This window comes from Pistacia vera, unplaced genomic scaffold (genome assembly GCF_008641045.1).
Source record: "Pistacia vera cultivar Batoury unplaced genomic scaffold, PisVer_v2 Contig80, whole genome shotgun sequence".
NCBI lineage: Eukaryota > Viridiplantae > Streptophyta > Magnoliopsida > Sapindales > Anacardiaceae > Pistacia > Pistacia vera.
In genome coordinates, this window is record NW_022196668.1 from 276,098 (window position 1) to 391,068 (window position 114,971).

Genomic DNA, 114,971 nt, shown 5'->3' on the forward strand with positions numbered 1-114,971 from the left:
AAGGCCAAAGAGAAAAACGACAATAATTATAAAGAGAAAGAAACACCGATGAAGGTCGTGCAAAATCTTAGGCAAGAAACCTAGAACTTTGATATGATGAACATTCTAGAATAAAATGTTCTGATTTTCTTTCTTCACAAAAATACAATAAGCAATATAAAGAAGACAAAATCAAGATCCTAATAACTATTACCTAAACTAGGAAACTATTTACCATTACTGCCTAAATAGAGTACTTAATGACAATTAATACAACCTAAGTACAGTACTTCCCAACATCAAAGCAATTCTCAGTCATAGAAGGCCATGCATCCAACCAAGATGAGTAACAAAGGGCATAATAACAACAAAGTTAAATATGTCATCTACTTCTCTAACGATTAAACTAAGCGTAATTGAGACAAGAAGTATGAACATGAACAATCTGACCGTTATCAGACATATTTTCAAAATCCACGCATGATAGACGCGAAGGGGGGAGGCCACTAGATTTTTCATGCATACCCAATACAAAGCTAAAATCACCTGTTACAAGCCATGGACCTGAAATATTAACATAAAATTGCATTTGGTTTGGGGTAAAATAGGATTACTCCTGTAATCTTCGTTTAATTTTCAAGATTCTCTTTTTGGGTTTCCAAGTAATAAAATATTTCGGTAATCTTCTGTTGCAAATAGAGTTTACCATTGGTAATAGATGGAGTAATCAGATTACCTTTCGAGGGGGTATTATTAAAAGATTATTGAGGTAATTTGATTTTATACCTATTTTTCCCTTCATTAAATACCATTTTAGACATAATTGTCTTCAAATGTCTACCAAATAACAATTACCCAAACCCCTTACATTTGAGAATTTAGCTAAAACACCCCAAAAAAGTTTAAAAGTTAATAACATGCCTCCAGCCACCCAAGACCACCGCCGATCAACGAGATTTGGTCGGCCAGATCCACAACGATCTGGCTATTTCTGGCCTTCGATATGGCCCGAAACAAACATATCATGGCCAAAGATCTAGCTTTTTCACAACCAAATATAGTCGATTGTGCACAATTCCAGCGATTGACAGCGGTTGTGGCTGGCTACTGGCAGTGGTGGTTGGCTGCTAGCAATGGCTTGGGGTAAATGGGGTTAATTTTGCTACAAATTAAAGTTTTATATGACTGGGGTGTTTTAGCAAAATTTCAAATGTAGGGATTTAAAAAAATGATTCAAATAATCATAATAATAATAATAATATAATATTTTAAAAGAATGACAATTTAGTAATCTATATAACATACTCACTCATTTACCTTCCAACCAAACATATCAATATAGCATAACCACTAATTTATTCCAACCTAACCAAACACATTTCCCTAAACATTTCCAATAATCTTCAAGGTAATCTATCTTTCCATTAATATAACATTCCCAGTAATAAAACATTCTTCGAACCAAATGCACCCAAAAGGTAGAAAGATTATCTCAAATATCACAATAACTAATATGGCTAAAAGAAGCATGAACAAAAGTCATCCAACATGAAACATTATCAAAGGTCCATATAATAATTTGTTGGGAAATAATATAAATAACTGTAGGAACAACAACATTGGTACGGTGGAATAGCCAAGTATTGGGAACAAGAGGTTCCTCATCATTAGTAGCTATCAAAGACAAATTCAAAGAGTGTCAAAACCAAGATGTGATGAGGGAGAATGAAACCATGGGCTCTACAGTACAAATAAAGTCCAAATTTAAAATCAACAAATATTTAAAAATTTCAATTGTATTTGAGGGTTCGCAATGCCCACAAGATTCCAATATGGAACCTTCATTGGGAAGTAGACAGTTCTTGCCCCCTGAGAAGATATGGTTCAACTCTAAAGCTCTATATCTTTTTTCTGATTAGTTTTTTTCTTGGCTGATTTAGAGAGAACAGCCTGAAAAAAGGGACCGTTTACTAACATTTTGTACCCGGATCTTGGTTCTAAGGAACGACCCATGTAGTTTATGTTTTTTTATTTTCCGCTGCGTAACTGGGTCGTTCCCTAACACATTTGGGGCCGTTTGGATTGGATGTAAATAAGATAACGGGGGTAATCTTCGTTTATTTTGCAAAATTCCTGTGTTTGGTTTGCAGGTAATAAAACATTACGTTAATCTTTTTATTGCAAATAGTGTTTACTATTGATAATGTGGGGGGTAATCTTATTACCTTGTTAGAGGGTGTTATTAAAACATTACCGAGGTAATCTGATTTTTCTGCCTGTTTTGCCCTTAATTAAAAATCATTTTGGACACAATTGTCTTCAAATATCTACCAAATAACAATTACCCAGCCCCCCTACATTTGAGAAATTAGCTAAAACACCCTAACCACAAAAAAGTTTAAAAGTTAACAAAATACCCCTAGCCACCCAAGACCGTCGCCGGCAATCGGTGTCAGTCATCGTAATGGTGCATGACTAGCGAGATCTAGCTAGTCGTGTGCTAGTAAGGCATTTTTCGGCCATGGAATCACAAATCCATGGTCGAAAACGGCCAAATCTGGTGTTTCTATGACCATGAAATGGCCATAAATCTGGTCATTTTTCGACCATGGATTTGTGATCCATGGCCATTTTCAGCTTTGTCGGCATACAGTCGGCCATAAACGGCCAATCGTGCGCCATTCCATCGATTGTCGGCAGTGGTGGTTGGTTGCCGGTAGTGGCTTGGGGTGAGTGGAGGTGATTTTACTATAAATTAAAGTTTTATATGACTTGGGTGTTTTAGCAAAATTTCAAATGTATGGGGTTAAAAGAAATTATTCAAAAAATAATAATAAAAAAATTAAAAAAGTACTATTATATTAATATTTAAAAATGGCAATTTAGTAATTTATATAACATACTCACTCATTTATCCTCTCAACCAAACATATTATTCACTAATTTATTCGAACTAACCAAACATATTTTCTAAACATTTCCAGTAATCTTCAAGGTGATCTTTCTTTTCGTTAATATAATATACCTCTATAATAAAACATTATATGATCCAAACGCCCCCTGCTTAGATGAAGTGCTGAATCACAAGCATATATCAGCTAACTTCCCAAGATGTGCTTAATGTTAAGATTGTGGAGCCAAATTCAATCCAAATAAATATTTCATTACGACATGAGTTTTTCTAATATGTTTCTATGTAGGATTGTTTTTCTTTGGGAATACAATTAAGAATATGAATAAAAGCCTTATAAAAAGAGGTCAAATCCTAACATTAGGTAATTAAATATAATAAAAGACAAAGACCACAATTAGAGAATGAGAGCCACTAAAGAAATGTTTAGTGAGAAAGCCCATTTGTGAGGTTTGTGAGAAACTCTTGTAATTTTTCTCTTTTTTTTTTTTCATAGGGAATCCCACAATTGCAAAGTGGACGTTGCTCTCGAAGAGTGAACTACTATAAATCTTATGTTTATAAATGTGATTGATTATCTTTGAAACTGTGGATGCACACAGTGGCAGACCCAGGATTTTTGCTTTGGGGGGGGGGCTATAAATCTTATGTTTATAAATGTGATTGATTATCTTTGAAACTGTGGATGCACACAGTGGCAAACCCAGNATCCGCTAATTTCTGAGTCAAAAATATCCAATTTTGTGCTTATTTGCTCAAAATGTCCATTTTAACCTGAAATACGAAAAGTAACGAATTAAGAACCAATTCAGGTCAAAATGCACCAGAAAGTACCTGAAATCCGACAAAAAGATCTAATAAAAATTGTATAATTTACGGATTATCAGTCTCCCTATCAAATATGCAAACGGGAAGGTCATCAGGCACTAGACTGCTTTAATCGCATGAACTACTTGTTTCAGGGGCGTCATCCTCCAACTGATTTAGCTGCTATGGTTGCTGAGGCTAACACCACTTATCTCAATCAAAATCAATGGTATGCTAACAGTGGTGCAAACATTCATGTTACCTCCGATATTGCCAATCTTGCAACCTCTCAGCCGTATGACGGTGATGACTCAGTGGGTGTAGGTAATGGTACAGGTTTTGTTATTTCTCAGACTGGCACTGCTTCCATTCAAACTTTATCTTCTACTCTCAAATTAAATAACGTTGCTCATTGTCCTCAAGCTTCTGCTCATCTTCTCTCCATTAATAAATTTTGTAAAGATAATAATGTTCTCGTTGAACTCACTGGTTCTTGTTTTTCTGTGAAGGACATCCTGACGGGGGACACAATTCTGACAAGGCCAAGTGATAATGGATTGTATCCGATCAACCTTCGTCAACTTTCTTCACCCAAGTTTCATGCTCTCACCATGACTGTTGGCATCAAGGCTTCTACCTCCACTTGGCATTGTCAATTAGGACATCCTTCCGCAACAACTCTACATCGTGTCATTTCTAAGTTTTCTCTACCAATTAGTAATTCCATAAATAAACAGGTCATTTGTGTGTCTTTTCAACTTGGCAAATCTAAACAGTTGCCATTTTCAGACTCTAAAAGAGAGTCGACTACCCCTTTAGAGATCATTCATTCCGATGTTTGGTCTACTTCTACTCCATCTTTAAGTGGTTGTCGGTATTAAGTAATTTTTATTGACGATGATACTAGTTTTTGTTGGTTGTTTCCCCTTTCTAATAAATGCAATGTTTATTCTACGTTTCATTAAGTTCAAGCTTTTAGTGGAAAAACAATTTCATTACACCATTAAACAACTCCAAAGTGATAATGGTGGCGAATATTGTTCAACCATTTTTAAACAATTTTTAACTTCACATGGCATTTTTCATCGCCTTTCCTGTCCTCATACCTCCCAACAAAATGGCCTCGCCGAAAGAAAACATCGTCATATTATGGAAATGGGTCTCACTCTCCTCGCCCAATCTGGCTCACCTAAGCACTTTTGGGTTGATGCTTTTCTCACATCTATTTTTCTCATTAATCGCTTGCCTGCCAAGGTCCTTGATTATTCATCACCTTATGAACGCCTGTTTCATCTTCCCCCTAACTTTACCTATTTTCGTTCTTTTGGCTGTCAATGCTTTCCCTATCTTCGCCCTTACACACCTAATAAACTGTCTTACCGTAGCACACCTTGTATTTTCATAGGTTATTGCTCTAATCACAAGGGGTTTCGGTGTTTTGATCCATCCTCCAAGCGGGTGTGTATTTCTCGCAATGTTATTTTTGACAAAAGCCTCTTTCCAGCTCGTGACCAATACCTTTTCCCTGAGTCTACTCGTTGCATGGATTCTTTTCCAGCTCGTGACTAATCCCTCTTCTCTGCACCAGCTCATTGCGTGGCCTCCCTTCCAGCTTGTGACCAACCCTCTGACTCTGCTCGTTGTGTGGCTTCCCTTCTAGCTTGTGACCAACCCCCTGACTCTGCTCATTGCGTGACCTCCTCTCCAGCTCATGTAAAATCCATCTTCACTGACTCTGCTCATTGCATGGACCCCCAGGTAATTCTCATACTTTGATCTTCTTTCCTCCCTCACATATTTTTCCTTGTCCTCCTATTTCATCTCCTAGTCCCCTTTTGGTGTCTTCTCTCCCTGATTCAGATACACATGTCCTCTTCTCCAGTCAACCCGAGACTCATTTAGACTCCTCCTATTCTCCTCCTTCTTCACCTAGCCTTGCCCCTGTTACGCACGACAGTGCACCTTTAGCTCCCCAAGACCTAGCCCCCTCTCTGTCTATTCGTCCTTCTCATATGATTACTAGATCTCAGACTGGTCGTTCTAAGCCCCGTAGCTTTCCTAACTTCCATCTTTATTACTCTACTCGTCATCCTCTTCAAGCTTTGCATGCAGGTGTGGTCATATCTGAGCCTCATACCTATGCTCAAGCGGCACCTATACCTGAGTGGCATGCAACAATGGAGAGAGAATTTCAGGCACTCTTGAAGAATGAAACGTGGTCGTTGTGCCCTCGTCCTCCTGGTAAAAATATGGTGCCTTGCAAATGGGTTTTTAAACTCAAACATAGACCCGATGGCAGCATTGACTGTTACAAGGCCAGGTTAGTAGCGGTTGGTTATCTCCAGTGCAATGGGGTTGATTTTCATGACACTTTTAGCCCGGTCATCAAACCTTCTACTGTCTGCATGGTTCTTTCACTTGCAATTTCTTTCAACTAGGATATTCGGCAACTGCATGTCTTTAACGCCTTTCTCCATGGCATTTTAGAAGAAGAGGTCTATATGGCCCAACCGAAAGGTTTTGAGGATTCGGTGCACTCCTAATTTGTTTGTAAGCTTCATAAATCTCTCTATGGCTTGAAGCAAGCTCCTCGGGCGTGGTTTCTTCGCCTCTATACTGCCTTGCTCTCTCTTGGTTTTCACAGTTCACAGGTTGACCCATCGTTATTCACCTATCACCAAGACTCAGTCCATGTGTTTTTGTTGGTGTATGTGGATGATATTCTTGTCACTTCCAATGATCGGGACTTCGTTACATCTCTTATCTCTACCCTGCAACTTGAGTTTGCTATGAAGGATCTCGGCCAGTTGACTTATTTTCTGGGTATTGAAGCCACACGCAATTCTTCTGGTATGCACCTTCGCCAAACAAGGTATATCATTGATTTGTTAGAACGTGTGAAACTCCTGGGAATCTGGCCCTATCGAGCTCCTTGTGTCTCGGGCTCCAAACTGTCTAAGTTTGATGGAGATCCTCTTCTGGATCTGGCTAAATATTGCCAAACTGTAGGTGTTTTACAGTATGTCACCCTTACACGCCCCGATATCGCATATTCTGTAAACCAGCTTTGTCAACACATGCAAGCTCCCACTTCTGCACATTGGACAGCAGCCAAACGAGTGTTAAGGTACTTGAAGCAGACACTTGATTTTGGCTTGCTCTACAAGCCAGGTTCCTTCTCTATTAATGCCTACTGTGATTCTGATTGGGCTGGAGACCCTGATGACAGATGCTCAACGTGTGGTTATGGTGTTTATGTGGGTCCTAACCTTATCTCTTGGTCCGCCAAGAAGCAACCTATTGTCTCTAAATCTAGTACAGAGGCGGAATATCGCTGCTTAGCTCTTGTCACGGCTGAGGTATATTGCCTACGCATGCTCTTGTGTGAGCTGCAAATTTCACTTGACTTGGCTCCCATTGTTTGGTGTGATAATGTCAGTGCTCTAGCTCTTGCCTCCAATCCAATTTTCCATGCCAGATCCAAGCATATTGAAGTGGATTACCACTTTGTCCGAGAAAAGGTGGCAAACCGAGACATAATCCTACACCATGTCCCTTCTTCATCGCAACCTGCAGATATTTTTACCAAGGGTCATACGGCTGATAGGTTCTGTTTCCTCAGAGACAAACTCTCAGTGATGGATCTCCCTGCTAGTTTGTGGGGGAATGATAAGGATAAGGACCACAATGTTCAAACTACACGTTCAAATGTTGAGGATGTTAGGTTGGCATAATCTTCTATTTATATTTTAAATCTTGTGTAAATCTTATCTCTTGAAACTCTTATCTCTTGTAACAATTCTGAATATATATACATGAGTTTACACTCTTCTCTGGTAAGCAAAACCAGATTTATTCCAGTTCTTTCATGTTAGTTTAAAAAAGAAAGGAAAGGCAATGTTTTGAGGAAGAAGTAAAGGCTGTTGGCGTTCAACAAAGAAGCTCTCTGTGTTCAGTTTGTATAGACTTGTTCTTCGATTCTTCCCTACAAAATAATATCAAAGGATACCAAAATATAATCGCACAACTAATTAAAAAATTGGGGGAAAATGATGTAAAGTGTAAACAAAAACACCAATTAAGTTTGAAATTGGGGAATATTAGTATAATCAGTAAGTTTGAAATTGGAGGGAAATGGGCGCAAATTAAAACATAATTGAATTTAATTAAGCAGGGCTTTTTTTTTTTTTTTTTGGTTGGTATCAAATAGGGTTTAAAGAGAATTTTTTAAAATATAATAAAGGCGTATTTTGCAATGGAGATAGTGATCCATATGATATAGGGCTAAAAATCACCGATAATATCATATATATCCATTTCATTTTCTTGGTTTCTATGGAATTAATTAACTAACATTCAATTAGAAAATAGCATTAAGTCAAAATTTTATGTGAAGTAATGTATAACCAGATAAATTTGATTTTTAAGAATAAATTTTGAATATCTACTAAGATACTAAATACTGATTATTCAACTGACTAATGATAAATTAATGGGGTCTTCTTAATTTCAAGGAAATAAAATACCTTCTAATCACTTCAATTGATTACGAAGAAAAATCTGCATGGGAGCTGTATTGAGATGAGATAATTAATAATATTAACTCTCAATTGGTCAAGAGAAAGGAATAAAAGAACAACTATATATAGCAGCTGCATGTCGAACAAATTGGTAATCAAAAAATGTTTTTCTCATTAATCGGATTTTTCATAAAATTCATAGATTGATGCCTCCGAATTTGACTGCATATATACGAACTTAAAATGTTTATCCAATCCAAATTCGTCTATCCAATATATCTTATTATTGTATTTTTGAAAAATACATCCTAAACTTAAGTAAAATAAGTCTTAGATGTCTCTTCTTTTGTAGTCAGATGACAAACTCTTTAGTCATCAGGGTTAGCTATACTCAAGGGGTCTTATGTTCGAGTCGTATAAGATGTACCTACTACATTTGGTTTTAAAGATTAAGCAGACTCTAATATGAGTCTGGATATCTCAGATACCTAAAATAATAATAAGTCTTAGATGAAATGAATATGTTCATACGATGTCTTATAAGATTTAGTAATTCAGTAAAGAAAAAAAATATGATAAGATTTATCAGAAAAAGGGTGCAAGATATTTTTTTCATTCCATAGTAAGCAACAGTGTGGCAGCTGCCACCGACTGCTAGTGGACAAAGAGTCCAGCTAGCATGGATAATTGTTATTTGAATTTTTTTTAAGCCCATTCGGGTATAGACCATTTCCAAAAAAAAATAACAATAAAAAATGGATATAAACAAAATGAAGTACGTACGTAAAGGTGAAATTAATTGAGGGTACAAAAACATGTTAGAAATAGAAAATGATGTCGATTACACATGATTTTATTTTTTCACTAATTGTTATAATAACATATCTTTGATCAATGAGCCTACCTTTCTAATTATATATATTTTCTTGACCCATTTAATTAATTGTGAAATTTTTTCCGTGAATTAGGTGATAAATAGACACCCATTTGACTCGTTATTATCAACTTAACTAATTAGGATTATAAATTTAATTGCATTTTATCAAAATGATGGGACTACTTAGTTGGATACTAAAGAGTAAATATTCAACTAACTAATAATGTTAAAGGAGACATATATTCAAAGAAATTGATGCAGACCTCAACCAAAACAGCAAAACCAGCAACTCAAACACTCACAAAACAGTAATCTCAATAACACAAAATTAATAACAAACAAATTGATAGGAATTATATTAATATGGATTGATAAAGAGTAGAATAAAGAAAGGAAATAAAGAAGAACAAAAATGAAAAAACACAGTTACTAGCAATTTGAGGACTAGTGACCTCCTAGTAATATTCCTTGGAAAGACAAGCTAAATGAATCATGAAATTAGTCTCTCTTCTAAGCACCCTCGACTCTCCACCAATATCCTATAAAATCAGGACACATGTGCCTAATATTCTAACTAATTCCCACTGCCTTTATTCTCACAAGTGGTCATTTTCCCCAGCTTAATATACATGTTAGTAACGGGTGGTCTATCAGAAATTGAATACCATTTTGTCAATTTAATGAAGAAAAATAAATTAAAATCTATTAATGAGGTTGACTTAGCTACACCGTTTTCAACTTTATGAATTAGTCCAATTTTCATTACGAAGACAAGTATGCGTTAGAGTAGTATTCAATCAAGAATCTCAACTATTAATTTGTCAAAGGAAGGTGTTGATGCACGATTTTGACACCAACTAAAAGCACATGTGAAATGTTGGGTTAGCCCCAAAAGACACACGTGAAAGGTTTGTAGAAGAATGGGAGTGAATGTACTGAGAAAGGAGTTTTAAAGTGGTTCGGATGCTAAGGAAGCAAATCCTACGTCCAATGATGTCTTTATTAATGATAAGGGTCAGGTCGCTTTAGACGACTGACTTTACACTGATAATACAAGGTATTGAAGACTGTCTTTTCTAGAAAGTGAGTTCTTATCAAGAGTAAAATGTGCAAATCCCTTTAATGAGAGAGGAACTCCCATTTTATAGTGGGATGCGTTGAGGCAATCATCACTGAATCTGAAAGTTGGTGGGGTGATCCGCGCAAATCCTTCGTTTGGACCAATTCACGTGATTTGCCGCAGGGGTTGGACACGCGAGATCATCACAACTCCTTGCTGACCTGACGTGCACCCATTACTCTGAAGAAAGCAAGTTGTGGGTGCCACCGTGATTACACGAAGCAGCTGCGTCAGGATGGCAGTAGGCTCTTCTCGAGGTCTAACCTTGCGCACTTAACAGGGCGCCAGATCAGCCCTGAGTTCCCAGGCATAATAGAAGTCCCCTAGTTTTTAAGGTTGGAGAACCGAACCTTGAAAACTACAAGTCATGCCGCAATTGGATGATTCCCGGAGATTTTGAAAATTCCAAAAATTCTGAAAACCTCGACCTGCCTGAAAGTAGGTCGGGATGGAACTTTTTCGAGAACGACCTTACATGTCTATTGTTTACAGGGGACGAACGACCTGGTTTCATCAGACGTCACTTGCTATCCTTTCACCGTGAGTGCATTTAATGGAGCAGTCCCTGTGCTGACAGACATGCCCTGTGCGTGATAAGTGCCTGCCAATTGCATTAAATGCGTTGTACACTGACACAGTACTCCTTATCAGGACATTAAATGCGCAGTATGTTGGAACGACGCCCTTTACCAGAGCATTAAATGTGGATTTGAAACGCAATTAATGCTCTGAGAAAGAGAGAATGTCCGTCGTTTAGGCTTTTCAACGGAAGAGATGAAGGTCTAACTTTATCCAGCCATGACGCTCACTCTTCCCCGCTAATGCATGACACGTGGCTGTGATCAATGATGAGAAACCTTTGCCGCCCAAACGTCGTTTCGATTCTAAGAAACCCAAGCACCGATTCATACGCTATAAAAACCTCGAGTCGTTCTCAAGCAATGTTACCAGAGTCTTTTTCCTTAGAGGGTAAAAGATTTGTGCAAACTTGGGATTTCTGCCTTTCAAACCAACATTTTCAAGCATTCGAAGCGGAAATCATTCTCACACTTCGTACGGTAAGAGCTTCTCCCAGTTTCTGTTTCGTTATTTTCCACGGTTGAGTGGCGTCTGTCTTCCGGTAGCCTATCGGAGACGAGATGCTTAGGCCTGGTTCGAGCCATGAATGGCAGCTCGAATCATGCCGTTAGGGTTCCCTTTGGGATTTTGGGAGTTTGTTTTATCCCATATCATCGTACGGAATAGCATACGATGGCTAAATGACCCTTCTGCTTGTCGTTTTTGCAGACCGGCAAAATAGACCCCTCAACAACCGGACCCAAACTGGGAATCAGTTAGTCCCTATTGAGGTCTTCTCGGTGCTCACCGGGGAAGAGCTCGAGAGGGTGATAAAGCAATATGCTATCGAGGTGGATACTTTCCTTGACGTGGCGCACTCATCACGGTACCCGTCAAGTGGTCTGGCCACGGTCTCTGAGGACATCATCAAGGGTAGGGGACTAATCCCCTTCCACCCTTTTATCAGGTCGCTTTTGGAACACTTCGGGGTTGCGCCGATGCAGTTGACCCCGAACGCATACGTCATTGCTGTTGCAATGTATATCGCATGTCAAGAGAACGGACTGGGTGAGCTGACCACTATGGAGGTCGGCTGCTCTTATTATTTGAAGAAGAGTAAGGACATGGACTTTTACTACTTGTCCAGGCGACCTACTATCGCCGATGGGATACATAGCTATCCGAGTAACGTGGGTGCCTAGAAACAAAGTTTTTCTTCTTTCGTTATGATGGTCATTGCCGCTTCCAGCATCCGAGTAGTTCCCTTTTCTTCTTTTTTTTTTTTAAATGTGCTTTTCTAACGACCTGGTTTCTTTTTGACAGTTAACAAGATGACCGACCTAGGGCTGCTCTTTGATAGACGTAAGATCGTGTATTTTGGCTCTCTACCAAAGGATCAGCGTGACGCGAAGAAACTTGTGATGACCGCAAGCTTGCAAAAATACGGTTTCTTTAACGCAAACGCGTCGCTAGAGCCCCCATTGAGTAAGTCTTGCTAACTGACCCGTTTCTGGTTGTGAAATGAGATATTTTTGCTAACGATACTTTGCATGCAGCGACCATGCCTCTGAAGGAATCAGAACAGCCGCGACGAAGGCAGGTCAATTTCCCTCGGACAAAGAAGGCCAAAGCAACCGAAGCTGCTTCGACAGTTTCACTAGTTGAAGGCGCGACGTCGGGCCCACCGGCGCGACCTTCCAAGATTCCTCAAGCGCAGCCGCCAGAGGACGTACCAACATGAAAAACGAAGGCTTCCGAGCCATCTTCTGCTCGACCGAGGTTGAAGACAATGGCCCAGTGAAAGAAGAGGAAGCAGATTCAAGGTCGAAGAATCAGAGACCGAGTCTAAGGGCGACCAATCAAAAAGGTCATGGCCGGACGTGAGTAAGTCAGGCAAGACGCCTATGGACGACACGGCGGCTGCTGAGGCCACGAAGAAGGGTACCCCAGTTTTGGACTCGCTGGGGAATCTGCTGGAGTATCTACAGCCGGTGGTATACGCCCTGCTGGAATGCGGACTCTCGAAATCTTTCGAGCAGTTCGCAAGTTCCAGCGAGGTGGACCTAATATCCACATCGGTCCAACACTTAAGCAAGGTGAGCGAACTGTCCTCGGTGAGGACTTCCCTTAGCTTCTTTTGATTAGCTAACTCTTTCTTTCTTTGTTCGCAGGCCCTTCTTTTCATGCGAATGTCCGTGGAAAAGGTCCAACTGGGAGCCGCGAAAGGAGGCGTTGCTCTGAAGGAAGAGAACGCAGTGCTAAAGCGAAGCCTAGAAGCTGTCGAGATAGAGAGAAACCTATCTTCTGAGTCGGTGAACAGGTATCTGAACGAGAGAGATGCGGCTCTTCGCGCGGTGGATTTCCAGAAGGCGCAGCTCGAGAAGTAGGGAGAGGAAGTAAAAGAGCTACAAAGGACCATAGCTAGACTCTCCAAAGAGGCTGGGGAGAGGGACCAGGAGCTCAAAGTGACCTCCCTGCAGGTCCTACGAGCAGAGAAAGAGAGGGACGCCTCCGAGAGGGAAAGGCAAGCCCTTGCAGTTGAACTTCAGAAAAGTCAAGAAAGAGTTGCCTCCATAACGCAAGAGATGCAGGATCAAGTAGCGGAGGTCGAGGAGAAGGCTGTCGACTGGGCGATTGACTCTATTTATGCCTTGCATCCGAAGAATCCGCTACTTGACATGTCTGACCTCCCAATAGACTGGGAAGACACACTTATGTCCATGGCGTGGGAGGATGATGAAGCAGCGGCCTCCCGAGCAAAAGGTTCGGGACATGCCACGGACAAACCCTCGACTGACCAGTCCTAGGACAAGGAGGCCGGCCCCTTAGGGGCCGGATTAGGTCTTGTAATCGCGTCTTTTTGCCTGTTGTACTTCACAATAATGAAATACATTTTTTGCCTTTACAATTTTCTGTTCGCTTTGTTATACATGTGTACTTCCAGATTGCTTACATCCATTGAAACAAGTGTGATGGCATAATACACTCACATGAGATTACATACGAACAAAATGGCACTTTACAAGAAAGTTATTTACAAAAATCGCAAGTTAATTTTACAAGGAAAGCTAAGTTCAGAATTACTGATAGTATAGTTGAAGGTGCTCAGCATTCCAAGCTCGGGGTAACTTGGAACCGTTCAGCCTTTTGAGATGATAAGTCCTCGGTCTTATCACTTTGTCAATGCGGTATGGACCTTCCCAGTTCGGTCCTAACACTCCCGCACTTGGTTCCCTGGTATCGAGAAGAACTTCCTTTAGCACAAGATCGCCGACCTGGAAGTCTCTTCGCCTGACCTTTGAATCGAAAAACCTCTTCGCGCGTTGCTGATAGGCTGCTATCCTTAGCGATGCCTTGCCGCGATGTTCTTCAACAAGGTCTAGGCTTGCTCTCATAAGTGCTTCATTGTCGGCCTCATTATACAAGTCCCTCCGAAGTGAACCAGTTCCCACCTCTACAGGGATCATCGCTTCGCATCCGTATGCTAGCAAAAAAGGTGTTTCTGAGGTGGAGGTTCTTGGGGTAGTCTTGTATGCCCATAGGACTTCGGGGAGGTCATCAGCCCAATTCCCCTTGGCCGCGCCAAGTTTGGCCTTTAGAGTGTGCTTGATGGTTTTATTGATCACTTCAACTTGGTCATTTACTTGTGGCCTTGCGACCGAAACAAACTTTTTATGGATGCCTAGCTCGTCACAAAACTGTTTGAATTCCTCGTTGTCGAATTGTTTCCCGTTATCTGAGATGAGGGTATGAGGAATTCCATAGCGGCACACTTCTTGAAAACGAAGTCCTTGAGTTTTCTGGTCATGATCGCAGCTAGCGGTTCAGCTTCAACCCATTTGGTGAAGTAATCTACAGCGATCATGGCATATTTGACTCCTCCTTTACCGACTAGCATGGGATCGATGAGATTGATCCCCCACATAGGGAAAAGTCAGGGGCTAGTCATGGTTATCAGCTCGTGGGAGGGAGGGAGCGGTATATTCGTGAACCGCTGGCACTTATCACACCTTTTGACAAAGTTGTAGGCGTTATCTTGGATTCGGGGCCAATAGTACCCCTGACGAACAACCTTGTTTGCAAGAGATCTCGCGGCGGTGTGATTACCACAGATCCCTTCATGTATCTCCCGCATGATATAATCTACTTCTTCATTGGTCGCACATCGGAGGAGAGGGGCACTAAATCCTCGCCCGTACAGCTGGTCTCCGATGAGGGTGTAGCGAGCAGACCTCGTTCGTAGAACCCTTGCTTCAACCTTATCGTCAGGCAAGATTCCATCCTTGAGATACTGGATAATGGGGGTCATCCATGAGTCTGAACTCGTTACATTCACGGCCTATTCGTTTGGGCTGATACTTGGGATTTTGATGAATCGAATTGGAATGCTCTCCGGTGCATCCGAGTCTAATGATGAGGCTATCCTTGCCAAGGCGTCCGCCACATAATTGTTTTCTCTGGGGATCTGAGTGATTGCGAAGTGCTCAAACGGCTCGAGTGCGGCCTTAGCTTTCTTCAGATAATTAATCATGTTATCTTCCTTGGCTTGGTACTCTCCCAAAATCTGGTTAACAACCAGCATGGAGTCACTGTGGACTTTGATCGTGATTGCACCCATTTCCCTGGCCAACCTGAGTCCAGTGAGCAGAGCTTCATACTCGGCCTCATTATTGGTTGCTTTGAAACTGAACCGGAGAATGCCGTGAATGCGGGCCCCTTTGGGACTCAATAAGAGAAGGCCTGCTTCAGCCCTCTTCCTGTTCGATGATCCATCGACGTAGAGGGTCCATGTCAAGAGATTTTGAACAGTTTCCTGGATAACTTCCTTGGGCTGTTCCGACTCGTTCGCATGATGATGCAAGAACTCTGAGATGAAGTCGGCAACGGCTTGCCCTTTTATAGCTGCTCTTGGTTTGTAATAGAGATCAAACTCACTGAGTTCCATGGCCCATTTGAGCAACTTTCCCGACGCCTTCGATTTTTGGAGGACCTGCTTGAGCTGGTAATTAATCAATACATGAACTATATGGGCATAGAAGTAAGGTCGCAGCTTTCGGGAGGCGATCAGCAGAGCATAGGCTAATCGCTCCATTTCTGGATACCGCATCTCGGCATCCAACAGACACTTGCTCCTATAATACACTGGTCATTGGGTTCCGCTCTCTTCCCGAACAAGAGCTGCACTGACCGCGAACTATGAGACGGATAGGTATAAAAAGAGGATCTCTTGCGGGAGAGGTTTAGACAGGAGTAGTGGCTTCCCGAGGTGTTCCTTTATTCTCTGGAAAGCCTGTTCGCACTCGGGAGTCCATTCGAACTTCTTATTGGCCCTAAGTACATTGAAGAATGGCAAGCAGCGATCTGTTAGCCTTGATATGAAGCAACTTAGCACCGCTATACGCCCGTTCAGGCTCATGACCTATTTTTTATTGGTCAGGCTCTTCATATCGAGGAGAGCTTGGATTTTTTCGGGGTTGATCTCAATACCCCGCTGGTTAACTATGTACCCTAGGAACTTTCCTTAGGATACTCCGAATGAACATTTGAGGGGGTTCAACTTCATTCAGTACTGCCGGAGGATGTCGAACATCTTAGCAAGATGTGCTACATGATCTGAAGCGACATGGGATTTCATCAGCATGTCGTCTACGTAGACCTCCATCGATCTGCCTATCTGTTCGGAGAACATCCGGTTAACCAGTCGCTGGTAAGTTGCACCAGTGTTCTTGAGGCCAAAGGGCATAACTTTGTAGTATTACAATCCCCGATCTGTAATAAATTATGTATACTCTTCGTATGTATGCTCTTCGTATAGCCCATACATCAGAATTTGATTGTATCCCAAGTACGCATCCATAAAACTTAGCAGCTCTTACCCCGAGGTAGCGTCCAAGAGCTGGTCAATTCTTAGCAGACGGAAACTGTCCTTACACGCCTTGTTGAGGTCGGTGAAATCGACGCAGGTCTGCCATTTGCTGTTGGGCTTCTTTACTAGAACTGGATTAGCAACCCAAGTCGGGTAGAGTGGTTCTCGGATGGACCCATTCGAAGGAGGTTATCTACCTCAAGCTTCAAGGCAGCATATCGTTCCGGGTCCGTCGCTCACTTTTTTTGGCGAACCGACTTGGCTTCACTGTCGATGTTTAAGGCATGGCAAATAACATTCAGGCTGATCCCGACCATGTCTGCGTGCGACCATACTAACACATCGATGTTCTCCTTGAGGAAGCTGGTTAGCTCGGTGGCGAGCTGGGTATTAAGATTTTTACCGATCCTTAACACCCTGCTTGGTTCCGCGTGGTCGACCAGTAGTTCAGCCAAGTCCTCAACTAGCCCATTGGAAGGGCAGTCCTGAATGCGAGGATCTATATTATCCTCGGCTGGGCTAGGCTGTGGCTCTATCCGGCTTATTGCCATTGTCTGGTTGTGATCGTCGCGCGAAGTGCCTTTGCCTTTGCACGCCATTTGAACTGCTTTCATACAGCAGTCCCAGGCTGCGCGCTGAGACCTGCTAACTTTTCCGATCCCCGTCGGGGTGGGGAACTTCATTTTCAATTGGTATACTGAAGTGACCGCCTTAAAGTGTCTTAGCAGAGGTCGCCCCAGAATTCCATTAAAGGCGGATGGGCAATCCACTACCAGAACTCGATTACTCTAGTCACTTCGTCGAAGTCGCCCAACGTGACTGGGAGTGAGATCATGCCCTTAGGGAGCAGGTGGTCCCCTGTGAAGCCATAAAGGGGGAACGAGGAGGGCTTCAGGTCGGCCTCGTCCAGATTCATTCTCTCGAAAGTCAAAGCGAACAGGATGTTCACAGCACTTCCGTTGTCCACTAACATTCTCTGGACATTATGGCGCCCTATAAGGGGCGTTATCACAAGGGCATCTTCGTGAGGATGATGCAGCTGGGCCACATCTTTTTCGAAGAAGGAAATTTCCTCCTCCCGACGAACCTTTGCTGGTCACCGCACCATGCTTATCGCTCTGATGGGCTCGTGGTGTGCCTCACGAGCATACCTTTCTTGGGCACCTCACAAGTTTCTCGCGAAGTGCGGTCCCCCGAAAATTAAATTGAGGTTGCACACACCTTTCTGGTCACGGCGCTTCTTACTTGACTCTCCCTGATTTTTCTCTTGCAGGGGAATAGAGTCATCAATGTACTTCTTGAAATGTCCCTGCTTGATTAGGTTTTCAATCGCCTGCTTAAGAGCTTGGCATTCATCGGTATGATGTCCATTGTTCCGATGGTAGCGACAATATTTTTTATTATTTCTGGTTGTCGCTGGAGTTTTCATAGGCTCGGGCTCTCCGAGCAGGCTGGTCTCCTCAGATTTATCGAGAATAGCCGATACAGATGCGTTCAGCGGAGTATATTGATTTTTGTCGCGTTCGCGACGAGGGACGGGGGCGTAGGACTTTTTGGGCTTGTAACGAGGTTTCTTCCCTCTTTGGTGATCGTCCACGTCCCCACTCCGATTAGCTCTTCTATTATCCTACCAACCAAGTGTGCTGCCCGAAGTGCCTTGGTTGGGACGGCAGAGTGCCGCCATTGAATTCTCTATTTGGAGGTACTTTTCCGCGAGATTATAGAATCCGGTGAGGGAAACATCGTCCTTAGCCTGTAATTCTTTCCACAGTCGGTCTGTGGACGGACCCCGACTATGATGAGAGTTCGAACAGACTCTTCAAGAGTATGAGCCACCTTGTTGAGCTCTCTGTCGAAACGATCAATGTAGGACTGGAGGGACTCATCCCTTTCTTGCCTTATACTACTAAGGTAGCTCAAAAGCATTGAGAACTTCCGATTTGCCTGAAAATGCCTCAGGAACATTGCGCTCATCTGAGGCCACGAACTGATCGATCCTGTTGGGTGCGACCTGAACCACCGTTTGGCATGGGAGGTCAAGGTCACTGCCAAACAATGGCATTTGGCCAGATCTGAGACCTGGTGAAGTTCCATCAGGTCGTTAAATTCATACAAATGATCCTGCGGATTGGAGTTCCCATCAAACGCCCACATGTCGGGCATCCTAAATCCTGGTGGGAGTGGAGCTGCTAACACTTCGGTAGAGAAGGGGAACGCAGATATGACCTGCCCCTACTCGTTTTGCTGAGCTCGCAGTCTGTCTAGAGCTCACTGCAGCTCCTCAATTTGCTGTAATAGAGCCGCTTGGGGATTGCTTTCACCCATGTGAGTTCGACCCTCGCGATTACGGTTGAGGAATGTCCGAAGGTCAAGTTCCTCTTCGCCTCGGCCAGCTATTCCGGCCACTCTCGACACACGTCGGCTGGAGGCGTGTGATAGCAATGAAGGGAGCGGGATATTTTCACGACCTTCACGGTGGTAGGAACCATCCCACGAAGTGTGGGACCTTCTCACATGGTAACGATCAGAATTGTTTTGCTGGTGGTGATAGGAATCGCCCCGATCAACATTTTTATGGGTGTGCTTTTGCGATGTGGCATGGGACAGCTCAGGTTGCGTCTTTTCACCGAGTCTCAGCGAGACCGATATTCTGCTCGGGACGCGGTCAGAGTTCGCTGGCCCTTTGGAGCCCATGGGCTTACTTTTTGCCACTTGTTTTCCCTTTCGTCTATACGCTGTAGTGCTCGCGGCACGGGCTATTTCCCATTCACACGCTTTCACGCGACCTACAATCGTTTTTAGCGGTTGCACCGCCACGGCTGATGTGGATGGCACGCCTTGGTCCAAACGGTCTAACCTTCGGTTGACCGTCTGGAGAGTATTGTCAAACCTTTCCAGGTAGATTCTAATAGCAGGGTCAAGCTGTGAACTTGACGGGATATCTCCTGCAGCATTTTGCGGGGCTGAAGGTTTTCTGGAAGAGGTGTCTCCTTGAACTTAGGGGAGCCCCTCAGCGCCCTGGCTGGTCTGCTCAGGTTCTGGTTGGCGGGCCATTTGTTGCTGTAGGACCGATAGGTTGGAGATTCTCCTGATGAAGGATGAACACTAAATCAGCCCTCCTTCTAGCGCCAAACTGTTGATGCACGATTTTGACACCAACTAAAAGCACATGTGAAATGTTAGGTTAGCCCCAAAAGACACACGTGAAAGGTTTTTAGAAGAATGGGAGTGAATGTAGTGAGAAAGGAGTTTTAAAGTGGTTCGGATGCTAAGGAAGCAAATCCTACGTCCACTGATGTCTTTATTAATGATAAGGGTTAGGTCGCTTCAGACGACTGACTTTACACTGATAATACAAGGTATTGAAGACTGTCTTTTCTAGAGAGTGAGTTCTTATCAAGAGTAAAATGTGCGAATCCCTTTAATGAGAGAGGAACTCCCATTTTATAGTGGGATGCCTTGAGGCAATCATCACTGAATCTGAAAGTTGGTGGGGTGATCCGCGCAAATCCTTCGTTTGGAGCAATTCACATGATTTGCCGCAGGGGTTGGACACGCGGGATCATCACAACTCCTTGCTGACCTAACGTGCACCCATTACTCTGAAGAAAGCAAGCTGTGGGTGCCACCGTGATTACACGAAGCAGCTGCGTCAGGATGGCAGTAGGCTCTTCCCGAGGTCTGACCTTGCACACTTAACAGGGCGCCATGTCAGCCCTGAGTTCCCAGGCATAACAGAAGGTATAAAAGCTGTGGTGCAAAATTAATTAGTTACATATTAGAGATAAATGTTTTACTAATTAGAGTTTCAGGAGATCAACTTCGGTCTCCCCAAAGTTGAATATTATGCATTTATAATGTATTTTCACTTTAATCATACTCTTTATCTAGAAAACGTATCCTCAACCCTGAGAGAATTTTATATTTGATCAAGTAACATATTAGTTGTAAATCTGTCTGATTAATTTATATATAAATATATACATAGTTTATTTCTTTTAATCAATATTATGTTAGATATTTAATAAATACGAATATGGTAATACTAACGCAATCAAGCTAACATAAGAGAGTGGAAGAAGATTCATCGTCACGTTATTTTCTTCTCACATATAAATTGACAAATATATTGTTTTATATAAGAGATATTAAATCCTAATATTCTCATATATAAACAGAAAAATATATTGCTTTATATTAAGAGTTAAATCCGAATATCGCTTAAAGAAACACTCACATCTATTTACATAATACCAATATAGATAGATATAGCACTTACAATACTTTAAAAGTAAAACTAAACATACTTAGTTTAATTCTTAATATATTCTTAATTTAAATTTCAAGTGTCCTCTTTGTATATATAGCGTGGATAATTACAGGAATTCACTTAAAGTGGGACACATATAAAATGAAGTGTATAGATAGAGTTGAAAATCAATTGATAATGTTCCATTTTCCAATATTCCAAACACATTTTCAATTTTTTGAAAAGGTCTATTATGCAATAACAGAGACTTTTGGTATAGCTAGCTTCGCCAAACTGATAAATTCAAACCATTATTAAATGTTCCTTAGCACCCAAAGGTGGTTACCATTAATTAATGTAATATTGTTATCAAATAAATCACTATCTTGAAATTAAAAGATATCAATTTTATCAACAAACCAATGGAGACTTCAATTTCTTTACTTATTATCAAAGTAATTAATTATTCAACTGAATAATGACAAATGACTAGATGAGTCTCATTAATTTCAAAGGAAGAGTAAAATCTAATAACCGAGGGTTTTAGCTATTTGCGGGTCAAAGGTTCTAACATTTTATATATAAATTCCATCACTTAAATGTTATATTATATATTTGACTCCTATTCTTCAGTATTATATTGTAACTCTTACAAATGAAATTTCTTATATAAATTTTTTTATAATTTAGCCCTTTTTTTTTTTTTTTTTTTTGACTGAAGGTGTTTAGGCTAGTTTGCGGCCACTTTAACTAATCAACTGGGGTCCTGAAATGAACGATTGAGTAAATCCCCTCGATGGCTACTCCTATTAGTGCCTAAGGATATTCAAACTCAAGAACCTAAGTTTGATCATTTTACTCTTTTACTATCAAGCCATTCCTATTTAGCCTTCCTGTTCTTGTGGCAATGAATTCTGCAAGAATACTAATGTTAGAGTGTTCATAAAGAATTGAAATTCTTGTAATAACAATATTTAATTTTTGGTTCACACAATTTAAGTTCTTTTTGTACATTCATTTGTAATTCTTTGATTCTTAGCAGTTGATTTGCTATTAATAATTTTGAAAATCATTTACTAGATTACAAGTTGAATTAGAACGATTCTTTTTTTGGGACTTTGGCCCTCCAAATGATATTTCCTGGCTCCGACCACTGTGTGTAACGAAGTTTCCCTACATTTTTTGTGTCCATAAGGAAGCTTAACTAGTCCAATTTCCATTGCCGAAGACAATTTATGTATGGGAGCTATATTCAAACAAGAATGTCAACTCTCAATTGGTAAAATGGATCTCTAATCCGAAATTTGACTACCCATATGCATTTATAATTGATCAACATATTTCTGGAAGCTAATTCTTTAACTGAATTGAAAATGGTTTTAGATAGGACACCACTATAATTCTGTCATTTCTCGACACATAATATTACGTCCCAACAATTTCAATTTGCTTATAGTACATATCTTTTAAAATTTTATGAAATGATTTTAAAAACTACCAATATTGTCATATATTAATTAGTAATTACGTAAATAAAAGAAAAAAAAATAAGTATATGTTAGGATCCTACATCAGGATCTCACACCCATCAAGTGTAGTACTTAAGGCTATAGGCTTTCTCACTTATCAGGTCGATTTTTTTGGTTGGGTTCTCCCTTGGTCTTGAGTTCTAACATTGATGCTTTCGTTGAGAGTTGGAATGTAGAAAGACCTACCTATAGACTAGATTAAGGCGCAGTGTGCTCTCCTTGGGAGGGGTTTCTATATCGAATACCTAATAGGTGAGTAAAGCCGCCCAATGGGGGAAAGTGCTACCATTAGGTTAGTGTTGATAGAGTGAAAACCGCCGTAGACGTCGGCTCTTGAAAAGGGGTGTAATGTTAGATCCCATATCAAGATATCATATCCACCAAGTGTGATACTTAAGTGTAAGGGCTCTCTCACATATCAAGTCAGTTTTTTGGGTTGGGCTCTCCCTTGAGCTTGAGTTTAATAGTATATCTGCTATAAGATTTGGGAGATTATCATTAGACTGCTCTCAAGGTTTCCAAATTTATCATTTGAATGATGACTTTCAATCTTTCTATCAAATAGACCCTCAAAATGTCAAAATTGTATTATGAATACCCATTTGTCTAACTTCGTTATATTATCATTTGTATTACATAAGTAAAGTGGTAACTTTGATTTTATAAGATAGTGTTAGGGTAAGATGGTAACTTTGACCTTATAAAAAAGTGATTGCAAATGTAACGGCAATGTGACAGGATTAGGGCAAAGGAAATGGCATATATGATAAAGTTTTAAACTTAGGGTCCGTTTGATTACGCAAAAGGGTATCCATGATACAATTTTCAAACTTTCATGGTTCATTTGATAAAAAGTGCAAAAGTTGTAATAAGAATGAAAAATTTGAAAACCTTAAGGATAATTTATAATAATCTCTCTATAAGATTTATTAGATGGATCGCGTAAATTATGGCTCACCAGAGCTATTTTTTAGTGGACTTATCATTGTAAGCAATAGTACCGGAATTTTTTTATTCCAGTATTGTAGCAGATTCCATTGACAAGTACTAGTGGACAAAGAGTCCAGCTAGGCAGCTAGTATGGATTATTGTTACTTTGAAATTTCTTTTACCCACTGTAGATGTAGAAGATAACCGAGGAGTTACGACATCAAAGGAAAGAAGAGGGAAAGAATTAACAGTGTTAAAAGTCTGTTAGTTTAAAAAAGAAAGGAACAGCAGCGTTTTGAGGAAGAAGTAAAGGCTTTCTGCTAGCAAAGAAGCTCTCTGTGTTCAGTTTGTACATACTTTTTCTTCGATTCTTCCCCTACAAAATAATATCAAAGGATACCAGAATATAATCACACAACTAATTAAGAAATTGGGGAAAAAAATGATGTTAAGTGTAAACAAAAACATCAATTAAGTTTGAAATTGGGGAATATTAGTATAATCAGTAAGTTTGAAATTGGAGGGAAATGGGCGCAAATAAAAACATAATTGAATTTAATCAAGCTGGACTTTTTTTTCTTTTTTTTTTTTGTGGTATTAAATAGGGTTTAAAGAGAATTTTTTAAAATATAATAAAGGTGTATTTTGCAATGGAGATAGTGATCCATATGATATAGGGCTAAAAATCACTCCCCACTTAATTATTAATTTATGAACCTGAAGAAGATTAACCGATAATATCATATATATCCATTTCATTTTCTTGGTTTCTATGGAATTAATTAACTAACATTCAATTAGAAAATAGCATTGAGTCAAAATTTTATGTGAAGTAATGTATAACCAGATAAATTTGATTTTTAAGAATAAATTTTGAATATCTACTAAGATACTAAATACTGATTATTCAACTAACTAATGATAAATTAATGGGGTCTTCTTAATTTCAAGGAAATAAAATACCTTCTAATCACTTCAATTAATTACGAAGAAAAATCTGCATGGGAGCTGTATTGAGATGAGATAATTACTAATATCAATTGGTCAAGAGAAAGGAACAAAAGAACAACTATTTATAGCAGCTGTATGTCGAACAAATTGGTTATCAAAAAATGTTTTTCTCATTAATCGGATTTTTCATAAAATTCATAGATTGATGCCTCCGAATTTGACTGCTTATATACGAACTTAAAATGTTTATCCAATCCAAATTCGTCTATCCAATATATCTTATTCTTGTATTTTTGAAAAATACATCCTAAACTTAAGTAAAATAAGCCTGAGATGTCTCTCCTCCTGTAGCCGGGTGACAAACTCTTTAATCATCAGGATTAGTTATATTGAAAGGGTCTTGTGTTCGAGTAATATGAGAGATACTTATCACATTTGGTCTTAAAGATTAAACAGACTTCAATATAAGTCTGGATACCTCAAATACCTAAAATAATAATAATAATAAGTCTTAGATTAAACCAATATATTCATACCATGTCTTATAAGATTTAGTAATTCAGCAAAGAAAAAAAATATGATAAGATTTATCAGATAAAGGGTGCAAGATATTTTTTTCATTCCATAGTAAGCAACAGTGCCGGGATTTTCACCTACCAGTACTGTGGCAGCTACCACTGACTGCTAGTGGACAAAGAGTCCAGCTAGCATGGATAATTGTTACTTTGAATTTTCTTTAACCCAATTCGGATATAAACCATTTCCAAAAAAAAAAAAAAAAAACAATAAAAAATGGATATAAACAAAATGAAGTACGTACGTAAAGGTAAAATTAATTGAGTGTATTGTTCCATCATCAATTAATTGATAACCAGGTCTTGGACACACAATAATTGTTTTAGGAAAAAGTCCTTATTGATCACCATAGACATGGTATAGCTTCACAGAATTGAGAAATTCAAACAAATTCGGATGCATTAAATCCATTGTCCAAGAAAAAGTAAACAAAGAATTTTCTTGCCGGTCAGGCAGCCTTGAGCCCCACTGAGCCTCCAACTCTTATTTATATCTCTATACAAAGAGCTCAACATATGACTTAAGTCATTCACAAAGCAAGTAAAATCTTGAGTTCAATACATTTTTCTTCAAGATATAATAAAAAATGTATCGGTTTCCAATTAAAACATTTTTTCTCTTAATCGCTTTGATGTTTGGAGCAGCTTGTGCTCAATTGAGTCCCACATTTTATGCTACTTCACGCCCCAATGTGACAAGCATTGTTCGTGGTGTGGTTCAACAGGCTAGAAACAAGGATATCCGAATTGGTGCCAAAATCATTCGAGTTCACTTTCACGATTGCTTTGTCGATGTAATTATCTTTTCCTTCATTTGATTTTGTTCTTATTAGTTTGATTGATGAGTTTTTTTTTTTTTTTTTTAAACTGTCATCGATCATGGTCACATTATTGATAAAAAATAAACACTATTAATTATTTGACAAATAACTAAATTTAATTAGACATTTTTTCGTCAAATAGTATGATATGATAAAACTGTCTCATGTAAGTTTTTCACCGACCTGAAACAACCAAAAGAGTTTATAAAGTTCATGTTCAATATTACTAATCAGAATAATTTTGCTCGGTGTTTTTGATGTGAAGGGCTGCGACGCTTCGCTTTTGTTAGACTATGCAGACAGAATAGTTAGCGAGAAAAATGCACGGCCAAACCTATCAACAGATGGTTATGCAGTGATTGATGATGTTAAAACTGCACTTGAAAATGTTTGCCCAGGAGTTGTCTCTTGTGCCGATATCCTCGCTCTTGCCTCTGAAATTTTAGTTGTTTTGGTACTCCATTTTTCTTCTTCCTCTGGCTAGCTGTCTGAGTAATTAATTAACCTTGTGCATGAGCATGAATGTTTAAAATGAATACTAATTTTGTAATTTATTTGCAGGATGGAGGTCAATCATGGCAAGTGCAACTAGGAAGAAGAGATAGCAGAACTGCAAACAGTGCTGGAACTACTGCCATTCCAGGTCCCACTGAAAATCTAGCTAATATTACACGGAAGTTCACAGATCAAGGACTTGACACGACTGACCTGGTCGCTTTATCCGATAATTACTAAGAACCTTTACGCTTAAATATCAACGTTGGACACTTATCTAACAACTTAAGTTTTTAGGTCAATTATAATTTAACATGGTATAACCAGTGACGAACCCAAAAATTTTGTGAGTGGAGGCAACCTGAAAATTAATAAAATCATATTTTGATTAACTTTAATATATTGTATGCATATTTTATTTTAAAAATATTATAATTTCTTTATAACTTTATATCGATAACATATGCATAAAGAACACACATATTTATTTTGATAATTACTCTTTACAATGTTTATATTTTGTGTTAATATTCTTAATAACTAATAAGATTAATAGTATAAATGTTATAAGTTATTTACTTTTATATTTAAAGCTTAAATTCTTTAAAAAAACGTATAAAATAAAAAAGAAAAAGAGATATCAATATTTTATATTTTATAATTGTTAATTTACATTTACAAGTAACTTTAGTTAACCTAAATAATTTCATAAGATTAAACATAAATCATACATGTTAAAATACTTCATAATAGATTAAAAAAAAAAAAAAAAAGACTATATTAGGCTCAATGGGAGCAGCAATCCCCACAAGGCCCCCAATATGGGTCCGTCCCTGGATATAACCGAAGATCTCATCTTCTCAAACTAGTCTCTTATCAGATGCATTAGACTTTAAACTCAACTTATCAATGAACTTTATTAGACTTAAATATTAATGTTGAATCTTTCTCTCAAGTGCACATACAATCGGGCGAGCTCAATGCGATTCTTTTAGTCAACGTTTAGATGCAACAAACCCGAACCCAAACATTGATCCAACATTTTTGCAAACCCTTCAACAAAATTGCCCTAGTGGTTCTCCTACTAATTTAAATGATCTTGATGTAAAAACTCCTGATGAGTTTGACAACAGCCACTTTATTAATCTTCAAAACAATCGCGGTCTTCTCAAAACGGATCAAGATTTATTCTCAACTTTTGGCTCTGATACTGTAGCCATTGTGAACCGTTTTGCCAGTTGCCAAACTAACTTCTTTGATGCTTTTGGGGAGTCCATGATCAAGATGGGAAATATAAATCTGTTGACAGGCAGTAAAGGGGAGATTAGGATCAATTGCAAAAGGATTAATTAATTAATTATTATGTTATGTGAAATTTATGCTCTTTCTCTTGCATTTGTGAGGTATAGTAAAATATCTCTATAGTAATATTCTATATAGGAATAAACTCTACATAGTTACAAAAAATTTTAATCCTAATTTTGGATAGTTATAAACAAGAATAAACTTCTACATTGTAATAAGTTATAATTTTTCCAATTTCTGCCTTAAAGAAAATTGTCTCTACATAGTAATAATTATTTGTATATTACAAAAAAAAAAAAATATGTTATGTTACATTAAAAATTTAAGATGAAATAAAATATTTATCTAAAGTTTTTTGGGACAATGATTTATGCTTTAGAATTGTTACCACATCTTTTACCTTGTAAGTACGTAATAACTCGCTAGCATGAACACCTTCCTTGTTAAAGTCAAAATATTTTTAGTTTCTCAAGCATGTTTGGAGCTTCATGACGCAAAACTTTTTGTATTTTCGTACTATCATCCTCGGTATTATTTCCTTTCTCTTCTTATCTAATTACAACAATGATTTCTTCTTTGGTTAAAGCATACACAATTTGCTATTCATTTGGATGATTAAGGAAGACATTAATATTCATTTAATTAGTATAGTGAAATTGCCAACTCTAATCACTAAATTTTGCAATGGCTCTTTTATTCTACCAATCCACTTCATTTGTAACTTGCAATTCATCGACGTTAAGAGTCCTAATTTTGCAGTGCTTAAAACCATTGACAATTATATGTGACTTCATATCAATTGATTATGCATCATTGCATTTACAGTTCCATTAATAACACTTATCTTTACTGGTTCTAAGACACAATCTTCTATCTGTTTCAAAAGTAGGCAATTAAAGTGTTGAATTGAAATCCTAATACTACTCAAATATGAATTGAAATCCTAATACTGTACTACTAAAATGTGAATTATAAAATAAGAAGTCAAAACAATAATTTTTATAACTATAACTCCATTAAGTTATAACCTCCCCGTAATAATAAAATTAGTTAATCCTACCATGATGACTATAGAGGGGTTTTACTGTAATTAAGTTAGTTTGAAGTCATTAGTCATTCATGTAATACCACAATAAGAAAAGTTTCTAAAATGTGAAGAAGTATTATTCCATGGAATTAATGTAACTTAGAGTTTCATATTTTATTTATTTTGTTAATTTTTTTTATATAATTTTGAACCCTCATCTACGAGTTTAAATTTTTTATGTGAAATGATAACTTTAACACATCAGTAATCAACTAATTTAAAACATTAAAAATTTATAATAAAAAACCTTTCAGGATCTTGGTTATATTATATTAATTGTAGTTATTTAGGATCATATCCTCGTAGTCATACTAATTACTCAACATACATTAAAATAATATATTCGATTAAGTTACCATACCCGACAAAGCATATAAACTTTCACAAGTGCGTATTTATGCTGATTAAGTTAGAAAATGCAAAAAGTTGAAGTTGGGAATTAAAAAATATTGGTGAATGCATGAATCTTAGATCAACTTGTGAAAGCGTATAAACTTTCACAAGTGCATATTTATGCTGATTAAGGAAGTGTTTGTCTAAACTTATAAATTGGTCAAACTAGTTTATAAGCTCTAAAATTAAGTTGACCTGTTTGTTTATAACTTTTTTTAGTTTATAAGTTGAGCTTATAAGCCAAAAAAAACAAGTTAGGGGTTTTTTTTTTTTCTTATAAGCACTCTGCTTATAAGTTAGTTTGACCAAGTATATTACCACATTATCTTTGTTTAATTTTAAAATTCCATAGTATACCCTTATTTAATGTAATACATTTTTTAATCATTTTATAATAAAATGTACTTATAAGCCACATTTTACCAAATACGTCAACTACTTATCAGTCACTTATAAGTACTTTAACCAAACACGTAATTGTTTAAAATTTCAAATGCTTTAGCTTATAAGCAATTGTTTCTTATAAGCTAATTTTCATAAACTCAGACAAATACCCTCTAAATGAGAAAATGCAAAAAGTTGAAGTTGGGAATTAAAAAATACTAGTGAATGCATCAATCTTAGATCAATCGGTGCATGCATGTGATCTATTTGATTCTTTCTAAGTGCTAAAATAGTAGTTTCGACTTTCCAGTTGACTATTAAATTGGAGAATCTTGTTTAATTGTTGGATTTTTTGGCCACTGGATGTGCCTAACTGATGCCTAAATGTCTTTATTTCAAACACGTAGGCTTCCCATTAGCTAGTTACTTTGGTTTTACTCATTAATCAGTCACTTACTTTAGTGAGTTGATCATCTTTTCTTCTTGGTTGGTGATAAAGTGTCTTTTGTAAAGTCAAATAAAGTTAATCACCTGGCTTTAGGATTAATTAGTTTCATCTCATGACACCATTTTCTATGGATTTTAATTAATTAAAGTAATTAACTAATCACAGCCTTCGGTTTTTCTTCGAGTGATAGAACTTGGTCTACATTTTTTATGCGTTTGAAATAAGTAACAAAAATTTAAACTAAATATACTATTAATTTGATAGAAATGGAAAAGGATGTTCAAGTAAATTAATTCTTCTTTTACATTATAGATAAGAAAATATTATCCGCAATTAATATAGATAAACTTTCATATTCATTTGGTAGAAGAACATTACACACTTTAAAAAAGAAAGACCTTAATTAGATTCATATTTCACACGATAATATAAAGTTTCAAATGGAAGAAATAACCTACTTTTTGTGGGTTAGTATATGCATTGAAATATTGAATGTACCATAAAAATTGGTGTAGTGAAAAATGACTTGCCACCAAGTCAACATTTCTATCATTTGTGTTCACACTGTTTTTAGTACTTAAAGAGTCACATGTTTTGGACCACGTGAGGTCCATTATTTTTGCCAATTTTTATGTTCTAAAAACACGTAGTTTTGCACTATTGACTTGTGAGAGAATTTCATGATTATAGAATTCTAATATAGCAGTCGCGAACCAGAACCACCCCACCAAGACGCATGGTTTGGAAATTTAGGAACTTAAACAAATAAAGTCTTGATCAAGAATCAATTAGATTTTAATCATATCAAAAATCTTAGAAAAGCCTTAATTACTAAATTAAAGGAGTCATTTTTTTCTAGTAACCGAATTAGCTTATAAACACTATAATTAATTTATAAAATTTATTAAATATCAAACTCATGGAAACCAACTTAGGTTGTTAAAAGAGCCATTTTCACCGCCTCAAAAGTCAAATACAAATTCTAACTGTTTGCCTCTCAGAAGATAAGATTATATATGTGGCGTACGTGTGGCATCCATACTTCTGCAAAACATTTATATCGAAAATGACAAAAAAAAAAGTTAAAAACTCAATGCGCTATAAATGTCCAAAAGCTTGAAATGAAAGGCTTTAAATATCGCCAGATGTTCACCATTACTGGCTGAAAATGATAGCCAATTTGGATTCTCTTCCAGCAAAAGAAGCCATTTCTGACCAAACCCATTGAAAATTTCAACCAGCCGACATTATATACCATTTTTGACACTGTTTGCACAATAATTTTCTATGATACTGCTTTCTCTTTGATTAATTAATGAGTACTCTAAACGGTACATATAAAACCAATAATGTATCTATTATGTCTTTCCTATGATATTAATATGTGCTCTAGAAGGATTAGAGGGGCCTATTTACATCTATATAAATTTCTTTTCGTACCTAATTTTTAAAAGTTAAAGACTTTTTACTAGTAATTCCAACACGAAATCAAATGATTAAGACTTAATTGATTAAAATTATGATAAAATCTAATCATTTCTTTGAGAGAATTATAGAAAACTAAGAATTTTTTAAAGTTATGATATTGTATATGTATTTAAAGTTATTGTTCGGTGTTTCTTAAAGATTAATTATAAGGTTTAACGGAGACTCTAACTTAGAACTCAAGTTTACAAAGCGAGGTAAAGGAATTTTTTGTTCGAGCTCGAATATACAAAACATAATAGGAAATTTTTAGAATATCAAAATATAAAAATTAAGAAAAATTAAGTTAAAAAAGAAAATTATGAATGAAAATAGACCTCCAAGAGTTCTAAAACCACCTTAATTAATCAATTAATTAGCTTGTATTGTCACATAAGATAATGAAGCTTTTTCGAAATCAACAAAAGACTTTTTGAATTTCTTGAATATTGCATGTGCGACTCCTGTTTGACATGTTTATTGCTTTTGTTTGATTATAAATAAAGAGGGGCATTAGAGATCAATCCCCAACAATTAACTTCCCAATCTGTTTTATCTTTTTCAATATTTTGTTGAAGAAAATGTCTTCTTCTCGCTATCTGCTAGCAGCTATATTCTGTGCGTTTGTGCTTCAAGGATCAGTGACTCAGGCTCAGCTGAGTTCAAACTTTTACGACGAAACATGCCCCAATGCATCGAGCATTATTCAAGGAGTTCTTGTGCAAGCTTTTCAGTCTGATCCCCGAATTGGTGCCAGCCTCATTAGGCTTCATTTCCATGACTGTTTTGTTCAGGTAATCTATATTACAGTTCATTATTTTCCTCTCTTCTTTAGCAAAAAAGAGGCCCCTATTTGACCCACTTCATAAAATATATGTGTAAAATGGGTGTATTTTCGTGTGATTTATTTATTTTCTTCATCTATCGATCCTTATTAAAATTAATTAACTTCAAAATAAATGAATATATGATACTTCTATCGGATGGGTGCTCATATAGATTTAATATAAATGAGATACAAAGACCAGATTTAATATAATAAATATGTCTCACGTAAGATTTTTATAATAACAATACAATTACTTTTACAAAGTAGTGAAGTATTTGAATTTCAAAATAAAATCATATAATTCAAGACCTCATGTCGTCTTACAAGCTAGAAAAGGTACCCATAAGATTAAAGAATTAATTGTTACAATATTTAAAAATATATATTTCCATCTAATTAAACATCATATTTTAATTAATTAAACCACATTGATTATTCCTTAAAAAAAAAAAAAAAAAAAGATTTAGGCAGTTTAAAGCGAAAGAAAAATAATTAATACTCTAGCATCTAATCATCGTTATTATTTCATTTATAAGCTGACAATAAGAATAATATTTTGTGCTTAATTGTTTTCATTTTATTATTATTATTTTTTTATTTTTTTTGGGGGAACCAAAACAATGAAATTCTTGCTATGTCTCTTAACATATTGCCAATATTAACAATTATTCCAGGGTTGTGATGCATCGATTTTGCTGGATTCTACCGATACAATAGTCAGCGAGAAAGGAGCTTTGGGAAACAATAACTCAGCCAGAGGCTTTAATGTTGTTGATCAAATGAAGGCCGCATTGGAGACCGCCTGTCCCGGAATTGTTTCCTGTGCTGATATTCTCACCATTGCTGCTGAGCAATCTGTTGCCTTGGTAACATTTTTAATTATTATCGTGCTCATAAAAAGATATTGTCCGTTTTGATCTCATTTCACTGATTTTTACGTAATGAATTGAATGGTGATCACAGTCAGGAGGTCCTTCATGGACAAATCTATTGGGAAGAAGAGACAGTACAACAGCTAACATAACTCTTGCTAATGAAAATCTTCCAGCACCAACATTAACCCTAGAACAACTCAAACAGAAGTTCATTAACGTTGGCCTCAACGGTGACACAGATTTGGTTTCCCTATCGGGTAATTAATTACGAGAACTAATACGACAACGTCTTTTTAATTAGTCTGTATCTCCAGCAAACGTAGAATTTTCCGTTATTTGATTTACTTGTATGCAAATTTCTTTATCAGGTGGTCACACATTTGGAAGGTCACAGTGTCAATTTTTCATTCAACGATTATACAATTTCAACGGGACAAACCAACCTGATCCAACCCTAGACACAACCTTCCTACAAGCGCTCCAAGCTCTATGCCCACAAGGAGGAAACGGCAGCGTTTTGACGAATCTTGATGTCTCAACACCTGATACTTTTGACAACAATTACTTCACCAATCTTCAAGAGAACAAAGGCCTTCTTCAGACCGATCAAGAGTTGTTCTCAACAGCCGGTGCCGATACCGTCGACATTGTTAACCTTTACGGCTCTAACCAAACGGCTTTCTTTGAAAGATTTGTGGTGTCAATGATCAGGATGGGAAATCTAAGTGTTTTGACAGGGAGTGAAGGAGAAATCAGATTGAATTGCAGCAGGGTTAATGGGATTTCAAGTTTGTCTAGTGGTGATGACTTGGTCAGCTCCTTCTAAATAATTAATGGAGGAAGAAATTATGAATAAATAAAGTTTTCTTTCTTTGATCGCAGAGAGTTTGTGTTTGACAAAAGTTGTGAGATTTCGATAATGAAATAAATTGGCTAATTAAGTGTGGTTTACATGCTGCTTTGTGCTTTAATTTCTTTATCTTATCTTTATATTAGTCAATGATAAGTATGCACATAATGTCCTGCACAATTAATTGATCTCTTTTAATTCCACACGCTAAGAAACATTTGTTAATTAGAAATATTTGAAAATTCATTCTTAAATTTGATGGTGTCAATTTAAATACTAATAAAACTTTAAAAAAATCAAATTGAATAAAAAACTCCAAATACTTTATATTTTTTAATGAAACCATCATAATGCATTTTTAAATATTTAATGAATTTATAATACTTACACAAGGCTGTCTCACTATCTCGTTTTAGTGGTATACATTATACATGATAATTAATGATGAATCACAACGACAATTTGATGAAAAAGAAAATTTAACATATAATAAACAACGCGTGATATTATTTAACTCAAACCACATTATCAAAAAAGCTTTTCTCCTATCAAGGTTAGGAATCAAAGAAATTTAAAGAATAGTAATTTAGAGTTGCTAATGCAAGTTGATGAGAAAAAGTTAATATATTCCAGCTAAAAGTTTATGTAAAGATGCAATAAGTTGTCATTGGAGACCAACTTTACAATTTAAAATAGAAAATAAAAAGGATAAGCTGCAACATATACCATCTAGCTAGGTATCAAAATGACTTTATAGATTGATTTTATTTTCAATTATATATATAAGCAGCCATAACCTACCACCTAGAAAGTAGAAACACACACATGGCTACAGCCTACAAGGGAAAACTCCATCACAATTTCTTTTCTTTTTTTTTTTTAATTTTTTTTTTTGTTTCTTCGTGACAAGCTGTAATTCACTTTTGTTTTGAATTCGCGAAAGCTTATTAAATATAAAGATTAAAAATATGTGAAATAAATCATCAATTACACAAAAGACACTATAGTTAACATGGTTCTGCATAAAGTCTATATCTACATAGGAGAGAAGAATATATTATTATCACAAAGATACAGGAAATAATAAAACACATAATATGAATACCCTAAAGGAGTAACAATATCTCAATACCTTGTAGCAGTCTCTAAAGACTAGACTCTGTAATTTGCCTTCGCATAATTCTCTCTCCCATGAACTAACTATATTCTCAATCTCCTATATTTATAGACTAATAGAGATATACAATTCCTAATAGAAAATACCTTCCTAATCCCTGTATGAATTATATCCTTATTCCTTGTTGTTATGCCCAAAAACANGCGAAAGCTTATTAAATATAAAGATTAAAAATATGTGAAATAAATCATCAATTACACAAAAGACACTATAGTTAACATGGTTCTGCATAAAGTCTATATCTACATAGGAGAGAAGAATATATTATTATCACAAAGATACAGGAAATAATAAAACACATAATATGAATACCCTAAAGGAGTAACAATATCTCAATACCTTGTAGCAGTCTCTAAAGACCTACTCTGTGATTTGCCTTCACATAATTCTCTCTCCCATGAACTAACTATATTCTCAATCTCCTATATTTATAGACTAATAGAGATATACAATTCCTAATAGAAAATACCTTCCTAATCCCTGTATGAATTATATCCTTATTCCTTGTTGTTATGCCCAAAAACCAGGGCTGACGTAAGCTTAAATCAGCAGAAGCCAATCAGAATTCAGGAAGGTTTTCTGCCGTCAGGATGCAGCCACATCCCGCAAGGACGAGAGGGGTAAGGTCATCTCCAGTGAGGCAGGTGAACACCAGACTTATGAGTGGCTAGAAATTGTTCACCTGCTGAAGCCCTACGCGATTTAAGGATATCTCTCGTACAGACAACCAATGGAAAGCGCCAGACTCGAGCCTTTCAAGCACTTCATGGTCACGCAAATCCCGAGAGATAGTAACTCTGTCGTGGACGCCTTGGCAAAGATAGCCTCATCACTAGACTCGGATGTGCCGGACAATATTCCAGTTCGGTACATAGAGATTCCTAGCATTAGCTCACTTGAGCCAACAGTAGCCACAACAAAATCAGTCTCTTGGATGACCCCAATCATTCAGTATCTCCAAGATGGGACCCTGCCCAGTGACAAGACTGAGGCAAAAATCTTACACACCAGAGCTACTCGTTACACACTCGTCGGGGATCAGTTGTACAAGCGAGGGTTTAGGGCCCCTCTCCTCCAATGTGTAACTGACGAGGAAGCAGATTATATTATGAGGGAGATACATGAAGGGATCTATGGTAATCACACTACCGCTCGATCCCTCGCCAATAAGATTATCCGCCAAGGATACTATTGGCCCCTGCTTTAGGAAGACACTTTCAACTTTGTAAAAAAAGTGTGACAAGTGTCAGCGGTTCACGAACGTCCCGCGAGCTCCTTCTCACCAGCTGACTATAATTACCAGTCTCTAGTCATTCTCTATGTGGGGAATTGACCTTATTGGGCCTCTGCCCACCGGGAAGGGGGGTGTCAAGTATGTTGTGGTCGCGGTAGATTATTTGACAAAATGGGTCGAAGCCGAGCCCTTGGTCGCGATCACTACTAAAAAGCTCAAAGAGTTCGTCTTCAAGAACATAGTGTGCCACTACGGGATTCCTCATACCCTCATCTATAATAACGGCAAGCAGTTTGACAACGAGGAATTCAAGCAGTTTTGTGACAAACTGGGGATCCACAAAAAGTTTGCCTCAGTCGCAATACCGCAAGCCAATGGTCAGGTTGAAGTTGTCAACAAAACCATCAAACACACTTTGAAGGCCAAGCTTGGGCGCTACCAAAGGTAATTGGGTCGATGACCTCCCTGAAGTTCTATGGGCATACAGAATGACTCCGAGAACCTCCACTTCGGAAACACCCTTTTTGCTAGCATACGGCTGCTAGGCAATGATCCTGGTGGAAGTGGGGACCAGTTCGCTTTAGAGAGACTTGTTCAATGAAACAGACAACGAAGCACTTCTACGTGCAAGCTTGGACCTAGTCGAGGAACATCGTGACAAGGCTCAGTTAAGAATAGAATCTTACCAGTAACGTGCAAAAAGGTTCTTTAACTCCAAGGTTAGAAGAAGAAACTTCCATGTCCGCGACTTGGTTCTGAAAGAAGTCCTTCTCGGTACAAGGGAACTAAGCGCGAGGGTATTAGGACCCAACTAGGAAGGTCCATACCGCATCGTAAAAAGGATACAACCAGGAACGTATCACCTCAAGAGGCTTAACGATTCTGAGGTACTGTAAGCTTGGAATGCCGAACATTTTTGCCCCTATTATCAGTAATTCCGAGCTCACTCTCAGTTTTCCATCTCTTTTACTTGTAAAGTTTTCCTTGTAACCTTTATGAATGAGATCGCTCTTCTTCACCCTGAATAAATATCTTACATGATCTTGTTCATTGTAATATTTTTACAAGTTTCTTGATGAGATGTGATATTAGTTTTGTAAAGTACTCGAAATTGTTGAAGTCTAAACAAAACAACTCTTTTTATATATGTAATTTACAAAAGTATAGTGGGCAGCCAAAAGGAAAGAGCCAAAAGAAAAAGCAGAAAAAACGATCACTAGCCTCCATCTCCAGGATCTGCGGTGTTAGTGTATATTAGTGTATGCCGTAGAAACCATTCGTGTTGTCGGTTTCAAAGCATTTTGTCTTGTATCAATATATATCATAAATAATAGAAGAAATAGTTCTTCAATTCATACATATAAATTGCTTCCTTTATTTAGTCATGCATTTAAAATAAAGTATGTATATGAATTGTCCAGATGATTCTTTTAATCGGTAAATGAATTATCAAAAGGGTTCCCTACGGAAGCAATATAATTTGGGCAATTATATTGCATAGTAGGCATACTGGATACTTTCAAAAGATATCATGAGTTGATATAAATATGGATGACGATGATAGTCATGTCACTAGGGCATTAGTATGGATTAGCGGTTGGTGAACTGTTTTTCGAACGTGACCGAATAACGACAAATCACTTGGAAAAGTATGTAGTCAATGATTTATCGTTTGGTTATATCAGTGCACAATGTAGTCCTTTGACCTGAGACATTGTGGTCGGATCTTATACGGATGTGTATGGTTCATACGGTGTATAAGTACGAGACTAGTCATGTTTTGTATGATAAAGCCTATTTGGTCATGTGTTGTTCATATGTGAAAACGAACGATGGTCAAAAAGGGATCCATTGACTCGAAAATATAGGATCAGGAGTACCACTGACTCCATCCGGATTTGAGTTCTTGGATGAACATTGATAAATGTCGAAAATCAGAATCTCTGGCCAGAGTCTATTATTAGTCATATGAAAGCAAGTTCGTGATGACGAGTTCCAGATATATTGATCGACGATTCGGTAGAAGATCGAGTTTAGGATTTTGACGTTCCATAAATCCGTACTCGATCGGGATATATCAATGAAAGGACTTTACCTACATGGTACATATGATCTGAAATGGGTTCGATGAAGTATTTCTTCATCGTGGTTTAGGGACTATGGCACATTGCTAAATGTTCATCATAGTCGTTGGGTCTCCGAACAGGTTTCCGAATTCATCCAGAACTGACTCACGGCTAATCAACAGTGGACCTACATGGTCACACCAATAGCCTTGAGAAGTTGGAGAAGAATAAGAGAGAGAAATGATTATCCGAAGAGGGCTAGCATCTTCTGAGGGTAATGACAAGATTTCTATGGTAATAGTTACATAAAAAATTATTTGTGACATTTTAAGGGTTAAAATGGTCAAGCAATAATTAGTTGTATTTAATTATTATATCTTAAAGCGTTAAGATAAATGAGATGAACTAAAATAACCTTTTAATAGTTAAAGGGCAAAAGGGTAAACTTGTGGGTTGTTAATGTAAACTAGTTTAGTTTACATGAGCCCTTGAATAATATTGATTATTCAAAGGGTAAAATAATAAATACTTTGGCTCCTATTAAAATAAGATTTTATTGGGGCATAAAAGTGAAAAACAACTAATTACAAAATGGCCCATATATATATAAATGCAAATGGTTGCATTTTAGGTTAAGGATTCATTTTGTTCACTTAAAAGAAAATCAATCTCTCTCTCTTAGGGTTCGGCCACTCTCTCACTCTGTCAATGTGGTGTTACAGTGTGGAGGATTCATCCCTTTGAATCTGGGCTTCATCAACATTAAGCAAAGGAGAACGTATAATGTTTTCAAGCTTTGTTTGAAAACTTTTTTGAATCCCATTAATCCAACCCTTTCATGCTTTCAATCTACATTTTCTGCTACCTCTTCATGTTATTCTTTCATGCGGGCGTGACCTCGTCGTCCCCTGGTTGGTCGCCGGCTGTCAGGTCTATCGCTGGATCCTCAGGAACATATTCCTCCGGCTGATCATCCTCCGGAGGGGGCTCTTATTCCTCCTCCTTCCCAACCTCATCATCAGCTTGAGCCATGGAAGCAAGGATGTCTTGATAATCAGGCAAGAGGTCAGAGAGATCCATTCCTGGTTTCCTTGGCCGCAAGCTATAAATAGCCTGAATTGCCCAGTCATCGGCTTTCCTTTCAAGCTCAAGGCTCTATCGCTTTATCTGGTCAGTCAATGAAGTGACCCGCCCTCGGGAAAGCTCGAGGTCCATTTCTAGTGCTCTCTTCTACTTCTCAGAGTTCTCCCACAATCAAGTTCTCTCTTCCTCCACCTTCGCGAGACGCTCCAAGTTCGCCTTCAGCTCTTTCCATTTCTCGCCATCCTCTTTGGTGAGTCTGGCTACTATCCTCTAGAGTTGTTTGTTCTCCTTGCCTGTCCTTTCGAGCTCAGCCTTCTGGAAATCCACGGTGCTAAGAGCAAAGTTTTTCTCCGCTAGGTATTGATTCGCCTGGAGGTTGAACAACTTTGCCTCCGCAGCCCGATCTTCGAGGCCCTTCTTTAGCTTGGCATTCTCCTCTTTCAGGTCGTGGATCCCTTCGACATAGTCTAGATTGATCTTCTGTTGGGCCATGTGCAAGGCGAGCAGGGTCTGTATAAGAAAGGAAGCAAGAGTTAGCCCCCATTTTTTCGAAAATTATTAAGGCCAAAAAATCAGTTAAGGCTGAAGTCCTCGATGAGGACGAGCTACCCTACCTGGCTCTGCAGCTGAAGAGCAATGGTCATCAAGTCCGTGGGTTGGAAAGCCACAAACTCCTCGAAGGCCGAAGCTAGTTGGCACTCCAGCTGGGTATACACTACCGGCTGCAAGTGCTCCGAGAGTTGCCCCATAGAATCCAACACTGGCATGCCTACCCTTACAGGAACTGGAAACTCATCAACCAAATATTTGCCTGCTCTCCTACAAGCAACCACAGTTTCCCCCTCTCTTCTGCTCGAGCTATCAAGGATCGCTGAGACTCCCGGTGCGCGCCTCAAACGGAAGGCCTGGTAAAGCTGCGAACTCCCAAGCTATACCCCAACACCCTCTGACTCGGACTCCGATTCCTTGGCCTGCAACTGTTTTCTTTTCTTAGTCTTTTGGCCTGTGGTTTACTACTTGGGGGCACGAGCAGCCGCGGACCAAGGAGTTTCCTCATGTCTCTCTGGGGGTGTTTGCCCTTCGGCACCAATTTGTATCCCTCATGTGGGGATATCACCAAGGATCGCCTCGACTGGTTCAGTCGGAGCAACCCGAGGAAATACAAACTTCCTCGGCACCTTGGGCAGCATGATTACTACGCACCATAGAAGTATGTTACTAAAACATGTCGCCGCAGGAAACCAAAAAGCATTCTAAGTATGGGGATACTCACGGTCTGACTCCAAGGATGCTTCCGGATTAAAAAAGTCGTACTTTCTCAAGTTGGCAATAGTCACGAGCAGTCTCATGTCACGACAATGGTCTGGAAGACAACCGAATGCAATGATTCAGTTGTAATCCATTAGATTTGCCAACCTGGTCGTCTTATTTCCTGCAAAAAGACAAAAAGTTTCATTAGATACAAAAACCGAAGGTGGAAAAGTTTGCAAATGGAAAGGAAAAACCTACGTAGCTCCCTAAACTGGCAGACGCCATCGTATTCAAAAAAGAAAAATTTGGTTTCATAAGCCCTGACATTGCTGGGGTAACCAAATATTCCTCAATCGATCGTAAATCGCTTCGAAAGGTAGAAAGAATCTTCATATTTGCTTTTCTTCAGACAGTAAGAGCATGCGAGCTCCAGTACCGTCAACTCACCAAGGCCGTTTTCACCACATGCGATATATATAGCAATGGCTATCATATACGCATTGGGTGTTAATTGAATTGGTGCGACCTTGAAGTGGTTAAGGATCGACCTAACAAAAGGATGAAAAGGTATCAGCGCCCCACACTTAAAGATCGTCTCCGAGATCGCGACCTTTCCCTCTAGGGGATTCCGAGCCGTACGGGTTCTGTGCTGATAGACACTCACGCTAAGCGCGTACTGGTCCACTGCCTTTTGAATCTCCTCTCGGGTGATCACTGACAAGGTCTCTAGCACGGGACCCGATAGGGCGATTGGCGCCTATGAGCTCATGCCCTCGGCTACCCTAGTCGTTGAGTTGTCCATTGTTCCTAAGGTCTAAAATAGAGGCGACAAAAAAAATAATATATAATAAAAGAAAGAGAAAATCCTAGTCTTCATATAGTGTTCCGTACGATGACGAGAAGGACAAAGGAAACCCTAATGCATCTTTTCTAAAACCCTAGAAAAACCCTCAAAAACCTTTTGGGGGTGAACCCCCAAGGATCTATGCCCTAACTTCTCGTCTTTAAGAAAAATTGAATCTCTCTCCTCACCTCTATCCCAGGATATGCACTCAAGGGCTTACCGGACAGCCCGTACCCGCCATTACCGCGGAGGTTGAACAAACCAGTCAAATAATGAAAGAAAGCGAGAGAGAAAACCTTCTTACCTCTTGACGGCGGAGGAAGAGCTTTCTATCATAACAGATGGTGTGCATCAACGGAAAAAGACGGGTTGACTTTTGCAACAGCTTCGTTTTTCTTTTTGAGAATGTAAGTTCTATGGCAAAAGTCTGAAGCAAATTCGGGGTTTTATAGGGGGAAAGCGACGATTGGTTTCCTGGGTAAGCGACGTTTGGACGAGATAAGTTTCTCGCCATTAATTACGACCACGTGTCGTTAATCTGGGAGAAGAGTAACCCCCACGCTTCGTAAACACCAATCGACGTTTCCCTCCATTGGAATAACCAAACGATGACAGAGTTACCCTCCTCCACATTAAATGCGCCCCTATCCGCATTTAATGCCCTGAAGTAGAATGTCGTTTAGGCATGACTCGCATTAAATGCGCATGGCTGGCACTTATTGCGTAATGGACAAGCCTGTCACAATAAAGGATATTTTATTGGTTAAGTGAACCGTTATGTGCAACAGATAACATGTGAAGAGGTTGTTCGAATAAACACTCTTCGTCACACATCGACTTCAAAACAATGCGACTCCTTGCCTTTGATAAGAGATGTGATGAGTCTTTTCAAGTCACGAGTTAGGGTCAACACTCAGGGCATGTTGAGATGGCACTGATTGTGAGCTGAATCAGGTCACTGAACCTGCCACAAAGAACCACATCAGGTCGCTAATGTAGTTCCCAGGGATCCATACAGCTCGATCAGCTCGATCAAGTGTCACCCAGGACAAGTTGAGTCGCGACATAATAATGAAGTTCTCAAGGTTCAATCCTTAAACCTTAAAAACTGGGGGGCTTCTGTTTTGCCCAAAAACCAGGGCTAATGTAAGCTTAAATCAGCAGAAGACAATCCGAATTCAGGAGATTTTTCTGCCGTCAGGATGCAACCACGTCCCGCAAGGACGAGAGGGGTAAGGTCATCGCCAGTGAGGCAGGTGAACGCCAGACTTTTGAGTGGCTAGGAATTGTTCACATGTTGAAGCCCTATGCGATTTAAGGATATCTCTCGTACAAACAATCAATGGGAAGCAGGTTAGGAATTGTACCACACCTGCCCACACGTAGATTCATGATTACCAACTTGAATCCTCCGACTATAAATAGAGGGCTCTCCTCTATTTTAGAGGATTGGCTCATCCACCGCACAAAACATATACTCTCTCCCTCTCTCTCCGCACAAAACAACCAATGGGAAGCGGGTTAGGAATTGTACCACACCTGCCCGCACACAAATTCATGATTACCAACTTGAATCCTCCTATTAAAAATAGAGGGCTCTCCTCTATTTTAGAGGATTGGCTCATCCACCGCACAAAACATATACTCTCTCCCTCTCTCCCTCTCTCTCTCTCTCTCTACATTTATTTTACTTTCTCTATTTGTAATTCAGCTCGCCGAGTGCGACCTGCTTGTAATCAACCATTAATATAATCACAGTGGACGTAGGATCCACCTTGGAACATCCAAACCTTTAAAAATTGCTACCTGTTCAATCTCTCTTTTTACACTTCCATACCACGTGTAATTTCTAAATCCGCTTAGTACTTCACACGCGTGAATAGTTGGTATTAAAATCAAGCATCAACACTTGTATTAATTATATTCCCATTCTGACAGATTTTCCTAAACAATTACAAATGCAAACTTACAAAGAAATCACAAGAATGAATGAGCTAAAATCCTCAACGACTCCACGGTCTAGCTAGACGGATGATGTTAGCTCTTATGATGATGTGAATAATGTAGATTCAAAATGACGGAAGTTAGTTAAAAGTTGACAAAAGTTTTTAAATTTCAATTAACCTCTTTAATGATCATTGGTTGCTAGTTCTTTTTTTTTTTTAGAGTTAATGAATAATCCCTCTAAGGTATGCGTTAATAACAAAAATCCTCGTGAAGTTTTGAAAATAACATAAACCCCCTATCATTAATAAACTTACATTGTAAAGATTTCCTAAGTATTACTAAATTGCCATTTAACTATTTATTTTAACACTTAAAACTTATTTATTTTGTTATTTCCAAAAGCTCAAGGGGGATTGTCACTTAGTCATATCTGAGGGGATTATTAGAATAAGTTACCATTAGAGACCAACTTTATACTACTAATGTAGAAAGTAAAAGAATAAGAATCAGCATATAGCCATATACCACATTAACTAGGCATTACAATGATTTGATATATTGACTTAATTAAATTTTCAATTATATATATATAAAGCAGTCATAACCTACCACCTAGAAAGTAGACACGCACATGGCTGCAGCCCACAAGGGAAAACTCCATCACATTTTTTTTATTGTTAAAATCTCAATCAACTAGATTTTTATCTATCCACAACCATTGAAAAAAAAAAAAAAAAAAACCTGACTTAATAATTTATAATATCAGATTATATATGTGGCGTGTGCCATTGTTTTTCTGTTCAAGATATTATATCGAAAATGACAAATTAAATTAACAATGAACAAACTATAATAAATTACAACAGTCCAAAAACTTGAAAATGCAACTTTGCCAAACAGGAATTTTAACACTAATAAAAAATTTGAAGACGACTTTATAATATATTCCATTTTGTCAACTTATCCATTATACATGCACCAAAATTTTCCACGATAAATCTACTCCTTCAATTAAAATATTTTATTATTAAAAATTTGAAACTTTCTGTGTTGTTGTTCTCCTTCCAAATCTTTGTGGTTTTGTCAGGTTATAAATAACGAAGCATCAAAGAGATTCATACAACTTCCCTTTGAACAAATTCTTCTTCTTGAGAGAAAATGTCTTCTTTCCGCTATCAATTTGTAGTTGCTCTATTTTGTGGAATTGTGCTTGAAGGATCATTATCTCAGGCTCAGCTGAGTCCAACTTTTTACGCTGCAACATGCCCTTTCGCATCCAACATTATACGTGGAGTTCTCTTCAGAGCCTTTCAGTCTGATCCCAGAATTGGCGCCAGTCTCATTAGACTTCATTTTCACGACTGTTTTGTTCAGGTCGTTAAATTTTACAGTTCTCAATATGAGAAAGTTTATTATAAAACTGGTCAATTTTTTACTAATACCATCGAACAAGATCCACGTTAAAAGAAGAAACAAATTATACTTTCAGTAACACATACAAAGTGATTAGTTCCATATATTAAAAACAATATCCTTTTCACTATAATTAATTTCCTATATCACATAACAGTATGTTCATATTATTTCAGGGCTGTGATGCATCGCTATTGCTCGATGGCACCAGCACAATAGACAGCGAGAAAGGAGCTTTTGGAAATAATAACACAGCCAGAGGTTTTGAAGTTGTTGATCAAATGAAGGCCGCTCTGGAAATGGCCTGTCCTGGAATTGTTTCTTGTGCAGATATTCTTGCTATTGCAGCTGAAGAATCTGTTTTCTTGGTATGACTACTATATACCTTCTGACCTCTAAAATGCCTCAAAAGTCATGAAAATATTGGTTTATTGTTTATAATATTATTCATGTTTTGCTATATATTAATGTTAATCCATAACTGATTTTTTCGAATATGAATTGTGACAGTCAGGAGGACCCTCATGGCCAGTTCCAGTAGGAAGAAGAGATAGCACCACAGCTAACCGAACTCTCGCCAATCAAAATCTTCCAGGACCCACTGAAACCCTTGACGGACTCAAAGCCAAGTTCCAAAATGTTGGCCTCAACGGCAACACTGATCTAGTTGCACTATCTGGTAATTAAAAATTTTATTCAGAAATCAAATGTCCATAAATATTTTCAAGATTATAATTTCACTAATATTTCCCAATTTACAACAATGTCTTTATTCTACTATGGAAGTCCAAGTTTTTCTAAATCCGAATCAGGTTTCCGGATCCGATCAATATATATAAAAACAAAATTTCAGCTAAATTTTGCATATCATGTCAAAAATACTGGTATGAACACGATCGTTGTACTATCTTGAAATTAAAATCAGAAATTAAATGTTTATATTTCTAACTTTTAATTAACATTTTTTATCCATTGAAAAATTCTTAAGTACAGAAATCTAGATTTTCTTTAAATCCGAACCAAGATTCCTGACACTATAAATATATCTAAAGACAAAATTTCAATCAAATCTTTTCATCATGTCAAAAAATACTGGTTTGAACTTTATCTAATATTTGTATATATTCGAACTAGGATTTCTAACATAATAAATATATCAAAAAAACAAAATTTCAATCAAATTTTCGTAGAATTTCCGTTCCATATTCTGACTAAACAATTGATTCTTTATTGTAGGAGCTCACACATTTGGGAGGGCACAGTGTCGTTTTTTCATTCATAGATTATACAATTTTAACAACACAAATCTTCCTGATCCAACCCTAGACACAACCTTGTTACAACAGCTTCAAGCTCTTTGCCCACAAGGAGGAAACGGCAGTGTTTTGACTAATCTTGATGCCTCAACTCCCGATGCTTTTGACAACGATTATTTCACCCTTCTTCAACAAAAGAAAGGACTTCTTCAGACTGATCAAGAGCTCTTCTCAACTCCTGGCGCCGATACCGTTGACATTGTTAACCTCTACAGCTCCAACCAGGGAGTTTTCTTTCAAAGCTTCGCGGTGTCGATGATCCGGATGGGAAACCTGAGCCCTTTGACAGGGAGTCAAGGAGAAGTTAGATTGAACTGCAGAAGGGTTAATGGAAATGGAATTTCAAGTGTGTTTAATGGTGATGATATGGTTAGCTCCATGTAAGTGAAGGGAGGAAGGATAGTGTGAAAATAATTTCGGGTGCTGTTTGTAATATTATAAAAGTTTTTATTTGTTGAAAGAGAGTTTGTGCTTCATAAACTCATGTTGTAATTGTCAATGTTTGGCAGAAATAAAAAAAATATATATATATTAATTTAAATTGTTGAATTAACGTTAATAATGATTCTTTGACCTTAATTTCAAACTGTTAGATCATAATTTATGGATGTTTTCAAAATCAATCTCATGTTAAAAATTTGATATTCAATATCTACACCAATTTTATTATATAATAATATAATGTATGTTTCTTCGCGGTTTTATATATCATTTAAGGTCTTATTTTATAATTTACACAACATAATGCCTTTTTTAATAAAAAGAATTATATTATTTAGAAAATAAAAAATAGTATTACTTATACAATAAAGAAAGTATCCACCTAACTTCATTCACGTTGGAAGCTTTTTCAAAAGCAACTTGTGGTTTCCGCAAGCCAAAGGCGACCATCTCTATCTGCTTTGGACTTTATCACATTGTACCAATTTGTGCCAATCTTTCAAACGTTTTATAAATGAGGAGAGAGAAAAAGGGGAATCTTGAATTTCTTATTGAAATTTTCATCTCTCACTCCTCTTAAGTTCTTTATTTTGTGAAAATAAAAAAGTTTACGAATAGAGAAATAATGAAAAACCGAAAATGAGTTCTTAAACAAACAAGACCTTAGTATCCTGTTATAATCTTTCAATAACATTCTTGATGTAGTTAATTTTGCCAAAAGATATTACATATATTATCAATAAATAATACATTTCTAAAACATTATTACATGTTAATTACAATATTTCATCAATTAACCAAAAAAGAAAGCATTTGCTTTCTTTTTCCTTTCCTTCTATCGTACTTGGACAAATATAGATTTAGTTGAGCTCAGTAATTATCATAATGCTGATAATATATAGCATGAACTCAAGATAAAGAAAAGCCATAAAACTGAATTTTCATGAGCTTCATCTAAAGATTGTAATATCGTCGGACAATATTCACCAACGATTTGAATCAGCAAGATGAAACAAGTACTATTCTCTCTTTCGATGTGTTCAATCTTCAATTCTTAGTTACACGACATGAAACAGATGTGCATAGCGCACAACTGAACATTCAAGCAACAACAGCAGTAGAGAGAGGAGCTCTCACCTGAGTTGTTGCTCTATGAATATTTTTGAGAAAAATACAATCTTAGGAAAGCTTTCACGGAACCTTAAGAAAGTCCAACAACCTTTCCAGTTGTAGTGTTGATATCAATATCATAAAAGCATGGCCTTGTCGGGAGACCTGGCATTGTGCTCATAGTTCCGACTAAAGGATAAATGAATCCAGCCCCAATGCTAGCTCTGACATCCCTTATTGGTAAGATGAATCCAGTTGGGGCTCCCTTCTCGGAAGCAATGTGCGAAAATGAATACTGAGTTTTGGCCATGCAGATAGGGAGAACAGAAAACCCTTGCTTGCTATACATCTCAATTTGTTTCTCAGCCTAGTTGGACAAAAATAAAGAACTCAAGTCAATAAACAAGTACTAAAATAGCAGTTGATGAAGGACGAATTTATAATAATTTGGCTCAGATTGGTGTTTTGGAGACCGAAAATTCTATCATAATGTTCACAACACAAAAATATACACTTTTTGGAGGAAAAAAAATCAGTGACTCTTCATATTATGAAGGGAAATGACTTCCATTATTAACAGCTGCGAAACAGCTTCATCATGCCTAATCAAAAGACAGACTTCCCATCCTGACTATGCTTTTCAAGAAAAGAAAAGCAGTATTTCCTGAACTTCCTCATTTTGTCAGTTTCTAAGAGCATTGAATGAGTCACTTTGAGATCAAATTTTACAACTTGCAGATCCCATACTGATTTCAGTTAAGTAGGATGAATGAGATGATTATGAAAACTGGAACAAGGCATGAGTTGTTTACCTGCTCTGAGTATTCAACACCACTTGCACCATAGGACTTCGCTATTGCCTCTATTTTCTCTTTAATACTAATATCCAGAGGATACAAGAACTGTAGTGGCTGTGCCACATTCTCACACGCTTTTTGAACTGCAATTCCAAGGTCTACCTGAAAATCGTGATACAGAAAAACTTCTAGTTAATGGAAGCAACAAACTAGTTCTTATAGGTTTGGTTTTATCACATAAAAACACACAAAAGGAGCCTAACTCAGAATCACTGCAGGTAGTAAAAGCATGAGCCTTTCATGAAATTTCTAATATATTGAGAATTTTGCTCCTCTTTTGGCTACAATATATCATTTAGTTTGCCCAAGATGTAAGTTCATGAAGTTCTACTGTCAAAGATGAACCAGATACATATATCAGAATAAAGCAACCAGGGTTCATGCACAGTGACAATTGAAACTTTCTGTAAAATTAGGGCTAGTGCACTGAAGTTAGGCTCAGAAAAATAGTGAAGTGCTTGAAAGTAGACCATAAGACATTCACGCTCTAAGAACAGGGAAACTGTGGGAAACAGCAGAATATTTGATATTCTCTGATAAAGGCATGATGTGTGTAGAATGTTAAGAACCAGAGAACTCGGTTGTGTGTCATGGTTGTTAGATTAATGCATTTTGAGCTATCATTAATTTATTTTCAATTATGCAGTTTTAAGAGTAAAGATGAGGTATATTCTTCTTAGTTTTCTGAATCTAATGTTGGTAAGTGACTAACCGCTCCTTTTCCACCATGGGCATGGTGAGTACAAATCACAGCATCATATGCCCCAGCAGCCAATGCCGTATTTTTTACTGCATTTAGTTCTGCTTCGGTATCAGTTGCAAACATGTTCACAGCTACAACAACATTCACACCGTATGCCTTCGTGTTTGAAATATGCCTGGCTAGATTCACACAACCAGCTTCAACCAGAGCAACATTCTCATTTAAGTAGGCACGGTCAAGAGGTTTCCCAGCAACAACTTCAGGCCCACCACCATGCATTTTCAAGGCTCTTATTGTTGCCACAATAACAGCACACTGAGGAGTTAAGCCACTATATCGGCACTTAATATTCATGAACTTCTCAGTTCCAATATCAGCACCAAAACCTGCTTCAGTGACCACAAAACCACCTGGTCCCACCAGCTTCAGTGCAATCCTGTCAGCCACAATAGAAGAATTTCCATGAGCTATATTAGCAAAAGGGCCAGCGTGAACAAGAACAGGAGTTCCTTCGAGGGTCTGCATCAAAGTGGGGTTGATGGCATCCTTCATTAGCACAGTCAAAGCACCTCCGACGCCAAGATCATCAGCAGTTACTGGATCGCCAGCCTTGCTATTTCCAATCACCATTTTACCAAGCCTCTCTCTCATATCAGCTAAAGATGTTGTTAGGGCCAAAACTGCCATTATTTCACTAGCAACTGAAATATCAAATCCTGTTTCCCTCGTCATCCCCTTTTCTTCTGGTCCCTGGCCAACAGTAATCTTTCTCAAGAATCTGTCATTCACATCCATCACTCTCCTCCATGTGACGGAATCCGGGTCAATATCAAGCCTAGCAAATTTTTTAACTTCTTGTGGTGTAAGATCCTCAGGCTTGGTCTTGGAGATACCAAGCTTCTTCAGTCGTCGAAACATTATCTCACTAAAGCTACGCTTCCCTTCTTTGTTTGGTGGGCACAACCGGTTCATGAGAGCCTTATCTGATTGTGTTGACTCATGGAATATCCTGGTGTCGATGGCAGCAGCAAGAAGGTTGTTTGCAGCTGTTATAGCATGAATGTCTCCTGTTAAATGAAGATTGAACTCATCCATTGGGATAACTTGGCTGTAACCTCCACCTGCTGCACCCCCTTTGATTCCAAAGGTCGGTCCTTGTGATGGTTGACGAACACAGGTAACAACCTAACATCAGAATCAGGAAAAACGCTCAGGGTTAAACCTTACAGAATCCCGACAGAAAGTAATAAAAAGCCACTAGTCACAACTCAGTCTGCATTATCACATCACTATATTAAAATTCTTTTACATTACAGAAGGGGTGAAGAAAAGTAGCCAACTGTAAAGACAGCTTCATCTTCTAATTCTGGTGGTAAACCAGTAGGTTAATATAAACTAGAAATTAAATTAAATAAAAAACCAGATCCATGACAATCACTCAATCTACTTTTTTGCTTCTCTATTTTTTTTTTCCCCCTCTTTTGACCTCAGCAGACTCAGTTTTCAGACAACAGAGTATAAAGTGATTCATAAAAAAAGCAATAGATAGATTTAAAATAAAAGTTGACCTTATGAGAAGCACTCCATTTCAAACATGGAAGATTAAAGAGATTAACGTTCCACAAAATAAAAGTCAAACAGCAGCTAATACTCATGCAAGTAAATCTTTTAAACGATCATTTCAATGGAAGAAAGTTTTACTGATTTCCACTCTAAAAGTGATTTAATTCCTTTAGGAAAACTAATTGGTATTAAAAGTGAATTAGTTTGTCCCAGAAGCAAACTCTAGTTTTCCTTGGCATGAACCCCGTATGAGAGAGTTCACCGACATCTGAAATTCAAAACCATTACTCCAGTTTTTATTTCAGCAACAAAGGAAAACAGACACTCTGTTAGTTACACTATCGCAAAAAGCAGGACATGATGAAACAGACAATCAAAGGCCTTTACTATGATAAGAACACATAACATGTTCAGGTACATTAGAAGCACATGCCTTTGTCTCTTAAATTTCCTCAAATAGTAACAGCCAAAAAAGTTTGTATTGGCAGAAATTACACATAAGCAGTAATCTCATTGATCGTCCATGGAACAAAGGAAAATAATGACATGTGCAAAGAAAGAAGTGGACAAAACACAACTTTTTCAAGGAAATGGATTAATTCAATGAAATATCAAGTTTACAGTTTTGCTTTGGCTGGGGAAAAGATTAGAAATATTTCTCCATAACCCATTCAGATACCCAAATAATCTTTGTTTTTCAAGAATTTTTTCATCAATGACATCGTTTTGAAACATGGCTTGCTTACTGTTGCTCTAAGACTGATTAGTGAGTATATCTTTGTTCCGAACAAGTTCTAACTATAATTTAAACTATTCTTCAAGGAATTATGCAGTCAAACAGCAAGACGAGAGCCATATTAGGCTGAAATCCAAAGCCAACAATCTCACAGAGGGATGCTGTATCCATGAATACTACAAAAGAGCTTAGAACATCTAACACAATTTAAAATACCGTTGGAGCCAATAATATTTCAGATTTAGCTTTTGCCTAGCCTACAGCATTAAGCCATAAACAAAGATGAAAATTGAAACTCAGAAAGAAGTTGCGTTAAACAGATTTTGCATATAAACACCAAGCTAGACTTCCTTCCAATACCAGGGAAATGAACCACCACTATGCATTACAATAAAATCACTTGGAAGTTTTACCTTTTTATCAAGAAAAGCACCCAAAGCTTGGCACAGCCCAACAGTTGTAGTAGACTTTCCCTCTCCAAAAGGAGTTGGAGTGATCCCTCCGACCACCACATAGTAACCATCTCTAGATCCTTGAAGCTCATCAAGCACAGATAACAAAACCTTCAAAAAAATCAAGTAACGAATCATTCAAATGCAGATACCCAATCTGATTGCCGAGAAAACACTTAAGGGTAACACAAGAAATCAAATGGGTTGACTTGTTTCCTATGCATTAACAACACGATACAGTTTTAGTAACATACAACTCGTGATTGATAAATGCGATCATTATAGCATCCAGAATTCTGAAACTAACAATAAAAAGCATCCCAATTATGTATCAAAACACAATACCAAAAAAAATATAGTTTTTGTTCACACTCTTATCTTAAAAAACCAATCAAATCACTAAAAAAATTTCAATCTTTAAGCAATAGATTTAACCAAAAACAACATAAGCAAATAAATCTCCTTGGCTTTGAATTTGCAAAACTAGATTGAATCAAAATACAAAACAAACAAAAGGATACTTTTTGTTCCACGCCAATCGAAAAAAAAAAAAAAAATCCTTTAACCACAAGATTGACACAGAAACAACACACGAGTAACAGAAATAAACAAATTGATGATAAACAATGAAAGCAAATGAATAAAAGAATCACCTTGGCTTTGTACTTGCCATAAAGATCATAATGGCTAGGATCAAGATTGAGTTCCTGAGCAATCTCAGAGATGTGAAGTGGCTCAACAGAGTTAGCAATGTCAATGTCAGCAGGTACAGGCGTCACCACCTGGAGTTTCCTCACTGTTCTGGATGAAAAACTCATTTTTCTTCCTCAAAATTCACTAAAAAACCTTGATTGGTAAATTTTTCCCTAAAATAGTGGTGGGTTTGAGTTAGAATTTGGTTAATGAATCCAAGTATTCAAGTGGGTTTGGTTAAGCATGTATTGGACAGCACAAAGAGAGTATAGAATTGTGTGTACTTTGTTCTTTCTTATCCAGTTGAGGTGGGACTGGTGTGGGCTCTGACTAATTTGTGGTTGGGGAATCATTGAGGGATAATATTGTAATTACCCTATTAACATTTCCCCATATCTATGAAATAACAAGTCTCCATAGTCCATCCTACCATANTATATAATGAGTTTTACTGATTATTTTACGAGTATACTAGCTAGAAAGAAAGTATTACAACACTTCTTATAAATCGTTCATTTGTGTAGATCCAACGGTGATAAGATAATAATTGAAGTAGTAACATTTACTGTTGACTTAATATCCCTCATCATGTTGGATCTATATAGATGAATGATTCATAAATAGTTCCAAAAAGTTAAGTGAAAAATTTAAGTAACATATCTTGAGCTATAGATAATTTAAAAAATTTAAAGTAAACAATTTTTTCCCACCCAAATAATGGTCTAATGACACTTTCTTACCCATGGACTTTTAAAATATTGCTTTACTACCTAAAACACAATTTTGTTAGTAAATTTCGTAGTAAAGAGGGGCATGATGGTCAAAAGTTTGTTATAAGTAAGGGTAGTGTGGTCAATTAATAAAACCCTCATCATCCACACCCCTTTGACCGCCAATCACTAGCCCCTCTCACTCCAGCACCTAATTTCTCTTTGGTGAGCATAGGTAATCGGAAAAACAATTATTGGCAGGAGGAAAAGCCTTTGTAGGCGTGCAGCAAGCGTGCGCACAAATCAACTGCACAATGGGGCACATTGAGTGGGGCAATTCGTCGAGCAATTGGTGTATGCCAACGAAAGAGTGCAAAATGGTCATCCTCAACAATGGAAACAACCCAAAAAACCAATATAATCAATCCTTAATCATTCAATAAGCCCAAACAGCCTCAAAGAAACATCAAATTGAAGCCAAATTCACTGGAAAATAAAAATCCAGTCACGATGGTGGTGGCAAGTTTGACCCGTGATCGACGGGCTAACCAGTGATGGAGTTTAGGGGGTTTTGTAATATGGAGTTTGGTGGTTCGAATGGTGGTGTTGGATTGGATTTTGGCCACCGTTAGCCACTGAAATTTGGCTTAGAACAGCGAAACCCTAACAAGATGGTGGCCAACGAATGGTGGGAGGAGAGGCTTGGGAATGTTGGGGCTTTTGGTCTATGGAGGATGGGGAAGCTGGTGGAGGGGTTAAGAAAAGCCAACAATGTCAGATTCTGGCTAAAACAAATTGGAGAAGGGGACGTGCGCGATTGGAAAAAAAATTGCGAACTCCACAATTGTCCCTAACTTCCAGCAATTGAGGAGTTATTGTGGGTGGGGGTGAGAGGAGTTTTAGTGGGGGATGCTGATGAGTTGAATGGTGGTGACGAGGTTGATTTCCGATGCTAGAATCGAACAAAATTTGGGTTGAGGCACGCGAAGCTTTGATTTACAGTGGTTGACAATCAGGGTTGATCTTTGGTGGGGGTATTTTCGTGTTCATAATAAATATCATTGTTTTTTAACATAAATTATTAACTAAATATAATGTTCGGATAGTAAAGTGGTATATTAAAAGTCCATGGGTGGAAAAATGTCATTAGACCATTATTTGGGTGGAAAAATGTCGTTCACTCAAATTTTAATATCAATTATCAATACATAAGAATAAGTCAATTTTTTGTTTTTTACTGTCAATTTACTTAGATCGTATTCATAGTTAACGATCTAGTGCAATTTGAATAGTCTAATTAATCATATTTTTATGATATTAGAACAAATGGAAAAGGAAGTTTACCATAGTATAGTTTGAAGGTGTAAAGGTCTGCCATAATAGCTTTGGCTGCGTTTGGATGAGTATTTTCATCCATATTTTGAGTCAGATTTTCCGAATAGTGTTTGGTTCAATATTTAGATTATAGGATCTTCAAAATTCTATTCCAACACTTTTCTGACAGCTTGACCGTTTGAATTTATTTTTTGCAGCCTTTCCCTTTTTCACGCTTTCTCTTTTGACAGCTTATGACACGTTTGAATTTTTTTTTGCAGCCTTCCTTTTTCACGCGTTCTTTTTTCTTCTTTCACGCTGCTTCACCTGTTTTTTTTTTGCAGTCCTTTTTCACGTGTTCGTCATTTCTTCTTTCACGCTCCTTCACTTCACTTGTTCAGTGTTCACCATTTCAGTTTATGCACGGTTTCACTTTTCTTCTTCACTTCACCATTTTAGTTTACATTAGCAGCTTCTTCACTGTTTCTTCACTTCAACATTTCAGTAAAAAACTCCGACCGTTCACCGTTAAGCCACAATACCGTCAAGCCACAAACACTCCGATCGTTCACCGCAACCACCGATGGACCACCACGTTACCCACCGTCAAGCCACAGACACTTCTATCGTTCACCGTCAAGCCACAGACACTCCGATCGTTCACCGTTAAGCCACAACACTGTTAAGCCACAAACACTCTGATCGTTCACCGCAACCACCGACGGACCACCACGATACCCACCGTCAAGCCACAAACACTCCGATCGTTCACCGTTAAGCTACAACACCGTCAAGCCACAAACACTCCGATTGTTCACCGCAACCACCGACGAACCACCATGATACCCACCGTCAAGCCACAAACACTCCGATCGTTCACCGTTATGCCACAATACCGTCAAACCATCAGATCTGTCATCGGAAATATTTGATTTTAGTGAAGGGAACGTTTTGGATTTTTTTTTTTTGCAGGTTTGTAAATGTATTGTACATGTTGGATGAGCGCGTCAATTTGTTTGGTGTTGGAGTTTGGCGAATGAGTTTAATCTATCGTTTTTTTTTTTTTTTTTTTTTTTTTTTTTTTTTTTTTTTTTGTTGCAAGTTTATAATATGTTGTAGCGTGAATTTATTAGGAAGGGAAGGGCGTTTTGAAAATTTTTTTTTTTTCAGCTTTATAAATATGTTGTAAAGAGAACGTTGGTTTTTGCGAATCCAATTAGCTTATGTGAGACATACAACGTAATTGTACTTATTTCTATTTCAATTGCCATGTAGTACTTTTTTCCTTTTAACACAAGTGTCAAAAAATTGTACAGCTTCATATGTTCTATATGTAACATTTTGTATGTAATGGATGAATTATTGGATAATTAGAATTATTTTTTTCGGATTTCACTAACTGATATATTTGTTCTATAGATTTGACGTCGTTCTTTAATCATAACAACAAATTACGCTCATATGCACAGATGTCAGTATAATTTGCCTCAACGTCGCAGGGTTAATTGCTACTTGAAGCAGAGGCGAAAGTTTCAACGTTTTTCCAGAATTGGAGTTCGTCATACACCCAGTTGGTCGACATTGTCTGTATCTGCCCCTGCATTGACGTCATCAAGCAGTGTCGGATCGAACGAGGTATAAGTTTATCTGTGTTTACTTGATTACCACCACATGTTAGTATTATATTTTTTAATGTGATTGGTGATTCGTATGGTGTCCCAATGTTTGTTGTCCCTTACCATATTGTCCTTAGATGAGTAATTCTGTGGCCTGGTCTGCTGAAATGACCCACAAATTTATGGTCCTGTTATCTGAGCGGGCCAAAAATTTGCATGGTACCGTAATAAAAATAGCAGATTACCAGGCAATGTTGGACGACATATCATCAGCGGCTGGCAGGAGACTCAACGTCACACAATTAGCCTCTAAGTTCTTTCGCCTGCGAAAAACTTATCAAGCATGGCGGAAATTGCTGCAACACACGGGGTTCAGGTGGGATCACGAGTCACAAAGTCCAACGTGTCCCGTTGAGGTTTGGCAAGAATATGTCAAGGTAAATTTTCATATTTTTTAACTAATATTATTCAATGACACCGTAAATGTACGCTTTTTTCGGACTGCTAAACATTAATATATTATTCTTTTAACTTACCAGCAAAACCCACTGGCGCAACAATTTTACCACAAGGGACTTCCTCATAAGGAGCTTTATGAAATAATATTTGAGAAGCAATCTGCCACTGGAAGATATGCGTACACATCTACATCCCAACCAGTGGAGACCTCCAATTATTCCAATCCTGACGCGGTTCCCATGGATGGTAGCGACTTTGAACCTGATCCTGATCAGACGACAGGGGAAAAACGACCAAACACATCTGGCCATGGAAGAGCGAGAAATAGGAGAAACAGAAGTAGCCGAGGACAATCACTTGCGGATGCCATTTTTAGCTTGACGGACGAGCTTGCGGAGAAGCGGACTATGGGATCGAGGGCTAGCAATTGCAGTGCAGATGAGAGGGAAAGAGAGAACACCAGTGCTCCATCTGATCCTTTTTCCATGAGCAATTGTATTGACATCTTGACGGCCATGCAAGTACCGACACAGTTTTACCTGCCGGTTATCGAGTACTTATATGAAAATCCAGGGTGGCGGGAGATATTCGTGAAACTCCCGCTTGAGGAAAAGGCTAACTGGATTCATAACAAATTTTCCAATGAGTAGATGACACTATATTTCCTAAGTGTTTGGCAACAATTTTGTATGCGTCAGTGGGCAGTTGTCATTACAATTACAATTTATAACGCTACTGTATGAACTTATTAATTGTGGTACTGTTTTATGTGATATTACATGTTTAAACACCGTTTTGGATTGTCATTAGAATTAAACATTCACTGTTATATTTTGCTAAGTAGTACAACAACTGTTAATTGTTGATAAATGTTTTAAAAATGTGTAGGTTTAAATGGCGTCGTCTAGCCGTACAGGAAGAAGATGACGTGCTACAGATGAGAGGGACGAAGAAGAAATACTGACAGATATAGCCATTGCACTCTGCGGTGTTGCCGCGTTAGAAGCAAGTAGGCCTGAACCTCGACATACATCCATATTAATTGGTCATGAGTACATGTTAGAAGTACTCAATGGTCATCCTGACAGGATCTATGACAAGTGCCGCATGGACAAAGACTGTTTTACATACTTATGTGAAATTTTGTCCGATCAAGGCAAATTGCAACCAACCAGGAATACGAGTTTGGAAGAACAAGTTATGATATTTCTAACAATCGTTGGAAAAAATGAGACAATCAGAACGATGATGGAGGATTTCCAACATTCGGGTGAGACGATCTCTAAACATGTTGCCGCAATTTGCGATGCTATATGTGAGTTGAAGATAGAGTTTATCAGACTACTTGACTTTAATGATGTTCCATGGGAAATATCAGCCAACAGAAAATATTACCCTTTCTTTAAGGTACTGGTTCATTATGTTTTCTATTAGTAGATAGTTAAGTTCGTTGTGTTATTAATTTTTATAGTCGGTTAATATGAGTAAAATTCAATTTTCATGATAGGACTGTATTGGAGCCATGGATGGCACACATGTATAAGCTTCGGTTCCACGTGAATTTGCCGATAGGTACCGGAATCGCAAAGGAACGAAGACACATAATGTAATGGCTGTATGCGACTTTAACATGATGTTCACTTATGTCGTTACTGGATGGGAAGGATCTGCGCATGATTCAAGAGTTTTAAATTCAATTCTTGATGATCCTAATTCTGGATTCCCACATCCTCCACCAGGTATAAGTAATTTCTTGACGTATTATAGCGTATTTGCTCCACTGTTGAGGCCCTGTAATTCAAATAAAATGTCTGATATTATTACAGGGAAATACTATTTGGTTGATGCGGGTTATCCAAATAGAGACGAGTTCCTTGCCCCTCATAGGCGAGTGGCTCACCATATTTCTGATCATCGCCGTAACCGAAGAGGGCCGCAAGAGTTGTTTAACTACAGACATGCTTCACTCCGCAATGTTGTCGAGAGAACCTTTGGTGTTTTGAAAAGACGGTTCCGTATTCTGAATGGAATGAACAATTACCCGTTGGACAAACAAGGGAAGATTGTTATGGCATGTTGTGTACTTCATAATTTTATCAGAATGCACAATATGGACGACCGTATCTTCGAACAAACCAATAATAATATAGGTAATGAGCAAATATATTGTGATCGTCAAAACGGGACAGAATATGGCCGAAATGGAGAAGGACCGAGTCTACCGCAACAAGGTATTATAGACAACATGACGACTATACGGGATAACATAACGAATGCACTGTGGGCAGCACAGTGGACCATGTAATAGTTGTTAATGGAGTATATGTGTAAGAATGATTGTAAGAGTTGATAATTAGTACTTTTGTCATATATGTATGAATATGATGTTTTTAAACAGTTGAATTAGTACTTGAAATTAATATGGGTTTTTGTTTCTTAATATCTACGGGTGACAAAATTACCAATAAAATATTTAGTATTATTAAAATGTAACTTGATAAGTTATATATATAATAATACATTATTTTAACAAAATTCAACAAAATATTATATTAATAAATCATTTATAAAAAAATATATTAATCAAATATTCAATACAAATATCAAGGTCAAAATACTCAACCAAACACATATTCTAAAAATCTTATTCTCGTAATCATAACCCTATCCAACTATCCAATCCTATCCCCAAAATCCTATCCAAAATACTGAACCAAACGCACCCTTTAATTTTTCTCAGATTGTAAGTTAAAGTAGGATATCTATTTTGTTTGGCCTGCACCTCAACTTACACTTGTATTTATTTATAAGGAATCGATTTTTAGACCTCATCTAATTTATCATAATCCCTCGGTTACTAAACATACTTATTTTATTTAAAAAAAAAAAAATTCTTTATACCCCATTTAATATTGAAAATAGCTCTCTAAGCTTATTAGATGTGGCTAAAAATGACTTCCCTAAAGTCCAATATCAAGCAACTCAATATGCATGTATAATTAATAATATAATTAACATATACACCATACTTATTTTAAGTCCGGCCCTTTGATTGTAAACTATAATTTGAATTTTTAAGATACATATATATTCCACTTGGTTTTGATCAAATTTTTGTCACAATTAGCAACATCCAAACTTAAGGTCAACTTTTTGAATATTGGATGATTAAATTGGCTTGAATTCAGAAATGGATTCATGTTCAAGGTGTTAATTCCTATGTTGCCGACCGAATTTTACCATTCCATTTGGACCTGCTGATTATCACCATGTGGCTTCACTCGTCTCCAAATTATTTTAACCTTTTTTTCTTTATATTTTATATCCATGGCCGGGCTAGCTTGGAACTTACCTAATATTTTAAATGCCAATTAGTTTAATCAAAAATCGTTATTGCCTAAGGAACCCATGTTCTTTCCAACAATTTCTTCTTAAAATATTACGTCAATCATTTTCTCTCTTTGATTATGGAAAAATATCATAGATTTGATTTTCAAATTTATCATTTAGATAACTACTTACACACTTTTTATCAAATAAAACTTCAAAGTTTGAAAAATGTAATAAATACCCTTTTGTTCTATCTCTATTGTGCTACTGTTTGTAATAATTGGGTGAAATGATAACTTAAGTCTTATAAGAAAGTGTTTGACATAAAATAATAACTTTGGTCTTATGAGAACATGTTTTGTAAACTTAATGACAATGTAACAAGGTTAGGGTAAAAGGTATCGGCGAGGGTTAGGGTAAAAGTTATCGGTGATAAACAAGGGTGGATGCAGTGCTCATAGTCCCCCCTCAAATTAATTAAAAAAAAATATTAATATGTACAATTTCTGGATTTTAGATCCACCATAACATAAATATTAATGGACAAAAATATTAATATACAATTAATTTTTATTTTGACTAACCCTAACTGAAATTTTTGGATCCGTCCCTAGACTGATAAAGTTTTAAACTTTAAGAGTCCATTTGATAAGGTAAAGGGGTATCGGTGATACATTTTTCAAATTTAGAGAGTCCAATGATAAAAAGTGAAACAATTGTCATCTGCAAATTCAAAACTTTTTAAGGGTAGTCTAAAGATTCACCATTTGATTGTATATAATTACCACCACCACCCACTATACTTTCCCTTAAAAAGTCTTCAACTACACCACTTCGATCATTCAACTAATACTGAGAGAGAAAATTCAGAAAAATTTAGTTTGCTTCAGAGATTCGTCATCATGAAGCCTTCTAATTGTTTCTCTTTTATCCTCTTCTTCTTCTTCTTCTTCTTCATCGCTCTTGTGACCTCACAAACTCAAGATTCATGCTCCTCCAACGTCAACCTCAACGATCAGGTCCGCTTTGACACAACCACTCTCAATTGCGCTCCAGTCTGGTCTTCCCATAACTTCATTCTCAGAGTAAGCCTTTCATTTCTTAATTATACTTTTTATGTCGCTAAGTTTTCATGGATCATTTCTTAATTATACTGCACGGCTGACGATATTTATTGGATTTGGTTTCGTGTACAGTATGCGCAGACATCTCCAAATTTATGGAGCTTCGTTCTCTCAGTCCCTGATTCAAATTCCTACATAGCAATGGGATTTTCACCCAACGGTCAGATGGTGGGGTCGAGTGCAATCGTGGGGTGGATGTCAACCACTGGAACAGGGACGATAAAACAGTATCAACTGAGTGGACAAAGATCAGACCAAGTGTTACATGACCAAGGAAATCTACAAGTCAATTCATCAATGATAATTTCTCAACCTCAATCAAAACGTCTGTATTTAATTTTTCAGCTCAACACCGAGCAGCCGCTGTCACGGGTGATATACGCCGTCGGCCAATCGTCTGTGTTCCCGATTTCACCTAACTTTGCCCTGGTGGAGCACACTGACAAGGCGTCCACCGCCTTGAATTACGTTACAGGTAAGAATCATCTAAGTTTGAATTGGCATTTTTCTTAATGAAATTTGTTTAATTTAAGTTTTACTCATAATGCGTGATGACGATGTGCCGACCACGACCAAACCACATACATATTCATCTTGGTATTATTATACAATATGATGGGTTTAATTATTTTTATTTTATTTTGGCAACTTTTTTTTTTTTTTAATTTTAATTTCTTATTATTTAGGGTTTAGAATATAGATGATGCGTTAATATTAGTATATTACACGTGACTTGCACTAATTAATCTGTGTTAATAAGTTAATAATGATGCAAGTCAATTATCATTTAATTAGTATTCATCTTAACAAATATTCAATAAATTATTAACTTTTCTTTTGTCTCTAGTTTATCTTATTGTTTAAGTTATTTTATTTTTTATATTGTCTCAAGTAGTCCTATAGCTACCACTCAAATCAATTTAAAGTGATTTTTTCTTAATTTTATGTATGTAATTAATTACTTTTAATTTCTTTAAAATAATTAATTAACGATTAGAAATTGTTGGATATATTTGCGTGTGAAAACAGGTCAAACCAAATCTGAAACCCCGCATGCAAAGCTGAGAAAGGGCCATGGAATATTAAACATGTTAGGTTGGGGAATTCTAATGATAATTGGAGCAATAGTTGCTCGCTACTCCAAGCAATGGGATCCACTTTGGTTCTATGCCCATACTTTGATTCAATCACTCGGATTTATGCTTGGATTAGCCGGTGTAATTTGTGGAATCATCTTAAATAAGAAGCTTGATGCCGATGTCTCTTCCCACAAAGCTCTTGGAATCATCATACTGGTTCTCGGCTGCCTTCAGATAATGGCATTTTTGGCTCGACCGGACAAGACTTCTAAGGTGAGAAAATACTGGAATTGGTACCATCACAACGTGGGGAGGATTATGATAATATTTGCAATAGCAAATATATTCTATGGGATACATTTAGGTGAAAAAGGGAAGTCATGGAATGCTGGTTATGGGGTCATTATCACCATCTTATTTCTGATTGCTGTTATTTTAGAGATAAGGTTGTGGAAGAGAAATTAGGTTAAATCTTTTATTTCATCATGTAACTTTATATTTGTTTCATTAGATAAATTAATTAATTAAATATTTGCAGCTGCTTCATTAAATAAATACTTATGTATATTCTTTAATTTCTCTTCCTTATAATTAAGCTGCCTACCACACACAAAATCTACTTATATTTTCTGCTTTATTTCAACAACAAGCAATACTATACCTAATTTATACGCTAACTATATATATAAATATATATTCAATTGATATTTCAATTTAATTGAACACTCCATATTAAAGTCTTCAAATTAGGTACAAAATTTTAGTTTTATTTCGATGACCATGATTTTAAAATTTGTTTTTATATTAGTTGGGAATATTATCATCAATTAGATTACAAACTTTTTAGACTTTTGAGCGGAAGGAAAAAATTACAAATTCTTCAATTAAAAGACAATATATAGTTAGAGCATCTCCAAATGACTCTTTATATGACTAAACTCTTTATTATAAATATTTTATCCATAAAAACAAGAGTCCAACATACTTTTTATTCTTTAAATATAAATTAAAGAGTGAGTTTGACTCTCCACATCTAGAAGTCAAATTTCACTATTTATCTTAATTTTAAATAATAAATTATAAGTTTTTATACATTTTATTTATTATTTATTATTTATCTCTCCTATTAAGTTTCTTTCTTGAAAAAACATATTCTATCTCCTAAAATTTAAAAAATCTATTAGATTTGAATAAAAATGTTGTTCTTTATATTTAAAAATTAATGAAAATGCTCTTTATTTATAAAAAAATGTGCTCTTTAAAATAAAAAACAACATTGGAGATACTCTTACATACAGTTAAATTTAACTTATAGAAATGTAAAAATGTAGTTGAAATTTGAATTATTTTTTACAAAATAAATAATTAAATTCAAAATGATTAATTTAACATAATAAACAATAAAAAAAAATAGATTTAAATTATTCTTTTTTTATATAAAATAAATAATCTAAATTATAAAAATATAAAATATAAAACAACAAATATAAAAAAAAATATAAAAAACCTATTATTAATTTTTTTAATTTTGTTATTTTTTATTTCCTTAAAAAAAAATTATTTTTGGTCTTGTTTTAGTTTTTTAAGATTTTCTGAATTTAAATTTAAGAACTAAATTAACTTAAAAAAGAAAAAAAGAAAAAAAAATCAAGGGAATCTAAATCGTTTTGTTATTTTATGTTAAAGTTAACATCAAATAATCATTAGATGTCTCTTAATTGAACAATATATAAACTTTGTACCTTATAGTATTACCTATTAATTAATAAAGGATAAAAACTACATCCTTTTAATCCTTTATATAGTTTCCTTTAATTTATGATTATAATTTTGAACAGTTGAATTCATTTTGTTCTTCTAGCAACATGAAAATGGGAGAGAAAGTTAAAGTTGAACATGAATGGCCCACTATAAAAGTGAAGGAACTCAAAAGCTTGAGTGAATGAATTTATTCTTACCTAAGATTGAGGCATCTTTTCTTTTGTTGCTTTATTCATCTAGGTCAAGTGTCTTATAATTAAAATACATAAATCATGATTTGGAATTTGAATTAACTCTCTCATAATTATATATCACTTTCTTAAGCCCCCATCTATTATCTTATCACATCTCAATTATTAATCTTTTTAAATATTATTTTATCCTTTATTAAAATTATTAAAAAAAATTTGTAGAAAAAGAATTATTTTGATTAATGGTAAAACATGTAAAATCTTTAGAGTGGTGTTACCTGTACAAACTCGAATACAAATTGATTTAGCATTCTCATTTGATTGACAAGTCATTTATTTATGAGAAATACTAGACGTACAAACAAATTTTATAAAAAAATTTATACAAACTGATGTGATAAAAAATGAATGGAAGAATGAATATGATGAGTTTGATTTTTTGTATTCACTAATTCTATTCATTTTCTGTAACATCAGTTTGTATACAAATCTTTGTAAAATTTCTTTATACATCTAGCGTTATTATTTATTTATATTGATTAAGTATTTAACGAGTCGGCTTTTTACATGCATTCACCCATTTACTATTTGACACATTAGTTTGTATGAAAAAATTTGTACATAAAGTATTATTAAAATATTTATTAACAATATAGAGTTTGTCTTACTATGCTAAACCATGTAAATTTCACCATAATAATACCTAATTATCTAATTTTGTAATTTTATAAGTTTACAGTTTGATGTTAGGGAATTTCATGAACAATATTAATTAAACTAATTCTTTTTTTTTTTTTTTTTTAATTTCAAAAAAAGGAAATGCCCAATTAAATAAAAATAGAATAACTTATGATCCTGATTAAAGTTACAAGATACATTGGAGACTTAGGATATAAAATTTCATTATTAGTCGGGTGTGTTCTTATATTAATCCATTTTATGTTTTTTTGTGAAAATATTGAGATATTAAAAATAATTAATTTTAGTGTATCTAGAAATACATTGATTATTTAATTAAATTGTATGTTAATTTTTTTTTTTTTTTTATATATTAATGATTAATCCAAAGTTTGCAGGTCTATATTTGTTTGTATTTATTCTTAATTGAAAATCTAGAGTAGTGTTATTTGAACTTTATTAAATGTTATGCTTGGAAAAGTAGGGTTGACGCAGAACCCTATCAGCGCAAGTGGTCAGACCTTAGGTAAGTCCAGGTGTCGTTTAGGTGCAACCACGTCGCGCGCTGACGCAAGAGGCGCGCTTCTACCAGTGTAGTAGGTGCGCGTCAGGTTGGTGAAAGGCTGGACGTGATCCACGTGTCCAATCCTTGCGAGAATCGAGTAAATCACTCGGGAAGTGAATAACGGGGCGCAATGAAGGATTTGGATGGAAATCTAACACACTTCCTGATTTAGTAATTATTACCTCAATCCATCCCACAATAAATAGAGGGCTCCTCTCCCGTTTGTGGGATTAGCTAATTCCTCTCTGTAATAGCTTACTTATTTTCTTTTTGTAATCACTTGTAAGTCAACCCGTTGAACGCGAACTGACCTCAATATACTAATACAATATCAGTGGATGTAGGAGTCGCTTGTTTAAGCATCCAAACCACTTTAAACATCGTTCTCCATCAATTATCCATTCTCATACCTCCATTCACGTGTGTTCTCTGGGTCAGCTCAGCATTTCACATGTGCATTTAGTTGGTGTCAAAATCACGCATCAATATTAAAATTTTATCTAAATATTTTTATTAATTTCTAAAAATTAAAGGGTTAGACTATTTTAATACAAGTTTTTGATACAAAATTTTATCCATTGATTCAAGATAATTCAATGATTGAAAATGAGGGCTTAGAGTTATTTATAAGTCTGGAACTTCCAAACTATTGGATTGTTTTGAATCAATAGATGATGGTTTGTATTATAAATTTGGGATAAAAATTTTTGTTACAGTAACTTAATTCAAAGTTAAATTTATATCATAAAGTAAAAATTATTAGAAAAACACATGGTAAAATTATATCTTTGAATATAATTGTCTTTCATTATTTTTTCTTTTTGCTTTTACCACTTTCACTTCACTTTAAAAACTTTAATCTAAATAAGAAATAAGCACATAAACAAATGGTGGCGGCCTTGCCGACAGCGCAAGGGTGGCCACGTCCTGGCTTTTCGGCGGAGCAAACGAGGCCATGCGCAGCGCCTGACCGCATAAAACAATTTGTAAAAGGACATAGCCAAATTTCCTTGTTTCATGAATATAGACAACATCTCATGATCATCAAGGTTAAAAAATTCCAAATAATCAAGTTCCATATTTAATGGTTAACAGAGTTTTCTTTAACTCTCATTTTAGGTGTTTGGTATTTGTCTCTAATGAATAATTTAAATCTATGTAATAGCAATGGAGATGGGGTGATTCATACATCAAATCTTTATATGCATGCACTGCTAGGGGTTCGTTTGTTTGGTTATTTGAAGTAGCATTTTTGAAATATTATTGTTAGGTAGAGTTGGGTGATTATTACGAGGTAGGATTTAAAAATTAAAAATAGTTGAATAATTTAGGATAAGATTTTGAGAATAGGAAACAAATATGCATTTTGATTTGGAATAAGAATAGGATAGAGAAACAACGCGGCCAGATTTGGCTGTCAATGGAAATATCAGCCAGATCTAGCAGTAGATTTGGCCTTTTCTAGCCAGATCCATGGTGGATTTGGCTGGAAAAGGCCATCTCAGGTCACGAGCGACCATATCCAACCGGTCTGATACGACGACTTCGACTACTCTCCGGTGGTACTGGCTGACTGCTAGTATTTAATGGGTGGGTGGGGGTGTTTTTTATAATTTTTAATGTTTTTATTATAAGGGTGTTTAGTAAATTAACAAACATGAGGGGTTTTTTTGTTAATTTTTAAATCCTATTTCGTTATTCTCACCAAACTCATACTTTTTCAAAAATACTAAAACAAACGCATTATTAATCTAGGTATTATTACTCCTTGTTGACCAAATGTTGAAAAGGATAGTTCTGTAATTAGGCAAAGTTATCAGACTGTTTTGTAATTAGGCACAATTGTCATGCGGTGCCGTTTTGCTCTTCTCTATATAAATAGAAGAAACTGTAGCTCCAATTAGTTAATGAGAAATGCTACTGAATCAGCTCACTTAGCTAGCTTTTCTCTTTCAATTTTCTTTTCGTTTTGACTTGGTATCAGAGCTACTGATTAACATTAATGGTGACTGATTCTGGTTCCACACAATCACTTAAAAGTGTAGAAGAACTCCTAAGAGAGTCAATCGATCGCTCCACTTCGCACTTGCTCAAAGAATCTGTAAATTGTGCATCCTCAGCTTAACCTGCAAGTTTGCAAACTATCAGTCCAAAGCTCACAAGAAACAACTATCGATTCTGGAGCTCACAGGTTCTCTTCGCTGTAAGATCACATGAATTGGAGGATCATCTTATTGGTAAAGTTTCCTGTCCTTCTCCTTTGCTTGTATCGAATTCAGACATTGAAAATGAGTTAGGGCAAATTAGAGGTGAACTTAAGATAGATGATGATTTGGTTAGTAATAAGGTGAATCCTACTTATATTTTATGGAAGCGCACAGATAAATTTCTTGTAAGTTGGCTATTAGCTTCCATTTCCGAGAGCATGTTTGGAGTAATATCGAAATGTAGGTTCTCCACTGAAATTTGGAATACTTTACATCTTGAATTCCTAAATGATTCTAAGGCTAGAGCTTTGCACCTTAAGAATTTGTTACAGACTACTCAAAAAGGGAATATGAGTATCTCTGATTATGTTAAAAGGATGAAGGAAATAGCAAAAAGTCTATCTGCTAGTGGTTTGATTGTGGCTGATAAGGACCTGTTCCAATATGTATTAGATGGTCTAGGACCATAATATGATGCAGTCATTGTCAATTTAACCTCTAGACTTGAACCTAAAGTTGATACTGTATCCCTGCAGGAAGCTTAGTTCTTGTTACAAAAATATGAGCTAAGATTAAATAAACTCAACACAACAGATTTGTATAACAATTCTGCAAATGTGGCATCACTTCATCACTTTGGAGTTCTTACTGATGTCACCAACACCAACTCTCCTTCCACTCAACATTTCAATACTAAAAGCTCACCTAACACACCACAAACACCTGCACACAAATCCATTCCAGTTCCTTCACTAGTGTCACTGGGAAACCCACATTATCAACAAAATTATGCCATACCTGTTGCTACTGCTTATAATGCTGGACTAGAAAACCAACCTCAACTGACCTACAATACTTCCATGTTCACTCAAAGACTCCCTTTCAACAGTATGGTAGAGGCAGAGGCAGAAACTTTGGAAGAAGCAAACTAATTTGTCAGCTTTGTAACAAGGCATGACACTCCGCTGTGCAGTGTTATCACAGGTTCAATGCAGCCTACAATGGCAATTTTAACAGTGCCTATACCAACTCACAACCATCACACTTCAATTCACAGCCACCACAGTTCCCATAACCACCACAATTTTATTCTCCACAGTAGTTAGCCTCTCAGTCATATGTGGCCAATGGATACTCTCCTGGTTCACTGCCTCAACAGCACTCTATAAACTCTCAATCCCAACAGTTTGGGTAGTCACAATTTGTTGGACAATCTGCTGTCCCTATAGACTCTTTCTCATAGAATACACAACAATCACAATTTTCTCCTCAGATTACAGAAAACTCTAGAAGTCCACTGTTAAGTGTTCCCAATCAATAGTTGGCAGGGGATAGTCAAGTTTTTGTTTCCAGCTCAAACATCTCATTTCCTGGTTCTAAATCTGGTTGTTCTATGTATAATCAGCAAGCTCATCCTCAACCGGTTTTACATTCTACCTTGCTACATCTTCCACTCTTACTGATCCTATGTGGTACACGGACTCAGGTGCAACAGATCATGTCACTGCTAATTTGAATCACATAAGTCTTAGCAAGAGCTATGATGGTCGAAATCAACTTCAAGTGGGGAATGGTGATTTTCTTAACATATCTCATATTGGCTTTACTCTTTTATCTAATGATCTTCATTCCAAATGTTTACTACTCAAAAATATTCTATATGTGCCTAAAATTACAAAAAATTTGCTAAGTATCTCTAAGTTTACCAAGGATAATGATGTAGTGGTAGAGTTTAATGCTGATTGTTGTATTGTTAAGGAAAAGTTAACCAGGGCCACTTTGCTGCAAGGGGAACTTAAATGAGGCTTGTACCACTTGAACATCTCACCTAAGTCTGCTGTACCCTGTTCATCCAGTTCTGATGTATCTTGCTCTAGTGGTTCTTGTTCAAATCTGTCTAGTCCAAACAAGTCTAAGTTCGAAAGTTCTCAGTCTGATGAATCATGTTTTCAGTCTTGTAGTCAAACAAACTGTAAACCTGATGTATCATCTTCTAAATACAGTTTTGATTGTCTTCATAATGTAGAGTCAAAGAGGCTTGTTATTAATACTAGTGATGCTAGTAATTCTGGTACTCATGGTCTTATAACATGTAATAATTCTTTCAGCAATAAAAAATCTGATAGTTCTTCTGATTTTTTTAGTTCTGAGTGTAAATCTGATTGTTCTACTTTTGGAATTCATTGTTTACTTGATGATACTACTGCAAATACATATATGACATGGTACAAGAGACTAGGACACCCACATTCTCTTGTTTTACATAAAATTCTTGCTACTTTTCCTAAAAACAGTATTAATCAAACTCCATCTAAAGCAATTTCTATCCCTGAATTCTATGATGCCTGTCAAATGGGAAAATTGCATCTCACTAGCTTTCCATCTTTTTCCTCCATGTCCACTGCACCCTTAGAGCTAGCACACAGTGATGTGTGGGGTCCTACACCCTTACCTTCAACTGAGGGTTTTCGTTATTATGTACAATTCTTAGATGACTTTGGTCGATATACTTGGTTGTTCTCTCTTCGCACAAAGGAAAAAGTAAAATATGTTTTTGTTAAGTTTCATCATCTTGCCGAAAGACAATTTGGTCACAAACTCAAATGTTTGCAATCCGACCAAGGAATAGAGTACATTGCATTGCAACCCTATCTTAATGATTTAGGCATTCAGTTTAGACATTCATGTGCATATATTCATCAATAAAATGGATGATGTGAAAGAAAACATAGACATATAGTAGAAACCGGATTAACCCTTCTCTCCGATGCTTCCATGCCCTTATGTTTTTGGTGGTTAGCTTTTGAAACTGCTGTTTTTCTCATAAATAGGATGCCTACTACCACTATTAATTTCATGTCACCTTATCAGAAATTATTTAATCATATGCCTATTTATGACGCCTTAAAAGTGTTTGGTTGTGCTTGTTTTCCTTTCCTTCGTATGTACAATGATAATAAGTTTGCTTTTCATTCTGTTAAGTGTGTTTTTGTTGGGTATAGCCTTGTTCACAAGGGTTATAGATATTTAAAACCTAATGGTAAAATTGTCATAACTCCAAGTGTCAAGTTTAATGAGGTTGAGTTTCCTTTTGCCCAAGGTCCATTTTGTTCTATCTTCACATTAAATAATTCCCAAGAAACGCACATTGAAACTCCTTCCTCTTTTCCATTTATTGTTGTTTACCCAACTTCCTCTGGTCAAGCTCCTGGTTCCTCTATAGCATTCAGCCCTAGAAATAAGTCTAACAATGGTGCACTAGAAGGTAATCACTCTAACTCTGTTACTACATTACAGTCTAATCCTTTATTTTCAGAACACATCAAGAGTCCATTTAATTCTACTGTTCCACCAAACACTAAGAGTCAACCAAATTCTGATGGTCAATCACCTATTTCACCTACACATTTTTCCTTAAATTCTAATGATCAGTCACCTGTTACACTTGCACAGTTTTCTTCCCCTTTGAGTCAACCTCTAAACACAGCCATTAGTTGTCTTTCTCTACCCACTATACCATCCAACATTAAACCTTCATCTTGCTCACTTGAAGTTGATCTTACATTGTCAAAATGCTCCAAAGATTCAAAACATTCTCAATCAATAGCAACAAATACTCACCTCATGTTGACAAGGGCAAAAACTGTTGCTATAACCTCTGCTCAAACCAGTACTGGTGTTGATCACCCTACTACTTGTTTTACTACAAAAAATGAGGAGTCTGTACCTATGGTTGCTACTGCATTGCACCAAGTTTCATCATGTTCAAAATTGGCTCTTACTACTGCAACCTTTGCTCCTATGTCTGTCCCTTCACAACAACAAGTTGAAACTAAACCAACATCAATATTTGATGCTTTAGCTAGTCCTTGTTGGAAAGCAGCCATGAAATCAAAGTTTGATGCACTTGTACATAACAAAACTTGGACACTTGTACCTTTATCTCCCAATATGAATGTATTAGGAAACAAATGGGTGTTTCACACTAAGTTGAATGCTGATGGTACCCTACAAAAGTACAAGGCAAGGTTGGTTGCCAAGGGGTTTCAATAAACCCCGGGTTTTGACTACTTTGAAACATTTAGTCTCGTAGTTAAACCTTCTACAATCAAGATAATTCTGACTTTGGCAGCAACAAATGGTTGGGACATACAGCAAGTTGATGTGAATAATGCATTTTTGAATGGGACCTTGAATGAAGAAGTGTATATGCAGCAGCCGATTGGGTTTGAAGATCCTTCTCAGCCTACTTTTGTATGCAAGTTACAAAAAGCTTTATATGGTCTTAAACAAGCTCCAAGGGCTTGGTTTGATAAGTTGAAAACAACCTTACTTAGCAAAGGATTTCTGAATTCCATTTCTGATTCTAGTCTTTTTATATGTAAGCAAGGTTCCTATCTAACTTATGTATTAGTATATGTTGATGATATCCTTCTAACAGGATCCAATCCAGCCTATATTTCACAACTGATGCAAGAGCTTAATGAAGAGTTTGCTCTCAAAACCCTTGGCTCCCTGCATTATTTTCTTGGATTAAAGGCTACTAGAACCTACAAAGGCATTCATTTGAAGCAAGCTAAATATGCCTCTGACCTGTTAACAAAGACTAGAATGCTAGATGCAAATCCTTGTTGTACACCTATGGTTGTGGGCACAAAATTAGCCTCAAATGATAGTGAACTATTTGAGAGTCATAGTCTTGACTGTAGCACAATTGGGGCTCTTTAATGCCTCACTCTTACCAGACCTGATCTCAACTTTCCTGTCAACAAATTAAGTCAGTTTTTATCAGCTCCTACTAATCTATAATGGCAAGCTTGCAAGAGAATTTTGAGGTATGTGAAAAAGACATTAGATCATGGCTTACTTTTCAAGCCTGCAGGCAGTTTGCACATTGAATGCTATGCTGATGCTGATTGGGGAAGCAATTTGGAAGATAGGAGGTCCACAAGTGATTATTGTGTGTACATGGGTCCAAATTTAATACAGTGGAGCTCAAGAAAGCAAAAAGTAGTTGCTTTATCTTCTACTGAAGTTGAGTATAGGGCTTTAGCTCAAACTGGAATAGAGGTTGCATGGTTACAAAGTCTATTTGCTGAGTTGAGCATTCCTATAACTTCTAAACCTGTCATATGGTGTGATAATGTTAGTGCTGCTGCCTTGGCATCTAATCCTGTGTTTCATGCACAAACCAAACACATAGAAATAGATGCTTATTACATAAGAGAATAGGTGCTGGCTAACAAGGTGGCTATACATTATGTGCCATCAAAATTACAAATTGCAAATCTGTTGACAAAGGCTTTACCTACTGCCCATTTTGCAGAATTACGTGCAAAGCTCAATGTAATAAGCAAAGATGACATGCATCAGTAGTTTTTAGTTTGTGGTCTGGTGTAGTTTGGAGTTGCAGTAATTAGTTTGTTGTAGATTGGTTTGTTGCAGCTTGTGATCTGGTGTAGTTTGTAGTTGCAGTGATTGGTTTGTTGTAGATTGATTTGTTGCAGGTTGTGATCTGGTGTAGGTTTGTGAGCAGTGTGAAATCTATTGCAGTTTGTGATCTGGTGAAGTTTGTAATTGCAGTAATTAGTTTGTTGTAGATTGGTTTGTTCCAGCTTGTGATCTGGTGTAGTTTGTAGTTACAGTGATTGGTTTGTTGTAGATTGATTTGTTGTAGGTTGTGATCTGGTGTAGGTTTGTGAGCAGTGTGAAATCTATTGCAGTTTGTGATCTGGTGAAGTTTGTAATTGCAGTAATTAGTTTGTTGTAGATTGGTTTGTTCCAGCTTGTGATCTAGTGTAGTTTGTAGTTGCAGTGATTGGTTTGTTGTAGATTGATTTGTTGCAGGTTATGATCTAGTGTAGGTTTGTGAGCAGTGTGAAATCTATTGTTGTTTATGATCTGGTGAAGTTTGTAGTTGTAGTGTGTAATCTAGTGTAGTTTGTGAGCAGTGTGAAATCTATTGCAATTTTTGATCTGGTGAAGTTTGCAGTTACAGTGATTGGTTTGTTGCAGATTGGTTTGTTATAGTTTGTGATCTGGTGTAGTTTGGAGTTGCAGTGATTGGTTTGTTGTAGATTGATTTGTTGCAGGTTGTGATTTGGTGTAGTTTTGTAGTTGCAGTGTGTGGTCTGGTGCAGTTTGTGATCTATTGTAATTTATAGTTGCAAAATGGTTCTGTTATGGTTGATTGCAGGATGTTGTAGAATGGTAGAAAAGTGATTGTTTCTAAGCGGTTCTGCTGTATGTTGTGCGATGTTGCAGCATCAGTTTTGCTAAGCCAGGATGTTGTAGTTGAAATGCAGAAGCTACGAAGTTATGATGTTGGAGTATAGCCTGATTGGCTATGAAAATATGATGTTGGAGTATTAGTGAAAGTATGATGTTGGAGCAGTTTCAGCAGTAAAGTGCAGAGTTATTTTTCAGAAGTGCACGGTTATTTTCAGCCTTCAAGTTTAGTTCAGAACTATACTTTAATAAGCCTGGTTTTCAGGAGATTAGACAGGTATATGTAGCTTGGTTTGAGGGGGCATGTTGACCAAATGTTGAAAAGGATAGTTCTGTAATTAGGCAAAGTTATCAGACTATTTTGTAATTAGGCACAATTGTCATGCGGTGCCGTTTTGCTCTTCTCTATATAAACAGAAGAAACTGTAGCTCAAATCAGTTAATGAGAAACGCTACTGAATCAGCTCACTTAGCTAGCTCTTCTCTTTCAATTTTCTTTTAGTTTTGACTTCATATCCATTTTATTTGTAAGTATGAGTCTAACGTCCCTCGAAAAGGAATGTATAGAGAAGTGGTAAAACTTTGTATTATATTATAGAAGAGCCACTAGGGTTTCTTAATTACAAAACTCTATCATATTGAGAGGCTTTCTAGTGTTTAATTTGATCTAGCTCTTCTATAACCATACCCAAGATTAATTTTTATTTCCATCTTCTAGTTATTTTCATGATTTATGTATTTTTTAAAGTTATATATATAGAAGACTTTAGATCAGTATAAAAGATTCTAATATGTTATTTCTATTAGAAATGGGAAAAAAAAAACCTGGAAACTGAACTAAACCGGGAAAGTAACCTATAAAATTTATTTTGATATATCTTGAAGTTTCATAAAATGTACTTGACATATACACGAAATACGCGTAACATACTTTCTTATTCCTATTTATTTCATACTTTCTTATTCCTATTTATTAAAAACATGTGATAAAACTAACCATTTTACATCTCTAATTGGTAAATGATTTTTTTTTTTTTTAATAATCGTTAAATTTTTTAAATAAACTCTAAGGCTAACTATTTACTCAATATGTAAGGGTAACAAAGGGCGTCCCTTGAACTGTTTGTAAAATAATTAAGGAATAATTCTGTTTCTAATTTCGAAATTTTAAACATAAATACTATTATTTACTTAGCAGACGCAAACCCAGGAGAGATTAACAATGATAAAATCCAGGTGAGGATACTGTCTATAAATTTTTCTTTACAGTAACATAAGTGGACCCCAAGAGACCACAAAACCACCAATAAAATTATAGTCAAACGTTTGACCAAAGTATTTTTGAAGCCACTGACCATTGCGATTTGAGTTGCGAGTCCTTGGAGTTTCAAAAGTTACAAATAACAACCGCAATAATTCCTCATGAATTCTTCCTCTCATTTGCCTTCTGTCAATTCTTGTCCTCTTCCTTTCTTCAATGAAAACTAACCTCCCCATATATGGAATATATACTGAAAGTGCTAGAGCTTTTATATATATATATATATATATTATAAAAGAGTCACTAGGGTTTCTTAATCACAAAACTCTTTATCATATTTGAGAGGCTCTTCTGTAAGCATATCAGTGATTAACTTTTACTTCCATCTTCTAGTTATTTTCATGATTTAATTATGTATTTCTTTAAGTTATATAGAAGCTTAATAGAGTGATCGTGAATTTTGGGTTTTGACTTTAGATAATTTCAAAGGGTTCTTATATGTTGTTTTCTAATACCATTGTTTTAACTTTCTGCAATTGATCTATTTATAGATCATGGAAATTAACCTTTTAAATTTTATTTTGATGTTGAAGTTAGATATATCATTATGTTTTCATTAAGGGTTTCTTTCAAGTTTAAAGAATATAGTTGTTTGATATTTCTTTGATCTCCAGAATTTTAATCTATATATTTTTTTCTCTTACTGGTTAATTTTGGAGATTTACAGTGATGGATAAGGGCAAGATACCATTAATCCAGGATGAAGAAGAAGATTTCTTATCGGTTTTTGATGATTTACGACAAGGAATTATGTCAGGTAACCCTAGCCAAACAACAAAGTAACTGCCTTTGAAAAACATGGTTAATTAATATTAAGAAATTAAAAACCTAACTTTTACTTCTACATTAGATCTTGATGGCACAGGATCAGCCAAAGAAACTCCTCTTGTGGGTGAAATGGATGGGAACGAGGAAGATTTCTTTTCCAAATTCTTGACCACGAATTTCAATGAAAACTCTTCTAATATGGAGGCAAATTCCAAGGCACCAACACCAAACTCAGGGATTTCGCCTGTTGCTCAACCTCCACCAAATCCAAGACTGCCAAGATTACCAAGGGCACCAAAATTAAGTTTGCAAACTAATCCAAGGGCACAGCGGCGAAGTGTCAAAGCTAAACCATATATATTCAGGAAAACCATGCCTCGTGAAGAGCTTGAAAAGTTAGCCATACATGATCCAAAACGAGCGAAGAGGTATATAGTTTTATTACGATTATAGTAACTCATTTCGTTGCGCTGTTAGTGATTAATCTCTTACAATATAATTGTTGTTGATCTTCTTAATTCTACTGCAATTTTGTTTTAATATCGAATTTTTTTTATCTGTGTGGATGATCAATGTGATATGTTGATGTAAATTTCTGAGGTTTAATTTTTTGTTTCATCTTTTCTTATATTGAAATCATATAGTCTTGTACTAGGTTTGGAGTTTTTGATACTTTTTATTTGTTTTAGCATTTCTAGAATTTCTTCGATTTTATTTGCAGTGGCTATTCATTGATATAACAAATATATACACTTCATTGTTTCATTTGACAGCATATTTTTCTTATATATGGTTTTTCTTCTTAGTGAGTACTAATAACTTTTATTATTCTTTTGAGAAAAATCTGTATTGTCAAAACTGTCTAGTAAATTTGGTTGGTGATATCTTGTGTTATATTACACATTGTGAAATAATCTTAAATATTACGATCGAGATACCGTAAACTTTATGATTATGAACACTAAATTTTCACATAAAAACATGATAATACATATAAAAGAAAACTAAAAAGAGAAAGTTAAGGACCGTAATAGTTAACCATAATAGTTCAATAATATATCAATCATATAAGGAAAAACACTTGTCGTTTGTTCGTTATTAGGGCTTTGCAATAGCTGAAGAACATTACTTATTTAGTCATTATTAGGGCTTTGCAATAGTTGAAGAACATTACTTATTTAGAATGTAGCAAGTTTCATATATTAAAATTGCGCAAAGTCACAAATACGCTGGATTACTATTACAATATGTTAACATTTTCCTTGTAGTAATCTTTAACACTCTTTAGTAAGAGAATTCTAGATTAACCCTTAAGCCTTGTAGTAGTCTTTAACACTCTTTAGTAAGAGAATTCTAGATTAACCCTTAAGCCTTGTAGCAATCTTTAACACTCTTTCGTAAGAGAATTCTAGATTAACCCTTAAGCCTTGTAGTAGTCTTTAACACTCTTTAGTAAGAGAATTCTAGATTAACCCTTAAGCTATATATGCAAGAGATAATATCTCTTGGTATTCCAATATTGATTGCAAAGTAATGAAGATGAGCATCATTTTGCATAAAAGGTTACATTCACATAATATAGTTTCAATTTGGCAATCACATTCACACATAATATAAAAAACACCAACATGATTTATTCAGCTCCTTGTCTAATATAAATTAAGAAGATAATTAAGCTCGTTAAAGCTCTCTTGTGAAATAATAAACATTATGTTTTTTTTTTTTTTTTTTTTAATTTTCTCAATTGTTTTGTAAAATTCAGCTTATAGAATTATGTATGCTTCTTTGAATATGAAACAGAATTATTACAAATCGACAGTCAGCGCTTAGGGCAAAAGAGAGGAAGAAGCTGTACATTTTCATGCTGGAACATAAGTTAACAGCTTTGCACTCTAAATCTACTGAAATGGCTTCTGAATTGACCTCATTGGAGGTATGTAATTGATGAATGACTAATCACTATGATCTTTAGTCTAATAGTAAAGAAGAAAAGCTTGTCTCTCCCTTTATTTTACTCTCAAATGCTATTAATTAATTACGATTATGTTATTTCTCTACGAACAGTATCTTTGAAAATTTTGGTTTTGCATTTTTGATTAGCAGACAGAATCTGAATCCTTGAATTCTGAAAACGCCATGTTGAAAAGTCGAATTGACATGGCTAAGCAACAGGTTCACTTGCAAGATGGTAAGGAATTCTTCGATTTGACTTTTCTATCTTTTAATATATAGTTGATTTTAGGCATTTGAAGACTCATCAAATGTGTTAGCTACCGTTTGCAATATTCGATAAAATGGAAAATTGATATGATGATATAGAAAATATAAGATAAATTATTGTCAGAATACTTTATATATTAACTTTGTCACGTCTGTTTTGTCTTCATCTCTTGCTTGCTTACAATATCTTCTATGTCAATCTGTTCTAAAGATTTTTTCCTCACATATTATGTTAAATTCAATATACACATAGTATGTATAATATATATGATTATGTATTAGCTTGTAAATCTCATAATATCAAAGATTTGTATTATACAAACACACAGAAATTTACAGTTGCACAGGCTTGTAATTTGGAATTCTACAAGAATTCTTATCTATTTTTCGTGAAATAGATTCCATACTAATGTTTAATTTCCTGACAGCATTGAACGATCAAATAAAAAGCCAAATCCTGCATATGAAAGCCAAGCTAATGAGACCAAAAGTTGCACCAAATTATGGTGGAGCGTTCGACAATCCATTTCCTGGAAACACCAATCCTGCAATGATGAATGCACCATTAGCCGCGCAACAGTTTCCACAGCTCCAAGTTCAGCACCCGTATCAGCAGCAACAACAGAAGTCTGATTTTCAGCAGCCTAATCTTGGGCAACTTAACTATGGTGGTCAATATGAGCAAGGAGAAACCAGCCAACCTCAACCTCAACCTCAACAGCTTCAGCAACTGCAACAGAACCCTCAGCCATCCTACATGGAGCAGCTGCTCGCTGTTGAAAAATCTGCGCCTTCGCTTAGTGAAATCTATAAATAAGTGATCTGCATGCATTCAAGATGGAGTGATCCTCTGAACTATATATTACTGGTGTTTCCATTACCGGACGATGAGTATCTTTATTTTTGTTCTCTTGTTGTTGAGTATGTTGTATGTCTAGTACTGCAACAGAACCTCAATTATTGTTTGACAAATTTATTTTTGGAAACTTAATTTCAGAAGGATTTGTGTTCTTTATATATATCATCATTATTTGCCAGCTTCTGGCATTGGCTATGGCGTCTCTACAGATGGGTGTTTCTGTAGTGTTTATTGCATGAGCATGTGATGATATGATCATATATATATATACGACAAAATTAATTTGCTTATGAAATGGAAGTTTGATTAGGAGATGCATGTTGTAGATTCAGTGGATGAACGTATAATATATCCAACTAGAAAACGTACAATTAATTATCCAAATCTAAAGCCTTGAACGTATCAAAGCAATTAGAGGAACTCGAAAAACCTTAAACATGAACAATCTCAATGCTTTAACCCCTTTATTCCATATCTTAATTTAATGCGAAAATCTCTGTGGCATGTCCTATGGACCTATATGTTATCTTCGTAATGTAATATAAATTATGACTCGAGTATATGTTCATTACTCTTTTGATATAAAATACCTCCTAGTTTGACAACATTTGCATAACTATCAATACTTTGAACAAGAAAGACATATTTATGTGATTAAAAAATAATAAGATATAACTTGAGTAAAAAAAAAAAAAATTGAGAAGCTAGCAATTAAAACCTTACGATTTTATATTGCTTGTAATAATCTATTATATCTTTTTGCTAAACTTTTTTTCCTTTAAACTATATTTTAGTTAACAATTACGGTTTCTGATATGTATAAAAGTGGGTTATAAAAAGCATTTGTAAAAAACAAAGAATAAAAGATAAGTTTAATAATTTAATGTAAAGATAAATTTATATTTGTAGTTTTTAAAAAAATTTAAGGTTTCTTTATTTCGATATTAGCGGCCAAAGATTGTAGTTATTTAAGCCTTCTAAGCCCCAAATTAAGTACAGTAATTAACTAAAACTCCTTAGATAAAATTAAACAACTAATAATATTACAAAATTAACATGACCTGCTTCCTCTCTTATTAACTTCATGAGGTACCTTTGATGCCGATAATCATGGAGTGATTGATATTTTCTCTTGAATGTCAAATATTCCATTAGCATAATTTGTGTGATAAGACCTTTATGGCATGATTGTTTTTCCTTCCTTACTTTATTTCAATCTCACAATCCTTGCCTACAAATAAATTGATAAAAGAAATAGATGATAGGTTTCTATCTCACAGGTTCCAATTCTTTTCTTTGATGAATCAAGACTCTCGAGAAAGGATGTCAAGAGTTTGCTTTGGCGAAGAAGCAAAACGGGTTAAAATGTTATCTCGAAACATGTTTCATAAGTTAATGGGATAATGGGAAATCTACATTGAAAGCTGAACGGGTTAAAATGTTATCTCCAAACATGTTTCATAAGTTAATGGGATAATGGAAATCTACATTGAAAGCTGAGTTCAGTCATTCTTATCCCACTCCCACTTCACCTGTGTGCTCCAATTCAGAGTATTATCATCGGTAAAATTGAAAGATGAAGATATTATAAAGCCAATGAATGTCGATGGTAACTTCTGTGCATGTTAGTACTTAGAATATGTAGTTTTAGAGAAAACCGTTTATACATCTATTGTAATTCAATCAGTTAATAAATAAACAATTACATTAATCCAAGTGAAAAAATTGGTGCCATTGGCTGGTTATATAACAATTGAACGTAGACAAGTTTTTTTAACTTTTCAGTGCCAAGTTATAAATATTTTAAGTGAAGAAAAATCACAAACAAATATTGGTCCTTATAAAGACTCAATAAAAGTCACAAGAATATTGGCTCCCAACGAAATCCTTAAAATATCATAAGTTAAATTGCAACTAATTTGTTTATATTTCAACAATTTTTTTTTTTTTTTTTTGAAAAAATAATAAAGGTCTTGTCAATTATTGACAGTGGTGATCACTGTGCATTGGCACCGTTAGACTTCCTACTAGTAGATTCACTGGTGGAATAATTAAGGTAAACGGCTACTATGCAACATATAATGAATTGTTTAGATGAGATATAACATTTGACGAGTTTACTTGGCAACGCATGCCAATCCAATAAGCTCTTGACGAAATTAATCTCACTTCTAAATTTTAAGAACTTCACATAACAATGGCTTAACACTAATATAATCAATTATAAAAGATTTAAATCAAGAAAATGAATGCATAGTACTGTTAAATGATTCTAGTTCATAAAGCTTTGCCAATCAAATTGTATAAGAAAGCTAAATGTATTTCTAATTTCTTGAGTAGAACACTGAACGTAGCACAAAATATTTTCTATCACCGAACATTTCCCTATATTTAATCACAGAATTGATGGAGCTGCTTCACACACTTTCTAAGCAAAACCAGTGTTGCCATCTTACTGTCAACGAGAGGTACCTCAAACAACCTTTGCCTTATTGGACTCCTACGAAAATATTAAAAACCATAATAAAAAAAGACTATCTAAAATCATGGAAATAGTGGAAATTTCAAATAGTATCAATGGAAATAGCTTAAATAATATATGCTTTACTAATTAATAATATCATAAATTCCATATAAATACCTTATCAGTTTGACAGATGTTTCTTCCATCAGGTGTGTGACTATAGGATATCAATTCTCCCGAGAAATCTTAAAAAGTAAAAATTTGGGTCAATAACATGTAGTATGCGTGATTAAAAGAATGAGATTTACAAATCTTACAAATCAAAATACATACTTTTTACTTACCTCACAAACATCTACTGAAATTGTGAGCCATTTTACATGAGAGAGCTCTTCAGCCATTCTTTGAATATCGGAATGCACTCCTGCTTCCAATTATCTCTATTATCCGACATAAGCTGGTGGCACATTTGAATACTCACCTTGTCGAACTTTACATTTATTCATACTCAAGAGCGTGGATACTCCCCGCGCAAGTAAGGACTTAGACTCGGTGCATTATCACTAGTAATTTCTTGTTCCTTCTGTTGCTTTAAACCAATAATCATAATCATTACTGTTAAATCTATATGGTCAGGTTAATCAGCTGTGGAGTAGATAGTTAAAACCTCTACTCTACACCAAAGAACAGTCAATTGGAGTAGATCCTCGAGTTTCAAGCAGCTAGAGAAGATATCCGCGCTTGCTAACCTAATTCTTTCGAGTTGCAAATAGTCAATGCTGCAAATCCAAATGGACTTGGCAACCGCAAATATATAAGGCTTGACCTTGAGTGTCCTTAAAGTTTGACTTTCGAGAAAGCGCGGGGAAAAGTCATAAATATCGGTGACAAGCTCTTTGACACGATGTAAAAAGCATAGTTAAAAACTCTGTTGCGTAAACGTAAGTTTCTTGAGCCATGAAACTTCAGTCTACGAAGCTTAAGGGTTGGCGGCAACGCAGAACATGACGGACAAATCTTTCAAATTTATTAGCTCTTCCACGAAGTAGCGGGCTGAATAAAGCTCTCCAAATGTCCATTTAATTGAGACTATGGACATAGTCCAATGATGCCTCCACTTTTTGGATAGGACACAGGTTCTAACTGCGTATTCCGTGGGCATTAAAGACAGAATGTGATGGATTATAGAGTCAGGCAAGTCGCCTAGCCTGTCCAACATTTCAGCACTGTTTTTCCCTTTCTTTCGGTTTGTTGTTGACCCTCCATGTCTTGATCACTTTTGAATTCGTCTGACTAAGAAGGAGAATAAATGTATATATATTTAACTCCAAAACTTGGATAATTGACGCGATAACGAGAGGTCACTATGAAAACTGAGCTCAGTCGTCATTCTTATTCCACTCGCTTGTGTCCCAATTCAGAGTATAAAAGAAATAGATGAAGAGATTAAAAATCAACTATGTCTCTGGCCTTGAACATGTATCGTGATAATTAAATGCATTAAACAACAACTGAAGTTCATTGGCCAACTCATTACTTAAATCTCATGGAATTAAAGCATAAATGTCCATTTATAATCACGGAAGGTTAAAGAGTATATGGCCTTTATGAACTAATGTTCCTCTTACAAATTCTTCATAATAATTAATTTCATACTACTCTTTTTATTCCAAATTTTTTGAATCTAACCTTTTATATCCCTCTTTTGTTTATTTATTTTAAATGAAACTATAAATATTGTTAAGTGACTTTAATCTAGAAGCTTAATTAGCTATATGTTTGGACTCAACATTATATTACCCAATAATAATTAACAATAGTGGAGAATTCCACCATATAAAACTAGAATTGAAGTCAATTTTTTTTTTTTTTTTTTTCTTTTTCAGGTTCAAGTTGAACAAAGACAAGGTGGGGTGGCCACAATTACCATAAAAAAAAAAAACTTTTTTTTTCTATATTATCCCCACTAAAACAAAAAGTCTCTACAAATGGGTGTTTCTGTAGTGTTTATGCATGGATATATTATATATATATATATATATATTACCTCCTTCATGTATTTATTGCATTGTTAATTGCTTGCTGCTGTGAAGATTTGAGAAAAAGAGCTACCATCTTAAATAGTTTTTTGTATTTGATTAACTGATTACAATAAGCAGTATTCTCCCTTTATATTGAAGAAGAAGAGATCGGTAAAGTAGCTTTGTATAATCGGGTTTTAATTTTAAACAAACTTAACGGGAAACACAAAACGACAACGTTTTTACAAAATTACAGGTTGATACTTAAGTATTGAAAACTTAAGAGTTCATCCTTTTGACTGATTATCAATTTCCCCTGAAACAGAACTGCTTCTTTCATCTCTGAGTTTCAACATTTCCCCTAAAAAGAACTGCTTCTGTTACCTTGTTTCATCAACATTTTCTGCTTTGGTTGATACGAAACAATTCTCTTCTCTGCAAGTTTTGCAGCTGCTGAAAAACACAAAGCAGTGCACTAATTCTGAAACCACCTTCTCCTCTCTGCTTATTTGAACAAACTTCAGAGAAACACTTTCTCTGATAGTTTTACAACCTGCTGAAAAACACTTTCTCTGATAATTTATACAGAGATGTAAGCAATAATAAAGGAAATCTAATCATTATACAATCAATGCCATAAAACCCTCACATAAAATCAAGAACCAAATATTTAATATTCAAAGTGAATATCAACATTCCAAATCAGTCTTCATCATATTGTGTTACAATCAGTTAATAAAAAAAAATTACACTGTCCAAGTGAAAAATAACTGGTGTCATTGGCTGTTGTATAACAATAGAATGTACCCAAGTGTTTTTTTTTTTTTGGTTTCAACCTTTTGAGTTCTAGGTTATAAATATTTTAAGTGAAGAAAAATCAGAAACAAATATTGGTCCTTATAGCTCAAAATCAAGTCACAAAGAAATGTTGGCTCCCAACAAAATCCTTAATAAGTTAAATTTGTTTGTTCAATCAATTTGTTTATATTTTCAACATTTTTTTTTTGAAAAAATAATTTAAGGCCTCGTTGAATAAGAATATTGTTGACAGTGGTGAGTGATGGTGCATTATATATGTATATATATATATATAATGCAAAGAAGGATAACATTGATATAATCAATTATAAAAGATTTAAATCAAGAAAATGAATGCATAGTACTGTTAAATGATTCTAGTTCATATAAGCTTTTGCCAAACAAATTGATAAGAAAGCTAAATGTATTTCTAATTTCTTGAAGTAGAACATTGAATGTAGCACAAAATATTTTCAATACAACCAGAACAGTTTCCCTATATTTTAATCACAGAATTGATGGAGCTGTTTCACACGCTTTCAAGCAAAACCAGTATTGCCATCATACTGTCAACGAGAGGTACGTCGAATAACCTTTGCCTTATTGGACTCCTACAGAAAAGATTGAAAACCATTAATAAGGAAAGACTATCTAAAATCATGGAAATAGAGGAAATTTCAAATAGTATCAAATGGAAAAAGCTTTTTCACAGCAAATAAATGTTGATCTTTTATACAACAAATTAAAGGTATACCTCAAATGAGTATTAACAATATAGATGTCAGAAAAACTTAAATAATATATGCTTTACTAATTAATAATATTCATATAAATTCCATATAAAGTACCTTATTCAGTTTGACAATATTTTTTCTTCATCAGGTGTGATGACTATAGGATATCAATTTCTCCCAATAAATCTTAAAAAGTAAAAAAAGAATGAGTTTACAGATCTTACAAATCAAAATACATACGTTTTTACTAACCTTACGAACATATACTGAAATTGTGAGCGATTTTACATGAGAGAGCCCTTCAGCCATTCTTTGAATATCGGAATTGCACTCCTGCTTCCAATTATCTCTATTACGCCGGCAACAATCTGGTGGGTACATTTGAATACTCACCTTGTCAAGAACTTTACATTTATTCAGACTCAAGAGCGGTGGATACGTTCCGCGAAAGTAAAGGACTTTAAGACTCGGTGCAGTGATCACTAGTAATTTCTTGTTCCTTCTGTTGCCTTCATGCCAATAATTATAATCAACTCTTAAACCTGATATGGTTAGGCTAATCAGCTGTGGAGTAGATATGTTAAAAACCTCGACTTTCAAAGAACAGTTAATTAGGAGTAGATCCTCGAGTTTCAAGCAGCTAGAGAAGATATCCTCGCTTGCTAACATAATACTTTGGAGTTGCAAAGTTGTCAATGCTGCAAATCCAAGTGAGCATGGCAATGTATGTACGGCCGTGAGTGTCGTTAAAGTTTGACTTTCCAGAAAGCGTGGGGGAAAGTGACAAAAATCTGTGTCAAGCTCTTCGACACGATGTAATTTAGCATAGTTAAAAACTCTGTTACAGAAACTTAAGTTTCTTGAGCCATGAAACTTCAGTCTACGAAGCTTACAGGGTTGGCGGCAACGCAGAACATAACGGACAAATCTTTCAAACTTTTTAGCTCCTCGACAAAAGCGCCAGAAACGTTCAAAAGGGTAGTATTTAAAATTGAGACTATGGACATGAGTCCAATGTTGCCTCCACTTTTTGGATAGGACACAGGTTCTAACTGCGTATTCCGTGGGCATTAAAGCCAGAATGTGATGGATTATAGGGTCAGGCAACTCACTTAGCCTGTCCAGCATCTCAACACTCTTTTTTCCTTTCCTTCTGGTTTGTTGTTGACCCTCCATGTCTTGATCACTTTTGAATTCAGTCTGACTAGAGAAGGAGAGAATATATAATTTTAACTCCAAAAACTTTGGATAATTGACGCGATAACGAGAGGTCACATTGAAAACTGAGCTCAGTCGTCATTCTTATTCCACTCGGCTTGTGTCCCAATTCAGAGTATAAACAGAATAGATGAAGAGATTATAAAATCAACTGCTGTCTCTAGCCTTGGAACATGTATCGTGATAATTAAATGCAATAAAGCAGCAACTGAAGTTCATTGGCCATACTCATTACTTAAATCTCATGGAATTAAAGCATAAATGTGCATTTATTAATTACGGAAGGTTAAAAGATTAGATAGCCTTTATGAACAATAATGTTCCTCTTACAAATTCTTAACATAAATTGATTTGATACTACTCTTTTATATTCCAAAGTTATTGAATCTAACGTTTTATATTCCCTCTTTTGTTTATTTATTTTAAATGAAACTATAAATAAATAGGTAAGTGACATTTAATCTAGGAGCTTAAATTAGCTAAAAAGTCCCTTAGAAACTGCATCAATGCTTACTAATAATAACCCTTAAAATCACCAACATGATCTCTAAAACTTTACCAAATAGTGGATAGTCCCTTAGAAACTGCATCAATGCTTACTTTTATCCCGTACAAAGAAGGCTTAGACCAACGAACATTGACAAGCATACGAGCTTTTTTCTTTCCGTTTATTTTATGTCATCTAATTTTCTATGCATACATTTTTCTAGTATTATTTGTTAGATATTTTCCTGATTGTGGGCCAATATTAATTATAATTTTGTTTTATTTAAAACAAGGTAAATATATAATTCAAATGAGATCTCTTTATGGGTTTTATGTGATCGTTTTAAGATTGACTAATACTTCATTATATATTTGGTAGATAACTAGTGAAATCTTAGGCTTTAATAATTAATTGGGTGCCTTTAATGGAAAATCCAATTAATCAATATTAAATTGGTAGGTCCCATTTCCAAACACTTGTAGAACAACTTAACCCACCGTTCTTCCTGTGTGTTATGGAGGGAGAAATGTCGCTCTCTTGTCGCTCTTATCAAGGGTTGAAGAATCATCATCATGACAAACCGTTTTGTCTATAATCCTTAATTATCAATTTATAACATATGCAATTTTAGAATTATGAAATTGATTGAATGATGATCGTTCATTATTAAATTGTGATTTCAATTTCCGAGAAATTCTTACATTATTCTTACATAAAAATTTGCATGTCTATTTTTTTTTTTTTTGAAATCAAATGAGTTATATTCATTCAAAGGATCGCCTAAGGATCCAATACAATTTGGAACTTCTTCAAGTTCAACCAGTACATCATCGATGGTTAAGCATTTTTAGCTAAAGTATGAGCAATCACATTGGATGCTCTTTTAACATATGACCCGAAAAAGTGATAAAATTCCTAGAAAGCCACCTTAGTGTCCATAGAAATAGACCACCTTGGCCCACTTCTCTTCATCCCTAAGGAGATCATTGACTACTTGGCGGCATCCCTTCCAGGATTATTTGGTTGATCCCAATATGCTTGCTAGAGTGACTGCTTGAAGCTGCGAAGATTCAGCCACGTGTGCATCTGGCAGCATGTTTTTTTTTCATTCTCTAGTCACCAAAATCTACCTTGCCATCCGATTTGCAATTCCAACCCCATTGTGCCGTTTTCTTTTCTCACACTTGCATCCCAGTTACTTTGAAGATACCTTCAGTGGGTGCTGCCATCTAGTTGAACTGGGATCCGAATTCAGCGGGTGCGTCTTGGAGAGTGTCTTGTGAGTCAAGGAATTTAATATGTCCAGTTGTTGAGTTGCTTGGTGAATGAGCTGGGATGGAGTAGACATATGTTTGAAAATAAACTCGTTCCTCCTTTGCCGATTTTTGAGACCACCACACCAAATTCAGCTAAATACTTTTCCTCAAGTTTGGACAGCAATACCATCACAGCTCTCTGAAGTCAGTGAAATTTGTTGTTCATCTTTTGAAAGGTTCGGGAACAGCTTGACCAAATATCCTTGGCAGCCACGCAGCCCCATAAGCATGCAATACATCTTCTTCTTCTAAGCAACAGAAGGTGCAAAAAATTCCTCAATCACTCTTTTCTTGACAAGGTTACACTTGGTTGGAAGAATGTCTTGGCAAGCCTTCCCAAAAATAATTTCTCGGCATTAGTAATGGGAAGCTTCCATAGTTTTCTTCCACTTTTTATATCATTAGTTGCAGAAGATTGGCCTCGGATGAGATTGGGACTCCACTTGCAGGTGATATGCACTCTTAACCGAGAAGAGACCATTTTTAGCGCATCTCCAACAATTTTATCTAGCCTGTTGAAGATACTAATGGGAATACGACAGATGATGTCAACTTCTGATTCAGAGAACAAATCTTTGAGAAGGTCCACTTCCAGGACTTTGATTGGGGGTCAATAGAGTAGCCACCTTAGCCTCCGGGTCCATATCAAGGCATTGGCTTTGAATCTTAAAAGAAGATGGCGGAAGGAAGCCATTTGTCTTGCCAAATCCTGACTTTGGACCCATCACCAATGCGCCACATCAAGCCAGATTCCAACACAGACCTTGCTGCCATTACGCTTCTCCAAATGAAGGATGATGACCTTTTAACCTTTGCTTCTAAAAAATTACCGTCGGGTAGTATTTGGCAGATAAATCTCGCGTGCAATGAATTAGGATAATGAAGAAGTCTCCATCCCTGTTTAGCAAGCATAGCCAAGTTGAAGAGTTCAAAGTCTCTGAATCCTACCCCCCATCATTCTTTGAAAGCTTCATTTTATCCCATGAACACCAGTGATTCTTTTTTCGTCATTCTTTTGCCCCCACCGTAACTTTTAATCATCTGTTCAGCTCTTGTAGGATGTTTTTTGGGATTTTGAAAACACCCATGCTGTATGTTGGAGAGCTGGATAACAGCCTTAGAAGTGTTTCTTTCCCGCTTGTGAAGATATTTCATCTTCTAGTTACTCAGTTTGCCCCTTACACGTTCCAAATGTGCTTGAAACCTCTTGTTCTGTCCCTCCCAATCAACGTTGGAAGTCCAGATATCGTCATAGGAGAGAGGATTTAACCCCAGCCACTTGGATAATTTGCTGTTTGACATCATCTCTAGTATTTTTGCTAAAAAAATTTGAGATTTTTTTCCTTGTTGAGTCTTTGCCGGAGCTCTTTTCATAGTTGTCTAGAAGCTTAACAACCTATTCCATTCATACGTGATTTGCCTTACAGAAGAGAAACTCATCAGCATAAAAGAGGTGGCTGATGCGCTTCTTACGCCCCATTGGAACCCCTTGCATGTCTATTGATATGTCGCCTTGTCAACATGACTTGATGTACAAATTATATACCTAACCAAATTAAAAATGAGTCAATTATGACTTTAAGCAATCTGTTATGATAGCAAAATTCAAAATTTGTATCTTTTCCATACATTTATTTAACTATCATAATTCATTATTGGCATAAATTTGAGAGTTAAATCCATTTTCGTTCCTATGGTTTGAGTTAATTTCTTCCATGTTTGAGTTAATCTAACAGGAAGTTGCAAAAGAAATCTAGATTTTCATTAAGCAACTAAAAAGTCTGCAATACTTGTTTATGTACAGTTACAAGGGAAGCTTTGGTAAGCTTAAGTTTCTAATTTTTCACTTAATAGAAGCTTAACCAACTCTTAACGAAACTAACGGCAAACTAATGAGTTCATGCTTGATTATCATAACGTCCGTTTATAACACCTAAAGGATTTAACAACTTTATAAACATAAAGCCAAATTTCTCTTCAACATCATCCCTACTCTCCCGAGTTCTTAGCTACTCAGCTTAACTTTCTTCGTCATCATCACTATTGTTACCATCTTTGAACCTCTATAGCTACTTTAATACAATCATCCACATATACAAACAAACACAAATTCTTTTATTATCAAGCTTCCATGTCAAATTGAGTGGACTATTTTAATGGTTATAATTTTATTTTAAATTAAATGTGTTTTGGACATATTACACATGCAATTGTTTATCTGCCTAGCTTGTTGAAAGCTGAAAAGTATTACCATGCATGAATAAATGGAGTTTTCATGCTTTTGGTAATTGGTTGAAAGAGAAACGAAAATGGGTTAAATTGTCAGTTTTGAAACATGTTTATAAACTTGTATTTTACCCCCATTTTGCATGAGATTTCATATAGTTGGCAGGATTTTCTTGTATATGAAATTCGGTAAATGTTTTATAAAAAATGATAGTTTGAGATAGAGGATTGAGATAAGACTGGTTTTCAAACCACCTGGCAAAGTACCCATCCCCTTTATTTTCGGTTATGACTCTACGCATGCATATGATTTGTTGTGTTGGCCTGAGCGATGCAGGATGTTACTGGGTTTGAAGGTCTAAGCGATGCAAGATTTCGACAGGCAGGACGGATTTAGTGGCCCAATCCGTACAATGATAGATCTTCTCGAGTTGGATGGATTTACCCTTGGTTACTATTTGTGGTGAGAGTTTTCAGTATCAGCTATGAGCTAAAGTTTTTCAACATGAGTTTTCAGAATATCAAAAGAACTTTTAGTATCAATTTACAGTTTCAGAATAAGATATCAGCTTATAGTTTTTAGTATCAGCTAATAGTTTCAATAACAGTATTAGATTAAGTATCAGGATTAGCTTTCGGTTTTAGAATGTTTAGAATCAAATTTAGTTTTTAGTATTAGAATTGTTAAGATTTTCATAATATTGTGTAGATCTTTTGTAATCGGGTAAATATTATGTAATCTTTTAGTTATGTCAGGTATACGATCTCAGAATATTCTATAGATTATGTAATCTCCTAATTATGTCAGACAAAACATTGTATAATCTGCAATTGATATAATTAGGGGATTTAGGAGATCATATACTCCCCATATAAGGGGTGTAACTCCTTAGTGATAAAACAATGAATTGAAAATATACAATTCTTTCCATTTAACTTGGTATCAAAGCCACTCTCTAATTAAAAAAAAAAAAAAATTACTCATTGTAGAGTAGCTGCTGGAAAAATCACTGGTGAGTATCATCTCATCGTCGTCAATCCAAGAAGAAGAAAACACCCACCAACCAATCTTCCAAACTTTGGTCACCAGAAAACAACATCCATCAAACCCAACCATCATCCATTCAACCTCCTGCCATATCAACCATCATCAATACACAAACCTCTAGCTCAAAACTAATATATATTCAACCAATATTTGACCACAACCCAAACAACAAATCCAACCTCTATCTTTAGCTGCTACAAACAACAAAAATACCCAAAAAAAAAAAAAAAATTCAGCTGCAAATCAACCAAGCCACTACTGATTTGCCATCAAACCCAAATCCTAGCTAATTTCCTCAAATTTGGACAAGATAAACTACGTCGCCGGAAGAAGCCCAAAGCAGAAACGCTGCAGCTCTGACGCCTACATCGTTGACTGTCGCCACCATCTCCACCTGTTGCCGACGACTCTGATCTGCCGCTGAACTGCTGCTGCCGTGATTGATCTGCCACTGAAGACTCCGATCTACCACTGATTTGTTGCTGTCGGCGTCTCTTTTTTTGCATCAGAAACCGATTTAGTCCAGAGGAAAGAGTTTGTGTTTCAAACTCCCTTGTTCGTTTTTGTTTCATTTTATTTATTTATTATTTTTCTTCGTTTGTTTTTTTGCTTCTTTAATCCTAAAAAGGAAGAGTAAAAAAAAGGTTAAAAAAATAAAAAATAAAAAAAGGATTAGAATAGTCAAAGTCAAAAGTCAAAAGTAAAAAAAAACGTGTGGAGAAATTCTTCGCAAGAACCCGGTTCCAAATTTCTCTGAAACTTCAGCTATGGGAGGTCAGAATGAGAGTTAGCATGTACAGGTGAAGCCCAACAAGCTCAACAACAACAAGAGAAGTTCTATTGCTGCTGTTGTGAAAAAGAAAGAAGATGCCAAACAGACTTCTTCATTTGTAGCCACTGTTGGAAATCATGGTAAGTCTTTACATATGTGTACATCTGTTTCTAATAGTATATGGATAATTAATTCTAGTGCTTCCAATCATATGACATTCGATTCTAGGCATGTTTATAACTTTAAAACATCCCCACAAAAAAATGTTTCTACTGCATGCCAATGGTGAGTCAACCCGAGTCATTGGGGAAGGATCATTAACCCTAAAAAATATTTTACACTTAGATTCTGTGTTAGTTGTTCCATCCCTAAATTTTAACTTCTTGTTTGTCTCCAAAATAACCAAAGCTTTATCTTGTGTGGTGATTTTTTGGCCTGACTTTAGTGAGTTTAAAAGCTTTCAAACAAAGTAGACGATTTGTTATGGTGTTAAAAGGGGGCAGTTGTATTACTTGGATTTAAAGTTACAAAATTCTACCGTGTTAAAGCAAGCTTTGACAGTAGATTACTCGAAAAGAGATAAACAGAAATCTGACATCTAGTTATGGCATCGGCGCCTTGGACATGCTTCGTTTGGTTACTTAAAGAAACTTTTTCCAAGTTTGTTTGAAAAAAAAAATGATATTAATAACTTCCTCTGTGATGTTTGTGAACTATCAAAAAGCCATAGAGTCCCATTTCCAACAACATCCAACAAAAGTCCAAGTCCTTTTATGCTTATACATTCATATGTTTGGGGGCCATCACAAGTTACTACTTAGGTGGATCCCGTTAGTTTGTTACTTTTATTGATGATTGTACAAGAATGACTTGGGTATGTCTAATGAAATCTAGAGGGGAGGTTAATTTACTCTTTAGAGATTTCACAAAAATGGTTTCTACGCAGTATAATGCACAGGTTCAGGTCCTTCGAAGTGACAACGGAGGAGAATATCAAAGTTTAGATCTTCAAGAGTACTTGGCAACACATGGTATCATTCATCAGACTACCTGTCCCAACACACCCCAAGTCCCAACACACCCCAACAAAATGGTGTTGCTGAGCAAAAAAATAAGCACTTATTGGAGGTCTTTCATGCCTCATTAATAGAGGCTCACATGCCATTATCCTTTTGGGGAGAAGCACTTACTTTTGTAGCTTACCTAATCAATTGGGTACCCTCTAGTTCTCTTCGGTTCGAGACACCTTTTCAAGCTTTTGGTAAAGCAGTAAATGCTTCAATGATCCCAAACTTACTGCCTCATGTTTTTGGATGTATCGCATTTGTTCACCTCCTAAACATCAACGCAACAACTTGTCCCCTCTTGCATTAAAATGTGTTTTCGTTGGGTATGATGTTCATCAAAAGGGGTATCGATGTTATCATCCTCCAACTCAACAAACGTTTGTAACGATGGATGTTATTTTCCATGAAGAGTTGATGTATTTTCCTTCTGAGTCTGAACTTCAAGGGGAGTATTGTCAAGAAGAAATTCAAACCTTGACTATGCAGTTCAGGATGATGTTCAAGATGTGGGAGACCATGAGTCACAAACTAGACCTATTGTTTGACAAGAAGATGAAATGGATGATGAAAATGTGGAGGTGGTATCAAACCCATCCATAGAAGCTTCTCAGTTCGAGTCTCTTATTCTTGGTATGTCACAACCATCATTTGATAAGAATGTTCTTGATTTAGAGTTTGAACCAACTGAGTCTGAACCAATTAGGAAACAGTTACCATCACGTAGTACTAGAGAGATTCCCAAACCAACATACGAACTAGAGCTATCTAGTAAAGTCAAATACCTCATAAGTCATCACGTGTCTAACCATCGTCTGTCAGAATTGAATATGTCATTTGTGAATCAATTATCTACTATATATATTCCTAATAGTATGCAGGAAGCCTTATCTGATCCAAAATGGAAAACTGCTGTGAATGAGGAAATGAAATCATTATAGAAGAATGAGACTTGGGAACTTGTTGATCGTCCACCTAGAAAAAAGACTGTTGGATGTTGATGGGTTTACACTGTGAAGTATAAAGCTGATAGTACAATTGAGAGATTCAAAGTAAGACTAGTAAAAACCCATGGGATCAACTATATAGAGACATTTGCATCCGTAGCTAAAATCAACACGATTATCATTAACTGTAAACCTGGATTGGCCATTACAATAGTTCGATGTGAAGAATGCTTTCCTACATGGAGAATTGTCTGAAGAAATCTACATGGATCCTCCACCATGGTGTATTTTACCAAGGAAACATGGCTAAAAGGTATGTAAGTTAAAGAAGTCACTGTATGGGTTAAAACAATCTCCGAAGACATGGTTTGGGAGGTTCACCAAAGCTATGAAGTTTTTTGGCTACCATCAGAGCAATTCAGATCAGACACTATTTCTTAAAAAACAGCAAGGAAAGATCACTGCACTTATTATATATGTGGATGATATGGTGGTTACAGGAAATGATCTAGAAGAAAGAAAGACACTGCAAAAGTACTTATCAGAAGAATTCGATATGAAAGACCTAGGTTCTTTGAAATATTTTCTCGGAATTAAAGTGTCTCGATCTAACAGAGGTATCTTTCTATCACAAAGAAAGTATGCCTTGGATGTGTTGTAGGAAACTGGTATGTCAACATGTCAACTAGTTGATACACCAGGCTTGAAATTAGGAGTCGAGATTGATCAAGTACCAGTTGACAAAGGGAGATACTAGAGACTTGTGGGAAGATTGATGTATTTGTCTCACACTAGGCCAGATCTTGCTTACGCATTGAGTATAGTCAGTTAGTTCATGCATAATCCTAGAGAGCAGCATATGAATACAGTTATGCATATCCTGAGATATTTAAAAACATGCTCCTAGAAAGGGAATCTTGTTTTCTAAAAATAAGGACTGCCAAAATGTGCATGCATATACTGATGCTGATTGGACTGGAGCAATGGATGCAGACGATCTACTTCTGATTATTTCACTTTTGTAGGAGGTAATCTAGTCACATAGAGAAGCAAGAAACAAAATGTTGTGGCACACTTGAGCGCTGAAGCAGAATTTAGGGGAATGGCACTTGGGGTTTGTGAAGCTTTGTGGCTAAGATTTATACTACAAGATTTGGGTTATCAACCTAATCAACCAATCTAGTTATATTGTGACAATAAAGCAGCATGTGACGTTGCTCACAATCCAGTTCAACATGATCGTATGAAGCATGTTGATGTAGATAGATTTTTCATTAAAGAAAAACTGGACGAAAAGATTATTGAACTACCCAAGATTCAATCAGAGGATCAATTGGTTGATATTCTTACCAAGGCTGTCTCCAAACATATTTTCTCACAAGTGTTAGACAAGTTGGGCATGTGTGACATCTATGCACCAACTTGAGGGGGAGTGTTAAGATTTTCATAATATTGTGTAAATATTTTGTAATCAGGTAAATATTATGTAATCTTTTAGTTATGTCAGGTATACAATCTTAGAATATTCTAGAGATTATGTAATCTCCTAATTATGTTAGACAAAATATTGTGTAATCTACAATTGACATAATTAGGGAATTTAGGAGATCGTATACTCTCTATATAAAGGGTGTAACTCCTTAATGATAAATCAATGAATTGAAAATATACAATTCTTTCCATTTAACTAACTATAGATTATTTACATTAGTTATATGAACATTTCAGATATTTACAACATGTTTGAAGAAGTGTTGTTTTCAATAAGGCATAAAGGTTTATTGCATACTTTAAGATGTTTCAGAAAAGTTTTTAACAAAGCATCCACTAGTTTTCAGTTTGAGATTCAAAGAATAGTTTGAGTGATTCAGATATTAGATATGATTCAGATTTTGTAATGTCGTAAAGAGTTATTATTATTTTTCAGAGCATAACATTCATTGAGTAATGACTCAGATGTTTGCAACATTTTTTTTCAAAACCATAAGCATTTACATTATACTTTAAGTTTTCAAAAAGAGTTTCAAGCATGTTATATTCGTTTCACATGAAAGGTTTAGAGAATTACAAACAAGTTCATTAAAGTGTTCTTAGTAAGCACAAGAAATCGTTGCACATATAAAAGCTTTTCAAAAAGATGTTTTTAATAAATCATACACTCACCAAGTATTTCAACTCACCTTTTAAAAAACTACCTAACCCACACCCCCCCCCCCCCCCCCCCCCCCCCCCCCAAAAAAAAAAAAAAAGGTTCAGAAAGATCTTGCCAAGGAATATCCTCCCGAGGTTAGCCCACCACCTGTCTCATCATGTGGTAAAAATATCATTTTTTTTAAAAAAGGCAGCCCACCCCCCCCCCCCCCCCCCCCCCCCCGGGGTTCACAGGAAGATTGTGCCCGGTGAGATGATTCCTTCCCAAGGTTAGGCCCACACATCATCATCTCATCATGTGTGTAAAAATATCATGTTTTGTTTCCACTATAGAAAATATGTTTTATTTCATATGTTTACCTCATACTTTGATTGTAAAATATATCAAGATCTGATACCGTACGTTTTCGAATCTTATAAAAATGCTTGTGATATGTTTTCAAATTTTCAAATGTGTGTGTTTCATAACGAACCCAAGAGAATGTTTTTATGAAAAATTTATTCAAAAAACAGGTTGTTTTACAATTTTTCACTTGACACGACTTGGTCATCTAAGTCTCATGGGAGCGCTTGGGTTTTGTGAGATAGGGAGGGTTGGGACAAGTCGTGTCACAACTCTTTGAAGAAAAACTATTAACTACATTTATCTAGGGGTGGGAGAAATAATCTGGAAACTGAACCGAACCGAAAATTAGGTTTTTTTGTAAATCGGTTCGGTTTTCAATTTGAGAATTTCCCAAACTGGTTAATCGAAACCGGTTTCACCCAATATATATAAATAAAATATATTTTAATTTTTTTGCCCTTTTTTTTTCAATATCTCTTCTTGTTTTCTCCGCCTCCACTCCACTCTCCAGACCCCATCTTGACTTTTGATTCTCTTCTCCACCTCCACTCCACTCTCCAGACTCCATCTTCACCAGCGCCACCCACACCCACCATCAAATTGAAACTCCAAACCCATCCATCTGCAATATCACCAACACCATTTCGCTGACACACCTCCAGTGACCACCCACAACCAGCCACCCACCCAACGATGACCACAGCTGCTGTGCTGCAGTTCCTTGAACCACGAACAGTGACGACAGTCGACCACGACTCCAGTTTCCTTCACCATTCAGATCTTCAATCCTCACTGCTCAATTGCTCCACGATCAATAGTCCACTATCGATTCAGCAACCTAATGCATCTTCTAATTCAGCAAGAGATCTGATGAATATTTTGATGGATGCTTTTAATTTTTAGAGGCTTTAATACAATGAATTATTAAAACACTTTACTTCATTTAGAGACATCAAGGAGTTTGGCTAATATAACAAAATGAAATACATTGAATTTGAAAACCGGTTTGAAAATCGGTTAACTAGATAACCGAACCGAATATTCGGTTCGGTTTAAGTTCGATTTATTCTATAAACTGATACGGTTTCAGTTTACATTTTTCCTAAACCGAATAAACGGTTTGGTTTTCGGTTTACCCTATCCGGTTCGGTTAACCCGATTATCCCACCCCTACATTTATCTTGGTAGTGACCTTCAATGAAGGGGAAACATGAGAAAGGATATATAAAAAAATAAAAAATAAAAAAGAGCTATCACGTTTTTATGTAATATCAAATCCACGACAAAATTTATTTATAGGGAACTAAAATATTTATTGATAAATCATGATTTTGTTACATAACAACCCTTTTTATAGATTCCTAATACTAATAGAGCATAAGGTAAATAAAAATCCTAATTGAACTAAAATCCCTAATTAGGAAGGTAAAACCAACGAGAAATCAATAGGAAAATCAAACTAAACAGACTTAAACTTGTCCTACACCATACGCCATCGGCAAAAAAATTTTGTTTCATACAATTACTAGCGCAAGGCTTTTAAAACGAGATTTAATGCACCCAATATGAGTTCATTTCACGAGGATATTATCCTGAAGGGACCGAATCTATCTTTAAGAATAAAGCTGTTTAGAACCTTGATTGATTTATTATTATTATTATTATTGTTATTTGGAATTCCGCCATGGTTGCTTTTAGGCTATAATGCCACCTCCTGATTGATTAGGAGTTTGAAATTATTAAAAGTAACAATATATCAGCATTAATCTAAATATGCTCTACAAATTGATACAATGAATATGCAAACAGAGGTTCATAATACTGTAAATATTTACTTTTACATGTTTCCTGGCAAGAAACTTATAGAAGTAACATCATGATGAGGTATATTCATAGATAATGTGAACTCGCCATAGTTTTGAATCTATAGTTGAGGAACACACTTTGATCAAATCTCGGTTGCCATCCACTTCATGTGAAATCCACTCAAGTATAAACGCTGTCCAACTTGAGCCAAATCAATCGACCATTCCCCGCCAATATCCTACAAATGTAACAACGCAACATACCCACTAAGAAAAACTACACTTCAAATAATGAGTTTATACATACATTAAATATACATAACTGAGTTTATACATCACCAAGTCCATTGTATCTATTCCTACATAATTGATTGACATATACATCACTGAGTTTATACATACATTAAATATCAATATGAATCAATGAAAAAAAAAAATTAAATTGATATGGTAATAGATCAAACCTTATTGATCTCCATAACTTTAGTTTTTGTCTCAACAGTGCTACAGTTTCGATGCAATATTAATTTTCCCTGACAAGATGTAAGCAGCCAATTAGTTAACTAAGTTCCATCTCCCATTCCATTTAAGAGAATTCTCCAAGGGTAATGCAAATTCTAGCCTATGCCCTGTGAAGAAAATTACAGCAGGAACGAAAAAATAAACTAGGTGGCAAGAGTTGAGTATTAAGCTCCTTTTCAATAATAAGCTCTCCATCACTATTAGTATCTGCTCCTTGAATTTTCTTGGGAAACAAATAAGCTCCTTCCGTTGCATACGAGATGCTAAGGTTCTTTATGTATTCAATAGGAAAATCCTTACACTAATCTCCCACGTTAAAGACACTGAATGTAAGGAACCATTTTTAACCTAAAAGTTCGAGCAAGCAAATGGCTAGCAGGGCCAAGGAACTTAGCAGAACAGAAAGAACAAGAATGCAAATATTGGCAGGTGATACATAGGGATTACAACTCAGAACTTGGGTTTACAATGTCAAGAAACCAGTAAACCTGAAAGTAAAACTCTGAGATAAGGATGTAACACTGTCGATAAGATCCTTAATAATACTTCACCACATGCAATGTGGATTATAATAAATAAAAAATGGTACAAAATAACAAAGGACAGAATTACTTATGCAAATACATACGAGTGGAATATATATTTAAACTTTGGACCTTGACTTTGGTATTATTTGTAAGATACCTAGGTATCCAACTCAAATAATTAACCATGTGTTGTGATCCATACTTTCTTATAAAGTTCAAGACTTCTTTTAATTGTCAAATGTGAGACTCTTAAGAAGTCAACAATCCTTTATTGGACGGTATACGCGGAAGAGAGGCAACAATGACCTGCTTATCCGGACAACAGAGTTTATTACGTTGTGATATTTGAGGTCTTTAACTCTTTTACCATGTTTGTTAAGAAAACACACTTAACTAAACCTAAGTTGGAAAAATAAGGATTCAAACAACAGTATTACCTACGCTCTCTAACCAAACTTTAGATTAAGAGGAAACAAGAAGATCACATATACAAATATTTGACGCATGACATGTTGCGATTTGAACTAATCTAACTCTACTATATTAAGAAATCTTTGCACTAAAAGTTTTGTAGGAGGTAAGAGTCCAAGAATAAACTTAAGTTCCTATCTTAAATGTGAAAAATTCCAGCGGACTTTGACTTTGAAGATCTATTTGTTACAATTTCTTTCAGTAGAGCTTATGGAAGAAAAACTTTTTAAAGTAATGCTTATAAGAGTAGAGCTCTTGTAAAAAATTTATTAGTTATTTGGTTAGAAAAATGTAAAACAATATTCTAGTATTAATTTATCAAAAAGGCTTCAATTACAAGAATAAATCAAATTAAATTTATAAAATAGAATATGAATACTTTTGAAATTTCTATACTTTAAATAAGCAAAAAAAGAGCTTATGAGAGAAGCTCAAAAGTTGATCATCTTCTATAACCCCTAAAATAACTATTTAGAATCTTATAAATACTTTTAAAATACAACCAAATAGTCTTAAAATTTTGAAAAATGCTTATAGCTTTAAATAAGCTCTTTCAGCCTTTCGATAAGTCCAACTAAACAAATTCTGTAACTATTTATACAGCAATTAGGTATCCAATCCAAAAAATTAGCCTATTAGGTGGAGTGGTCCTTCCTCTTTATAAAACTAAATACCTCCTCTAATCATCTAATGTGAGATTCTCAAGACTCAACAATCCCCCCTGAATTGGGAGGCAATACCTATCTCTTCTAGACAAGGAAGCCTTATACATTGCAATTTTAGTGTCTAAATTTGATATATGTAAAGAAATCACTTCTTCCTGCCGAAGTTACGAGAGAAGGGCTCAAAGAATAATATTAAGTCCTCTAACATGTCCCATACATATAGTGTGGTTCAAAACCAAATAAAAGCAAATTAGTAATAAATATGAATACTAGCACATGTATGTATGCCATTTGAACTTAGAACTTGGCTCGATTAGATAAGAAACAGTTACACCCAAATGCTTAAGCCATGAGGTAAGGCCTTAATATTAGTTTTAGGTTCGTTAAAATTGCCCCTCACATTTAATGCAGAATGTATGAACCTAGCAAGATACAAATAAAATAGGACCAAACAATCGAGATAAATTTACATACCCAAATATCTTACATGTAAAAGATTTAAACTTAAAACATTAAGTTTGATACTGTTTGTGTGAGGCTAAGTATCTCTTCTAGACAAGTCATGTACATTGCAATATTTGGTGTCTAAATTTGATATCATGTAAAGAAATCACTTCATCCAAAAAATAAAAGGCTCAAAAAATAGTAGCAAGTCCTCTAACATGTTCCATACATGTATAGTGGTTCAAACCCAAGTATAGACAAAGCAAATTGGGGTCAAATATGAATGATGGCATGCATGTATGTATGTGGGCATTTGAACTTAGAACATGGCTCAATTACGTTAAGAAACAGTCACTCCCAAACGCTCAAACTATGAGACAAAGCCTTGATATTGTTTTAAGTTCCTTAATTTGGAATCAAATATGAATCTGACATGCATGGATGTATGTATGTTGGGCATTTGAACTTAGAACATGACTCGATTATGTTAAGAAACAGCCACTCTCAAACGCTCAAGTTATGAGATACATTAATATCATGTAAAGAAATCACTTCACCCAACAAATGAAAGGCTCAAAAAGTAGTAGTAAGTCCTATAACATGTTACATACATGGTTCAAACCCAAATATAGACAAAGCAAGTTGCAACAAATATGAATATTGACACGTGTATGTATGTGGGTATTTGAACTTAAAACTTGACTCAATTATGTTAAGTAACTGCTACATCCAAACGCTTAAGCTATGACAAGGGTTTAACATTAGTTTTAACTTTTTTGAAATATATAGATCAAAACATTGTATGCAAAAGATTTAAACTTTGATACTAAGTAAATAACTTACATGTAAAAGATTTAAAGTTAAGACCTTAATTAACTTTGATATTGTTTTATAAGACGTTTAGTATCCAACTTCCTTCTAAAAAAAAGACTTAGGTGGAGTGGTTTATATCCTCTTTATAAAGCTCAAAAGCCTCTCTACTCATCAAATGTTAACTTAATCCACTCCCTAATGAGTCATGGAGAGATAACATCTACATAACTTAATCCACTCCCTAATGAGTCATGGAGAGATAACATCTACATTCTGACCCGTACAACAGAGTTTTCTACAATGCAATATTTGGGATCTGACTCTAATACTGAGTTAGAATCTCTCTATTCAACCTAAATTTCACAGATAATGGTGCAAACAACAATAAAGTAAAACCCTCAACATTAAAATCCTATTTTAATCACTCATATATTGATAAATTTCTACTCTATCATAGTCATATTCCGAGAATTCGGATTGAATGTTGGCTTACTATTAAACATCAAAAGACATTATAATTTCGAATTCAACTTTACTAAAATTTAAGAAAGAAGATTGCATAGCTTACCTTTGAAAAATTGAAAGATATTGTGACTGATTTTGCACGATTGAACCCTTCAGCCATGGTGATGAGACCAGATATGTATGGTTGCTTCAAATTGTATTTTTCAAGGGAATCAAATGGTGGAAGTAAAAATTGAATATTCACTATTTCAAGACTTAAGCATTCATCACTTCTCAATACTAGAGGATACCTCCCATTGAAGTCGAAGAATTTAAGTTTTGGTGCAGATATCACAAGATTTATATTGCCATAATTACGATCATTTGATATAGTCAACTTATCCAGCTCCGGAGCACAAATGTTGAAACTGTGCAAGAGGTACATCTGACAATTGACTAATATTAAGTTCTTGAGATTCAAACAACTGGAGAAGAGATCATATTTGTAATCTACATACGATAACCATACTCCAACGAGTTGCAAAGTTGTTATGGATTCAAAACCAAAAGGATTTGGTGAATTTCCTACATTATAATTTGGACCAAGTATGAGGGTCTTCAATGTCTTACACTCGTAAAGCCGTGGAGAGAAAGCGGATACATCTGTTTCAAGTACTTCAACATTGTGTTTCCTGGCATAATTGAAAATTCTGCTAACAAGAAATTTGTCCTTTCTACCGCTGCAATTATAAGTAAGGCTACGGAGATGAAAGGGCTTCCGGCCACGTAACACACGGCGGATATATTTTGCATAATCTCTCCAATCAGAGAAGGTTTTGTAGTCAAATTGAATACTTTCAATTTCAGTCCAATAATGCTCCCATTGTTTAGACAACAGGCAAGTTTTTACTGCTGATCTTGTGTCCACTAAAGAGAGGATGCGGCGGATGATATCATCAGGCAAGTTACTAAGCCTGTCAACCTCTGTTTCATGGCTGTCAATCTTCTTCGTTTCATGAACATTAATCTGAACTTTATGGGTTGTAGGATTTGGCTTACGAAAATTGTATTTCTTCGCTTCAAAACGGCGGTTTTGAACTTTTGTCATACTGTATTTCCCCTTGAGCTTTCAGATCGGATCTGAGATCCATTGTCTGACAATTATAAGGTATATATATGAGAGAATAAGTTTTAATTATATTCCTATTTGGTCCTCTTATTGTTTTAGAAGGTCGAAATTTGTATAGGAAATTGTCTTCCGTTTAAAGACCACACCCGACATCCTCTCTTATTCCAAGTTTTTCCGTGTTCAATATGTTTTGAAACCGAAGTTAAAAGTTTAACTTGTAGAAGTCACGGTAAATTTACCATTACAAAGAAAAATTGGTTGATGGCTTTAAATATTTATCTACCATTGTTGAGTCTTTATTTCCTGAATTGTCTAATCAAACAGTCAATAATGTCAATTAGGTTTGTAAAATAACATGCAAAAACAATGAGTTCTTAATTCTAAACTACATTAGTTTAAGCAACAAAGACACCTTTTACCAGCACTATTGTAATCAAGAGCTCAATATTTCCGGTTATTAATTAATCACTAACCTAATGTTGATAGCATTAGTTCGGTGAGCTCAAGGGCCGAAGAGTTCTTCTCTAGCTCTATAATATATTAAGTCAATTTGACAAAATTATATGACAAAACTATTAAAGGAAAAAAAAAAAAAATTGTTGATTTCTGTTTAGTTTTTGCGATCTTGACGGGTCTTATGGTGCAATATTGTACTGAAACTTGAGCATGAAACTTCCAAATTGGGAAGGAGATCAAGTCCAGAATAATATTATTAGTCATACTACTAACATTCCTTTGTTATTAATCAGCCAAGCTGTACAATACTGATTAAAATTAGGCATTCGTCTTCAAGGCACAATTAATTTTCTTTTCCGGATCAATTTTGGGTACTACAGCTTCCCCTTTCAGAATTCTATTATAAGTTGGATTTCTTTTTCTCATTAATTAGTATTAGTATCAGAGTTGATCCTTGATGTTTTACCACAAGTGCCTGTAAAGTCTTTATGCAGATTCAAGTGTCTCTAAATCATTCAAGGCTTTAATCAACGATCCACAGATTGTCAAAAAACACATCATCACTCCAACCCAAAGACGACAAAAACTGGTATTTGCTCCAAACATCTGATCACGATCATCACAAATATTCTAAAATGAATCTTGATAACTTATCAATATTGAGGAACTTGATGGATTCTAGTTGGGTTTATTTCCTAATTGGTTCTTGTAATGGCCTGTTGTGTTTGGGCATTAATTTAGAATACCGAGTTGTCTTTGTGTTTAATCCTTCGACAGGAGAGTTCAAGAAAGTTCAATGCGCCACACCACCTCATAATCTTCTTGAAGGCATCGCATTATATGGCTTTGGTCATGTTCAGTCTCTTGATGACTACAAATTTGTGGAATTTTCTTATTTTGATGAAGAGGTGTGTTTGAATATCTTCTCTCCAAGAAACAATACTCGGAAAAGTGTTCCATTTGATCCTCCTCTCACTCTACAACATTATAAACAATTGAGTAATGCAACTACAGGAACCCCTTTCAATGGAACTATCCATTGGGCTTGTCATAGTGTCATCATCAACTCATGCTCGATTGTTGCATTGATTTGGAAACATTAGGTTATTTTTCACGTCTAGGCTAGTTTTCAACTCCCACCCCAACATTTGGTTATTTTTTATAATTTCTCTAATATATATATATATTAATTTTAATTAGATATAACATTAGGTTATTTTTCAAGTCTAGGCTTATTTTCAACTCCCACCCCAATATTTGGTTATTTTTTATAATTTCTCTGATATGTATATATATAGAGTATATATATTCCTTTTTTTTCCCTCTAACTAAACTCAGGAAAAAAACAGGGTATTTTATTAAAAAGCCAAATCAAGTTCAAATTTAATTAAAAGGTCATGTAGTTTGAAAGTGTTAAGTAAATAACCTTATTATTGATTAAAGTTAATTAAACATGATTAGTGGTTAATCATGTTTAATTAAGATTAATGAAGTATTGTGTAATTTTTAAAAATTACAATATGTCCCCAAAGAGCCGAAATTCTTGCAAACAAACCCAAACACCTTCTTCTTCTTCCTCCTGCCATTAACGCATCTCTCCCTTGGTTATTGTTTCTTAGAAGCTTCATCTACATCTTCTTCTTCTTCTTCGTCTTCTTCTTCCTCCTTCCTGTACATCTTCTTCTTCCCGCCATTAACACTATCTTCTTCCTCCGCCATTAACATCTTCTCCGCCACAGATTTTCCTCCTCCTCCTCCTTCTAACATTTCGTTCAGGTATGTGTATCTCCCCTTTCCATTTTATATTTTGATTTACAAAGACTTAATGATGGATTGGGTTTGGGTTATGATTTTGATTTAGTTGTTTAGGTTTTTGGGTTGTGTTTGATGTAGTGCAAGTTGAAAGGAGTGAAATTTGTTGAATATTTTCTTGCATTGTGGATAGTTGGGGGTGGTAGCACCGATTGTAGGTGGAGATAACTGAAAATGTGTTTTGGATATGATGGATTGCTTAAGCGATCTGGTGTATCGCTTAAGCGATCTAGTATATCTGGTATAATGCAATAGATCGTGGATCACTTAAGCTATCAAGCATATGGCAGAAGATCGCTTAAGCGATCTGCTATAAGTCTGGTCTATGACAGCAGATCGCTTAAGTGATCAAATAAATGACAGAAGATAGCTTAAGCGATTTGCTATAAGTCTGGTGTATGGTAGCATATCACTTAAGTGATCAGGTGAATGGCAGAAGATCGCTTAAGCGATCAGACTTATTTATACCAGATTGTTTAAGTGATCTATTATATCGCTTAAACGATCCAGTAAACAATATACCAGATTGCTTAAGTGCCAGATCGCTCAAGCGACTCTGCAGATGCTTTTTAAAATCTTTCAACCTTTAATAGATCAATTACTACTATTTTTTTTTCTTGCATTATAGGTACTTGGCTATTATTAGACATTGAGCAAGTTGTTTTGGGTGTTGAATATTTTGGTGAGTGGGTGGAGGAAGAAAGTTGCTGGAAGTGGATTGGGAAGAGTAAAGAAGTTATACAAATTGCTATGAGCACAGAGGTTAGTTTTGATGAGTTGATTGATGAAATAATTAGAAGAGGTCATTTGAGTTGCTCACATAGTGATATAGTTGTGAAGTATTATATAATTGATGTGGGCGATAATGGTTTGAGACTAATTTTAAGGGTTTCTTTTGTAGATAAACTATTGGAAGTTGGTTCAAAGGAAGGGGATAACAAGGAAGTTGGCAGAAAGAATGTTGGTTTTAATTTGAACTACGAGGTCATTGATTTCTTAGTTGAAAAATCAAGAATAGGCTGTGATTTGGGTGCTGAGGAAGACACTGTAGAAGAGGTTGGTCATGTGCGGTAGAATGAAAATGTTAAGGAGGAGAACCCTGTACATCTTCCCGCAGATGTAGAGATTCCTTTAAATACAGATTATGCAGAATGTGTAGTTTGTGAGGAAGAGAACACTATGGTCCTTTATGCAGGTTCAGAGGGGGCAATTGCAGGTAGTAGTGAATCAGCTCATGTTTTTATGGATGGATCGGAGTTGCGCATAGGGTATTTATTTGACAACAAAGGGGAAGTGGTGAGGAAGCTAAAACTTGTTGCCATGAGAGGTAATTTTGAGTTCATCACCAAAAAGTCTAATTCATCGGTTGTGACGGTTGCATGTCATGACTGAAAGTGCAAGTGGCAGGTTTATTGTAGAAGGTTGGCAGAGTTCGGAAAATTTATTGTTAGCACATATACCTGTGAGCACACATCTGGTTTGTGACATATTTCAAGTGAGCTTCGACAAGCTTCCACTGATGTTATTGGACAATTTGTCAAAAGTCAGTTCGTTGAAGGGAAAGGTTCATCTCCTAAAGACATTCAGAGACTTATGCATACAGAGTTGGGATGTGTTGTTAGTTACTGGAAATATTGGAAAGGGAGACAACATGCACAAGATTTTGTGAGGGGCACGCTGGAGCACGGGTACGCAGTATTAGAAGTGTATCATTATATGCTTGAGTTGACAAACCAAGGTAGCAAGACGGCTTTGAAGTGGGACAAAAATATGAGGTTTAAATATGTTTTTGTTGCTTACAGTCCTGCTATAAAGGGTTTCCAATTTTCTTCAATGTTCACAAAATGACCGAAGCAACTATCTTTAAATTGGTTCATACCCTTCTTCTGTTCCTTTAAAATCACCATTATTCTCGTAAAAACTTGCCAACTCGACCTAATTGTCACCCTTACGGGGAAGTACAGTACTTTATCGCTTACAATCTCCAACCCATAGTATTTATAATTTATGCTTTGCAAAATCTGCACATATGCAGGGCAACCCTCCAGCCCCCCTATTCTGCCACCTCCTACCATCCCCAGCCCTCCAACCTCCCTTGCCTTCCCCCATCTTCTGGAACCCAAATAAAGCCATTCCCCCCATGCCTGCCAACTGCTTGACAAAAGGCCACAACCATCATAACAATAAAACCAACTATATATCCCCAAATTCGCACAAATCAATCAAATTTCTCATCAAATTCAAAACAAAAGTAAAAAACGTACCCTTTCTTCACCGTTGTCCTCCTCCTCGCTTGAATTCTCATCGACGTCCTCCTTTTAAAACCATTTCCCGATTCTTATCTCTTTTCTTGTGTCGCTGTTATCTCCTCTATCTCTGGACCGCCTTGACTCATCAGATGATCCACCGGAGCGTCTTCTTCGATAGCTTTTGAACTACTGGTGCCGCTGGAGTCTAGGATTCGAAGTGGGGTTGAGTTTTCCTCCTTTTTGTGAATGTCAACCATGGTTCTGTGTAAGGAAGTTTTAGGATCGAATATTTGCCGGAATTAAGGCATTATCGTCATCGAAAATCGCAGAGAAACAAAATGTGTTCTCGGTTGTTTAAGCGATTTTGAAGGGTAGAGGCTCGTTTTCAAATTTCAAAATTTAAACAAACTTTTGTTAATTATACTTTTACCTACCTATGTTTAAATCTTTTTAATGAATCCTAATTGTGTCATGTCAGCTTTTCTAAATTAAAAAAATTCAAAAATATTTTCAGGCCTGTTTTTTTAAATGCAAACTTGGGAGGCCACGGAGAGTTTAATTTCCTCGGAAAAAATAAGGGTTTTAGGTAGAGCTGGGCATTTGGGACCGGGCCCAAAAGCCCAGCTCCAAAAACCGGTCCTTGGGAGGACCGGTCCTAGGAGGCCTGGTCCCGTTAAGGACCCGTCTTAGGAGACCTGGTCCCAAAACGGGACCAGGCCTAAGGACGAGGGTCCGGGCCCTCCTCCAAGGCCCAACCCTGGGCCCAAATTTTTTTTACCTTTTATCATTTTAGTCCTTTGTAAAATTACATTAAACCCCCTAAAATAAGTATAAATTATAAGGACTAAAATGAAATTTTATAAAATTTATTAAAAAAAAAAAGGCTGCCAACGGTCAACTCACACCAACGGTTATATTTATATAATTATAAGTTTCTTTTTTTTATTCCCCCNACATTTTCAACGAGTGGTCGGATTGTTGAAGACAGAAGATGTTCTTTAACCGATGAAATGATTGAAGTGATAACGTGTTTACGGGATTGGACTTATGCAGAAAGAAGAATACAATAGCACCCTGAAGATCCCGAACTACTCGAACTTTTTAGGAATACAGATTTGAATAATGTAACTAGTGTTGAAGATGAAATTGAAGATGAATAATTTAATAAAAAAAATTATTTAATTATTTATTTGTGAAGCGTGAATGTGTGAAATGTGAATATTACATTTATCTTAAAAATTAAAATTAATTATTAATTTTTTATTTTTTAAAATTAATTATTAATTTTTTATTTTTTAAAAATAATTAAATTTTTAGAAACTTACTAATCAACCCCTAAAAAATACTAAAAACCCCCTGTAAAATTTAGTTTTACCCCAAAATATAAAAAAAAATTGAGGGGGAAAATAAAATTTTCCAAACCCCATGAGACCGGTCCTAGGACCGGTCTTGGGCCTATGAAACCAATCCCGACCAGGCTTAAGGCCTGATCTGGGTCCTGATTTTTCTCATGGGCCTGGGACCGATCCCAGACCCATGAGAGATGGGACCAGTCCCAAACGGCCCAGGCCTGCGCCCGCAAGGGACCGGTCCCTTGCCCAGCTCTAGTTTTAGGCAACATTAAACTGTGTCATTATCTTTAGCTGCAATGGCGAAAGCATTGTTTCGCAACTTCCGAAGAGTTTCTTCCCTCCTCAAAACGTGATCGATACAATCTCCAACCCATGTATTTTAATTTATGCTTGCAAAATCTGCACATATGCAGGGCAACCTCCAGCCCCCTATCTGCCACTCCACCACCACCAGCCCCCCAGACCCCCCCTCCCAACCTCCTTGCCTCCCCCATCTTTGGAACCCAAAAAAGCTCCCCCCATGCCGTGCAACTGCTTGACAAAAGGCCACAAACCATCATAACAATAAAAACAACAATATATTCCCCAAAGCACAAATCAATCAAATTCTCATCAAATTCAAAACAAAAGTAAAAAACGTACCCTTTCTTCACTGTCTCTCTCGCTGATTCTCTCCCTCCTTTTAAAACCATTTCCCGATTTCTATCTCTTTTCTTGTGTCGCTGTATTCCTTATCTCTGGACCGACCTTGATATCAGATGATCCACGGAGCGTTTCTTCGATAGCTTTGAACTATGGTGCGCTGGAGCTAGGATTCGAAGTGGGGTTGGTTTTCCTCTTTTGTGAATGTCAACCATGGTTCTGTGTAAGGAAGTTTTAGGATCGAATATTTGCCAAATTAAGGCATTATCGTCACGAAAACGCAGAGAAACAAAATGTGTTTCTGGTTGTTTTAAGCGATTTTGAAGGGTAGAGGCTGTTTCAAATTTCAAAATTTAAACAAACTTTTTAATTATCTTTACCTACCTATGTTTTAAATCTTTTTAATGAATCCTAATGTGTGTATGTCAGCTTTTCTAAATTAAAAAAATTCAAAAATATTTTCAGGCTGTTTTTTTAAATGCAAACTTGGGAGGCCCGGAGATTAATTTCCCGGAAAAAAAAGGGTTTTAGGTAGAGGGCATTTGGGACGGGCCCAAAAGCCCAGCTCCAAAACCGGTCCTTGGGAGGACCGTCCTAGGAGGCCTGGTCCCGTTAAGGACCCGTTCTTAGGAGACCTGGTCCCAAACGGGACCAGGCCTAAGGACGAGGGTCCGGGCCCTCCTCCAAGGCCCAACCCTGGGCCCAAATTTTTTTTACCTTTATATTTTAGTCCTTTGTAAAATTACATTAAACCCCCTAAAATAAGTATAAATTATAAGGACTAAAATGAAATTTTATAAAATTATTAAAAAAAAAAAGGCTGCCAACGGTCAACTCACCAACGGTTATATTATATAATTATAAGTTTCTTTTTTTTATTCCCCCCCCCCCCCCCCCCCCCCACTACACTATAAATAACCCTAAAACCTTTAATTTTTTCACACAATCAATCTCTCATTCTTTCATTCTCTCAATCTCTCTACTCCAAATCTCCAATCAATTTCTCATTCAATTTATATTTATAATTTATTTATATTATTCAATTTTTTTTCTATTTTTCATATCATCATATTTCATATTATTATTTAATTTTTTTTCATTTAATTATTTATTATTTATCATAAATTTATAATGTCTTCCCCAATGAGTTTTACGTTCCATCCACCGAAGAAATTGAAGCCTTCAATCCATTTTCACCATTTCCTCCAGAGGATGCAGCTGTAATTCCACACCACATTCGGTCGGGAGGAGGTGTAGCCAAACACATGTGAGCGGAGTCAACGCACGGACATAGCCCAACCCCCCCGACCTCAAAGAGGGTCGTGTCCTATTTCTGGCGATACTTCACCAAATCAAAACAGCCAAGAAACATGGGGAGGGGGAAGAATCGTGTGGGATATGTAATTTATGTGAACCATTATTGGGCTGAGAGGGACTTCGACGATGCGACGACAGTAGAGAAGAAGCATCCCAAATAATGCATCTTTAAGCGGATCAGGTAGACAAATTCAAACTCAACTTAATTTTAATCCACAATCCTAACTCTCTCACTGGCAATACAATACACATGTTGCACGAGAGGAAATAGCAAGATATATAGTTTTCTACGGACTCTCCCATTTGTTTATCTGAAAATCCTTTTTTTTGTTAATATGGTTAAAACTGCATTTTGTCCAGCATATACCCCTGTAGTGAAACTACAAATAGAAGAGATATACTAAAAATTTATAACAAAATAAATAATAAACTAAAACGAATTTCAAATTTAGAATATATCTATTGCACTTACATCAGACATATGGGCTTGTAGATCAAAAACCAATTTTTTAACTGTCACAGTACATTTCTTAGATCATAATTGGGGTTTACAACAAAATTGATAGGTTTTAAACCATTATATGAAAAACTAGTGCTGAAACTATTTATTTTACAATTCTTGAAGTTTTGCAAGAAATTATTAACTGATAGAGTTGTAACGCTAACGCTTGATAAGCAGCTGCTAATACCGCGACAATATCTTTATTTGAAAAGAAATTGGATCCGTTCGGTGAAGGCAAATTTTATCACCGAAATGTGCTTGTCACATTATAATTTGATAGTTAAAGCACGGTTTAGATGCTATACATCAAAGATGAGAGGGTGCGTAGAGCTATCAAATTTATCGTGGCGGTAGCAATTCAAATATTGTAAGCAAGAGGACCCACTGGTTCGACCTTTGAAGTATGTACAAAACTGCCTATCCGTGGAACTCTACCTACTTGAGTTGGAAAAGCTTTGCTAACAGTGAAACAAATTACAGATTTCGTCAACCGGAAGAACTATCCAAGGAAGTTGTCAACTATAATGATTGGGCGGTTTGTGAAATTTTTATTCATTTCTTAAAATTTGTATGATGCTACTAATATATTAAGTAGGTATTTATATCCAACTACTAATTAGTGTTAGATTTTTAGTTCAAATTGCTAAAACTTTTGATCAATAAGATATGATAACTTTTAAGTGAAATTGTTTCAAGTATGGAGAAAAATATAAGAGATATTGGTTAGTATTCCATTCTTATATAGATTAGGCCTTTTTCTAGATCCTAGGTTTAAATTATCTGTAGTTAACGGTGTAATTACTGAGTTAGACCATTATTTAGGACATGATTATACGTCTTATTTGACTGACTTAAACACAATTGGATATACTTTTTTCTTATATAGAACATATATAATGGAGTAGAAGTAGAGTGGAAGTGGAAGTGGAACGTCTAGAGAGCGATCAGACCTTGATGTAGCCCCCCCTCAAGGATTGAGCAAGGGGCGTATGTGGGAGTGGCGGAAGCTCCACTCTAGCTCCAGCTCGTACATACTAGACCAAATGAGATGACTGGCTACTACCTACAGGTGGACTTGACCTTTATGACGATGAAGGAGCAACTTGACATGGATATTCTTCAATGGTGGAACCAACAAGAAAGTCAATTCCCCATTATATCCTAAATGGCACGTGACTATTTATCTGTGTCGGTTTTACAATTGCATCCCGAAGTCAAAAAACAGGGTATTTTATTAAAAAGCCAAATCAAGTTCAAATTTAATTAAAAGGTCATGTAGTTTGAAAGTGTTAAGTAAATAATCTTATTATTGATTAAAGTTAATTAAACATGATTAGTGGTTAATCATGTTTAATTAAGATTAATGAAGTATTGTGTAATTTTTAAAAATTACAATATGTCCCCAAAGAGCCGAAATTCTTGCAAACAAACCCAAACACCTTCTTCCTCTTCCTCTTGCCATTAACGCATCTCTCCCGTAGTTATTGTTTCTTCTAAGCTTCGTCTACATCTTCTTCTTCTTCTACATCTTCTTCTTTGTCTTCTTCTTCCTCTTTCCTGTACATCTTCTTCTTCCCACCATTAACACTATCTTCTTCCTCCACCATTAACATCTTCTCCACCACAGATCCTCCTCCTCCTCCTCCTTCTAACATTTCATCCAGGTATGTGTATCTCCCCTTTCCATTTTATATTTTGATTTACAAAGATTTAATGATGGATTGGGTTTGGGTTATGATTTTGATTTAGTTGTTTAGGTTTTTGAGTTGTGTTTGATGTAGTGCAAGTTGAAAGGAGTGAAATTTGTTGAATATTTTCTTGCATTGTGGGTGGTAGTTGGGGGTGGTAGCACCGATTGTAGGTGGAGATGACTGAAAATGTGTTTTGGATATGATGGATCGCTTAAGCAATCTGGTGAATCGCTTAAGCGATCTGGTATGTTTGGTATAATGCAATAGATCGTAGATCACTTAAGCGATTAAACATATGGCAGAAGATCGTTTAAGCGATCTGCTATAAGTCTAGTATATGATAGCAGATTGCTTAAGTGATCAGGTAAATGACAGAAGATAGCTTAAGCGATTTGTTATAAGTCTGATGTATAGCAGCAGATCACTTAAGTGATCAGGTGAATGGCAGAAGATCGCTTAAGCGATCAGACTTATTTATACCAGATTGTTTAAGTGATCCATTATATCGCTTAAACGATCCAGTAAACAATATACCAGATTGCTTAAACGATACACCAGATCGCTCAAGCGACTCTGTAGATGCTTTTTAAAATCTTTCAACCCTTAATAAATCAATTACTACTATTTTTTTCCTGCATTATAGGTACTTGGCTATTATTAGACATTGAGCAAGTTGTTTTGGGTGTTGAATATTTTGGTGAGTGGGTGGAGGAAGAAAGTTGCTAGAAGTGGATTGGGAAGAGCAAAGAAGTTATATAAATTGCTATGAGCACAGATGTTAGTTTTGATGAGTTGATTGATGAAATAATTAGAAGAGGTCATTTGAGTTGCTCACATAGTGATATAGTTGTGAAGTATTATATGATTGATGTAGGCGATAATGGTTTGAGACTAATTTTAAGGGTTTCTTTTGTAGATAAACTGTTGGAAGTTAGTTCAAAGGAAGGGGATAACAAGGAAGTTGGCGGAGAGAATGTTGGTTTTAATTTGAACTACGAGGGCATTGATTTCTTAGTTGAAAAATCAAGAATAGACTGTGATTTGGGTGGTGAGGAAGACACTGTAGAAGAGGTTGGTCATGTGCGGCACCCTGTACATGTTCCCGCAGATGTAGAGATTCCTTTAAATACAGATTATGCAGAATGTGTAGTTTGTGAGGAAGAGAACACTATGGTCCTTTATGCAGGTTCAGAGGGGGCAATTGTAGGTAGTAGTGAATAAGCTCATGTTTTTATGGATGGATCGGAGTTGCGCATAGGGTATTTATTTGACAACAAAGAGGAAGTGGTGAGGAAGCTAAAACTTATTACTATGAGAGGTAATTTTGAGTTCATCACCAAAAAGTCTAATTCATCGGTTGTGACGGTTGCATGTCGTGACTGAAAGTGCAAGTGGCGGG

At 36.0% G+C, this 114,971-nt stretch overlaps 7 protein-coding genes across 7 annotated transcripts; 5 read left to right on the forward strand and 2 right to left on the reverse strand.

Annotated features, from left to right (window-relative positions):
• Positions 1-22,685: 22,685 nt before the first annotated feature.
• LOC116117168 (peroxidase A2-like) lies at positions 22,686-27,541 on the forward strand. The gene is made up of 5 exons (XM_031403200.1): positions 22,686-22,713; positions 25,488-25,666; positions 25,959-26,147; positions 26,255-26,417; positions 27,144-27,541. Exons 1-5 carry the CDS (start codon positions 22,686-22,688, stop codon positions 27,539-27,541), a joined length of 957 nt encoding a protein of 318 aa, XP_031259060.1.
• A 4,244-nt stretch (positions 27,542-31,785) lies between these two features.
• LOC116117161 (peroxidase A2-like) lies at positions 31,786-33,924 on the forward strand. Its single transcript, XM_031403188.1, has 4 exons — positions 31,786-32,063; positions 32,773-32,964; positions 33,062-33,230; positions 33,342-33,924. The coding sequence occupies exons 1-4, from the start codon at positions 31,851-31,853 to the stop codon at positions 33,797-33,799; spliced, it is 1,032 nt and encodes a 343-aa protein (XP_031259048.1). The 5' UTR covers positions 31,786-31,850; the 3' UTR covers positions 33,800-33,924.
• A 10,609-nt stretch (positions 33,925-44,533) lies between these two features.
• On the forward strand, positions 44,534-46,679 carry LOC116117129 (peroxidase A2-like). Its single transcript, XM_031403147.1, has 4 exons — positions 44,534-44,799; positions 45,015-45,206; positions 45,349-45,517; positions 46,075-46,679. Exons 1-4 carry the CDS (start codon positions 44,584-44,586, stop codon positions 46,536-46,538), a joined length of 1,041 nt encoding a protein of 346 aa, XP_031259007.1. The 5' UTR covers positions 44,534-44,583; the 3' UTR covers positions 46,539-46,679.
• Positions 46,680-47,510: 831 nt separating this feature from the next.
• Positions 47,511-52,973, reverse strand: LOC116117128 (formate--tetrahydrofolate ligase). The gene is made up of 5 exons (XM_031403146.1): positions 52,670-52,973; positions 51,978-52,127; positions 49,275-50,450; positions 48,518-48,664; positions 47,511-48,072 (listed from the first exon to the last, which is right to left on the reverse strand). Exons 1-5 carry the CDS (start codon positions 52,832-52,834, stop codon positions 47,797-47,799), a joined length of 1,914 nt encoding a protein of 637 aa, XP_031259006.1. The 5' UTR covers positions 52,835-52,973; the 3' UTR covers positions 47,511-47,796.
• A 7,995-nt stretch (positions 52,974-60,968) lies between these two features.
• Positions 60,969-62,872, forward strand: LOC116117166 (cytochrome b561 and DOMON domain-containing protein At3g07570). Its single transcript, XM_031403194.1, has 3 exons — positions 60,969-61,223; positions 61,335-61,737; positions 62,292-62,872. Exons 1-3 carry the CDS (start codon positions 61,041-61,043, stop codon positions 62,804-62,806), a joined length of 1,101 nt encoding a protein of 366 aa, XP_031259054.1. The 5' UTR covers positions 60,969-61,040; the 3' UTR covers positions 62,807-62,872.
• A 13,089-nt stretch (positions 62,873-75,961) lies between these two features.
• On the forward strand, positions 75,962-79,097 carry LOC116117134 (probable transcription factor PosF21). The gene is made up of 5 exons (XM_031403153.1): positions 75,962-76,049; positions 76,158-76,488; positions 77,861-77,993; positions 78,164-78,248; positions 78,709-79,097. The coding sequence occupies exons 1-5, from the start codon at positions 75,962-75,964 to the stop codon at positions 79,095-79,097; spliced, it is 1,026 nt and encodes a 341-aa protein (XP_031259013.1).
• A 5,894-nt stretch (positions 79,098-84,991) lies between these two features.
• On the reverse strand, positions 84,992-86,332 carry LOC116117135 (F-box/FBD/LRR-repeat protein At3g26920-like). The gene is made up of 2 exons (XM_031403154.1): positions 85,409-86,332; positions 84,992-85,033 (listed from the first exon to the last, which is right to left on the reverse strand). The coding sequence occupies exons 1-2, from the start codon at positions 86,330-86,332 to the stop codon at positions 84,992-84,994; spliced, it is 966 nt and encodes a 321-aa protein (XP_031259014.1).
• Positions 86,333-114,971: the final 28,639 nt, after the last annotated feature.

What these genes read in the sequence shown, in the direction of transcription:
- LOC116117168 (XM_031403200.1), top strand. Translation starts at nt 22,686, where the DNA reads ATGGGGGAAAGTGCTACCATTAGGTTAG. An exon ending in AAGTGCTACCATTAGGTTAG is followed by an intron (nt 22,714 to 25,487) that starts TGTTGATAGAGT and finishes TTAAAACATTTT; the next exon opens with TTCTCTTAATCGCTTTGATG. An exon ending in CTGAAATTTTAGTTGTTTTG is followed by an intron (nt 26,148 to 26,254) that starts GTACTCCATTTT and finishes ATTTATTTGCAG; the next exon opens with GATGGAGGTCAATCATGGCA.
- LOC116117161 (XM_031403188.1), top strand. Translation starts at nt 31,851, where the DNA reads ATGTCTTCTTCTCGCTATCTGCTAGCAGCTATATTCTGTGCGTTTGTG. An exon ending in TCCATGACTGTTTTGTTCAG is followed by an intron (nt 32,064 to 32,772) that starts GTAATCTATATT and finishes CAATTATTCCAG; the next exon opens with GGTTGTGATGCATCGATTTT. An exon ending in AGATTTGGTTTCCCTATCGG is followed by an intron (nt 33,231 to 33,341) that starts GTAATTAATTAC and finishes TTTCTTTATCAG; the next exon opens with GTGGTCACACATTTGGAAGG.
- LOC116117129 (XM_031403147.1), top strand. Translation starts at nt 44,584, where the DNA reads ATGTCTTCTTTCCGCTATCAATTTGTAGTTGCTCTATTTTGTGGAATT. An exon ending in TTCACGACTGTTTTGTTCAG is followed by an intron (nt 44,800 to 45,014) that starts GTCGTTAAATTT and finishes ATATTATTTCAG; the next exon opens with GGCTGTGATGCATCGCTATT. An exon ending in CTGAAGAATCTGTTTTCTTG is followed by an intron (nt 45,207 to 45,348) that starts GTATGACTACTA and finishes GAATTGTGACAG; the next exon opens with TCAGGAGGACCCTCATGGCC.
- LOC116117128 (XM_031403146.1), bottom strand. Translation starts at nt 52,834, where the DNA reads ATGAGTTTTTCATCCAGAACAGTGAGGAAACTCCAGGTGGTGACGCCT. An exon ending in ATGGCAAGTACAAAGCCAAG is followed by an intron (nt 52,128 to 52,669) that starts GTGATTCTTTTA and finishes ATTTTTTTGAAG; the next exon opens with GTTTTGTTATCTGTGCTTGA. An exon ending in CCCATGGTGGAAAAGGAGCG is followed by an intron (nt 48,665 to 49,274) that starts GTTAGTCACTTA and finishes CACGATTTTCAG; the next exon opens with GTAGACCTTGGAATTGCAGT.
- LOC116117166 (XM_031403194.1), top strand. Translation starts at nt 61,041, where the DNA reads ATGAAGCCTTCTAATTGTTTCTCTTTTATCCTCTTCTTCTTCTTCTTC. An exon ending in CCCATAACTTCATTCTCAGA is followed by an intron (nt 61,224 to 61,334) that starts GTAAGCCTTTCA and finishes TTTCGTGTACAG; the next exon opens with TATGCGCAGACATCTCCAAA. An exon ending in CGCCTTGAATTACGTTACAG is followed by an intron (nt 61,738 to 62,291) that starts GTAAGAATCATC and finishes GTGTGAAAACAG; the next exon opens with GTCAAACCAAATCTGAAACC.
- LOC116117134 (XM_031403153.1), top strand. Translation starts at nt 75,962, where the DNA reads ATGGATAAGGGCAAGATACCATTAATCCAGGATGAAGAAGAAGATTTC. An exon ending in ACGACAAGGAATTATGTCAG is followed by an intron (nt 76,050 to 76,157) that starts GTAACCCTAGCC and finishes TTGATGGCACAG; the next exon opens with GATCAGCCAAAGAAACTCCT. An exon ending in ACAGGTTCACTTGCAAGATG is followed by an intron (nt 78,249 to 78,708) that starts GTAAGGAATTCT and finishes ATTTCCTGACAG; the next exon opens with CATTGAACGATCAAATAAAA.
- LOC116117135 (XM_031403154.1), bottom strand. Translation starts at nt 86,332, where the DNA reads ATGGAGGGTCAACAACAAACCAGAAGGAAAGGAAAAAAGAGTGTTGAG. An exon ending in TTTCAGTATATGTTCGTAAG is followed by an intron (nt 85,034 to 85,408) that starts GTTAGTAAAAAC and finishes TCTTTTCTGTAG; the next exon opens with GAGTCCAATAAGGCAAAGGT.